The 143,317-nt window shown below is 50.6% G+C and overlaps 2 protein-coding genes across 2 annotated transcripts; one reads left to right on the forward strand and one right to left on the reverse strand.

Moving 5' to 3' along the window:
- Window positions 1-260: 260 nt before the first annotated feature.
- On the reverse strand, window positions 261-87,398 carry SUSD4 (sushi domain containing 4). Its single transcript, XM_024576128.4, has 9 exons — window positions 87,132-87,398; window positions 86,347-86,532; window positions 40,274-40,486; window positions 27,235-27,408; window positions 22,878-23,066; window positions 5,690-5,881; window positions 4,858-5,002; window positions 2,247-2,623; window positions 261-1,280 (listed from the first exon to the last, which is right to left on the reverse strand). The coding sequence occupies exons 2-9, from the start codon at window positions 86,495-86,497 to the stop codon at window positions 1,252-1,254; spliced, it is 1,470 nt and encodes a 489-aa protein (XP_024431896.2). The 5' UTR covers window positions 86,498-86,532; window positions 87,132-87,398; the 3' UTR covers window positions 261-1,251.
- Window positions 87,399-96,368: 8,970 nt separating this feature from the next.
- On the forward strand, window positions 96,369-98,252 carry CCDC185 (coiled-coil domain containing 185). The gene has a single exon (XM_024575981.2). It carries the CDS (start codon window positions 96,369-96,371, stop codon window positions 98,250-98,252), a length of 1,884 nt encoding a protein of 627 aa, XP_024431749.2.
- The last annotated feature ends 45,065 nt before the right edge of the window (window positions 98,253-143,317 follow it).

A 143,317-nucleotide genomic window follows, 5' to 3' on the forward strand; every position in this document is an offset into this window, starting at 1 on the left:
CGCCAGCTCTCACGGCTCTCTCGGCACAGCGATGCTGTGGGCCGGAGTTTTGTTCACACTTATCCGAAACCCAGAGGAGGGAAGGACGCGGCTCCACGGAGCAACATGTATTTGAAAAGACCCTCCAGGACTTGGAGAACTTTTTTTATCCATCATTTTCTTAGAAATAACCCCTAGATGTGGGAGGACAGAGCTGTCCCTGGGCTGGGAGGCCGGCCTGCGGACTTGGCAGGACAACAATAAAAGAAAAAATAAACAAATCTAGCCTCACACTTTATTGGGAGGAGGAAGGTGTTTACAGAAACAATTTCTGTTTGGGGAAATAAAATATGGCTGAGTCTGGAAGTGAGGACAACATCCATAATAGTTCACTGAGGAGGGCTTGTGACTCGGAGAGAAATCGTCACGTGGTACCTCTTTAAAATGCCGCAACAGAACATTACCGTGGCTACTTTCTCCGCCGTGAGACGCAGTGGAACACATTCTGACCGTGTGTGAAGTCACAGGATTTATCCAACACGGTAAATCCAGGTGCTAGACCAAGAACACAGAGACCCAAAGACCGACGCTATTTCACCAGAGGACAGCATGGAGTACACAAGCTCTACTTTTTGAAGAAGTTTCCAGAAAGCAGAGTCTGCCTGAGTCTTTCCTTTCTTGCCGGGACTGCCACATCCTGCTTTTAGTCTTGTGTGAGTACAAGCGTCCAGGTGGGGAAAGATCGCCCACAAGTTGCAGGAGAACCTTCCCTCTGGGAGCCTCCAGGGGGCGCTCTGCTGCGCTTCCTGCAGCTGAGCCCAGACTCCCGCACAGGCTGATCCAGCCTAACTTGGAATCCGGAGACAGTTGGAAGCAGATTTGGGAAGCAGATTTACATAATGTGACATGCTTTCGGAGGAGGCAGGTGGTACTCATGACTTAAGTCAGTGGGACGCAGGATTCGGCGGCATGTGCGTAGAACTGCCTCGGTTTGCCAGCACGAAACACGCCCGACGCGGTCCCCCAGGCCCACACGGGGGTTTCCCCTGGGTCTTGGCAAATGCTCAGGTCTCATTGAGAAGATCTGCCACCACAGTCTGTCCGTGTTTGTCACCCACTGTTGAGTCCGTGATGGACCATGTGAGTCACTGTCCCTGTGGAGACAAATGCAACACGCCCCCCAGGTCCCGCACTCTGTCCTCCTGTGGCCTCACTCCAAGGTACAAGGTCCCCGTTCCCAGAGGGGCGGTCGAGTCCCGGGGACTGGCCTAGCTATGGGTCTTCTTCCATTAGAGGGATCTCTGTGCAAGGAGAGATGGTTATTGTTTAGCACACCGAACGAAAACGCTGCGACCGTCTGTGACTACAAGCTCTATCAGAACATCTGCAAGCCCTGGAATCAGCGAGGAGTAGACAACGTTCAGCTCCCCCTATCAGTTAATAATCAAACACACCGACTCCTCCGTCTAACATCTATTTGCTGGGAAATCTCAGACCCAGCTCATAAACAGGAAGATGGTAGATTTTACCTGTGGCCCCTCATGGTCATACAAGCCAAGAGGTGACCAATTCAGGGGCCAAGAGGCAGCAGGAGCTGCACAAAAGGAGCTCGGCAGGGACCAGGAGACCCCTGTTTCTGCATCATTGCTGCCACTTACTGCCGCGACAAACTGGAATTAGTGTCTCATTTGAAAAGTGGAGCTGGTAGTCCCCGCCCAGGGAAATAGCCTTATTTAGTCTGATGCAATTTTTCCTCCTTTACCATGAGCTACAGTCTGCCTTTCCTGTGACAGGCAGACAAGCATATTCTACTTCTCGCCCGGTGAAAATAACCTCCGTGGACCCGGAACTTCTCTGGAACCGGGCCCTGTTGCACGCGTGTGTGTGGGTCTTCCCTCCTGGCCTGTGTGTGTGTTACTCCCGGGCACCCCTTGCAGAAGTCCTGCCTAATGAAGGCACAAACGAGACGAGCAGCCTGGATCATAAAGATGCTATGAAAACCAAGTGCCGGCCGCTGGAGCCCCTCTGCTCTGGATGGCTCAGTGCCCTTTTGTGCCTCCTGAAATCTCAGTTAATGGGCTCATCACTTGTGAGATGATGATCCCTCCTCCTCCTAATTGGCTTTGCCCATGGCCTCTACACGCAGAGAGCAAGAAGCAATTTCAGCTGAGTGAGAGGGAAACAGATTGATTTGACTCCGTGCTGGCTTGAAGATGCTGGGTGCGGAGGGGTGCGCAGGGTGCTCAGGTCTCAGGGCAAACACTTACCATCTGCGATGTCGATGCCTGGGCTGCTGGACGCCACCTCCCCCGATGTGCAGGCAACTGAGTCAGGGTTGTCAGAAGCAGGGCCCCCTTGGCACATGGGAGATGCATACAGACTCTGGAGCAGCTCAGAGGAGCCCGAGACGCTATCGCAGGTTTCTGACTCTCCCGGGCCTGTGTCCGTGTCCCCTGAGCCGGGGTATGCTGGGGGGCTCTGGTCATCCACGGGTAAGGGGCAGCCCTGGCCCACAGAGGCCAGGTACCCGGGGCCTAAGGCACTCATGCCGCCACTCACAGCCTCGTCGTAGGTCGGGAGCATGACAGGCACGCCATCCACCACCACGAAGTCGGGGTCGCTGCTGGAACTCCGGGGAGGCCCCCTGGGCAAGGAAAGGCAGTGCCAACGTGTCAGAGTGACACGCCAGGCCAGGGCTGAAGCCACCGGTGGCCCCCACTGCAGCCAGGGTCCTCAGGGCCCACGGCGGGCGCCAGAGCCCTGCAGGGATGCAGTGCAAAAGAACCAGCCTCCCCGTCTGGGCCGCCTCTGCCAGGGGGCGCTGCCGCCACAGCCGCTCAGGGGAGCAGGGGTTTCTTCCCCTGTCTTGTGCCCTCTGGCCTGCCCTGTCTGCTCTCTCCTCATGCTTCCTGCCTCCCTCTCTGACCTCTGGGCTTGGCCTTATGAGTGTAGCCTCGTGAGCAGGGGACCATGTGGCCCATTTCGACCGAGCGTCAGCATCCCTCCATGGTGTCCCTGGGGAAGGCTGCTGGTAACAAAATAACACCATTAAGAGTATAGGAAACTTGGGACCCTATATGCCACAGGCAAAGGCTGGCCCCTGTGATTCTTATGCTTTTCTGCTTCCTGTCATGGTATAAAAATCACTAATTTTTAGTCAAGACAGAAAAACAACAGCAGGAAAAAAGAAGAGAGCTCTGAACATCATCTCACCACCTGCTTCAAGATATGTCCTCACTTCCACCTGCAACCCAGAGGCCACCTGAACATAAGCTACTCATGTGCAGCCAACCATGAGGGATCCAGGAGTGGGCCCGTTGTCTGCCGTCTCTGCAGGCAGGCCCTTACTTGGCTCCCGTGCAGCTCCTGGCCCTGTCCCTTTGCATCATATTGTCACAATCTGAGCCCAGTGGAGCTGAGCCCCGGCGGAGCTCAATTGTCAGGGTTTTAAAAAAAGTATCCATGACTAGGCCTGACCGGGTAGCTCACCTGGTTGGAGCCTCGCCCTGTAAACTGAAAGGTTGTGGGTTCCATCCCCTGTCAGGGTGCGCGTGGGAGGCAACCAATTGGTGTTTCTCTCGTACACCAATGCCTCTCTCTCTCTTTCTCTCTCTCTCTCTCTCTCTCTGAACGTATCCTCAGTGAGGATTTAAAAAACCTTAATATTTAGTCAATATAACTTTTCTTCCAAGCAGATGTAGAAAAATAGCTCTCCGGGCCACTTTAATAAACTCCAGTGTGCCATGAGCCACAGAGTGGAGTTTAGCTTTCTCTTTGTGATCCTCAGGCCTTTTTTTAGACGGTATAATTACTCAATGAGAGAGCATGGTCCCTTGGTTCATAAATAGTAATGCTGAGGACCGAGAGGGTGGATGGCATGTTTAAGAGGAAAGAAGGTTCCGGCATGTCAGCAAAGCTTTGCTCCGGCACCAGAACGGCAGCGACATGGGCTGGGCCTGGTGAGGGAGGCAGGTGGCTCCACACCTAGCTCACGGCAGCCTCCTCCTCCACTGGGCAGCGTTCTCTTTCCGGGGGGTGGCAGGCACCACCCTGGGGGTTAGTCTGTCCTTGTGGGCAAAAACGAGTGCCCTTTTCTGATACGTAAGGTCCCCAAAAGGAGAAGATTGACAGGGTTGCAGAATCCAAGGAAGTGATGACTCCTCAGTGACAGGCCTGGCTTGTGTCCTGTGACATTTTGGTGCTCTGAACAGTGATCTGCCGGTAGAGGGCTGGGGGCACTTTTTGTCCCAAAGCATGCTGGTGGCGCCGGGAAGCACTGAGGCCAGACCTGCCCATGAGGGAGTGTGACAGTCTCCTCTTTGTGGACGATGGCTGGGAGGATGAAGACACCAAGCCAAGCCCATCTGTGTGGCCGAGGAGGAGGGGCAGCCCATCCAGCGTCCTTGCCTGAGACTTCTCATAGCCCACTGTTCCTGCACCCCTGCTGGGCCACACACCTTTGGCCGTGTCTCCTGTATAGTCCCTGTCCTCCCCGTGGACTGGATGCTCCAAGGGACATAGCTCCCGGGCCACACGCACACAGGTGGCAATGGATATAGCATCCCTGGGGGACAGGTGCAGCATGCAGCCCTGTCTCTGTGCTTCCCTCCCACACCCAAGATGCCCCTGGAGAACCGTCTGTCCAGGGAACAAGGGAGACACAGGCGCACAGTGGGTGGGGGACGAAAGAGGGAAAGGAGGTCTGTCTCCGGCTTGGTGCTCTGACCCCCAGACACCCCCCAAAACATCCCAGAAAAGTGTTTAGCTCTCCCTGTGTTCTCTATTCGCTGGACTTGTCGAGGGTCCAGCTCGCCCTCTTCTCTCTGCTGCTCTCGGTGGCTGCACTGAGCCCGATCAGCAGCTGTGGGTGGTACTGACCTGGGGGGGAAATGGGCCTTGAACTTGGTCTGGAACATCCTGGCCAGGATGACGAGCAGCAGCACCAGCAGTACACTGGTGGCCGTGAATGCCACGATCTTCCACGTGGTCAGGAGGGTCTCGTGGGTGCTGGGCCACGTTTGCTCTGCCGAGAGGAGGAGGGAGAGAGGGAGAGAGGGGGAGCAAAGGGGCACATGAGGCTCCCAGACTGTGGCAGCTCGAAGGTTCCCACGTGCTGGGAGCCGCCCATCACATGGCTCCCAGGCCGGCATCAGGATCCCACCGCGCTAACACCTGCCCCCAGTGGATCTCTGCCAGGTTGAAGGCAGACCTGCAGGTTCACATTCCAGACTGGGGTGAGAGCCAGGCCTGGGGCTAACTAAAGTGCCTGCTTCTTGGGCTGAGAAGGAAAGAGGGGTCCCTCTTCCCTGGAGAAGTCATGTCCTGTGATGGACCAGGTGATGGGGGCAGGGGAGCTGAGCTAACAGCCTTTGTGAGTGTTCCAGAACAGACTATGGGGTGGGGTGAAGAAAGGCACAGAAGGCCAGAAGGGCCGTACCTCAGTGGGGGTCACATCTGCCAGGTAAGGGGGGCCAAGGTGACCCTTCCAAAATAGAGTCCTATCCTTTTGACACAAGCCACCCTGTGTCTTACACATCACCTCTGTGGCTGCCGAAGGCTCCTCCCCACACTCCCCTCCCCTTGTTCGGGAGCATTCCCGTAGACCTTCTCCGCACCCCTCCTCCGGCTGGTTCACGTGACCGCCTGCAGGCCTCCAGGCACCCCTGTGGGTGCACCCCTGCACCCCCGGCAGGCCGAGGCCCGAGCTCACCTGACTTGATGCAGTAGACCTGGTAGGAGGGAAACCACTCCCCGTACTGGCAGGTGATGTACTTGTAATCGCTGGTGAGGCCGTAGCCCGGGTCGCAGTAGAACTCCACGACGGTGCCGTGGTTGTAGCGATCGCAAGGCCGCGGGTGGCAGATGAAATCGCCATGACTCACCATGGGAGGCAGCGGGCAGACTTGGCCAGTGGGGAAGAATAAGTGTTTCAGAACCACGTGCTCACCCTGCACGAAGCCCTCCCGCACACACTGGGCCAGGAGACCATATCAGTCAGAGTCGTGCCTCCACGTCCATCACCAGGCTAGCCAGTTGTCCCAGACTCAGTCCCTGCTCCCGCCTTCTCACGGGAGCCCGCTACACTCTGAGCTCACGCTGCTATCCCGTGGCCTGAGGGAGTACATGTCAAAGAGAGGTTCGTTTTACACCGCCAAGGGGGTGCCTATGGAATCGGCAGCACTAAGCTCTTCTAGGAAAAGGGCATGGCATTATGTGTCAGACAAGGTAGTAAGTAAAACTAAGGTATTTATGGACAAAACAGTTACTGAAAGGAACAGCCACCCCACACCTGTGCCTGTGGCTGTGGACTGTCCAAATCCCCCGGCAGTGTCCCTGACCGAGACCCTAGAACTTCCAGCTGGTCCTAGTGTAGTTGCTTGACCTCGGAACCCCCTTGGGTTCAGCCGGTGACTCAGACCCAAGCTGTTGCTAGTTCTAAGCGGAATACTGTCATGAAAACCCAGGCAGGGTGGTGTGAACCGAGATTCTTCTGCAATGCTGTTTTTAAACAATGTTCCTTACCACTTAGAAATGATTAGCAACAGTTGTGGGTGTTGAGAGGCTTGGGGCCTGGATGCTGGAGTCCCACGGAGGAGGCTTGGCTGACTCAGCCAGAAAGGGGTCATTGTCACTGTCCCCTCTGCTCCCTGCTTTATGGCAGAGCAGAGAGGTGTGTGGTGCTCATTGAGACAAAGGTGAGTGTTGGGGCAGGGGGTGCATTAACACGATGTGAAAAGAAAAGGCAGCCCTGGCCCAGTAGGCCAGTTGGTTAGAGCATCGTCCCAATATGCCAAGGTTGCAGGTTCGATCCCCGGTCAGGGCACATAAAAGAACCAACCAATGAATGCACAAATAAGTGGAACAACAAATCTCTCTCTCTCCCCCTCCCTCCCTCCCTCCCAAATCAATAAATTTAAAAAGAAAAGAAAATGCGGCAGCTGCCAATCTGAGGTGTGGAAAATAAAGGGCAGGTCTTCCTCCTGCAACAAAAAAGTATAACAATAAAAACAAACCAAGATTCTAGTTCTCTCCCTGGGAAAAACCCCTAAAGGTTTTTCAAGGGGACACTGAAGTTTCACGGCTGGGATCAGCAAGGGCTGTGGACAGTGACCTCCCTGGACAGGCCCCGGCTGACCTCTGACCTAGTGGTCCAGGGCTGGCTGGCCGCTCTGTGCCTGACCCTGCACACGACCCACACTCAGCGTGGCTGCCGCCCTGTGGGAGAGAGGCAGGCATGCCCTTCAGAACTCTGGAAACTGGTCCTGTGTCATCCTTCGAGAAGACACCCCACCGTCTCCCTTTTATGGGGCACCCTGGGGAGTTGGGAGAAATCTGAGTCCTTTCTCAATACTTTCTTGTAGCATCTTGAAGAGCCCAGAGAAGGCCAGGGTTAAGCCTGCGGAGCCCCTCACTGGGGTGCATGGCATTCGGGGCAGGCAGTGGCTCCTTGTGTGGGGCTGCCACTGGACACTGTGTATACTACAGGGGGTATCAACATCCCTAGGTGGCCTAGGAAACACCAGCACCTCCCAAAATGCTCCCAGATGTGTTCAAGGCCCCTAGAACCCCCCACCCCTGGAACCTCTCCTGCCCCTCACCTTCAGCTCTGTCCCGAGGCCCAGCCCTGTCCTCCCAGCAGGCAGGATGCCACGTGGTAGCTGGAGAGGCAGATGCCAGGGACGGGCCACTCTGCCCTCACTGGCTGAATAACCTCAGGCAAGTTACCTCCCCTCGTCACTGGTTCCCTCATCTGCCACACGGAGAGAACAATTCCCGCTGGCTAGAGGGGGCGTGAGGATTTCTGAGCAAAGGGCACCAAGGCAGTGGCTTGTCTATGTCAGGTGCTATTATGGCCAGGTGTTGGGACCTGTGTCCCCCAGCCTTCCAACCACAAGGTGGAGCTGCTGGACAGTGTGGGGAGAAAGCGTCACTCAGGGCCTGTGATTCCTGGCATTCCTATGATCCACCTCTGACCTGGGCCAGGTATCCCCCGCTGATCCCTGCCTCCTGAGTGATGTGCCTCGGGGTAGATTTTCTCCCTGTCCCTTAGCAAGGATGCAGTCCAGTCAGAAGTGTCCCCCTGGCCAGACGCCCCCTCTGGAGCACACTGGCTCTGTGGTCATTCCTGCACGGGGACCTTCCCTGGAGATGGAGGCCACCGGCTCTCAGGAGGACGGGCTACAGGCAGAGGCTCTGGGCCACCCTCTGCCATCTGGCTGGCTGCTTCTGGGGCAGAATGGCACCACCCTCTCCATCGATGGGGCTTCCTTGTGACACAGTTCACCTGTCCCCTCCGCCCTGATGGGAACACATAGCTGTCTCTCCCACCCAACCACCATGCCCACCTCTCAGCCTCTGATCGTTTCCTCTGGGGACTCCCAGCCTCTTTGGTGAGAGTTGTTCACGACACAGGGTCGGGGTAGGGAGTGGGCGTTCCGGGGGGGCCCAGGGTCGGGAAGCAAATGCCACCTTGTGTCTGGAGGGGCACTGGAAGCAGAAACCCACAGTCCCCACACCAGTGTGTGGCTGGAGCACAGCGCCCCTCTGTCCCTCCTCCCACGTAGACTCCCACGCCCACTGTCTGAACCCAGGGAAGGCCAACCAATCCTGGTGCCCAAAGTGGAGCAAAGCTGGAGGAAAGCCAGATGCAGTGCTAAGTGGAAAAACACGGTCCCTCCACGTCTCTTCCCGTTTTGCGTTACCAGCACCGGCGCAGCCACTCGGGCACAGAAAAGGGGGTGGGTTAGACTCGGACAGGCTGCATTTTGGACCCTCTGAGAGGAGAGCCCCTTCCCGCCCCTGCCCGAGTGCCCTGATTATATAGTCTTCCTCTCATAGGGGAAGGGTGAATCCGCCCATGCTGCTGGAGCTGCAGCCCCCCTCTTCTCCTGCCTCGGGCATCGGCCCCCTGGTTCTCCGGCCTTCAGACTCCAAATGAATCACACCCCTGGCTTCCCTGGGTCTCCAGCATACAGACCGCACCTAGTGGGACACCTTGGCCTCCACCATCCTGGAAGCCAGTTCCTATAATGAATATCCTCTTTTACCTCTACCATCACTCTGGTCTCTGCTTATACACTGAGCTCCCAGAACGCCCCCTCTGAGGCTCAGGGACCACCAAGGAAGGCGGGTGTGTGAGGTTGTAAGTTTGGTACAGGGAGTACGATGTGCAGACTCCTCCCTCTTCATTGAACCTGGACCTGGTTGCCCTGGTTGGTTCAAGGTTGAGAAAAGAACAACAAAGGGAGGATTTGTAACCACAGAACCAACTGGAAATGGTCCTGTGCTATTTAACAAGATACTGAGATGCTTTTCCAGGGACAACAGACAAAACTGGAAGTCATACAGCCGAAGCATGTGCAGAGAGAACTTTGACCTCCAGCTGCACCTGGAACCAAAGTCTCGCCCCTCCCTCCACAGAACCAGAGGGCCAGGACACAGCTGGAACTTAACCTTGGAATCCTTTCAGTAGCCAAATGTAGCCAGGAAGATGCGGCATTGATGCACCTTTACCATAAATGGCCAAGCTCCGAAGTCCTTCACTTAAAACTTGCCCCACCAGGGCTTCCGCATCCCTCTTCCCCCAACCCCTCAAAATCCTCAACCTAGTCCAGCGAGCGAGGCGGATGTGAGGCACCCTTAGATCTCTGTCTTCTCTGTGCCTTCTTGATGAATAAACCTTTCTTTACCCCAAAACAAAATCCTCTCTTATGCTCTATCCATCCATCCATCCATCTAATCTTCTGTTGGCTCTGTTTCTCTGGAGAACCCTGACTAATGCAGTTCCCCCACCCGGGTCTCCAACCCCACCTTGAATCTGCAGGTTGCATCCCACAGCTGGAAATTGCAAACTGCTGCAGCCCTGCTGGAGGATCGGGCGCTGCTCCCTGAGAGCACGTGGAAAGAGCAGCTCCCGCCCTCTCCCCTCCCCAAAGTCCCAGCATGGGCAGACGCCAGGGGCACCTTCAACAGGCAGCATGGCAGTCAGAGAGAGTCGGGAGAAGTCACCATGCGCTGTGCGATAGACCAATTTTAAGGCCAAGAGCTGCTCCAGTCGCACATGGTCACAAAGTCTCTGGGCCGTGATGGAGACCGTCGGGGAGCAGAGCAGATGCGCTAACAGTGTCGGGGGTGCGTGTGGAAGGGTCGATCTCCGGTGAGCTGCTGGCAGTGGTGGGGGCGGAGGGGAGCATGGCGCATAAACTGAAATCTGGAGCCGTCCCAGCCCAGCAGCCCCCCACACCAGGCCTGGCACAGCGACAGTGCACCACGAGCCCACGACAACGTAAACAGAGGGGCCGAGAGTAGCTGTTCCCAACATCTTGTAGCAATTTTGACCTTGTCACAACATCCGGGGGTGTTTCTGATTTCTGTTTATTAAAACACAATTTTACTACTGTTGAGTCAAATAATAAAAAAAAATGAGACTTGTATTATGTCTGTCTTGTTTTATTTTTTCTATAAGCCATTTTTATGGAAGATTATACAGTTAATGGACTGTAATGTGTTGGAAGAGAAAACCCAAACCACTGGTTCCTTCTCTGCAGACGGACAAGAAGCACCGACACTTCCATAGCTGCATACACCAATGCCTGATAAAGACCAGGAAGGACCTGGTCCAGGGCCGTGTTGGGAGGAACATCCAGGCCGAGGGAACGACACGCGAGGCGTGCAGAGGCATGCCAGTTGGAGGCACGCAGAGGAGCTGGGGTGGAGGTCATGTGTCGGCAATGCCGTGGGTCTTGGGGCAAGAAGTGGGGATGTCATCATATCAAGAGTGGGCCCGGCCATATTTTTCAAAGACAGTGCTAGCTGCAGTACAGAGAACAGACTGCAGGGATGGAAGTGGCTGCTACCGCAACCAGGTGAGACAGCACGGTGGCTTGGACCAGGACCCTGGCAGCCGCCAACACAATGAGAGGATGATGGGACACGTTTTAGAGTCTTTTGTTTCTACAGTAAGGGCTGTTGGAAGGTGGAATTTGAGATCCGAGCGAAGAATCAAGGGTGGTGCCCAATTCCTGACATTACCACCTGGGTAGATGGCGGTGCCGTTCACCATGTAAGGGGTTTGTTTCGTTGGTCTGTGGGAAGGGCGCGGTCCCTAGTCTGGCTCTGCACAGGTCACATTTGCGCTGCCAGCGAGAGTGACCTGCATGCCAGCCAGGCAGCTGGAGGAAACATCAGGGGTGGGAACAGAACTCCGGAGTCGTGAGCACAGAGGAAGTCACGAGAAGGTGCCCTAACAGTCTCGTGGACATGAGTGAGCAGACTGGCCTTTGACAGGTGCAGGAGGCAGGTGCAGGGACCTGGACACAGGTGTGGGTGGATCTGAAGCCTGAATGGTGGAGAGGTGGCTGAGTCGCTATGTGAAGGCTTCCACTCTCTGAATGAAGGGTGAGGTGAGGTGGGGGAGAAGCTTCGTGTTGAGAATTACCTATCACTTATCACAGCCCTTAACCCATTTATACACTTCGCTATGCGCCGAAGAAGAAAATGAGGTTTAAATATAGTCTATGTGCCTTGTGAACATTCACACAAATTATCCTGGGGAGACAGAAAAATGTAGAACATTGTAACTTATAGCCTCTATTTTTTTTCTTGTTAATCCTTCTGAGCCATGGGCCCGGGCGCTTTGATGGGATCTTTCCATCCTTAGTCTTCCAAAGGTTTGTGCAGCCCCCTGGGTATTCTTCATGCAGGAAATGGCTGCCCCTTAGTCTCCACACCCCAATCTACCCCACGGGGTAGTGCCGGAGGCTGCTGGAGGTTTGCCACAGGCTGGTTCCCCTCTTCTTCCTGGACACAGAGCTGCCCGCATTGCTAGCACCCCTTGTTCCTCTAAGTGCTGGTTAACGCAATGTGAGCAGAAGTGACCAATCCTACTCCCAGGCTTGATCCATGAAACTCCCCCAGCCTGTGGCTCGCTAGAATGGAGACACGTGCCAAGGGGTCCTTAGAAGCCACACCTGGAAGACAGTAGCGCTCTGTTGCCCCTGGACGACCGCATGGAAGCGAGCTGACCCACAGTCACAAACCCCGCTGCACGAAAATAAACTGCTGTTTTATCTGAGCCACGACTCGTCCTTGGGGACCCCCTTCCAGTGGTGGTCTGCACCGTACAGTGTGCAGCAGCTCAGCGCCCACTGGCCGGCTGTGGCTGCAATTATGAGCAGCACCTGCCTCCTGTCCCACTAACGCTGCTGTGAAGAGTGTCTTCATGGCTTTAGCCCAGAGTCCTCAGCCCCAGCTGCACATCAGCATCCCCTGGGGAGCTTTGCCTAACTGGCCTGGAGTGGGTCCTGGGCTTGGGCAGTCTTCTAAGCTCCCCAGGGGATGCTAATGAGTCCTCTGAGTGGAGAGAGCCTCCTCAGGCCACTGCAATAGAGAGCTGGGAAAAGCGAGACTCCACCTGCTGGAATGGATGACCCGCAGCCGTCTGTGAAACCATTGTCAAAACCACCTGGCCATGGTATCCAGTCTGGGCCTTCACCGTCCACCAGACCCTTGCTTTCCAGCCCCTGAACCATCAGCTTTCAATCTGCTGGGAGCCTGTTAGAAATGCAGACTCTCAAGCCACAGCCCAGACCTGCAGAAGCGGAAACTTCCTGTTGGCAAGGGTTCCAGTAGTTCATGCTCACAGGACAGTTTGGGAAGTGCTGGCCCAGCCTGAGACCACTTTGTAGCTGAGCTCAGTGGTGATGTGGAGAAAAGCTCGCTCTTGATGCTGGAACCTGCACCTCAGCTGGCCTGGAAGAGCACGGGGAAGTGGTGGGCAAGCCAGAGAGTCCGCATCGAGTGCGCAAGCATCGTTTCAATGTCAACCCGTGTGTGCTTGGAGCAGTGATCCTAGGAACCAGGAGTATAGAGCCACCCAAACCTCTGCCCTCCAGAGTTCCACTGGCTTCTAATAGTCACAGTGGCTATTGTGCCAGCTGTCCCCAGTGCCATCTAAGTTTGGGTATGATTCCAGGAAGCTGGGTTGAACCCTCTATGCAGAGCCATAGCTGTTTCTGAGGCTACATATGAAACTTTGCTTTTAGCTCAGGGAAAATCAATGACCATTATACAGCACCCTACATTGTCCACTTTGGTTTTGTTGTAACAACACAGAAGGCCAATAAATGTGTCCACCATGGAAGCAAATGATGACAAGCCTGGGGCTTTGCTTGTTCCCAGGCTGGAGGGAGCATGGTGTTTACTTGCTGGGAGGTGGGCTGACAGCTCAAATCCAAGATCAGCTTTACCCAGCGGCCCTGAGGGAGGAGCTGGGATCTGTTTTCCATCTCGGAATCACCACATTAGAGTGTCCCTGAAGGCATACTGCATGCATCCGATGACAACTGTGATATTGCAGTGCGAAGAAAAAAGTACAGCTTCACCTAAGAAATCTGAAGAGCACCTGGTTTTGGAGACAGGATGGCGCCAGGGGGAGGGAGCAGGTGTAAAACCGGGACTGGCTGGGATGGTGTTTTTGCTGCGAGGCAAGGCTGATGCTGGAATCCAAAGCCTACAAGTATCTCTGGGTCCTCATGAGGCCGCTCCTCTTTCTCTGCTGGGAACTGAGAACCAACAGCTTAGTCCAGCTTAGTCTTCCCAATTCAAAGCCTTCATCACTGCAAGGTGATGATAAATCACAAGACACCTGTGTGTCAAAGTGTCCTGACGTCTGTACCTTTTACAAAAGAGAATTCCCCCGCTGCTGGATTTCCTGATGGTAATTGGAGCATCTTAATTTTTTAAAAGGGGAAAAAATCGGGGTCACAGGGTGTCTCCTTGAGATAACGAGACTCGGAGGTTTCTCCAAAGTGAGGTAAAAAGCAGCTGTGTACATTAAAGTGGTTCATTTGTGAGACACGGTGCAGAGGGCAAGGGGAGTGGGTAAAGAAACACAGGGAGCCTGAACCCCAGGTCTTGAACCTAAGAGTTCCTTGGGGACATACCAGCCATTCTTCTCTCTGGGCAATGCTGGCAGAAACCAGATCGGGGAGCCTTATGCTTCGGGGAAGCAGAGCGTCCCTCACTTAACTCAAAGGGCCACAGGGTCCTTGAACATGTCAAGCAGCATGGTAGCGGAAGTTTCCTCTCACGGGCTACTTTAGCCACTGTGGTCCCCACAATTCTTGGCCTCTCAGCCTCCTACAAATTTGCTTTTCTTCCCAATTCAAAAAATAAATACTTTTGAATATGATATTTATGGTATGAAAATACAGGTGGACGTAGGCACAGCTGTTCACCTGTGATCACTGAGGTAAGGGCTGGTTTTAAAACCTGAATTCCAACACAATTGGCTTCTTTTTTTTATAACTCCAGCTGTTTTTCCACCTCCTTCATGCCTGGACCGATTACACCATTTTACATGAGCGGAAGAGATGGCGTCAGAAAACACGTTGGCTTCTCATTGATCAAAGAACAAACTGGCCGGAATGGGAGCCCCGTCCCAGGCTCTTCCACAGGAGCCGCGGTGCCTGAGAAAACAGTGAGCTGTGGGACGTGCCGGCCCTGCTGAGCTCGTTCAGGCAACAGGAATCCAGGGTGACTTAGTGTCGAGCATGTCATTTTGGAAAAATGAACCCCAGAGCAACTAAAAGCCCTCCTCTGGTACAAAATGAGAACATGACTGTGAACACAGGCATATGGGACAAGTCCTGGGGGAAAAAATGAATGACGTGAGACACCAAATGGACACAGAAAGGTGTGAGTGGTTTACCTGCCCACCACTCCACACACCTAAATACTTTGGGGGAAAAAGACAGAGAATGTGGGTGATTGTTTATGAAGAAAAGTGGGGATGGGCTGGAAGCTGGAGAGCAATGACCCCCCAAATTGCCCTGCCAAACACTTCCAAGTAATTCCCCCTGAAAAGGGGCCTGGGGAGTGACTACAGGATTTTATCACCTTTTGTGGTGCACCTGATTGCAAGAGGTTTCATTGCCACGAAATACAAGTGCCCTAACTTCCCAGAGAGGAGAGAAGGAAATGTGTTCTGCCCGGAGCAGGGATGGAGAAGCGGCCCTAGAGTTTCAGGGTGAAAACAGAGACTTTCCCATCTCTGTGCAGGCCATCTCCTTTCGGGCCGTCATGAAGTCCCCTCTTGGCCCAAGCTAGGGGCTCAAACCAAGCACTGGTCACAGCTTTGCAATGCTTAGCTCTGTCCCTTTCAGTGAGCTGCCATTTGTTTATTTACTTTTTCTTTTATTGATTCTAGACAGAGGGGAAGGGAGGGAGAAAGAGAGGGAGAGAAACATCCAGGTGAGAGGGAAACATCCATCAGTTGCCTCTTGCATGTGCCCTGACTGGGCACTGGACCTGCTCCCCAGGTGTGTGCCCTGACCAGGAATTGAACCCATGAGCTTTCAGCTTGCAGAACAAGGCCCAACCCACTGAGCCACGCTGGCCAGGGCAAGTGACCTAGCATTTAAATATCACAAAATAAAGACTCCCACTTGCGTGTCTGTGAGTTTTTCACTATGAGGTGAGACAAGGCAAAGCGAGGACCTATTGGTGAGAACCATGAACCCAATGGAAGAAAGTTCTCCGCGGCTGGGGAGGGTGTGCGCCCCGGCAGAAGCTTGTGGACCAGTGGCTCTCTCTGCAAAACAGCTGCAATATTCCTACTGATGCAAGCTGCCAAAGGGCTCCCACGGCAAGGGGGTTTTCAGTCGTTAGATTTACTAATGAGTCAACCCCTCCCTGTGCCTCGCCTCCAAGAGACATTTCCGTGAAGACATGGCTGGTGGCACTTGGGACCAAATTCACTGTGTCCCCAACCAGGGACAGCCCAGGGACGGAGGGCTGGGGAGCAGCGGAGCTGGAGCCTAGGGGATCCCATCTCTGAATGTGAGTGTGTGGTGGGGGAGGGGCTACTTGAGTCCTCTGTTGGTGTTGTCTTCATTTCTTGATTTGGTGGGAGGAACCATTCCAGAGTTCTGCCACCTTTGCTCCCTTTGGTGGGAAGAAGAATCATCTCTCTTCTTCCTTCAATGTCAATATAAACCTCAGCACTTGAATGAGGTAAAAAAGAAATTACTTCTAGGAGTCCAGGAGAGCTGGAGGGTTCATGGTCACGTGTTTCCGATGATGCTGAAAGGAAGGGGAGCTACTCAGAGGTCCTGCCGAGGGGCTAAGGCTAGTGACCAGGGGACACAGAGAGAGGAAGGTAGGGGAGTGCAGGACTATCTGTCAGGCCAGGACTCATACAACCCAAGACAAAAAGAGGCTGAAAAGAAATAGCAGGGAAGCCCGAAAACTTGGTTCTACTTGAAAAATAGGAAGAAGGTCTCTTGGTTTTCTTAGCACGGGAAGATCAATGTTTCTAGACTCAATATAGAGAAAAAAAATAATGAAGCTCCTTGATGCCATGGCACAGTCTACTCTCAAGTACAAGAGCAATGTGTGACCGAGAAGAGGAAGAAGCTACAGTGGCAATTACTTATTGTAAAAAAGACAGAGAGAGAGAGAATTAAGCACAGTGACCCTGGAGACAGGCTGGTATGACACGCAGGCAGTTACTTCTCCGTAATCACTCTGCTGTGATGTATGAACAGTACACGGAAAGGGGATTACAGTAATTTACTATTGCGTGTGAACAATACATTAACAAGACTGCTTGCTATTTTGCATTGCCCTCTAATAAAAAAAAACGGAAACAGCTAGGGTCATAGGCAAGGTGGTTCTAATACACACCGTGTCAGGCAGAGGACCTTCCCAGAAATGAATGTTTACAGGAAGCACACTGGCAGAGGACGCTACGCGCCACCGTCCGAGCCAAGATGGTAGGACGCATTTTCTGCTCACAGAATGACCTCCACGTTGTTCAAGAGAGAGCTTCCCCTAACATATGATGGGGGGAGTACCTAGGATTTCTTCGTTTCCAGGCCCAAGGAACACACATTTGTCTGCAAAGGGAATGGGAGAGTCTTCGTTTTTGAGAGTTAGATACAAAAAAAAAGAAAAATCCCATAAGACTTTGGTGTAAACTGGCTCCTTATTAGGGTTCCAAATTGGCTGTCTACTCGCTTACTTGAAGGCTGGGAGTCTGAGGCGATGAGGGAATTTTTTCTGTGATGCTGCAAATCATTTCATTTCTCTGGTCTCTAGTTTCTAGGGAGGCGGAACTAGATGAATGATTTTCGTCCTTTACAATGGCGAGCTCTTTCTTCAGAAGCTCCTGAAGTGGGAACAGAGTGGCAAAGCAGAGCCCCTGGGGGGTGGGGCAGCCTGAACGGAACTACCTTGGGCCTCTTTGCTTCCTAGGGAACTCCTTGGGCCTCCGGGCCCAGAGGGCAGGAGTCCCCACCCACCTGGCCAAGTGTGACCTCGTGTAGACCTCTCACGTTAGGTAGAGAAGAAAGAAGAGGGAAGGGTACAGGCTCAGGCAGGCAGATAAAGCAGAAATGCTCCCTGCTTCTTCCCAGCAATAGAGGCCCCACTGCCACACTGGGTAACGAAGAGAGAAAGACACATTCATTTCTCTTTTCTACGTTTTCTGCCGATTTAATTTCCTATTGAATCCAGCTGCCGACAGGATCACAGGCGGGTCTACAGGGAACCTGCCAGCCCAGGAGAGGCTAATGAGACCGTGACCCTGGCCAGTTGTTCCGTTCTGCAGGGTGGGAGGCCTGGGCGGTGTGGGGGACTAGCTGGCCACTGCTATTGTCACTTCAGGGGAGGGGAGCAGGACTTGAATTCCTAAGAGCAACAGCCCCTCTGGCTGACACCTCTGGCTGACACCAGGGCCCTACCTGGACAGGTGGGAGGGAGGGAGGGAAGGAAGGAAGACAGGAAAATTCCCGCAGTGTCTGCCAGTACAAACAGTGCGGCTTGTGTCCTTTTCCCTCCTCCCAAACCTCTGACGTGATAAACACCCAGGGATGTGGACCATTAAGAAGTCGCCCATGGGTAGCTGGGCAGATGAGTCAGAAGGAAGAGACATGTCCCCGAGGGGCTGTCATTGCTCTTAAAGTCTTAAATCTGAGGAGGCCCCGATTTCTGTGCCGCCCTCTTTCCTGTTCCCCACAAAGGATTTGCTCGGAAGCCCCCAGGTTCCTCTGCGGGAAGGCAGGGCTCCCGAAGGGAGAAATCCCGGCATTGCATCTTGTACCTAACTTGGGAACAAAGCCCACTGCTACGGCGGTCTGGGAGCTGAGAAGCCTCCACGTCCAAACTGGCTTTGAGTTTTGATCCCAAATTAGAACCTTTCAAGTCATTTCACATTTGGCCAAACAGGGCTTTGCAGCTTCCTATTTTTCTCCTTTTCTTATATAAAGGCACAGGCCTAAAGGGACTGCTGGGCACTGGTAGGTTCTTAGGAAATCACACTGCTGCATTTCCTGGAATTGAATCTGAAACTGATTAGACTTCCATCTCCTGCGCTGTGAGCTCTGAAATGAATGGGAAGGGGAGACATCACCCTGGGCATTCTGGGTTTGGGGACGGGCCTGGTCGGGTTGAGATACAGGGCTGCAGACGTTCAGCTCCTGAGCCAGCCAGGTGTGCTTGTTGCTGGGAGAAAGGCCAGCCCCGAGGCTGAGCGAGCCCGCTGAAAAGGCCAGCATCCCGGGAGGCACGGCCTAAGTCACTACCAATGAAGTGTTCGGTGCCTGTGCTTTCTGGAGTGATGTACCGCCCCACTTGGGAAGGGGAGACACACAAGCACAGCGAACTCCTGCGCCAAGCGCCCACAGCCGCCGCCTCCCAGACGCCTGTGTCCCTGCTGCCTTCCAAGGAGACATGGAACATTGTCACGTCACGGGGACAACCCAACACAGAGCAGTGACCCCCCCAACCCCATTCCCCAGCTCTTTCAAAACCACAGAGATCCCTGGCTGGTGTGGTTCAGTGGATTGAGCGCCAGCCTTTGAACCAAAAGGTCACTGGTTCCATTCCCAGTCAGGGCACATGCCTGGGTTGTGGGCCAGGTCCCCAGTGGGGGGCACATGAGGAGCAACTGATTGATGTATCTATCTCTCCCCCTCTTTCTCCCTCCCTGCCCCTCTCTCTGAAAGTAAATAAATACAATCTTTAAAAAATATTTTTTAAAACCCCACAGAGACCCCCTTTAGAGCTCCCCGGGTAGCCTCGGAGAATGGAACACTCGTCTCACCACCAGAAGCCCTGGCTAACTTCCACGTGGAATATTCGGACCCGAGCCCCCCTGCCCCGGGCAGGAGTGAGACTACAGGAAACACTACGTCTGTGAGCCCAGGGGCAGAGGATGGGGGTCAGGGGTTTGCCTCTCTATTCTCTGCACCTTGCAAGACACTCAGCCTACGTACATTTAAAAAATGTTTACTGAAGGACTGAATGGACCTCCCAGGACTTTATCTGCAAGGACACCACACTGACCCTGGTGTCTTTTCAAACTCCGCTGTCACGAAACGTTTGGCCCTTTCTAGCTGGAAGCCTGTCCTTCCCCCGAGAGATCTGTGGACAGGACTGCTGGCGAAAGGGTCTCATCTTCTAATGTAACAGCTGAGCAAACAGAAGCATCTCTGAGGGGGTGGGGGGAGCCTCCAATTTCAAGTTGTGACTTGAGCTATCTGTCTCCCTGACCTTTCCTATCTGCCTCAAAGCTGCAGTCATGTGACCTCTGGTGGCAGTGGGAGCTCACGCCACCCACTGGGAAGCAGGGCCTCCCCCCAGAAGCTGGGATTTCTACAGGGAGAATAACTACATTAGAAAGACAAATTCCCTGCTTCCCTCTCCAGTGAGAATCCTTTACCATTTTTTTGACTCTTTAAAAAATGGCGGTAAACATATCAGGTTGTTTCCCTGTTGAACTGTGAAGCAATCAGAACAAGTGAATTAGATAACGGACCCTGGTAATTAAGTGCATGAGCTTTGAAGTGACTCATGTTTGAGTCTCATCTTCCCCACCTACTCACTGTGTGACGTTGGGCAAATGGCCGAACCTTTGGAAGTCACGGTTTGCTCATCAGCAAAATGGGGTTAAAAAGAGTGCCTTCCGCCCAAGGGAACAGATTCTGTGTCAAGCATTTTGACGCATACTAAGCTCTCAAAATTAAGGGCGATTATTATTGTTCAGTATTGCCTCTTGTTATCTGGACTTCACCTTGACAAACAGAGCCAAAAGTACCCAAGAAACCAAAACAGCATCTGAACAGCCAAAACAGCATCCCAATGGGTATGCACAAAGGCCTGGGTACTGGGTCCACCCGGTCATGCCCAGGCGCTCGCTTATTTATTGTGACTTTGGGCACAGTTTTAGACCAAGGATAACGATGGACACGTGACTGACCACGTACTACGTGCCACACACTTCACTAGCTGTTAAATTTGTCATCACACGCATCCTCACAGTCCCGTGAGGTAAGAACAATCGCCTCCCCCACTTTACAACTGAGGCGACGGAGGCTGATGGAAGAAGCTCAGTGACTTGCCCCGGGTCAAAATGATTAAGTAGGAGACCCAGGATGTGAGCCCAGCCAGTCAGATGTCCATCTACACTCCTAATCAATATAGCACACCAGCTCCACGACCACCCCGCTGAGCCCATCTCCCTGCTCAGAGCAGGTGAGGAGCTGGGGTTGGGAGGAGGGAACGCTGCAGAGCCAGGGACTGCGACCGCTGACGGATGGATGGCTGAGCAGTGAGACGGGAAAGGGATAAACAGCTGAAGGAGAAGGACTTCCCCAGCACAGCTGACCACGCCCGGCCCCTGGAGGGGTCTGGACGGCCCCGTGGACCTAAAAGCCCCTGAGAGCGTCATGATTCCACAGCACAGTGCAACAAGGTCCACGAATGCCGTCAAGAAAAACCACCCTGTGGGCCAAGAAAGACAGAAAAGTTGGGGAACCCAGTGTGGGTGATGCATCAAAGGGTCAGTCAGATTCCCTCCGAACGGCCCGTCTGTGTTGAATGCCTTATGACGATTTGCATAAATGAGGCCCCACTTTGTAAAAAGATGACAAGCCATTCAGAGAAGAGTTAAAGAAATAAGAACACCCAGGGGCCTCTGGATAAGTGTTTTGTGACTCTTATCTCTTCTTTTAACCCATTGCTTAATTTCATGCAGTTTCTGTCAATTCTTGAGTCAAAAAACCTCTAGTCTGCTCTGTGCCTCTCAGTTTAGAGTCCACTTTTGGTGTCTTTAGCCAGTGGAGCATGTGAAGTTCCTCGAATGAAGTCCATCAGATAATGTAAATGGACATCGATTGAAAATAAAGATGCAAAGATTATTTTTTTTAAAAACCTGAGATAAAAAAGCGTTCAGTGACTGTCTTGCAAGGAAGGTACAAGCAGCCATCACCCCACGTTTCCAGCACTCTCCCTCGGGCGCAGCCCAGGCTGGCAGAAGAAAAGGGACCCAGGAGACAGGATTCCAGTCCGAGGCCAGTTACAGCTCCCTGTGCAGAACCTTAGCTCGGTGTCCCTTGAAGTTCGACTTTGTGTTACATCTATTCACATCACCTTCTCTAGGCGCCATAAAAACTGCTTTTAAAGTCTCAAAAGGAAGCTTATCAGAACAGGACTGCTTGAAAGGCATTTAAACCATATCTGAAAAGATTTTCAAGTAGGCAGTTCCAACAGCAAGGGTAACAATGATCCCTTTAACCGACCCTGGATTCCCGGTCATCTGAGCCTGCGGAAACCGCCCGGAGCCGGGAGCCCTGCTCCTCAGCAGGCCCTGCTCACCTAGGTCGCCAGCCTCGTCCAGACAACAGAAAAGCCGTTTCCGTGGAAACAGAGGGGCTGCCCTTATCCCTCTGGATTTAGAGTTGTCAGATTTCACAAATCAAAACATAGGACACTTGGCTATATTTGCATTTCAGATAAACAAAAAATAACGGTTGACCAGAAGTTAAGTCCCATGCAATATTTAGAACATGTTCATATAAAAAAAATTATTTGTTGTTTATCTGAAATTCAGATTTCACTGGCGTCCTGTATTTTATCTGACATTTCAACTGTGGATTCTGATCCCCTAGGGGTTTTGGGATGGGTGAGAAGTAGGGGCGAGTGGGGGTATTCTGGCTCTTGGGAGCACCAGGCCCCCCACCCTCCCCCACCCTTGTCTCCAAGATCGAGACATGGCTCCAGCCAACCCATCCGAGTCTCGTGTAAGAGATGCCTTCTCTGATCCCTCTGGCCGTCCCCTCCACAACACACCTCCCCATCCGACCTCCTCCCGCACTGAGGCGCACACGGTAGAAATGCTGCTTGTGAGAATCCATCTGTTCCCACATCCTATTGTGTCTCTTTTTGTTTCCCGAGAAAGGTTGGGAAAGGCTTGGGAGGGCCTCCTGACCAGGGGCTTCCTTTCCTTTTTGCTCAGACCCGAGTTCAAGGGAGATCTGAGCCAGCACATGCAGCTTGCCTGGCAGAAGTCGTTAAGGACGCTGCACCCACAGACACAGGCCTGCTTGCTCCCCTCACTGCTGATTAGTGATCACTGCCGAACCCCACTGTAAAATAATCACATCTATTTAACAAACACAGGGAGGACAGAGCTTCTGTGTGTGTCTTGTAGCAAATGTGCTTACCGCAAAGCCCTAAAAATGCCCAGAAATAGGAAGACACGTTGAACAATAATAAAATGAGGGGTGAGGTGAATGATGCTGTAATAGAATCTGTTTACATTTGGTGCAGAGAAAATGAATTTTTAAAGACATTTCATTTAACTTTGTAATATTTTGCAGTGGAACCTCTAATGCTCGAAACTTTTCTCTTTTATCCCTTAAGCTGAAGGAGGGGAGCGGCGGGTTTTATGTCTGGTTGTTAGCTAGGGTTCCCTGGGCCCCTGCTCAGGATGGAGGCAAGCGATGGGTCTGCAGTGAACACAAGTGATTGCTGACCTCACTTCTCAGCTCTTCACCTCTTACGGAAACAGACAGAATCATCCAAAATTCAACTTCCAAAAGAATAATATGTGTTACCTTCCAGAGAAAGGCACTGGGGTGGGCTGGACGACCAGATGAGGTTGTGTAAGCACTCCACATACGCCGAGCCGTCGAGTTTGAACCCAGGGAAGCAGTGATAGGAGATGACAGTCCCCACGGGGAAGGAGGTCTGGTACTCGGTGATGTTCAGGTAGCCATTGGAGTAGGCCGGAGGCCTCAGGCAGCCTGTGATGAGGGAAAGGAAAAGGAGGAAGTCTCCCTCGGTCATCTTTGCACACTGAAAAGATAAACACAGCACTGGACTTCTCGTGGGTTCCCATCCTCTGACCATGCCCTCTGAGGAGTGAACACTTTAAATGTGCAGACTCCTTACTTACGGACTTCCCCATTCTATCTGCAATGCATTAGTTTGATGTCATAGTTGCAAATGGCACTAGAGGGTCGGAAGTAGGGAGCTGTGAGGAAGGGTGCAGCTGGTGGAACTTTTACAAAACAGTAAGGTTTGGCCCTGTACCCAGGGTCGGTGGGCAGCCCAGGCACCCCTATCTTTTCTACAGCTCCCCAAGTGAAGCAATCATAGTTGACATCCACTGAGGTGCCACGGAGGAAAAGGCACCTTACTGTTTGGAAAACAGCAGTGAGGTCTTGAGAAGGTTACTACACAAACTGTTCCTCTGTAGCAAAATATGGGGCAGGTGGCCTGCATGACGTGATGATGTTAAACTTTTGAAAATCCAGCTGTGTTTCATGGGAAATAGGTAAGGAAACCTAGGGTGCAGTGGCTCTCAAACTTGAGAATGCCCCAGAGGGACGGTCTGTTAGGACACAGAGCTGCCAGTCCAAGGGGTCCACGTGGGCCCCAGGATTTGCATGAGTAAGGTCTCCTCCGGTCAGGGCAGTGGAGCCTCAGCTGCCTGAGGACCGGGCTCTGAAATCCCCTCCTTGTATGAGGCCAAGCCCCGTGGGAATGTGAGTGCTCTCCAAGGGGAAGTGAACCAGGATGCTGCGCTCCTACTCCAAAAACAGTCGCTGCCTTTTTGGTCGTGAAGCCCGTATAGCCCAGGGGGACGTCCCCACTGGCACAGAACACCATTTAGTGTGGCTTCCACTGTGATCATGGAATGTCTTATTGGTCTCAGCAGTTTCATTGGGTGGTGTGATGACCCCCCCGAGCTGGTGCTCTTCCCGGGGAGAACTAATTGTGTGCAAAGTAAATAATGTATAATGGAAATACCTAGTTTCCCTTCCAATCCGCAGGGACAAGTTATACCAGATGACTGAACCCTTCTCCTAAGCCGACTTTACTAGACATCACCCTACGCATCGAAGAGCTGGGTGTTGGCCAATCGCATCAGCCAGCGCCCCAGTGTGTGGGGTCAGTGGCTCAGGGCAGAATGCAGGGAGGCGCTCGGCCTGGGGTGCCAGGGCTGGCCCTGCTGTGCTGGGTGACTGAGCTCGGACAACCCAGCCGGCCACCACTCAGAACAGCCAACGCTCAGGATGAGGACGGGCCATGTCTGAAAGGCACGGTGCTCAGCCACACTTCTAGGCCTTAATGTGATTTTTTTTTCTGAGCTGACAGTGTTTATGGCAAAAGTGAAATGTGTGGGTGGAGGTTGGGAATTAGGGAAAAAAATAGAATCAATAGTGGAGAAAAAGGTATGCAAATTAGTATTGGGACAAGTGAATGTACTAGAACCTCTGGGCATGGTTCAAGTAAGTTGGCACAATGACTATGCCCGTGCCTCCTGTTGAGAAGTGTACACTTGAACTTGAACAACTTCAGGGTTGGGGCAGTGAACCGCACACAGCTGAAAATCGGCATGTAACTTTTGCTTCCTGAAGGACTTCAGTCTTGCCCTGGTGGGTGTGGCTCAGTGGATTGAGCGTAGGCAGCAAACCAAAGGGTCGCTGGTTCGATTCCCAGTCAGGGCACATGCCTGTGTTGTGGCCGGGTTCCCAATGGGGGCCATGTGAGAGGCAACCACACATTGCTGCTTCTTTCCCTCCCTCCCTTTCTTTCTCCTTCCCTTCCCCTCTCTCAATAAATAAATAAAATCTTTAAAAAAAACCAAAACTTCAGTCTTTTCTCGGTACTCATGGGGGATTGGTGCCAGAACCCCCTACAGATACTAAAATCCACAGATACCCAAATCTGTGGATGTTAAAGGCCCCTTATAAAATGGCCAAGGCCAATGCATACCATAGTTCTGAGCTACCCATCTGGATAAACTGGCTTCCCCTAAATAAAGACGGACTCTGATCCCCAGTGAGCAGAAGGCCTCAGGACGCTGCTCTCCAAAACACAAAGTTCCCACAGGGGAAAAAAATGACCTCGGAACCGCCCTTCTGCCCTAGCCCTAAAAGGAGGTGGAAGGAGTTATAACTCGTGCAGCCAATCAGAGAAGGAAAGATATGCTCACTCTTGGTTGGAGGCAGCTTGTTCTAAATATAACAGGAGAAAACTGGCTTCCACTCAATAGTTCAATGTGATTTCCATTTGCACTTCTGCAGAATAGAGAGAAGACTCCTCGGGATTTAGCTCCTGGTCTACAGGTGCCAATAAAAGTTACAGAATGAAATGTCATTCTGAGAGCCAATTATATTACCCCTGGGGGCTCGGGAGGCCGTCTAAGGCAACCTGACTCGTTGTTGCTCATGCTGTGCCCAGGCGGGTGGGCAGCCTTAGGGAGCTGGGGCCTCAGCAAGGCACAGGGGGTGGAGGGGAGGACAGGGCATGGACCAGGGGCACCTCCTCTGTGGGGACAGAGGGGGACTCTGAGGAGGAAGGAAGCTGGGCTGTGGGCCATACTGTTGTTTAAAAAAGCAGGCCAGCTCTTTCGTTGTTCAAGAACCCTACAAATGCTATGTTTTGGCTGAAATTTGAGTAAGGGCTGGTGGAGGGGAGGGAATAGAGAGGCCAGGCCAAGGAGGGGAAAATGACACCCAAAGATGTATACCACCATAGGGTAAACTTTTTTTTTTTTAGAGAGAGAGGGGAAGGGAGGCAGAAAGGGAGAGAAACATCAATGTGTGGTTACTTCTCACGCGCCCCCTACTGAAGACCTGGCCTGTAACCCAGGCATGTGCCCTGACAGGGAATTGAACCAGTGACCCCTTGTTTCGCAGACCTACACTCAATCCACTGAGCCACACCAACCAGGGCCATAGGGTAAGTTCTTAAAAAGTCATTAGGGCAAAAAATATGCCTAAAAAAGCATACTGTATTTAAGTGACATAAAAGGAAATAGAAAGCAGGAGAACAAAAGGATAAGTAGAAAATATCAAAGCAAGAAGTGGCTGGATTCTAAAGTCATTTTCTTTGCCATTAGTCGGAGAGGCCTGTGGGACTGGTAGGAATTCAATGATTAATAAAGTTCATTTGAATAAATAGCCCAACCTAAGAGCAAGCTGCTGATTTTGTGGACTGTTTCTGAAAGTGTAAATGAATCACGTGTCTCCTTGAAAAATGTCATGTATAACAGGAAGTTTCAGGGGAGAAACGCAGGTGTGAGAGGGGGTTGGGCTGCTTCTGTCCTGATCTGTTCCGTTTTTTTTCCCCAGGGGCCAAGACTCTTAAGTTCTCACATAAGGAAATGATTTATTTCTAACTATGGGGCATGCGAGGTAATAGCAGAGTCTGCTGGCTATGATTTCCAAGCACAAAGTTAACATTTTTCTCAACTTGACCGTGCCAGTGCTTTCCATGGAAATAAGACCGCTCTCGCTCTCCCTCTCCCTTGAATTGTGAATTATGCAATGTCTTCCCAGTCCTTTGGTCCAAGTTGCGTGTCAAGAGATATAATCAGAGTTAATGTGAACACAAACAGGGCTCTGTATGTCAGCCCAAGCTAATTTTTTTTTTTAAAGGAAAAGGATAACGATTCACCATGTGGTCTGGATGAAATTTGATTATTTTTCTGTTCCTCGTGTGTTATAAAACGGGATGCCATTATTAAGAGAAAATAGCCACTGTAAGATGGGCTTGAAATATATTCTCAGCACTGCTGCAATGAGAACAAATGTTTTGTTATTCCCATTAAGTACACAGCAGTTCATCACTGTGTCCACAGCCTAGTTATGAGTCTCCTAATTCTTCCCCTGCTTGTGGTTTCTCAGTAAAGGAGATATCAAACATGCTAAAGAATAAGGCAGTTCCCATTTATGCTTTGAAACTGGGTGCACGGAGCTGGAGAACACCCAGGAAGTGAGGTGACGATTACAAGAACAGAGCTCGGTAATCCAGGTGAAGGTGGAGCTGGACCACCAGGGGCAGCGCGGGCGGCTCTGTTTCCCCTCTGTCATCTCTCTCAGTCTTTTAAAGAAAAGCACACACACCCTACAACACGCTCTGTGAGGAGAGCAGCCGACAATGACAGCTTCTATCTCATACCTTGACAGATGGGCAGGTTGTCCCACATTCCGTCATCACGACACAGCGAAACCAAGTTGTACAGGTTGGGGTAACGGATCTTGAATCCATCGCGACAAGCGATGATTAGCTTATCTCCGTATCTATAGGTCTTGTTATGAATCTCAGCATCTTCGATTTGAGGAATACGGCAAACTGCAATGGTGCAAACAGCATACATAATTTTTGGAACTGAAAATAGTTGTGATTCACGGCTTCACAAGAAAGCTCTGATTTTCAGACCTGGTCTCGACGCACACAGCCATCTGATACACGGCTCCTTACTGATCACTAGGCTCAGGTCCCAACGACAAGCCACCAAGCTCAGGAAGAGGGACCGAGGGGGCGGGGATCCAGCCACCAAAGGAACTCGGTTTCCCGCCTGTGACACCGCATACTGCACAGCTGAGCTTATGGGCGATTTTGAAAATACGTGAAGAAACACCAGAGTTGGGGGTCCACCCAAACTATCCTGGTTCCGCCCTTGACTGTGTTCGTGAACAGCACGCAGCACAGGGCAGCTTGTTTGGCTGCCCATCCCCATGACTCCCCCAATCACTGGCTGTGGGGTGAGGGCCTGGGCCTCATAGGAAAATGTGCTTTGCAGAACAGCAGGGGACGAGCCACGGTTGCACTAGCTATTGGCATTTCCCAGACACCTGACCTGCTTTGCAGAAGATAATAAACAGAGCAGCGCACCACCACTGCATCACCCCTGTGGGCGTGGAGGGTTGGAGGTCCAAGCAACAGAATGGTCAGAAGATAAAACAAAACGGACCCATTATAACAACCCCCTTGTAACTCTATGCCCAGCTAACTACACAGGCCATTCTGTTCTGTGCTGCCAAGGTGGGATCCTGCTCCCTCTGTCCACTCCTACCCTAAACACCATCCAACCAATCCCACCTAAGTCACACTGGTCCACCAAGAGTCTCTCCATCTCTTATCGGCACATCCCCATTTAATATCTCTGATCTTCCAGGCCTGTGGGCTTGTAAGCTGGAGCTATGTGTTTCTACTGCTACAGTCGGATGGCCATGAGTTACAGATGAGTTACAGTCCAGGTTTGCTGCTTCTAAACTTTTTGAAACAAGGCACAATCCAAGGACAGTACTTTGGCAATCAAAGAAACTTCCTCCAGAAACTTCCCAATGCTCTAAAAGATTATAGGTTTCTCAGCCACCCCGAAAGCCTACAGAATCCATGATGTGGTTGGAAGAGTATCCCGACCATGTTCCTCTAAGCTCTGAACCGTCGGCTCCGAGGCGCTGAGCCCCAGGAACCCTCATGTGGAAGGAAGAGGCGGGAAGGAGCAGTAGCTGGCTGGTGGATGACTCTGGTGGCTGAGAACTTGGGTGGCTTTAAAAAGAGCCCATCCCAGGAGCTTTGATGTGGGGCTGAGGCTGGGTTGACTGGGAGCAAAGCAGAATCCAACAACAGGCTCTAGAAAATGGAACGTCAGTGGTGGGAAAGAGTGGGATAGAAGGGGCCACCCTGGCCAGGGAGGACCCTGAGAGCTGGGGGCCAAGCAGTGGTGGCCATCCTCTGTCTCACATCAGTCGTCACAGGTCAAATGCTGCCCTGGCCAGGTGGCTCAGTTAGTTGGAGCGGTTGGAGAGTCTTCCTGTCCACAAAAGGTTGCAGGTTTGACCCCCGGTTGAGGCATGTACAGGAGGCAACCCATTCATGTTCCTCTCTTTCTCTCTCTCCTTCTCTCTAAAAATCAATAAACATATCCTCTGGTGAGGACTATAAATCAATCAATCAATCAAATGCTGTCAGGCCCAGGTCTGCCTTTAGCTCAGCCCTCAGCACCTCCATTAGCTTGAGAGCAGGGATGGCCACCCTCTCCCTGACACTCCTCCCAGGCCCCCAGATCTCTGTATACAGGAGGCACAGAAGAAATTCTGAGGGGTGCTGAGGAGCCTTCTACCTGAGAAACCTCGAGCACCGGGCCCTGCAAGAATCCGATGAACGGGCTCTCGGGGCAGCCCCGGGAGCTAAACCCTCCCCCTCCCCGAGGAAACACACCAGCAGTCGGCCCTTTGCCTCTAGATCTCAGCAGGGGCAACTGTGGCTGAAGAACTGTGTTCTCTCATCTTTGCGTTTCAGGCTTTGCATTGTGGAAAGGCAATTTCTAACTGTTCACGTTCAGACAATAGGTTTTCCACTAGACTAGCTGAATTTCCCCCAAGTCCCTCCCAGAACACTCCTGCCTGGAGCCACAAGATAACTGACATGTCTGTGCCCACCGCAGCTGCCTCCTTCGTGATGGAAAAGGTGGATTCCATTTTTTTTCAGTATCACCATACAGAAATGATCCACAGCAAATAAGAACACATTTATCAAGGCATCTGTCTGTAAAATCTTGGCTGTGAATAGGTCCTATGGCAGTAATTTATATGACTAACCACCTGTTTTCATGATTGATTTAAAATATATTCAAGAATTAACCAGTATACTCAGGAGGTGGCTGGCTATAGCGAGTAAATTCAATGGGCAGAAATGTTTATTTGGGCATGGGGGACATGTGAAGAGTAGCTGACCTGGGAGAAGCCCCCAGGCCTTCTCTGCACTGTGGTCTATAATACAGAATGCTTTGACCTTGTGATTAGAACTCTGTGTCCATAAGCAGGAGTTGGAGATGACCACAGAGCATATGACATAAGGTTCAAAGGGAATTCACAGCCTCCCGATCTCAGAAACCATGCACTTGGCTAAGAAGAGTCACCGTAGGGAATGAGTGACATAGGACCAATTTACTGTGTAAGAGGAGCTAGGTCTGGAGTGGGAACTCAGACGCTGGAGTCCATACTCCACCAAGGTAGGGAAGCCAGGAGGGGCTGTGCCCTAGTTAGCAGGACGAAACTGAAATAGGCCAGCTCTAACAAAACCTAAAACTAAACCTTGACACTCTTTTTCTCCACAGCGCTGGCACCTAATCCCCCCGGTGAAACAGGCAGAAGTTGTCCGCGCCGTGGACCACTACGGACCTCATTTTGATGGACGGAAAGAAACCAGGAGCTTTAGTCCTGGCTAAAAAGAAATGTGTCATCTTCATCACTTCTAAAGTATCAGCTAGAAAGAACCTGATTTTCTATAGCACAAATTCATCTGGTTTCCAGGAAGAATTTTTAGAAGCCATTTAAAAAATATTGTTACCAAGGACTATGAAAAACACGGTCTATTAATGCCTGATTCTCTCGTGTCGGATCAACAATCAAAACTTATGCAGAAGGGACACAGACGGGCACTTTGGGGATATAACATTCACCAGATTACCATTCTCATCATTTTTTTGTATTCTATTCTAGTAACAATGGGGATTTAATAGAATAAACAAAGGAAAGGGAAACAGCAAAAAGGTCCTAAGGCAGTACTACACATTCATAGATCACTACAAATTAATTGATCAGATTAGTTAGCAGAGAGCAGAGTCCTAAAGGATGAAGCAGAAATGGTGGAAGAAATTTTAAAGAACAGGTGCTATGTGATAGGTTTGTTTTTTTTTTAAAAATGTTGTATGTCAATACAAATCTGATTTCTTAAAAATACCAACTTTTGACATCAATCCTTCCCAAAAGTGTTCCCAGGAACTTGAATACCTGATACGCGCTCAGAGACTCACAGTTCCTGTTGGCATATTAAAGGTTCTGAAGAACGGCTTTTGTTCCAGTCAGCATTTGTAAAGCTTATTAGTTTTCACTCATTGGTTCATTCATTCATTCATTCATTCATTCAGTAAATTACTGAGCGCTTCTCTAGGCCTGGTATGTTCTCGGTGCTGGGGGTAGAGAAAAAGTCAGGAATCTTACTCTTTGTCACGTGAGGCCAAGGTAAGTTAAACTTCCAATCATAGCATGTTCAGGAATGCACAGTCCCGGCTAAGTGCCCACCATGGGAGGTGGTCACTGTGCACCCAGAGAGAGGTCACTTCTGAGAGGGCAGGAAGAGGTGGCGGGCTTCCGGGGCGACGGCAGTGTTCTAGGCCTTCACCAGGACGGTGGTGACATGGGGGTTTACTTTGTGATAATTCACTGGATCCTTGGGTTTTGTGCGCTTCTATACATGTTATAGTGCATGAATTTTTAAAAGGTTAAAACAACACTAACAACAACAACAACAGAAGTAATCCGGAAAGAAGAGTAAGGACACTCACTGAAAATGATGTGATCTGTCCCACCTAAACTTGGAGTCTCTGGCCTGTAAGTAGAGTGTGCTTCACAGAATTTCAGGAAATAAATGACTAAACTTATTGGGGTTGCAATTACATTTCCAAAAGCATAAAACCTTGATTATTTTCCAGAAAATATTCTGGAGGCAACTTGGCTTCTTATGCAGATACACAGTTCATTGGAGACACTGGGTTTAGTTCAGAGAGTTTTGTCCCAGAAGACAAATCTTCCTGATTTCCTGCTTTTTCTTGATAAACAGAGCTTTAACTATTTTACCTTTAAAGAAGCTTTCCCTTTCAACAACAAGGAAGTGACAGAGAAAACACTTGGTTGCCAGAGCTGAGCTCAAAAGAAAAATAAAAAAGGCAGTTCAAATATCATTCTCATGGGCTGACAACTTACAGAAGCTCCACCCTACACCTTGATGTTCTACTTTTCAAGTGCCTATGGCTGGCATCCCAAGGACCACCAAGGTGCCTCCTAAATTCAGACCCCCAGTGCACAAAAATCTGTAACAGCGGGCCTGGAAATAAATGTGCACATTCAGCGTGCCCCTTGGGCAATTCCCACGAAGTCACACATTGAGAACCACTCTTGATAGGTAGGTGAGGCGATTGACTAGATCAGTGATTTTCAATCAGTGTGCCACAAGAATTTTTTTTTTAAGATTTTATTTATTTACTTATTTGTGACCAGGTCCCACAACCCAGGCATGTGCCCTGACTGGGAATCGAACCAGTGACCTTTCAGTTCACAGGCTGGCACTCAATCCACTGAGCTACACCAGCCAGGGTGTCATAAGAATTTTTAAAACATGCATATCTGACTATTTAATCAGGGTCAGTGACCTCTTTTCCCCCATTGATTATCAAATTAAAAAATGGCAACAGCCAATACAATAGCCATCTGATGTGAATGAATCAAAATCATATGTATTTTTTGGTCAGATCAGCAAAAAACCATATTTTTGGCGTGCCGCAGAATTTTAGTAATTAGTTTACGTGTACCATGAGATGGAAAAGGTTGAAAACTGCTGGACGAGACTGCAGACAGCCATCCAAACGCAGAGGCCGGCTCGGATTTAACGGGTCCCCGCCCACCCTTCAGCATCTGTGTCTAATGAAGAGCAGATCCTAATGTGCACCGGCCACGGCTGGGAGGCAGCTCTGCACCTGAGGTCACACGCGCCTGCAGGTCCAGCGAGGGGCTCCAGGAGCTCTGCCTCAGTCACAGGGCTCTCAGATGCTGACTGGGGAGCCACGGCCAGGCCCGAACGGCTCAAGACTGCCATGAGGGAAGATAGATTTCGTCTGCAGTGGGTTTGGAAGGACACCCATGGGGTGGCCCTGCATTTTTCATAAGCAGCCAACCTACTTCTGGGTAGTTTCCATTGCGAGCTTGCAAAATGGACAACTGCTTTCTGGGGAAATTGCCACAAGCAGTCTGGTGTTCAAGGTTTGCTAACAATCACCACGTGGCCTGTATGCATGATCTGACAAGGCTCTCTCCACGTGCCAATGCTGTTGTTCTGCATTTGCCTAATAATTCCGTGACTTAAAGCCAACTGCCTACCTCCAGGGCCCCTGTGCAGGACGGGTGCTCACGTGACACGGGAGACGGCAGGAGGCAGCTGGTAAAGGCTGCCCTGATTCGGATTTTCCCTCGGCAGGGGCAGCGGGGTCGGCTGCGCAGGCTCACGAACCTCTGTCTGGGGCAGTCCGGCTGTCACCTTGCCACGATGACAGCCAATCATTTTTGTCACTTATCTTTGCTTCAGCTGCCTCCCCCGCCCCCCGCTGACCTGACCTTATTTCCTCTGGATATTTTTTTCCCTTTCAAGTCATGACCACATTTAAGTTAAAGAAATCTTTTTAAGAACAAAAAACAAACTCATCCCGAAGCCACAAGAGAGGGAGAGCAGGGAAGCAGCGACTTCTGGTACAAGAAGCATAAATAAGACGTGACAGCAATCCCAGAGACAGGGAGGGGCACCCCTTGCTCCTGCTTATCTGAGAAGATGGGAAACGAGAGGAACCTGTCTTAGGGGAAGACATGCAAATATTTGCCCTTGTGGGCACAGGCTGCTGTTTCTGATAACCTGTGTTTAAGGCAACAAGAAAGAAATTTTAGATGACAGAAAATGCACACGAGACGAAAGGGATTCTAAATAAAACATTTTCAAAGCATGCATGTGTTCTGGCGAAGTCTCTGGAGCTGGGAGACAACTCACTTTAATACAGGAGTAACGCTAAAAAAATGAGTATGCCTGCCCTGCTTTTCAAACATGCTTGCACCCCACAGTTTCAATGAATACAGGAGTTCGCTCCCGTCTTTACTGCAACCTTTAGCTCACGAGACAAGCTGTATCTTTTAATTAAAAATTTATAATGTAATAATAATGCGTAAACTCACACTGCACCTTTTCCCCCAGGAAGCTCAGAGAAACTTCTTAGCATCAAATTATTCATCTTTTATAGCGATCCTCATCAGGTCTGTGGGCCTCACAACGTTTTAGTAAGTACTTAAAAATAATGCTGGCTGAATGAATTCATTTGTGTCCCTGTTGCACTGTGCAAGGAACTGGGGAGCAGAGGGGGTAAGCATGGAGACGTGGCAAGTTGGGGAAGGACAGGGACAGCTGTCCTGTGCCACATGTGGACTTCAGCCACGACCAGACAGTGAGGGACAGTGACACAAAGTGGCAGGTAGCCGGGGTAATTGAAATTCCCTTGGGAGCTTTTAGAAATGCCCATGTTTGAGCTCCCACTGCCCAGAACAACTAACATTAAATCTCTTGGGAAAAGTTCCGGGCTCCCTTACTTCTCACGGCTCCCCAGGTGACTCTGACAGGCAGCCTGGGTTGAACACGTGCCACCAGCAGAACGTGGGTCCCGATCCCGTTGATTCCCCACGTGACATGTCAGTCACGTAAGCTCCAGAGGCTTGAGTCTCTTCCCCATAAAATGACACACTGACCTTCTCGGATGCTAAGAATTAATGATCCCCCCGCAGCTCTGGTCAACTCGAGAGACAATCTCGTTCCTGGGTAAAGTGACATCAGACCATCTCCCTGCATGACTGGATTTCAAACTCTTTTTTTCACGCAAGAACCAGTTGAGAGTTTAAAAAATATGTGTAGTCCTTGGCCTCACTCCTAACCGTCTAGTGCACAAGGTCTGAATGTGTGTTTGTAACACACCTGGGTGCGGGTGGGCCTTGGCACACATTTGGGGAGCCAGAGCCTTGCACGGACAGGCTCCTACCGGTCTGAGCCAGGTGCCTGCCACTCAGGGTCTGGGCCCAGCCCTCCATGGCATGTGTCAGCTGCTCCCTGCCCTTTCCCTGGGAAAAACCACCTTGGGTCAGGTGACAGGAGTGGACTGGAAAGCACAGGCCTTGACCTGAACCCCAACTCTGCCACTGGCTACCTGGGAAACCGTGGGAAACTCTGTCTCTCTGAGCTTCCACTTCCTCACCTGGAAAGGGAATAGAACCTACTTCGCAGGGCTGCTGCAGGCATTAGAGAAGATAACACACACCAAGCGTGGTACCCGATACATACGACAGACACCTCTTTCCAACACTGCCGCCTTACTGAGAAGGGACAAGGAAGGCAACCTATGTGGGTCTGTGTGGGGGATGGGCAGGGGCCGCACCCCACTGATGGGGGTGGGGGCGGGCTCTGGATTGATGTCTGGGAATCTTTGCCTTCTCCTGTTGCCTCTCGGGATCCTCAGAGAGCAGGACCTGGGACAGGCGCCTCAATCCCCAGTGCCCTCTGGAGAACTCCACAGCAAACGTCAGGAAAAGCAGTCGCAGAAAAGGCCAGGAGCCCTGGCTGGTGTGGCTCAGTGGATTGAGCACCGGCCTGTGAACCAAAGGGTCACCGGTTTGATTCCCACTCAGGGCACATGCCTGAGTCTTGGGCCAGGTCCCCAGTAGGGAACACATGAGAGGCAACCACACGGCGATGTTTCTCTCCCTCCCTCTCTCTAAAAACAATAGGCCAGGAAACAAAATCAGCAACTCCTGAAGAGCGAGCATTTGTGGGCAAAGCTCCTCTCCTCCACACTGAGGGATCTTGACCAGACCACCTGTCTAAAGGGGGTATCAGGTAAAGACACAGGCAGACCAACAGTGCAGACCAACAGTCAAGTGACCGAAGAGGGCAGGCCAGAAAGCAGCCACAGGAAACAGCTGGCATTGCCCTGGGCCACCCTCACCTGCCTCATGCATGACAAAAATGGCTCAGACATGCAGGTAGTAAGTGGTAATAGGTAGTGTGTGGACCTGGCCATCACGAGTGCCACAGCGACAGTGTCCCTGGTATCCACATCTCCCTTCTAGATCGGTGGGGGCGGGGAGGGGTGTCTTTCTGCCCAGAAGCATGGAAAGGCCAGATAGATGTGGTCAGGCCAAGTTCATGGTTTCCAGCCACGCTTCCTTCCACCCGGGATTCTCCCATGGTGCTGCCGGTCACAGCCAGAGTCAAGTAAGGGGCTCCCTTGGCCGAGGAGATTCTCCGAGCAGGGAAAACCATCTCCTTACAGGGACGTGCTGTCTGGGCGCAGCAAAGGTGAGATTTATACAATCCTGTTGCCTCCTACTCTGTCCCTCGGCTCCTCTCCAGCCCAAAAGGAGTTGACCACCAGTCAGAGGGAAGATTTTCTGGAACAGCCCTCGGCTCAGCCAGTTCATTCTCAAGCCAGCACGCTCTGTGGGGACAACCTAAGCTCTAATGACAGCCTTCTGCTGGGGTTGTTCGGCACGCATCCCAGCGGTCCTAGGCTGGTCTGGAGCCTGCTCTGGAAGATTCATACCCAGCTGGCTGTGAACCCGTGGCCCTCCAGCTTCCCCCAAGTCCTTTTTTACTGACTTAGCACGAGTCTACCCAAAGTTCCTTTGCATCGAGTAACCAATGTGGCCAGTGACTGTTCACAGAGCTGCTCAAGGGGGAAGGCGAGGAGAAAAGAGGAAGGTCCCTTTAGTCTGTGGGAAGAGTCCTACAATGTAAAACACCACGGCACGGCAATGGAGGTCTGCCACAGTCCCAGGTTCATCTCCTGTCCCTCCTCGGGGTCATACTCCAAGAGGGAGGCCAAAGAGGACATACTCCATGCTGCGAGAGGGGTATGTCCTCCCTGCCCAAAGGTGCTCAGGAGACACCTGAATCTACCCAGAAGCTGAACCTCCAGCTAGAGGCCTTGACCTTTAAAAACACCTCAACCCCCCTGCCCAGGAATGAGAATCCCAAAGCAGCAGGGACCTGGGTGCCACAGAACATCGTCTCATAACCTAAGGAAGGCTCAAGCCCAGCCCAGGAACTGTGAGCCATTATTTATTTTGTCTCTGTTTAAAAAACAAGACCAAAACCTGCTATCTAGCCAGTAAAACTAATGCCCCAAGAGCTGAGATGTATTCAGTATCCCAGCTGTACCCAGAGATGGGTAGGTAACGAAATCTTTCCATTAATATGGATAATAAATAAGTTTTGGCTGTTCCTAACACAACTTGATTTGAATTCATTTTACCTTTGTCGCTTTGGGATATTGATTTTTAAAAATCCTACTACTTTATTCGTGCAAACTGAAGTCCGTACCGCCGCCACGCTGTCCTGGCCCCTATTAAGGTGTGCAGGCTGGGACACGTCCAGATTTGTTACATATTAAGTGTTTGTAAAGTGAATTTATGTCCAGTCAACCTTACTGCATGTCCACCTTTTCTTATGAAATGTGAAAAGGGCTATATGTACCCAGGAGAAGTGGTCCCCAGGAGACCCGCCTGAGTAGTTTTGGGAAAGGAAGAGGCCCAGGTGGTGGCTGCCACCCTGGCCTTGGGTCACTGTACTTACATCAGGAGCCCTAGGACCAAGGGAACTATTTTCCAGCCTTTGCCAACTCCAGGGTCTCCTCTCCACCTTTCTGGTCGCCTCCCCTGCTCCCTGGACCACAAACATTTGCTTCCCTGCTTAGAGATGGGCAGGGAAAGCAGCTCAGAGAAGCAAGGAATACATCTCTATGTATAATCTCTAGGCTGGAGCCTTTGGGTGCTGTGAAGTTAATTCACCGCTTGTATTATCATCCCCATAATCCCGAACTTCCATACATCCAGTGCACTGGGAATAAACGGTTTAGATTGGGCCACAAGAGATGGAAGATGAGGAGACACACGGCAGAATGAAGTGGAGAATGAAAGACAGGAAAATGCGTAAACGAACAAGAAAATACTTGGCTCCTAACCCCCTGGCTTCGGTAAAGCGTTTTCCTATTATAGAGCATTTTAATGCACATAAACTCATTTTTTTTTAAATCTGCACCTCAGGCAGAACTTTGACAGTGTGAAAGGCTGTAGGGACTCCAGGTGACAGTGAGGAGACCTGGGGCTGAGTGGGTCGGCCCTTTAACGCTGGGAAGGCTCTCTACTTCTCTGAGACTCAGTTTCTCTGCTGGTCAAACAAAAACTAAGCCAGCCTGCGGGCTTGGGTTTTATGATTTCTACGAACTCCTTCAACCCTGGACTTCAATGAGGCCAGTGACTGTAACACTGCACTGTCGCAACTGACCGGGACAGGGCTTCTGTGACATCCAGAAGGTTACAAGTAACCTTGCAGGGGAAAAGGGAGCTGGCTGAGTAGTTTCAGCTCTGCTAGTTCTCATCGGCTGTGTGACCTTCACACAGTACGCGAACCTCTCTGAGCCTCGGCTTCCTAAGGAGAGGGTGAGAACAACAAGACTTCATCCGTTGGCGTGGCCGTGCAGGTGAAATGAGGTAGTGAATACGAAATTTTAACCTGTGATCACTTATACAAAGGAGATACGTCATTACTGTTATACTGTTACCAGCACACAAAAATTCAGTAGCCTCTTAAGAATTGCCAGACAAAGGATAGGAATGAATCCAGCAACCCTTACTATTTCCCGCATGAAGCCTGGGCAGGGAGTAAAGGCCATTTTTACAAGTCGGGCAGGGAGGGGGGCAGTTTCGCTTCCTCATTGCTACATGACCTTCAGGGTATAGACTTCTAGGGGTCCCCTGCCCCCTGCGAGCCACTTAGACTAAAGAATGGTTACTGGGACATGAGCAGTGGTGGTTTTGCCCACCATCGAGCACCAAAGGCCCTCTCTTTACCCAGATCTTTCAAAGGTCAACACAATGACCATTAATGTTAAAAATCAATCTACCATTGTATTTAGAATAGCGATGCCTGTTCTTCCAAACTTTCTGAAAAACGCCATTAGAGCGCACCATTACGCAGAGTCCAGAATGCAGGGTCCTGCACCCTCCTTTGGAAACAGGTGGTCTAATTTCAGCTTGCATAATAAAAGCGCTGGCCCGCCACCCCCACCTACATAGCCCCAGCCAAACCATTGGGGCCAAGTTCAAGGCTCATGCCCGCAGACCTATACAACCCAAGCCTCCCACTCCAAGGTGATTTGTCCACTCCCGTTGTTGGAAATCCTTTATATTAGTTATACGCAAGGTTGGAAAGATACTCATCCAGAAAGGGATAAACTTTTTTTTTTTTTTTACCAGGATGGCAAAATAACAGAGGGACTTCACCTCTGGGTAACATTCAGGAAGGCTGCTGGGTTTTTTTGTTCTCTGATGTTGTCGAGCTTCCCTGGGTTTTAAGCACTGCGTATCTGAGGGCATAGATTTAAGCAAGGAAGTTGATATATATACCAACTAAATAACCTTGTAATTAATAGAATCTTATGGAAACCACTGCTTGCATGAGCTGCATATAATAAGAGGAAAACTGAATTTATTTTTTGAAATCTTAATTCCTTATATTAATTTTGGTTTTAACATGTCTTAAAAATAAAAGCAAAGACAGCAAATACTTCAAGGAGAAGACACCATCCTATCCATCCTTTAAAATTTCCAGAAGGAAGATCATAATAAATGCTTCCTGAATTTAAATTATTTTTAAAGTTTCATAGAGACATATACTAAATCAGAATAGGAGTTTATACATCATTGTTATAAAAGCTCCATCCCCAAATAAAATCAATAATGGCGTTAAGAGAAATCGAAACTCGTTTCTAATGAATTCAATGAAATGTAAGTTCTATGCCTCATGGAAATTGGAGGCTAGAATTAATTCTCGATCCACACGTATGCCTACTTCCGTCTTGTCTGTCCTCAGAGACACATCATCAACAATTTGGCGTTCCAATGAGTTAAACTCCATGCACTCTTTAAATTCTGAAAGCATCTACAAAGCGTAAAAACGATATATATAAAGTTGTTTCAACCAACAGCTTAAAGGATAATTGCAGGAAGTAAAAGAATGTCTTGTCAGGACCAGTAAATGTAGGGATGACGGCTAGGATACACGTCTACCTTGGCAACCTGTCATTGCTCGTCACAGCTCTTCCCCTGAATGAATCACATCTCAGGGAGAACTGATAAGCGTAACTGATTTAATCCTCTGAATAACAGGCATCGTCTGGAACATTCCAGGTAGTTTTTGCCCAATATATTTACTGCGCTTTTTATTGAGTAACATGGAAATGAATGTGGCGTTGGCAGCTCAATAATAAATAGCCCTAATGTCACCTGAGTTTCTCTCCCGCATTGACAAAAGCAGTGATAAATGGAACGGTAATTGAGATAGAGAAGGAAGATGCTTACTTCCAATGCCGGGATGAATTTACCTCCCCCAGCGCTCAGGACGCAGGCATGGGTTTCTGTGCAGGTCTGGCCCCGAGACAGTGGCAGCAGCCCAGGGCGCTGAGCACTCTGGCCCACACAGCCTCGTACCCACGCAGCCACGCAGCACGAGCGGACCACATGCAAGGTTTCTGTGGGAAGGGGTCCAGGGAGCGGGTTGAAGCACTTACCTTCTTCCACGCAGATGGGTTTATCACTGGGGACCCAGCCTAGCGTGCCGTTAAAAAACTTCACGCACAGTCTCTTCAGGGAGCCCTTCAGCTTGAATCCGTCTTGGCAATGGAATCGGGCGACAGAGCTTTCAAAGAAAAGCCCTCCACTGGGCGTCCTGAAGCCATTCTCGGGGACGCCTGGGTCAGCACACACCTGAGGGTCATCGAGCCCTACATGGACAGAGAGAAGAAAGGGTGACTCTGAACACAGTCCAGCGCCGAGGGCTGCCAAGGTAAATGGCAGGCACTGTGCTCTTTCTGACACCGGGGCCCACCCAGCCACGCAGCCGAGGATACAAGCATTCGAGGACACGACTCACTCTGCTTCTTGCTCCTTGCTTAGAAGAGCGCTCATTAGTTTTCCGTTCCAAGGCCAAGTTAGTTTTTCAAGGAGATGCGAAAATAAACCACAAAAGGAATGGAAGAGGGTAAGAGCACAGTGGTGGGCAAAATGCTGAGGGTTGAGGGGAGACATAGCAGCCGAGCATGGCCTTGAAAGGTGGGTAAGGGTTCTGCAGCCAGAACTAACTGTAGAGGGAGGCAGGGGTGGCGTTCTGACGGGAATGGGTGACCCACGGCCGGGGGCTGGAGAGAGCGGTCCGTGTCTGGGGAGCAGCCCGTGGGCATGAGAGTTCTACCGGTGTGTGGGAGAGGCATGCTGGGAATGCCGACCTTCCCCTGTCCCTGCCCTTGGTCCTCGCCCCCAGGACCTCTGCCAGGCCTCTGCCAAGGTCGCCCTTCACTGGGGGGCCTTCCTTAACTCCACACTCCCCCACGCAGCCACCACTGTGTCCCACCACTGTAACGGGAACACAGCCCTGCAGTGAACGGGTTGCACAGTGGCCGTCTCTCATACCCGGCTGTGGGCCCTTCAAGGGCAGGTCCTGAGACCTTCCCCGCTGTGCGTCCCCAGAATCTCTCTCAACACCCTGCATAGGAAGTGCTCCATAAATGTTTGCTGAGTGAATAACCAGAGCCGGAAAAGACAGGTGAAGTCATACTGGGGGAACCTCAAGAAGCCAGGCTAAGCAGGAGGCTGGTGTAGAGCCAGGGGGCAGGCCAGCGGGCACTGGGAGGCCAACAGGTGGGCTGGGTAAGAGGTGATGGCCTGAGAGGGCAGGAAAATGCTAGAGGGGCAAGGAGGGCATGAGGATACAAGGCATTTAGTTTCAGGTCCCCACTGTCAACTGCCTGGAGGCCGGGGTGAGGGAGCCGCCCAGACGGCTGGGATGAAGGCAGATCTTTCACATGAACATGGCTGTCAGGGGCTGGCTGGGGAAGCCAAGGACAAGGAAGGGTCCTCTGTGTGCCCCAAGTAATCCGAATGCACTCTCAAAGGGCAGAGAGGTAAGCATACCTCTGAGGTTTACAAAATCAATGGACACATCCTCACTGAGTGGGTACCAAGAACAGATACGAATAATTCCAGCCGGATGGGGGTGGTGTGCCCATGCACCTGTCTCTAGCACAGCTGCTCCTGCCAGGTGGGACCAGATACCATTAAGATGTGAGAGAGAAGCAGGAACAGTCTGGACCATCTGATAAAATCCCAACGCAGGCCTGGAAGGCAGCATCCCTGAGGCTCTTGGAGGATTTACCTGGTTTTCAGGTAACACCCAGGTATTGGACTCATCAGCTGGCTGGTCCTCTCTACATACTGAGCTTGCAAGATGTCCTCACCTGGTGGGTGATGCTTCATCCCGACTTGATGTGCTCAGGTAAGACTCACTTGCTGCCCTCCCCAAGTGGCCTCATGACCCCGGACATTTTGCCAGTGATGTCGTACTGCAAGCCATGCTCTCGTACACTCTGTGCAGAGGTTACAAGGTGTGGGGAGTGAGTGGAAAGCCAAGGAGGGAGGCAGAAGGAGCAGACAGCATCCACCTGTGACTCTACTGCACCTTTAAGTAGGAGCAGGCCTGATATTTTATCAAATGGAGGATGCTTTTTATCGGTACAGTTATATTCGATGTTATCATAGTTTCAGGTGTGCGACAGACATAGTGATCCAACATTTCTGTACCTTACGACGTGATCTCCATGATAAGTCCAGTAACCATCTGTGACTGCAGTTATTTTAACATTGACTATATTCCCCGTGCTGTGTATTACATCCCTGTGACTTATCGATGTTATAACTGGAGGTTTGTACCTCTACTCCCCTTCACCTTTTTCACCCAGCCACCTACCCCCAGCCCCTCCTCTCTGGCAACCACCAGTCTGTCCTCCGTGTCTGTGAGTCTGTTTCTGTTCTGTTTTGAGTTTCAGACTCCATGTGGAAGTGAAACGGAGAACACGTCATGCGGCATCGTCCAGCCTTCCAAGCACGCTCCCACATGGGGCAGCAGCTGTGCCGGGACTGAGCTCCCTGACCTCCAGGGCTGTGGCCCAGCCAGGCAGAGGGGTCATTAATGCCTGTTGAAATGGGGGCAATAACGTATTGGCAAGCGACTGATTAAGTGATGGCTCTGGGTTTTTGTTTTGAAGGACAAGACAGTATTGTGGTTTGTCAAAGGCTTCCTAAACCATGAATGGCAATGGTTTCCTTCAGAGTCTGGCAGTCTTGGGTGGGTCCTTTCCATGTAGGACTTGAGGTGGCAAACTGAGGGGTTCCTGACTCCACCGTAGCCCAGGAAGCCTTGCAGCGTGAACGTGCAGAGCCCCGAGTGGTGTGGGCATCGCCGGCAGGCTATAGGCGAAGTGGTTCTCGCATGCACGCCATAACTCAAAGAGAACCTGTCTGTTCTAACAGCACCAGGTATGGCACATGTACTGGGCGGCCACAGAAGGGTAATCGGTGTGCTGCAACACAGGCTCGGGTGAGCCTCTGGCATCGTCATGGGTGAGCCGACACTGGCCAGGCAGAGGGAGGAAGGGCACCGCAGAGAAAGGCCGGAGGGCACAGAGCAGTGGGGCCTGATTCAGAAAAGGGATGATTCTGCCAGGATGGGGTACATGGGCCTGCTGTAGGTGGGGCTTTTGGGGAAGAGGAAGGAGAGGAGAAGGCAGGTGGTGAGAGTTTTCCCAGCCTGGATGTGGTGGTCTAGGAGGGAACCCAAACCCTGGAGGGACTTGCCTTCCATTGAGGCAAGAAGGGGACTGACGCCAGAACTTCCACCAAGGTAAGGACAGTCCCCATAATGTGCCTTCCCTTCCACTTCAAAGTCTGACTACAAAGCCTCTCTGCCGTCAAGGAACCCTGGGCTCACCTCTCTTAGAGTGTTCCTCCCCTGACTCTCATCGCTGGTCTCTCTCACCGGGCTATGAATTCCTGGACGGGAGACCAGGTCTTATCTTCACCTCCTCGTACCTAGCAGGGGGTGTTGTAGTCTGGGCATCCCACAAGTGCTGCTAGTAAAAGAGGAATGAATGGATGAATGGAGGGAGGGAGGGTGAATGGATGATAGAAGATAGGTGGGTAGATGGGTGGATAGCAGATGGGTAGATGGATGGATGAGTAGGTGATGGATAGGTGGATGGATAGATGGATAAAGGATAGATGAATGAATGGATAGATGGGGGATAGGTGGTGGGTAGATGGATGGATGGATGGAAGAGTAGGTAGTAGATAGATGGATGGATGGATGGATGAAGGACATGAACAGATGGATAGATGGTGGATGGGTAGATGAATGGATGAGTAGGTGGTAGATGCATGGATGGATGAAGGACAGATGAATGGATGGATGGATGGAGGATAGATGATGGGTGGGTAGATGGATGGATGGATAGAAAATGAGTGAATAAAAATGGGTGGACAGATGCACAGAGGAGAGATGGGTAGAAAGACGAAGCCACACACCATCTGCTCTGCTGAACTCACGGGGCAAACATCCCTACCCCAGCCCATTATCGCTGTGCTAGGCCTGTAGTGTGTATATTCAACAGACAAAAGTGGCGTGACGTGCCCTCCCCCATCATAGCCACACTCTCTCCTAACACCCCTTTACCTTCTTCTCTTCTCCTAGCCCAGTGGACTGTATTCTTTAAATTTTTACAGCCTCCTTCCAATCCACATCCCCAGACACTTCAGCCCTCCTCCCTCCCCAGTGTCGAGCCAGAGGTCGGTGTAAGCTAGGGATTTGGCTGGGACATCTGTGTTTCCCTCCACACCCCCCAACACACCCTGTTAGACCAGCCACAGCCTGCTAATACATGAGCCATGCTGACTGCTGAGTCCTAGGCACAGACCCTTCCGCTTGTCGCACCTCCCCACCCTGAGCCACAAAACCATTTTCTCACAGAGAAGGACATAATCCAAGGGAGAGATGAAGATCCAGCCCTGAATCCATCAGGAAAATGCCTCTTGCACCAATAAATAAATGATGAGAGCATCTTGTAAATCAGGATGTGAGAACAACAGAATTTCCTCATGTATCCAGTTCTGCTCTCTTCCTTTACCTCGTCCTTCTCCTTTAAAAGAACATCCCCATCCAGTTTCTCTGTGTTCACGTAACCATAGTTACCCTCTGACTCTGTGCCCAGGCCTGGGACTGTGCTGGCGATCAGGATGCTGCTGGCCACGGGATCCGGCCGCTGGCACAGAAGAGGGGAATGAGAACGAGCGGAGAAAAGAAAGCAATCAGAAGGCAGGGTGGCATAACAGAAAATATTCTTCATTTGTGGACAACTAGTCCTATTGAGGAAGGTTGTAATTTTCCAGGGCTTGCCAGAGCTTTGGATTCCACTTTTCAAAAGGCCCCCTGGCGGACTGGCTCCCAGCCTGGGCCGTTTTCCTTGCAGAGTTGTTCTCGGTGTCTTTCTGTCATGTCGATGAGCAGCCCCATCTGACAGTGTATCCGTGAAGGAGCCGGGCTGGCTTAGGTGTTAGGGAGGAGAAGTGGGAAATAACTTGCATGTTGGCTCACTGAATAACCTTATCCTAGGATCCTGTAGCCTTGAAGTCCCAGCTAACCTCCCTCCCATTCTTCGGATTCTGTGTATGCTTTGGAACTGAGGAGCCACAGCTTGGAGAGGAGAAAGGGGTTCGCAGAGTCATTTCCAACATGCTCGTTTCGGCAGGGAGAGGGAGAAGGGCACATTCTATTTTACTGAGTCTGCCGAAGTGGCACCCCCTGGCACTTCCTCCTGAATTCGATTCAGAGTGTCGCACTTATAGACAAGAGACGGTCTTCGTGGTGGTTCATTTTACAGTGTCAACGTGACTGGCCAAGGGACACCCAGATATCTGATCAGACAATATTATTCTGGGTGTGTCTGTGAGGGTTATTCTGGAGGAGATTAACCTTTGAGTGGGCTAACTGAGTTAAGCAGATTGCCCTCCTCTGTGGGGGTGGGCCTTATCTAATCCATTGAAGACTTGAGCAGAGTAAAAGGCGGAGTCAGGGAGAGTCCGCTCTCTCTGCCTGAATGTCTTCAAGTTGGGGGCATCAGTCCTCTCCTGCCTTAGGATGCAGACTCAGACGAACTTACACCATTGGCTCTCCTGGGTCTCCCGCTTGCCAACAGCAGATCTTGGGCTTCTCAGCATTCCATAATTGCACTGGGCAATTCCTTGTGAGTGTGTGTGTGTGTGTGTGTGTGTGTGTGTGTGTGAGAGAGAGAGAGAGAGAGAGAGAGAGAATATCTTCTATTGCAGATGTTAGGCTAATACAGTCTTCCTAAAGGTATTCAGGCACTTTAAAAATGAGAATGACATGGATGCCCATTGTCCCTCCCACTCCAGAGGACACTATTTCTCCCCGGACCCCCGAGTTCAGATAAGCAGCCTGCTGGGTGGGGGCAGTGCCCAGGCCCTAGAGTCTGAACATCCCTGCGGAGAGTCCAGCCGCTGGTCCCCTCTGGTGCTCCCTTGGCCCGTGTCACCCTCTCGGGTCCTGGCAGTGCCGTCACTGGCACTGAATTTCCTGCCCAGTGTTTGCGACCCCGGGAAAAACTCTGGTCGTTGGTGGAAGGCAAGGTCCCCTCTCCCCTTTCTCCAGACAAACGCTGGGTAGTGACAGGGAGCGAGAGTGGCTCTGTCCTCATACACAGGGACCCATCAAACCCTCAGTCTCATTAGGAGGTCTTGACACCTCCGGCTGCTTACTTTGGAGTCTGCCGAAACCTACCAGACCGCTCTACCCTGAGCAACAGTGGAAGTCCTTGAAAAGAATCAGAAAAACGAAAGAGGCGTGAAAAGCCATCTACTGGCTTCTTACAACTGGAAAGTCATGTTCTGGAAAAGAAGAGTGTATCAAATGTAGCCGAATCGATTTAGGACTGGGGCTGGGTTTCCGTTTCCTTGTAAACTGCTCCATGGGTCTTTGGGGAAAGAAATAGGGCATAGACAGGAAAATAGACGACTTTTTTTGCATTTACTTAGTGAGAGGTCCTGGCCTTTCATCCTCACTAAAGTTGAAACAGACTTGTTTGCAAATTTTGACTGGAATCCAGAGCACCCCAAGCCTCGCCCCTCGCCCCCTTCCCCATAGCGCTCACTGTCGGTCTCATAGAGTTGGCATGAAAGTCACCTTGGAGGTCTCTGTTGTGACCCTTTTGCCTCCCAGAGGAGGACACCGAGGCCTGCAGAGGTGATGTGGCCGCTCCAGTTACTCCGACAGCTAATAACGAAGCTGAAACGCAAGCCTGGGCCTTCCGACGTCACAGCGACCTCGCCTCTTACAGTGTTGCCTCCATTTGTAGCCTTTTCCTGTCCCATCTCAACTTCTGAACACCACAGATCTTTATGATGTCAGGAACTGTTCGAGAGAAAGAAAGTTTGGCCTGGCCAGCGTGGCCCAGTTAGCTGGAGCATCGTCCTGCGCACAAAAAGGTCGCAGGACCGATTCCCGGTTGCAGGTTTGGTCCCCGGTCAAGGTGCCTGAGAGAGGCAATCGATCAATGTTTCTCTCTCACTTCACTGTTTCTCTCCCTCTCTCTCCCCCTCCCTTCCCCACTCTCTAAAATCAATAAGCATGTCCTCAGGTGTGGATAAGAAATAGATAGATAGATAGATGAGAAAGAATGTTTGTAAATGTTTTTGAGTTCCTGTGCCTGTTAAAATGCACACAGTGAAGGTGAAATATTTAATGGTTCCCAGAGCATCTCAGTGGCTTGGGGCTGGGGAACCTGACCTGCCACCTAGCACATCCAAGAATCCAGGCAGTCGGCCTTCCACAGCCACTGATGAGGGCGTGCTTCCATGGAGCATCGCTGGTGTTGAAAGAGGCTCTTGTGGAAATCACGGCCGGACCTCAGACACTGGTTTTGTGAAACAGAAGTGGTGCTAGAGACAGCGGTGCAGATTGCCCTTGTGGGCAAAGCACACGAGAGGAGATTTGCAGGTGAGCTTGAGAAAGTCCCCTAGACCATGCACGGCTTTCCTCGGTTAGATCTGCCCGTTCTACTTCCAGCTGCCCCTGAGCTGAAATCCGCCTTTTTCTCATCACCAGCAACGCAGAGAAAATTTATTTTAAACCCTCACAACCAGTAAAATACCACTGTGCCTCAATGAGCCGTTACACCGGGAAGCAAACCCTTCTGTCGCATTAGAGAGAATTCTTCACAAACCTTTCCTACTTTTAAAGACTGAAAATGGAGTCACCTGGACGTGTTGAGCTAGAAGCACAAACTAGAATCGTGCAGGAGCTCGGCATCTGTTGATAAAGGGCCCTGTGAGCATCTCCAATGCACACCTCATCGTCTGCCGCCGTGAGCTTCCCTATCACCTGAAAAATCCTATCAGAACTACCTCAACTTATGTTTTAAATGAACATGTGCGTCGCTAACCTGTCTTAGTCCCCAACCTATCTGAGCTGGTGGTGTATCTCTAACAAGGCATCAGCAACAAAAAGACGAGGAAGAAAGAGCAATATTTTTTTAAAATCCAATGAGGCAAAACCTGTTTAGCAAATAAGGTTAAATAATTCTCTAACACCAATATTTCATTACGCAGTGAATCAAGTCCTTCTCAAATAACGGACAATCAAATAATTCTCTGACACCAATATCTTAAACACAATGCTCCCAGCTGTCGGTGTTCTGATAACACAGAGCTACCTCCCATGCCGGAAGTTTCCAGCCAGCCGTGCGTTTGGGCTGGTCCATGCTCTGCCCACCAACCCACCAGAGGCAACTGCCGTCGCTTTAAGATGGGTGTCTGCACTCGAGTTTCTAGAGAAGTACTACATATACTAGAAACTTGTCCTGAGCCAAGGTCAAGCTCAGACCTAAGGATCTCTCCCCTCCCCCCCACCAATGACAGAGACTTTATGAGCCGCCAAATATCTTCCAGAAAATTCTAGAAGAACTGAGTAAAGCAGAGCCCAAGGCCACCCAGAATGCCTCAACTCTTGCAGAGATGGGGGAGGAAGTAAGAGGAGGTCCCGGAATCAGAGTGCGGTAGAAACAGCAATTTATAACTGTTAAAATTACCATTAAAATCATTGGGAAAATGTGATTTTCTTTTAGAAATTTCATTTATAACCCACAGTTCTGTAATAAAATCATTATTGTTTCTCGACCTTCTCAGTTCCAGCTTAAATCATCTCCCTGTTTGGCAAAAATTTCAGCTGTTTTTAAAAAGAAAAGAAAAAAGGGGGAGAAGGCCATTAAAAAATTAGAAATGGGAGAAACATTTAATAAAAATTTAATAATCTACTTATACATTCACTCAGTCAACTAACAGTGCCAGGCACTGGGGGAAAGGAGCTGACAGGTGTTCACTCAACAAAGGACGTGGACTGGGGCCTCCCGACAGGTGAGCCTACACCCGTGACTTGCCGTAGTTCGTTTATCTGCCTCGTTGTGACCTGATAGTAGGTCGGGGAGTCAGTGTGAAGGGTCACAACCGGTGCTTTTTAGAAATGAAATCGAAAGGAAAAGTCAGAATGCATCTACATGCTAAGAGTATTGTTCTGTGAGGTTTTATTAGTTCTCTGTGGGCTCCCACGCTAGTCTGCAATGTTAAATACATTCCTGTCAGCGGCTCACAGTCAAAAAGGTTTGAGAACCTGCTTTCAAAGACCGCATCTTGTCGTTCTGTGTGAAAACATAAATTTACTTCCAATGATGTGGTGGATGCCTAAGGGCACAGGTTCTGGAGTGAGACCAGCGCTTTGAATGCTGACTGCGTTTTCCATGACCTTGGCTACGGTACCTAACCTCTGCGCATCTTGGCTTTCTTTATATATGAAATGAGTATTATCAGAATAGTGCCTACTTCTAGGGCGACTGTGAATTTAAGCGAGATGTAAATACTTGCAAAGCATGACCTGTGGCAAGCACACAATAAATGCATGTCCTAAGTGCTTATGTTAATCATTTGCAACCAGTTCCCTAAAGAACAGAGAATATAAACTTCATAAAGAAGCAATCCCCAAATTCCTAGAGCTACCTTAATTCCCCCAAATATTCAAGCTTATTTTTTTCCTAATTTGCCCTAGAAGTAAGTATCTTTGAAAATGACTGTTGAATTTAAGAATGGCAACAGAGTCTTTCGGTTGGCCAATGGTTACTCCATAAGACAGTCAGGGGTAACACAAACCTCCAGAGAATTGAACCCCGACACCTTTAACGTAAGACCCAAGCTCAGAGGGGAACTTGGAGGGCCAGCAAGCAGATTTTAGTGCAGAGACAGCTCTGGGCTTTGTTATGAAGTCCACAGCCAGCTCCTGGTAGAAACCTCTTCAGTGTCCTCTCTTAGGGTAACCGTTCAAGCTCCACAGACCCCCAATTCAGGCACAAGGACGTGTGTATTTCCGGGCACCAGTGAGTCAGACCCAAACCGACCAAACCGAAGACACCAAGAGTTCAAGGATTCATGGAGAAAGAGCTCAGAGCAAAAGAACCGGATTAAGACATATTTTTCCATAGGAGAGAACACAAAGAATTTGACAAAGGAAACCAAAGGTTTCTAAATTAATTTTGTTTGTGAACTCAGCGAGCTATGTCATTCCATAATTAAGTGTATTACCAGGCACATATTTAAGAGGTATCAGTGGCGGGGTGGGGGGGGGGGCAAGGGAAGCTGATTACTGTTACCATTTATTAGGCTAAACAGATTTTTCACTATAACAGCAGTGTCCCTTGGGAAATACAGCAAAGACCAGGCTTGTTACTAGAGTAATATTTCTGCCACACCAATGGCCCACGCTACTATTTACTACAGCAAATTTATACTAACGAGAGACGGCTTGAACCTAGTTTTTTGTGAAGACACTACAGTGAGTTGGGGAATTCGGAAGTATCTATGTGGGTTGAAGGCTCAGCCTCCTGGATTCCATTACCCACAGGGCACACTGAATACGGCACCATAATATTATTATACTCATTAGTTATACACATAATAGCAACTCTGAATATTTGGATGGCAATCAAGTGAGGTAACTGTTCCCTAGAAATAGTGAGAATGTTTTCATGTTTCAGGGAAGATCCAGAGATGAATAGAAAGCCTGCTATGTCTGAGCAAGGAAATACAGCAAAAATAAGTCTTAATAGCACAATTTAGACTTGATTAAAATGGATAAGGACCACAGATGTGGAAGTCATAGCGTTCCCCATTCGATGCCAGGGCTGATATTTCCTCCCTGTTGATTTAATTCGCTTTGATTACCCAATTATTCCTAAATCCTTTCACTCAGTTTCAGCTCCAGTAAAACTGGTAACAATGCTAACTCATAATGGGGTTTTTCTACTCCCGTCTCACAATGCTGCTTCATAAAAGCACGCCCCGCAACATAACAGCATCATTCCAGATTGTGATATTACAACGTGGAGAAACAGAATAAACCTTTATCTATCCAAAATAAAGCAGGCACAGACGACCACTCATCAGTAGAGTCTGAGGGTTTCTTCCATCAACAGGAAAATGGTGGCCTGGAAATTTCCCAGTTGATACAAACTTCAGGATTACTGGTTCACAGAGCCCTTGAAGAAGGCAAGGGTGAATTTCAGAATGGATTCATAAGTTTAAACTGTGGCTCTTTTCCAAAGCAAATTCTTACCGACAACAATGAGGGTGCCTGTCTAGCTAAACTCTGCAACGCTGGACAGATAACTCGACCTTCTAGGGTTTTCACGTTTCATCACTGAACAAAGCAACTGGGTGATTTCTCAGACTCCTTCCATGTTTCCATCCCAGAATTTTTAGACTCTCTTTGGGAAAAATTGGGAACAACCTCCCAGAGCACAAACACTTAAACTGTTGCAGCCCCGAAGACAATTCATGGGGGGGTTTAAACAAACAAACAAAAAATTACCAGAACACATTCCCAAAATGCCTAGGGCTATTGGCTATTTTTTTAAAAACCCAAATCTCCTTTCTTATCTGTGAGCAACAGCTCTAGAGGAACACTAACGCCATTTTCCACACGTGAGAGGTTGACGAAGTCTTTCACATACATGGTCTCAGTTCAGCCACATAACGACCCCATGAGATCAGTGTAACAGTTTGAGAGCATTCACTCTCACAGTCACTTTATGAACATCCAACTGTTAATAGTACTGACTTTAAAACAATCGTGTGGGAAAGTCTGCGCACTCCCTCCCCGCAGCAGTTCATTCACAAACCGGGGTCAAGACGGCAGGAGTTACAATCTGAAGGACCACCCGGACTTTTCTAGGGCCTGGCAGTAGGGAAGGACAGCAAGGTGCCATGGGAACAGGAAGCGGAAGAGAAACCACTGGCCTACCTAGGACAGTGTCGTGCGAGAAGGCTGTCTTCTCTCACCACCAATCTGTCCTAGTAACAGCTAGAACTCAGTACACTCATCGCTGAGTCAAGGAACAGGGAGTCCAGGGCTCCGTTTGGGTTTTTTGTTTCTTCCTTTCTTTTAAAGAGGATTAGCCTGAGGTGTGTTAAGTTGGGGGTGCGTGACAGAGGGCCCAGTTTCCAATATGAAGGATAGAACAGCGAGGTTCTTCCAGGGGAGCGTGGGGCTGAGGACCAGCTCTGCTCTGATGGGTGTTAAATTCCACAGAGGTGCCAGCAAATAACATAACGTCACTGTAGTGGCTTCCTTAAATCATCGCCCTGCAGGAGGAGCAGAGTTACCTCTGAGCGCCCGAGACTCTGAACCGTCTAGGGCTGTTGAAGTCTCGAATGTGGCCTGTGTGGTTTACAGCTCTCCTCCCCAAGAGGGTCACCGGCCCACGGGAAATAAATGGGCTCCGCGAGAGGAGGAGAGAAGCAAAGCAGATGGATGCTAAGGATAAAACAGCCGTCTGGTGGGGATTGATAATGAACCATTACATCCTATCTGAAGTTACTTAACTTCTGAAACACTGTATTATAAGTATGCTGTCCAAGGAGTAGGTCAGTTTGTGAAGAAAGGAGGTAAATCAAAAATATCTGGGTGAAATGCCACTGGTTCCCCAAACAAATACCTTTTTCTCTGATTTTTTAAAAAATTTTCACCCAAGGACATTTTTTTTTATTGCTTTTAGAGAGAGAGGGAGAGAGGGAGGGAGAGAGAGAAACATCGATGAAAGAGAGAAACATTGATTGGTTGCTTCCCACATACAACCGGAACAGACCGGGGATCATACGGGCCCAGACCAGGGATCGAACCTGCAACCTAGTTATGTGTCCTGACCAGGAATTGAACACACAATCTTTTGGCTACGGGACAACACTCCATCCAACTGAGCCACACCAGCCAGCGCCCTTTCTCTGATCTGAATCTACATACCACCTGGAGGATAAAGAGAAAAGCTACAGATGATGGAAGATGTTCTCCAAGCAGCCTTAGGCTGCCAGGGAGCAGCTTACTTCAAAGAAAAAAAAAATCTAAGTCACTAAAGTTCATCGAAAAATTGGCTCTTTTTATCTGCAGGTTTCTACCCTAATTTGCAGTTTAAAATGCCACCTTACAGTAGCGATGGGGGTGGAGGGAGTTTCTGAGCAGTCAAACACAGGAGTGAGGACATTTAAGGTGCGTGCAAAGAAAAAATGCAAGCAGATAGCTGTGTACTCAGAAATAGGCTCAGGTTTTTCTGTTACTGTTTGTTTTTCTTGCAAAATTTTATAAAATCCCCAAACTTCTATTACATAGAAGCAAATAAATCCTTCTTTCTCTCCTGCCCCAATGTAGCCTGTGCTATCCTTATTGTCCAAAAAGTATAATAGGAAAATCCGCGTTTGGGATTTAGGTACACCGGGCCCTGGACTGTGTCTCTGTTCTTATTGCTGAAAGAACAACATAGAACTCTCTGCTCTCGAAGTCAGCTGTTTGCTAATTTTCTCTAAGCTCAACTCATTTTCTAATTTCATCTCTCCGTGATTATGCCAGCGAGAAGGGTAGGTAGTGTCTCCACCTGTCGGGTTGTATTAATTAGCAGCCAACAGGATGAGCAGCAATCACGTGCTCCATTTGCACCACTAATGGTTCAGTTCACGAACCGTGGTACTCAAAATATGTTATATCAGCTGATCGGGAGAAAACCATACGATTCTGGTTACGCTTAAGGACCCTTGGCTCCTGCAGGCCAGGACAGTCACACCTTGAGCTGCCATGCAAATGAGGTCGTCGTTCTCTCAAAGTGGGAGCCTACTTTGATGGAGCCTACAATTTGTCTCATTAGCTGGTTAGGTGACTTACCCAAGGTCCTCAAGTTCGGAGGTCACGGGGCCAAGATCTGAAACCAGGACTGGCCGGCCCACTCCCCTCTACATGAGAGCCTGTGACCTGCGGAACCTGGTGAGCTTAAGCAGGTGGGCGGGGTGGGGGGGAGGTGCCTGTGGGGGCGGGAAGGCCTGGGAGCCCATGAGGAGGGCCACCATGGGGATCTTCTAGGGGGGCGCTGGTAAACAAGGGCATGGCAGGTGGGGGAGCTCTCCACGTGTGTGAGGCATCAGAGTCTTGGAATTTCTCAGATTGCATCCTGTGTCTGGAAAGATTTTGCTTTGAAATTCCATTTAGTCTTCCAGAAAGTCTTCAAGAAATTTGGGGAAGCTGTCTTTGCCAAAAGTTCACATTCCTTCCTTTATTTCCAAAAGACCTTTCTTCCTTCCTTCCGTCCTTCCTTCCTTCCTTCCTTCCTTCCTGTCTCTCTCTCTCTCTTTCTTTTTCTCTCTTTTCCTTCCTTTCTTCCCTCCCTCCCCCCTTCCTCCCTTCCTTCCTTTCTTTCTTTTCTTCCCTCCCTTCCTTCCTTCTTTCTCAAACCACTGTTTCTCATGAGGCCCAGAAAGCCATTTGCTCCAGACTTGCTCAGCTGTGGCGGCCTGGAGTCACCCTGACGTCCCAGCAGCTCTGTACGGCTCTCCCATCCACCTGTGAGGTCAGTGAGCACACAGGCCATGCCCCTCCCACCCAGACTGAGTCAACCCCCTCTCCCCAAGAGGCACGCTCTGACCCCTCTGCTTGTTCCTGTGCATGTGCCCCAAACACACTGCCAATTCACCAACAAACCAAAGCATGCAACACGGAGAGCTCCAGTCTCCCCACATTCATAAGTACAGGAAATGCCACACTTCAGTTAGATTTTAGTGAAAATAAAAAAGTAGTCTTTTTCTAATCTAGATTCACAGATCCCGTGAATTCTCTTGAGAACCTCAATTTAGACTGAGTTTCATAAGAGTTCATTGTTCTACTTATCTTTGAACCTTGGCCTTGAGTATAGAGCTTGGTACACAGGAAGGACTTCACATACTGTGTATTTTGTTAATGAAGGAATTTAAGAGTCGTTGCCAAGTGCCACAAAACAGATGAGGCTCCTGCCCTCTAGAAGCTAAAATCTGTGCACGGTAACTGTGACGCAAGATAAAAGCTGGGAAATGCATAATGCCCGCTCTCATACAGGTGACAGGAAGGGCAGGCGGCCTGGGTGTGCGCATGCGCATGTGTGTGCACACGTGCATGTGTGTGTATATGCATGTGTGTGCATGTGTGTGAGCATGTGCATGTGTGTGCATATGCATGTGTGTGCATGTGCATGTGCGCGCACAAATGCATGTGTGTGTGTGCGCATGTGCGTGGTGGGGAGTGGAGGACTACAGTGGGAGTTGTGCATTTACCAAATTATTTTGAAATTATAGGTAATAACTCTATCTCCTTAACTAGAATAAGCTTTACATGGACACAGCCCATGTTTTATTTATATCTGTGCAACAGGAATGGTATTTTGAAAATATTAAACTGATACATTTTTCATTTCCTTATGATCGTGTTCCCTGCAGCCCATTCCCCAGGGAAGAGGGGCAGAGCACAAGGAAGGCCACAGAGAGGGAAGGAGGGGGACATGGACGGAAAGGCTGCCACCTGCCACCCAGCAGGCAGAGGAAGTGGACGGCCCTTCCACCTTTGTTCGGGGGCTGGAGGAAGAGGGAAGAGAGGAATAAAGATCAGAACCAGGGACCTGTGTCTCCTCTTCTCCTCTCCTCGGGTCTCCTCAGCATGGGGCAAAGGAAAGAAGGGAGGGAGGGGGAGCGAGGGAGGGAGGGAGGTTGAGGGAAGAAGATAAAAGCTCATTCCCTGCATCCCTTCCAGGCTTCAGGTAAAGCAGACGACTTTGAGGATGCACCAGCATCAGCAGGAGATGTCCACAACAGAACGGAGATGCAATAGTGACGTACAGGGTTCTTACAGACAGGGCCCCACACCAGCACCCAGAGGGGTCCCTTGGTTTCCAAATGGAGTGAAGGGACCCAACAGGGGACGTGTAAGGTAGCTGCAAATTGAGATGCAGCAGGCATGTCCCGAAGATGCTGTGGGGAGAAGAAAGGGGCTTCAGAGCTAAACTGTATGGCACACCACCCAGGCTGGGGACAGGACGGAGAATGCGGAGAGGACTCAGAGTGCACGGTCAGCAGGTAGCCGGGCTGAGGGACGTCAGGCCCAAGGATTACACCAGTGGCGGACCCCGGCCCTGGATGCCAGCAGGTGCCCAGTGACCAGAGGACAAGAAGGAGGACTCAAAGCCAGTTGCCATGACGACACCCAGGCTTCCCTACACCCAGCAGCCTCATCAGCCCCTAAGAGAGCAAGGGCTGAGCCTGGTCTCTGTGAACACATAATGAGGTGGCACTGGGCACTCACGGCCAGACCACCAAGCGTGAGCCTGTGTTTATAAACACACATACATGCTCCCCCCACCCCACCGTACCCCACCCCACTCCCAGCTCAATGCCCGGTGCTCCAGTGTGGGATTCTTTTCATGTGTGTCCCTGGGACACCCACTCCCACAGTGCCGAGGTCTTTACTCAAAAGACAAAATAAACAAGCCAAGTAAAAAATAAAAGAATTCCCAAATAATACCATCATTGGATTGAATTTGTCCATAAGAAACACTCAGAAAACACCTGACTCTGGCAGAAACATACTGGGTGTGACAACAGAGACAACAGAAACTACACTTGGAACTGGTGGTAGTGCCCCAGAAATCTAAGGAAAGACCATTCACAAGTCATCCCCAGCTTCATCCACGTACACAGTTTCTTGTAAACCACGTTTAGCTTAGCCCATGGCTTCAAACAATTGGCCGCAGAGAAGAAAAGAAAATGACTTTCTTGTATAGGGTTCAAACCAGACTGGGTGACCCCACCACGCTTGCAGACATGAATTGGAGGAGCTCTGGACAGCGGCTCCATATCCTGCCTGCTCTGGGGCTCCTCTAACTCAGTGAGGGGCACGGGGCCACTGCCAACCCAGAGGCAGCCTCTGTGCATTTGGAGAAAGGGGTTCCAGGCCAGAGCCCAGCCGTGAACAGAGTCTTTTCCTTGCCTGGAACCCCTGGGTCAGGGGCCGCCTGCATAACCCTATCTCAGGGAGCTGTTGCCAGCTTCAAAGACTCAATAAGGTACTGCACAGCCACAGACAGTCTCCCTGGCCAAGCCGTCTAATCATTTCGAAAGCACCAGCTCACTGAAAATCTATCTCCTTGAGGGGTAATTTCTCATTGGCTCTCGTCCACGGGGAAGCATGAAGCAGAGAACATGGTTCTCAACAGCTGACTCTAATCTCTTTATCCACAAAGACAATCTTTCCCTCCTTACTCAAGATTAGACGGAGCCGGAACACTACAGGGGTAATGTCATCTGGCAGCAGCAAAATAATTAGTGCTCTCTAAAAAAATTTTTTTACAGGAAATTAGCATTTTTTCCTGTGCTACTCGACATGATAATCACAGTGTCAAAATGTCCAAGTATGACTATTCTTAAAATACCTTTGACTCCCCATGTCCTACAGAGGGCTCTCGGGTGCAGCCTCGGTCCTTTCTATGGGGCCCTCACATCATAAGGACACCGGGGCTCTCTGAGAGGTTCAGTGGCTTGCTCACCATCTCAGGGTAGGTGGCAGCCCCAGAAGCAAGACCAACACCAGGCCCCTTCCTGCTCTGGGCGCCCAGTGACAGATACACAGCGCTGGGCGGTCTGAATTGCTCAGAGTACAGAATCTACCTACTCTGTTTTTTAAAAGTTCCTGATTCCTCTTGTGAGACATACTGGGGAATCCTCTCTGGTCGAAATGCGCCTCTGATTGTTTTTTTCTCACCTGACTGCCCACACCATTTAAAGACTCGATGCACCTGCCCAGGGAAAGAAAGACCAATAATATATCTGCCTTTGCCATTCATCAGCCTTGTCCCAGTCCCTCATTATTGCCCCATGTCCTGACTTCAGGAGCATCTGCAAGGCTTGCTGGGTATAAGCCTGACTCTGTCAATGCCATCAGGGCCATATGTCAACAGCTGGGCCACAGGGGCAGTCCCTGCTTCCTTGGCTGGGAGACTAGCTGACTCCTCAGAATCCATCAGGGACTTTGCCATTCAGGGTCAAGTTTGGCTCCCCGATGGATGCTCTTGGCTGTCGAAGTATCTGCCCCTACCATCATTCCTCAGTATTTTATTTTGGACTGGAGTTTGATGACCATTAGTACCATGCTCCTTCCATCAGGCTTCCAGGTCCATCTGTCACTGGGTTGTGCCAAGAATGCAAAACTCAGACCCCGTGTGCAGTCCTGACAATTGACCTTCATTTGGGTCAAGTTGATATTCCTGTCCTGGGACTCGGTGTGCCCCCTCTGCTAACATCTATTCCTCTCCGGCTCTCTGTGCTCTCTGGGGGTGACTTCCACTTCAGTTCAGCAGCCTTATCAATGGAAAGGAAGAGTGAGAAAAGAAGGATTTCAAGTCCAGTTTTCTGTTTATAATCAGGGGGAAGGCTAGAACACATGCAGATAAAATGTGGGAATTACGAATGGCCTCCATTTCCCCAAAGTAGCCTATTCTTGATCAATAAATGAACAAGAATGACTGTGGGTTGTCTGTTCTGACTTAATAATTTACAATCTCATTCCAAAAAGCTCGAAAACACCTTTGCCTGAAATTGCCTTGCCTTTCCCATGTGGTCACACCCTCAAGCCCTTTTTCCCAAGCTTGTAACTTTCCCCCCTCCAACCTCCCACACGACTCCACCTACATACTCCTCTTTTTTCACTTTCTCTGTTTTATAGTCTTTTGTGCCCTGTGCTCATCTCTGACTCTAAGCATTTAGAAGGCACATACTCCTGATTTTTTTTTGCACCCCTAAACTGTTTACTGTCGGCCTTTCACATGGGTAGAGCTCAGCAAAAGTTGATTTAGTAAGTGGACTAATAGATGATGGATGGATGGATGGATGGATGGATGGATGTTTAAATGGCAGGATGGACAGATGGCTGAGTGACAGATGCACAGAAAAATGGAGGAGAGACAGGAGACTCTTGTGCATGCTACTACAACTTACCTCTCTTTTTGCATTCTGTTGGAAAAGCAACTCACATTCACCCTCATTTCATTATCGCACTCATGGGATTCCTAAGCACATTCTCGGTTGAGGAAGTGTTGTAACGTCTCTACTGCCATCACTAAATTAAAAGCGTCCTGGCAGGCTGCGGCCAGGGAACTCCATCAAAGGTCTGAAACTTGAAGGGCTAAACCACAACCCACATGTCACTGTTCTCACTTCATATATAAAAATAATACAAGTTTTCTGTTTGGGAAATTCCCCAGGTCTTCCTCCTTTCACCTGCTTCATATGCTTTCCAAGTTCTCCTGAAATATCTTTATTCTTTCTTCCTAAGACTCTCATTGGCTATTTTCATCAAATGTTTAGTCTTAAACAGGGAGACTCGAGAACAACGAAGGAGAAAATAAAGTCCACAGTAAGAAAAATAAAACAGGTTAAGTGACAGCAGAAAGGAGGGTCTGCCAATAACAGCACCATTCGTCTTGGTTCCTGCTTTTAACTTTCTCTCTCTCCGGGCGTTCACAGAAATAAAACTGCACGTCCCCAGCCTCCTGCAGCTCCTGTACAGTTAGCACCCCGGGCAATGGGAGCCACCGAGTTCAAGTACAGCGGAGACAAATCCAAGTGAACAGATTGTAGACACAATTGATTGCGGCACTTAGTCTCGTGGTACTAGCCACCACAGCTGGTGAGTTTCATGTAAAAACAGGAGAGTCCTGGGGGGCCCATGTAGACAGCCAGGGTCTCCCCATCACACACATATTGACCTGCCAGAAATGAAAGATGGACGGACAGCACAGAGAGAGAGAAACGGAACGAGGAGTTCTGCCAAATGGTGATTTGGGAATCTTTGTTCCAGTAAAAATGGCTGCCCCCATTGTCATAATAGCTAGAGCTATGACTGACCACCTCGCTGCAGGGGAGGGTATTTCTCTATGACAGGCCCACCCAGGCCCTGTAATGGATCCCCCCTATTAAATTCCTATGCTTCTGCTTTCCCATCAGATTCATACTATTTTCTCTGATGGCTCAGAGTGGTGACTACTGCCCGTTACCAAAAGGGTAAGAATAACAACGACCTGAATTTGCTTTGGTGGCGCTTCAGGGTTCGCAACCTGCTTTCAAATCCCAGCGTCACAGACAGACCTGTTCCATAGCCCGTGGCCAACGCGCTGGGCCACTGAGATCCCAAAGGCAAGCTTTCCTCTTCTCTTTATTCCCTTCCAAGCCAGCTGAGAAACTTGTGTGCCCACAAAGCCCGTCGTTTCCAGCAAGACACAGCTGAACCTGTCTCTCCACATGGTTGGGTTGAGCACAGCTAAAAGGGCCCCCCAAAAGCAATGCCAGCACGGCCTGAAAATTAGTCACCCCCCACTGCTGACTTCGAAGTCCTTGGTTTCTCTCCAAGGCCTTTGATACTATCCACACAAGGTTAGTATCCAAACAAGGTTCTTGGGATCTGAGACTTTTCAACAGCCACTGGCCTGACTCACGCGCTGTGCAAGGCCTCCCTTCACTAGACTTTGTGTGACTTGTTAGCCAGCCAGAGAGACTCCCCCACAGCCATCTGCTTCCACAAGCAGGAGCCCCAGAAGCCCCGGGGGCCCCAGCAGTCCCTGCCCCAGCCTGGCAGTGTCATCACAAAGACACCCCGGAGGACGTGTGCTCACCTGTCTTCACCAAGAAATCACCCCACTGAGGGACAGTGACATGTCCGCATTGTATTGACAACAACAATGGAGGTGACAACAAGACAACTGCTGATGGATAAGGCAGGGACAGACCTTCATCAATGCTAGAGCGGCATTTTGCAAAAGAGGCTCCCATCCCCCTCACCTGGCCGACCTTCCGCCTACATCCTGCTTCACGAAATTCCGATATGGCCGTTAATCCCGTTGTGACCATTCTAGAGGGTGTCCGTGGACCCTCAGGGGGAGGCCTGAGCCGGGCCACCTCGGAGCAACCTGTTTTCGACGTGACCATTGCCCACCTATCTATAGGAAACGTCATCGTGTATGTATAAATGACACATCTATATTCAGACACGGCACCCGAATTCCAACCAGCATCAGAAGGATTAAATGACTTGCTCTCTTGCAAAAACCGGGTATTTGCCGCTGCTGGCATCTCTAACAATTTTCAGGAGTGAGCATTACCTAACACCTGCCTTCCTAGTTCATTGCCCAGAGATACATAAAGTTTCCTAGGGCCTGTCCATGTCCACTAGAGGCCGTTACTTATTTTTAAGGGTGTAATTTGGATTCGAGACTTAAAAATAAACATCCCGGGCACTGAAACATGGCCTAGCTGCACTGGATGAGTTATTCTGCAGTGCTCAGTGACTGGACGAAGTGGTGGGAAGATGGGAGCCTCCACGGACAAGCCTCCCCTTCTTCAGGCCACAAGGAAACAGGGCCAGGTGTGAAAACTTCCTCCTATGACGTGGCCTCCCCCTCACACTCCTGCCTCTGTTCTTTACTGCTTCCCCTGGCTGAAGGGACACTGAGGAGGGGAGGGACCATTCTAGGAGTGGCTCACAATGGCATCTTCTGCATGACCCCACTCCAGTGATGTCCCTGGCCACGCGCTCCTGGTGCTCTGGGTGGACACTGCCCCAATGGTCACCCACCATGCCACGCTGCTTCACCTTCCTCGAGCCTGTCCTTGTAGATCTTGGCACAGCCTTTGTCCCATGTCCCCCTAACAGAAGCCTGTATATATCTGTTAGTCCTTATAGTATGTAAGGACTCAACAAGTCACACAGCTAATGCTCCAGGTGGGCTTGAATGCCAGCTCTTCGGGCTCTGTCTCCCCAACTCCTGGCCCCCTGGAGGTGTTCTGAGAGTTTCTGTGCGGGTGTCATTCGCTACGTCCCACAGCCTGGAACTCCAGCTCAACTTGTATGGCTCAGAAACAGCCCCGGAAGAGCCTAGAGCCTGGTGAGAATGTCATTGAGACGGCAGGAAAGGCTACTGCCACAGCCCTCCAACTGGCCGCCCGCTGCCAGCCCTGCTGCCTGCCGACGCATCCTCCCAACAGCACACTTTCTTAAAAGACGTCTGCGCAATTCATTGTGCCTGTTGTATTGTCACCTTCCCTCTAGTCTAGGCTGTATGCTCCATGAGGGCAGACTGTGTCTCCCAGTCACCACCAGTCCTTCTGTGCTCAAATATTAGTAGAATGTGCGAATGACGCCTTCTAGAGCCTTCCCACACTGCCCTGAGCGGATGAAGCCTTGCACGTCTACATGTAGCTTGAGGTGTGAGGGACAGATGTCAGGATCCACATAATACAAAATTCCTGAAAACAGGGTGGGAGAAAACACGCTCTTGCCCTAAGTGCGTGCCAGCGGCAGGCGCTCTACTGGAACCTTAATTGCACCGGAGCGAACCATCTGCTCAGAAGACAGCAAATAGGACGCTGGGGCCTGGGAGCCTGGGGCCACGGCCCACGCCGGGAGCAGTGTGCAAAACCGTCAGGTCGCGCTTTTCCCTTCGGGCTCCCACGTCAGCTGCGTGGTCAGCTGCGTGGTCACCTGCTGCATGGTCAGTTTACAAAGTCATCGCTCAGGCTAGCCTTTGTGCTCGGCCTGAGACGGAGCCCTTGTGTTCAGCAAGAACAGAGCAAAAACAAAGGAGGCTCAGGGTGAGAAAATGAGGCCAACGCACACCAGATCCCTTAGGCAAGATCCCAGGAGCCGAGAGAGCCCCGACTGAGGCCGCCCAGCCCTCCGGGCGGGGCCTCTTTCTCAAACAGGACGACTTCTGTTCCCCTCAAAGTCCCTGGACTCCGAGGGCCTGCTTGAACTACTTTTCATTTCTCTAAACAGGTGAGTAGAAATAGTACAGTTATCCAGGACAGGTCTGCACAGGCCCATGTAAAAAATGCAGGTTCTGTTGTTTGGTTGGAAATACAATGAGGTGAAAAGGCTTAGGTCGCAGTGAACACACGGATATTTGCTTGTACGTACATCTTTCATCAAAAATGGGGTGAAACTGCAGCTTCATAAAAGTGGTCCTTCTCCTTTAGATCACAAAGCCTGTGGGTGGAAGAGAAGTAAAGGGACCCAGAGGGGAGAAGGCTGGGAGCCAGCATCCTCCGAGGGATTTGTGGGTCCTTTGCTTTGTGACCACAGCCTTCGGGGCTACAGAGAGTAGCCAGGGAGCTTCCAGTCATTGAGTACAGCTGGAAGGGAGGGACAGGTGGCAGAAATGAAGCAGGACAGAGGGGTGGGTGCAGCTTGCAGAGGGCTCTGTTGTTACGCCTCTGCCTTGACCCACCACCTGCAGCAAGGGAACCAGTAGAGGCCTTGAGCGGCAAGAAGACGCCAGCAAAGAGCTGCTTGGAAGAACAGGCTCTTGTCAGGAGGGGAGAGGCAGTACAAGGGGCCACACTGGAGCAGGGAAGCTTCTCCTATGGTCCAGGCCAGGAGCAACAGGAAGAGAGCAGGAATGAGGGCTGCGGAGAGGGGAGGCGGGTGATACTCCAGGAGTCTACGGTGGAACACTGCCAGGGCAGACTGAATTGGGGACACAGGGTGACCCAGGCCTCTGATGTGGAGGGCCGAGCGGTTAGTAATGCCATTCACCGAGAGGGGGAACTTGGAGAGAGGAGAACTTGAGGGAAGAATATAGTTCAGTTTCAGACAAGTTGAGTTTGAGGTGTGTGGGCAACAACTCGGTAGAAATGTCCAGTAGGCATCTGCGTGTCCTCGTGGGGTCCAGGAAGAAAATCAGAGTAGGACAAATGCACCCAGGTCTAGGTGGAGGAGCTCCCCAGGACAGATGCTGGGGACATAGACGTGAAGAGGGCCACGACAGTGACCTTGTGGCAGGCAGGGGAGGAGCGTTTGGAGAAAACGTAGTCAAGTGCTGCAAAGGGCTCGGGGACGATGAGGGCAGACAAGGCCCCACTGTGCTCGGACGTGGCGTTGACGTGTCCTCTGGTGGTGACATTTACTGGGATAATTTCAGTGGAGCCATGGGGGTGGACACCATATTGCAGTGGGTTGAAGAATGAGTTGGAAGTGAGGAGAGAGACTAAAAATGGACCATTATCTCCAGGAGCTCAACTTTGGAGGGAGGAGAACATCAGGGGAAGGCCAGGATCAAAGAATGGTTTTGATTGGAGATGTCGGGTCTGCTGAGAAGGAGCCAGGGGGGGCAGTGGTGGGGTGAGACAGAGGGCCGCCATGCTCCCCACCGTGCCAGCTCCCACCCAGTCTGCTGTGCCTCCTAAGGTCTATGGCATCTCCCACTGGCCAGTTGGCCTCGGGGTTTTGGCCACCTTCCCTTGGGAACATCAAGTCCTCTCTGATCCCATGTGGGACTGAGGGAGTCACCACACATAGCTAGCTACCCATCAGACCCTCATGGTGGTTGTTAAATAAATAAATTTCGACTCTGCACTCAGACCTACCTTCCCAGAGCCTCTGGGCACGAGGCCAAGCAATCTTTGTGAAAATCCCCCAGTGATTTCTGATGCTCTGGGTCACCATGCACACAACAAGCCCTGAGAGTCGTACACCTAAGGGCCCACAGGAAGCAGAAGCCGGTCCCACCCTACACCCAGAGCTGGTGGGTCCCGACACCTGCACACCGCTTTCGCCCTCACAGGGTTCAGGGGGGGTTGCGGCAGCCCCAAGAGAAGCGGACACTAATTTGCTACATTGAAGGGAATGGGGGTCTCACCCACCAGCCTCCTCTTACTGGGCAATGACACTGAAACCCTTTCTCCCCTTAAAGGCATCTTCCTGTGCCCATCTGGTCTAGGAAGAACCACAGGTGACACAGCCCCACAGTCACCTTGCTGGGGTCACGTTCTCTGAAGATGACCACGTAGAGTCAGGCCTGGAAGAACACTCTGGCTTGTGCCACGGGCTTTGGTGCCAGGCCTGGCACCCCGAGAAAACAATGAACAATGCCCATAAGTTCAATACCCTCCTGTCTGGGAGCAGGGGAGCCATGTGTGCGCTCATCACTCCTTCTCCCCAGACAGCTGGGCTCCCATGTAACTGACCCTGCCTGCCGGGACTGGCCGCACGCAGGCTCTGGGCACTCAGAAGAGCCGCGGGCTTGTCAGTCCTTCCCAAGGGGTGGCGGGAAGAAATGGGCATCTCAGCGGACACAAAGGGACAGCCTGACCCCCAGAGACCTCCACTTGCGATGCAGAGCCGGGAGAGCACACAGGGCTGTGACTGAAAACCACAGTCCCTTTGTGTGAAACCATAGTCCCCTTTGTGTTACCACAGAGACTGGAAGAGCATCCTGTGCAGAGAGGCCTTGCAGAGCAGACATGCCACCTTCAAAGGTAAGAAGGGGCTGTCAGCCCTTAGTCCTTTACATTCTCACTCATGCAAAGGGACCTCTGTCCAAAGGCCTTACCACTCAATCTGTTTTGAATTCTGGGCAGCTGGGTCTAAGAGGTGCTAGCCAAAAGAACAGGGGTCAAGAGCATGACCTCTGCCCTGCAAGAGGTGAAAGGTGGGCCCTTGCAGTCCTAAAGTGCTTAGGGAGAGAGAAGGAACCCGAGCAGACAGGCCTGCAGTGGGCGAGAGTGTCCCCAGTGCAAACTCCCTGTGGGAGCATTCCTTAAATTGCCATTGTTTCAGAAGTAAAACAGATGCTCGGGCAAGGCTGACTTCTAGAAAAGGCATACTTGACCTCAAACATCGAAGCTCCTGTGTGCTCTGTGTAGTCTTTTACTCCCATCAGTATGAAGCTGCTACCTGCTCAGAGGGAGGGAAGGAAGGCAACTTGATTGCCAAAATATGCATGTTTGACTGCAAAGGCCTCCTCTGGAAGCAGATATGGTAATGATCTGAGCTCTTTAGGGAAGTGTTCTCATTGTACATTTATAAAACCGAAGGTGTGTACAAGAACCGTGGCAATGCTGGGCCTGCCTGGGACTCGTTCTCCTGGGTGTTCATCACCCTACCTGCCCCCCCCACCCCCGCTCTATCACGGGAACCCGAAACACAGAGCCAGATGCCTGTCTGGGTGCTTGGCAGGCCACAGGCGCTGCTGCAATTAGCAAGCTGGATCATGATTCAGCATCAGACGCAGGCGGCCTCCGCTGGAGCATAGCGGACAGCTTAAAAATAGCCGAGCTGCGGCTGCATGTCGCCAGCCCAGGCTCCCCGCGAGGCAGGGCAGCTGCCACCAGCAGAGCCTACAGAGGGTCCCACCGCCCACCCTCCAGGGCCGCCTTCCAGCTGTGACAGCCGCATGGGAAGCTAAAAGGGCAAATCCATCAAGCTCCCCAGGCAGAACACCCAGCTTGGAAGCGCCGGTGGTCCCTGGATCCACTGATGAGGCACCCAAGTGCCTGTGGGTCCAGATCTTGTTTCAAATATACAAATAGACAATGCACATTCCTCCCCTGCGGCCCAAATACCGACAACTGTGTGCGCACCCACACCCATAGGGGGTGCTCCCAACACCTCCCTGCCTGCTTAATGGCCAGCAAGGGGGCCACTCAGAGCAAGTATCTTGGTCCAGTGGAAAGAGGTGGGACTTTGTGTTTGGAGAAGCCTGGGCTCAAACCCATGTCAACCACCTGCCTCCTGCTGGCCCATCACGACCCTTCTCTGTCTCGGCCAAATTCTGTCATTTCTCAGGGCCTCACGCTGGTGTAAATCAGAGCTAACGAGTACTAATTCGCTGGTCATGTGAAAGGTAAATGAGGTAACATGCAATGCCTCCAGATGGATGCCCAGCATAAGTGACCTTGACGTAGCAACACCTGCATCTTATTGCTTCTCCAGAGTCACGGCTGAGGTGGACCATAGTCTTAGCAAAACCAGGGTCCAGAGGACAGAGCAGGGGGGGGGGGGGTACGAGGGGCACACAGAGAGTCCTCGGTATCCTGCTATTGGTCTAGTTTTCATTCCAGTCGTGTTCTCTGGGCCTGTGATATTTTCTAGATGAAACAGCAGTATCCTCGGGGCTGATGTTTTCTTTAGAAATCTTCTACCCAATAACCCAAAGGAGATTTAAAATAACAAAGAGGTTTGCCATTATTCAGAGAACACTAGTATTGAATAGATGTCACTTGTCCCCAAATTAATCTACAAAATTAGCAAAATGATTCTAAAATGGATCTGGAAGAATAATTTCATGGGACTAGCTGAGAACATGTTGAAAAAGAAGAGTAATAAGTGGGGATTGGCTCTATCAGATTTTTAAAGGAGCAAGGAGTGATATTGTGAGGCAAACGCATAGGGAGAGACATCAAATCAATGGAATATAACAGAAGGTCCAGAAACAGACCCAAATATCTCAATGATGTTAGTATATTATGAAGGTGATACTTCAAAACAGCAGAAATGAACGGCTCAGTAAATAGTATTGGTACAACCTGCTAGGCATTGAGATGAAAATAAACTATATCCCTACTTCTTCCAAGACACAGGAATGAATTTCCAGATTGAGTAAAAGTTTAAATATAATAAACTATCAAAAGATAGGTGGATGTTGAAATAACCTTGGGCTGGCAAAGAACATTCTAAGCATGACACCACATGGGAAAAACCATAGAGGGAAACAAAGGTCGATAGAATTATCATAAAAGCGTTTAAAGGCAAATGGAAATGGCAGGAACAATGATTGTGATGTATGTAAGAGGGTGAATATTGGAGAGAGGGGAGAGATGTTAAGAATTAATAGAAAGATTGACAAAGAACATGAACCAATGATTCAAAACAAAAACTGCCAATGGCGACTAAAGACAAGAGGCTTTCTTCATTCCAGCCACACTGGTCTTCTTTTGGTTCTTGACCGTCCCGTGCTACCTCCTGCCACAGGATCTTTGCACAGGCGGTTCCCTCTGCTGGGAACACCTTCTCCCTTGACCTTCACCTATGAAAGCCGTTCGACTCTCTGCTCAAAGCCGACCTCCCCAGCACAGGCTAAGCCAGGTTCCCCTCCTGCTGTGTCGTACCCTGCATGGCACTCTTTCTAGCTTGCACTTACACATCTACTTTTGTCATTCTCAGGCCGTCCCCTCCCCGGGAACGAACTGCCTCTGTTTTTTCCGGACCATCGTAGGTGCGCTGCAAGGGTTAAATAAATTATGGGATGCACATAAAATGGAGCACTATCCAGTCAGTGAAAGCGATGTCACAAAAGATGAACTGTTAAAAGAGTATAAAAGATATCACCATGTATCGTTAAGTAACAAAAACAGGTCGCAAAATAATGTCTATAGTACCATTTTGGGGGAAAATGTATGTACATACATCACATTTTTAACAGAGGGCTAGTGTGACATTTATTTTCAATTTTGCTTATCCAAATTTTCTTTAAAAATTCAATATATATATTATATAATTTTTTAAGGAAGGGGAAATGATTAAAACTAGTGATGGTTTTCTACTCTAACCAATGGAGTCCTTGTGTGATTTCACCATGAAAATTACCGTGGGTGCCCCTTTCCACAGATTCCCCCTTCCCCACGTCTTCGTCTTTATTTCCACCCAGAAAGAACGAGAACACAGCCCGGCTCCAAGGCACCCGGTAGGACTCTGTTTAGCTGCCTCTAAGCCCCAGATTCTAAGCCCCTTCAGAAAATAAAAACTAAATGGATGAGCACCCCACATTTTAAGAAAACCTTCGATTTCCACAAAGTAGGCAGACTCCCAAGAACAGTGCAAATGGAATGTAAGTCACAACTTTTTGGAAATCTGTCTACGCTCTGCCTGGAGGACCATGTCTACTCCACGCCTACCTATGCGGACAGCTGACCACCTAGTAAAAGGGAAGAAGGGCATGCGCAGTTTTCGATACTGCAAGGCAAAGATCACACACACGGCACTTCAGAGAGGTGGGCGCAGTGCATGTGTTCAGCATGCACTGGGTACGAGATACGAGATCCAGGCAGGCAAAAGTGTTGCCGTCAGAGGTCAGGGCGGAGTGGACAGGGGACCCAGCTTCTCCCGTGAGGGGCTCACACCACTGAAAGTAGGTGAGAGTTCAGGCACCCCACTTGCCTGGCGTTCTTAACACAGTAAGGCAGTGCTGACATCGCGCTTCCTGGAGAATAAAACTGGCCGGCTTATTTGTAAGAAAGGAAAGAGCCAGGCTACACTTCATACACCGGAGAAATTGCTTTTAAGAACTGTTACGGCTGAGAAAAGCTTCCCCTTGAAGAGCCACCAAGGACAGGGCCCCTGTTCCTTATCTGTGTGAGCTCCGTACCTGAGGTTTCAACACAGAAAAATGCATGGCCCACCTCCAGACCCCGAGGCCCTGGTTTAATCAGGATGGACAGCTCCCATCCAAGGCAGGGCCATGCTCCCCTTCCACGGGCTCCGAGACAAAGCAGGCCTATGTGGGGTCCAGGAGGGGTCCCCCAAGGGCTCAAGGAAGGCAGGCAGATTGCTTCCTTGAGTCCGTCTGGACAAGTTTCCTGAGTTTCGAACACTTAGCACTATTTATTCTGTTCAAGGCTAGGAGTTTGGGGGGCTAGAAAGAAGATGGATTCTGCAGAAATACTCATGTCTTCCTGCCTGCCCTCTCTCTCCTCTCATTTGTAACTTCTCATCTATCCATCTCTTTCTCTTTCCCCCATAGTTTGTTTCTTTTTTAATGGAGGAAAAAAAAAAGATGATACCAGTCATTTGCTACTAGGTACCCATAGACACAGCTTCTAGTACTCACTGTAAAAAAAAAAATCGGATGTTGTGGGGAGGCCCGCTGACATTGATGGGGCACTCACAAACCATCGTGAGAAAGCTGTCCCCAAAGTCACCAATGCATTCTTCACACAGGGACTGCTTTCAGTGCCCATGCCCCCTCTGCAGAGTCTCGTACCATTGACCATCCCCGTCCCTAAACCCTCTTGTCCCTGAGGTCCGCAGCCATGCACTACCCTGACTCCCCATCAATCTCTCTGAACCGTCGCTTGGTCTCCTGTGAGGAGACTGAGGCACAGAGGGGTTCAAGGACATGTTCAAGATCACAGCTTATCAGAGCTGGGATTCAAAGCCAGGCCTCAGGACCCTCCCTCTTCCCCCAGCACCCCGCCCCTGTCCCTCAGGCTTCTCTCTAGACTGCTGAACACATTGTTAAGTACTGCTTCCCGCATCCGCATTTATAACCCCAACTTCTCTCACTCCATCCTGTTCTCAAATGCCTGCTGGGCAATTCCACCTGCATGTCAACATTTAAATTATCTTAAGACCAAGCTCATCATCTTCCTAAAATAAGCTTTCTTCACGACGTCTCCATTATAGCTAACAGTCCCGCCCTTCCCTTTGACACACACGCTGGAGACCTCTGGCTGCCATTTCTTCTAGGTCTTCCCCTCTGTTCTCTTGAATTCACCACCTTCCCTCCCCTCCCATTGCTGCTGCCTGTCTCTCATCTGGACCCTGAGCACCCCTCACCTGGAACACCTCCTCCTGGTTTCCTGCCTCCACCTCCCCTCAGGGCACCCTGTCCCCGACCACAGCCAGACTAACCCCCAGAGCAGATTTCTCGCCCTCGGTCCATGGACATCTGGGGTGGGATACTTCCCTGTTGGGGGGCGCCCTGGGCATTATCAGATGGTCAGCAGCAATCCTGGCCTCTAGAAGCTGGTAGCACACACCCTTCCCCCTCCCCCCACCCTGCCCCCAGTCAAGACAACCCAAACTGTCTCCAGGTATTGCCGAAGGTCCTGGGAGGGGCAGAGTTGCCCAGCTGGGGCCGTGGCCCTAACGCCTGGCTCAACCACATTGCTCCCACGGGCACTCCCAGGGGCTCGCCAGTGACTCCCTTCTAAGGAAGAAAACAGTTTTCAAGACATTAGAAAATGCTATTTCCTATTTATGATTTTCCTTCACTTGAGGTTTTGGGCTTCGCCACCTTCGGGCTAGGGTTCAAGGGGTTCTGGGGAAAGAGTCCAACAAGGAGAAACAGGCAGGGCTGCAGACAAATTCATCCGGGGTCTGGCATTGGGGTCTCTGGTGGCAGTGAGTCAGGGACTCAGTGGCAGAGAGCCAGGCTCCCACGCCAGGTGGCTTAGATGGAGACCCCAGCCCCAGCACTTCCGAATTCCAGGACCTTGGGTCTATCCTTTAATCTCTGCTTGCCTGAAAATGAGGATTAAAACAGTACCTAACGCATAGGGTTAAATGAGTTAATATGTGCAAAGCACTTGAAAAGTGCCTGGCATAAAGCAATAATTGATAAATCTTAGCCATGAGTATTACCATTATTATTAATATTATTACTGCACATGTCGCCTCACTGCCTGTGTGTCTACAAAACATGCGTTCAGGTCAGGCCCCCGTGAGGCTCTCCCTGGCAGGGAGCAGACGCCGTGCTCACCCACGGCAACGCCCTTGGCCACACTCTTTCTGCTGAAACCCCCTCTGCCCCCTTTCTTCCTGTTCAATTGGACATCCTTTGCAAGGCCTAACTGGAATGACTTCTCTGTTACCAAGCACGCTGGACTCAGCTTCTTCAAGCTGGACTCCACAATGCTCTGATTATGCCCTCAACACAGACTTCCCTCTGTCACCATTACAGGTGACAGAATTATTTCCCAACTAAACACATCTCGACCCCTAAGGGCAAGGGTCCTATCGTAGACATCACTCTCCGGAACCTGCAACAGTGCCCTTCACATAGTAAGTACTTTGTAATTCCAACTGGAATGCAAAAATGAAGTAATTCGTCTAAGCCACTGTTTTATCATACTGTGCTTTCTTATCTGAGACAAGCATATATTTTGGTAAGATTTCATCTACCCACTTTAAGAGAGCGGGGAAGGGAGGGAGAAAGAGAAGGAGAGAAACATCAATGTGAGAGGAACATCGACTGGTTGCCTCTCATACACACCCCAATCTTACCCCAACCGGGGACCAACCCTACAACCTAGGTGTGTGCCCTGACCAGAGATTAACACTCCAACCAAGCCACACTGGTCAGGGCCTGAGACCAGCATTCTCAGGCATATAAACATTTGACCTCCACTGTGCTGAGCTGGACTGATCATCTGGCTGACACAGACTTGTAAAGGTTTTCTAATTTTCAGTTCTTAGTGACAAGGTCTTAAGCATGACAAATACCATTTCTCCGCCTTTTCTTTTTTTTTTTTTTGTATGTTAACTGGTGAATTCATATTCTCACACAGATCATTAATTGCTTCATGGTACTTTTGCTGCCAGGTCAGCTTTGGCGGGTGTCACTGCCATAAGGCAGAGGAAGACCTCACAGTGGATGCTCGCCAGCGAGCGTGGCGTCCCCAGCGTGACGTCCTTCGAGCCTGGGCTCCAGAGGTTTGCTGTGAGGGAGCCTGACTCGGGAATGGCAGTTCACGCCATACAGCCTCCCCGCAACAACAGGCTCCCAGCCCCCCACAGACCACACTGCCAGATCTGTGAGTTGGAGCCTCTGTTCCCTGGGGACAATGTCGCCCAGTGGGAGGCTGTCAGCAGTCTTGTGGCTGTCATCAGAAAGGAACCTGTCCCACTGGCCACGGACCAGCCCGGGGAGGGAGAGTCAGGCTCACCAGAAGATAAGGAGACAGAGGCAGGGACAAACAGTGACCTTCCCGGGGCTGGGGGAGTGAAGTCTGAAAACAACAGCATATTCAAATTCTCCAAAAAAGTGCAAGGCTTATCTGAGCGTCCCCTCGAACTACAAATGTACTTGAAGGAAATGAAAAGACGTACTTAGCAGCTCGTAAGCACATGAAATACATTGTCCAAGACACAGATGGGGAAAGGACCTATTCAAGAAGGGCTAAATGACTTTATGGAAGCAAGATTCAGAGAAAGGAAGAATAATAGAAGCGATAAACTGGCATGCATTGAGCTTGTGTTCTGGGCCAGGCCTTGTTCTAAGTGCTTTTTCCATGTATCATCTCATTTAACCCAATTTACCCCCGAAAGGTGGAGCCTGTTGTTACAACCCCCAGTTGTCCGAAGGATGGCGAATGATGTTCCAGAAACGTCCCACCAGAGAGGAGGGGTCCCCGTCTCAGCTCTGCCACTCCCGGGCCTGCCTGCCCACACCACTGACAAAACCAGCCTAATTCTACTAGCCCAAAGCCCAGACTGGGCAGACCAGAGATCTAAACAACAGGAACATGTATTATGTTTCTACTACCCAGTGTGGCAAAAATGAAACCCCAAAACAACAACAACAACAACAAAAAACCCAGCTTTTTTCACGTGCGCTGAAACCATCAGCTTACACCCCTGGAAACACGGGCCCCATCCCAGCTGTGCGGTCTCTCCCGCCTCAACGTGTCGTCACAGCCCGGGGAAGTGCAGGCACAACCGACACAAAAGCGCCGCTCCCACCTGCACACGAGACTATTCCTCATTCTGCCCACCCTTTCAGGGGGGAAAATAAAGATGGATATCTTCCACACACCATTTTCGGTAATAGCGCAGGCTCTGGGGTCCTGCCTATCCCTCAGCTCAGACTCGCCTAGCCTGCCTGAGCCAGGGCCTCGCACGTAATAAAGGCTCAGTGATGTTGAATAAATCCTGCCTCTTCTGTATCTACTTATTTTTTAAATATTTATAGAGAGCTCACTTAATAGAGAGGTGGTGGTGGTGGTGTTTTTTTTTATGCGCAGCGTTGGCAACTGCCAGGGAGGGTGAAGAGTTAAATTAAAGGGGCAGCTCTCTGATGGCCTTGGGGTCAGATGAATTTGTCAACCACCCTGTCCACCTTTCTGCTTTATCCTCTCTTTCCCCAGTCCCCCTTGAACCTCAGCGCACAGGTGTTTAGGCCCAAAACTTCAAGAGAAAGGCCATCAGAAACAGGACAAATGATTTCCCACGCCTCCGTCTCTGCAGGACCTCAGTCAGTGGCTAAGCCGCAGACACACTCCAAGCAGTTGGTTCTGAGCCTGTGAATTTTTTTTTTGAACCCTTTCTGTGTAATGAACCTATCTGAGAGCCGGTTGAAAGCTGTAGACCCCCTTCAGAGAAATGCATACATAAGTCTGCATGCGTGTTCAAGGGTGGGGGGGGGGGGCCCATAGACCTCCCCCCACCAAAGGAGGCTGGTCCATGGCACAAGGCTAAGCACTCCCAGGACATGGAGGGGCAGAGATGGTCGGCAAAGAGAGGGAGACCCCAGCACCTTCTGTGCCGAGGCCGCCGCTTTAATGAAAAGGGCTGCCGATCTCAGAACACAAGCGCCTTAGAATGGCCCCACAACCACACCTGGACTCACCAATCATTTGGGCTCTCCACTTATTTCAGCTTCAAATATCATCAAAGGAAGTAAAAAAAAAAAGGAACAAAGGAAACGTTTTGATTAGAAGAGAAGAAATTGTGCCCTAAGAGAGAAATCTGGAATGACTTCAAAATGCAATCGGAGATAACCTCCTATTACGGTAGATATTAGCCAGTCACTTTTCCACAGACTAACTCCACGTAATAATTCAATATTTACCTGACCTGAACCAGGGGCAGGCCCACTGGGTGGCCTGGGGAGCCACTTGCAATTGATTTTTTTAGTGGCCCGCAGCTGTAATCGAATAATGGGAGAGTCTAGCAGTAGGTTGATTAGGTTAGAACAAACAGTATGGCCCTGTATTTGGGCAACTCTGCAAACAGGAGCTTCCAGATCACCTCTGCACCCAGCCAGCAGTGTCTACAGAACAGTCTGTGTCCAGCCTACCTTAGGAAAAGTTCGGTCACTGTCTCAACAAAAGGCAGAAAGAGGTAAGGGAATGGCTTGCAAACTCCCGCCCTCCTCCCTGCCCCCTCACCACACACAGGCAAGTTCCTGTGGCTACACCTTTGCTCATATTGCTTCTTCCTCCCTTTCTTCACCTCACTGCCACTCATCCTTCAGAATGCAGCTCTGCTTTCACCTCTTCCTGGAAGCCTTCCCTGATCTCCCCTGGCTCAGGTAAGAGCTCCGGGTCCCTTTTCATCAGAATTAACATTCATCTTACTTTAGCATCTACTAAGGACTGAATCTGCCCCCAACATTCATATGTTAAAGCCCCAACCCCTGATGTGAGTATATGGGCACAGGGCCTGTAAGGAGGTAACTAAGGTTAAAGGGAGTCATAAACGGGCAGTCCTAAGTCAACCTGACTGGTATCCTTATAAAAAGAAACCCCAGCGCGCTCCCTCTCCTTCCCCCTCTCCCTCCACTCACGCACACCCAGCAAGGAAAGGCCACGTGAGGACACAGCTAGAGGGCAGCCGTCTGCAGTAGCCAATGCTGCTGGCACCTTGATCTTGGACTTCCAGCCTCCAGAACTGTGAGCAAATACATTTCTGTTGTTTAAGTCCCCCAGGCTACGGTACTTTGTCACGGCCACCCAAGTGCACGGATAACACACATCGACACAGAGACCCAGGATCCTCGAAGCCTGGGGTATATCGTACCCCTATTTCTAGTCTCAGTACCTACTTAACACAATCCTTGCACACCGGAAGGGCTTTGTACATTCCTGCTGAGTAAGCACAAGAGCGGATGATGGAAGATAAGGGGCTGAGAGTCCTGCCCACTTCCTCACCCTAACTTAGGAGCTCAAAGCCACATCTGAACCCTTGCAGGTCACAGTAGTGCAAATGGAGCCCCTCCAGGTGCTTCACTCAGCAGGGGAGGGGCAAGGTTCAAGGCAGAGGCAGATGTCAATGCTGCCCTTGTCCTTCCCGCCATTTATGTGGCTGTTGCTGCCACCTGACCCAGACGTCAGATGCACGAGGGAAGGGAGACTTTAGTAATAATCAGACACTCAACTCAACGGTATCTTATTCATAGTCGCGAGTCTCGGCCACTGAACTGGCTGCAGAGCCCACTAACCCACTGGCCGCACTCTGGGGGTGGGCTTGGTGCCCTCCCTCTAGAAACAACATCCACTGTGGAGGTCTGACCTTAGGGTTACCGCCGTCCCAGCATGTGCGTTAGTTAGTAGACATGTTTCCTGAGTATCTAGAACAGGCACAGCACGGTCAGCTTAAAAAAGAGATGGCTCAGCTGTGGGTCCTACCTTCCAGGAGCTTCTGTAAGTAAAAACAAGACAAATGGTAATGATGAAGAGAATGAGGAGACTGACAGTCAACTCTTATTCAAGTTCACTGCGTGCCGGGCACTGTTCTGTGCGCTCTCCGCAGGCGAACCTGCTGGATCTGCACAACAGTTCTATGGAGTGGGTGTTGTCCCCATTTTCCAGATGACAAAACTGAGGCAGAGACAGATTAAGTGGTTTGCCCCACGCTGTGGAGCTCGGATTCAATTCTGGGGGACGTGTCTCCAGACCCTTGTTCTCAGTGGCCACCCTGACGTGCCCTGTGGGTGACAGAGGCCTTTTTCCTCCTTTTTGGAACAAGGCTGCACTGGGTGCAGGGGTTCCATGGGCTGGTGAAAGGTTCTGAGGAGGCACCGCGTGGAAAGCAGGCGCAGGCTCCGGGGTGGCTTGCTCAGCCAGCTCCCCTCAGTCCCCACCCTGTCCAGGCAGATCCTGTGAAGGAGCTAAGAGGCTTCGCATCAACGTCCTGGCCCAGACTGTCCCCGTGGCCCTCCCCAGATTGCAGTGTTCTGAGAATTCTCTGAGCTGGGGGAGCCAGGGGCCACCCACGAGGTCACAGAAAGAGTGGACGTGAGATGGAAGCTGTTTCTTAAGGGACAGGAAGGCTCTGTGATGGTAGAAAGGGGACGAGGAGACTGCAGGCCCAGCTGTGTGAAGGCCAGCTGGAGGGACCCACCCAGCACCTTAGGGCCAAGCGAAGGAGTAGGTGCAGCAGGTGTGATTTGAATTTTGCCCCCTGCCCCTGTCTTTCTAGGTCAACAGACCATCCTTAGTGCGGCAGGTTCTGGAACTCGTAGTGAACGTGTGGCCACCTGGCCCTTCCGCTGTAGGAGAACAACTGTGTGTGCCCATCTTAACCCAGGAACAGCGCTGGAAACGTAGAGCTTGAATGTAAATCGAAGGCCCCACGAGAAACGCGCTCGGTACAACCTCTTGCATTTCCGTGGAAGTCAGCTTCTGCTACATCACCAAGAACATGACCCAGTTTAGCAGCAACATCAACACAGCAGGTACCAGAGAAAATGCCAACTATTAGAAGGCCAAGGCACGTAGGAGGTGAGATGAACACAAGCCATGTCGCAAAGTGGAGGTAGAGACCAGTCACCAGCTCTGCTGTGGATGAAAGCCGCTGGTAACCATGCTGCAAGCAGGAAACTGAGAGAGAACAATCTTAACAGCAGATTCACGGGAATCTGCCCTTGAACGGGGCCGTGATTCACCCAAGGCACAAAGGCCACTGCTACAGAGACAGGGCAGGTTCATGCCCAGTTTTAGATCCTCTGTGTGTTTAGGGAGCCCCCCAGAGAATTGGGTCCTCCTTCATCTGGCAATGACAAAGGGCAGAATCTCTGCACCCTCATTACTATGTAAATGAAGTCTGCAGAGGCAGACTGGGGTGGCGGGGGTGGAATGTCCAGCTACCTCACAAAACCATGCAAGAACCTCTTCTGTTCACTCAAAGCCTGATGATCAGGTCTTATTTTAAGGACCCCTTCCCCAAATCAGACCCCGATATTCCAGGAGCCCACATGTGGCAAAGAACTGGAAGACAGGGGCCCAAAAGAGGCTGCAGTGGGGTGCCCTGAGCTGGCTGGCAGGCTGCTTCCCTAAAGGGCTCGGAGGCCAGAACACAGACAGAGGAATGCCAGGCATCCCAGCCAAAGATGAGGAATCCCAAGATCTCCAGCCCACAGAGTCCCAAAAGCGGCATCCCACCTGCAGAGCTATAAAGAGATTCCAAGAATTAGAGACAGCCGGCAGCTGGAGGTGAAGGGAGGTACCCAACCTGGATAAAGCACTTAGTGATGCTCCAGATCTAAATGCGGCTCCTCCATTCATCCCACCATCCTATCTGGGGCTGAAGATGCTGGCCCACTGTGCCCAGATGCTCCCAGCAGCAAAAAAGCCACGCAGGGTAAGGGGGAGGCATAGAGGGACACAGAGCACCCGACTCCCTCATTGGCCCTCTGAAGCACCTGTAATGAATCGCTCGCCTGCCTCACATGTTCAGTTTCTCCACCCCGCACCCGACCCCAAGGCTTCTGTGAGCCCACAAAAGGTACTGACTGGGCTTGGGCCAGCAGATATTGAGAGGTCCCTCTTCACTGCACAAGCATCTTCTCCATCCCCAGACAAGACTATTCACCGAACACACCGGGGAGCAGGGACGGAGCACAGATTGGCACATCCCATTTTGCAGCAGAAGGGCCCCTCCGGCTGCCTGACATCCTGTCCACACAAAATGAGCTTTCACGGGTGGGGACCTGTACGTGGGGAGGCGTTCGCCCGCTGCGCAGGGCATTCCTGAGCCTCCCTGCTGACTTAGGGAAGCAAAGGGCAAAAATGGCCCCAGGTGCCGCGTGGAGACAGGTGTCCTTCCAGACCTGCAATCACAGTTGTTTTGTATTTATCAAACGCCTGGTCTCCTGACCCTGCCTCCTCCACCCGCGCACATCCCGCCCCCTGGGAAGTGCAGAGGAACAGCCCTGTTACTCCTGATTTTCAGATGGAGAAACCAAAGCTTGGAGAGGTTAAGTGACTTGCTGCAGAGGTGACAGAGCTAGTCACGGGGTGGGGGGAGGGGGACAGAGGGATCACTCTCTGACAATTGCGCCTTTGAAGAATCACCGACAGCTCGAGAAGATGAATCTTTGAAGGGCTGGACGGCAGGGCTGCCAAAGGCCTGTGCAGGAAGGACAGGCACGGGAAGCAGTGAGCCCCTACGACGTCCCAGCGCCCCAGGCGTGTGGAAGGGGCCACAGCAGGGAGGAAGCCCTCCAGCCACCGTCATTACGGCTCTTGCCCAGGGTCCCCTCTGCTCAACATCCCCAGAAGGGAAATACCCGAAGCCTCCCATGAACTCCAGTTCTCCCAATGAAGGCTGGACAAGATTCTGACTCTTCTCAGTCAAGTCTCAAACACCTCTATGCAGATCCACCACCCTCCCAGCCGCAGCCTTGCCCCTTCCTGGCCTTGCTCTCCTCTGGGTCCAGTTGATGTGGGTATCCTGAGCTCAAAGTACTCACACCACCCTAATAATAATGGAAGAATGAATCTCCCGCCCCCAAATCAGAATGGGCAAAGGACAGCCAGGATCAACTTCTCTTGTCGTCGTATTTTTGCCAGTACTGATTGATTATCAGCACAATGGCCCGTCCTCCTGACTGGCTTCTCTTCCCCATGTTTAAACGTGTGCGTTTCCTGAGCTTCACCCCCAAACCCTCTCCTTGACTCATTGTACCTCTCTTCCTGGGAAAGCCCCACCCACCTGTAGCCCCAGCAACCCCTCTATGTAGAGGGCACACCAATCTGTCTCCAGGACAACGGTGCCCGAATGAATGTCCTACAGGCCATGCAAGTCTCCTCCTTCAAAAGGAACTCATTGGCCTCCCTCCAAGTGACCACTGCCGGGGCTCCTCGAACCACTCTTCCTCCACCCGCGCTTCCTCCAGCCCCTCATCCCGCCAGCTGTCCAGCTCTGGCCTCCTTTTAATGTGCATTTACTCCTCTCTGTTAACCCCCACCCCGGTCATGTCCCTCCCGGGCCAACGCAAGAGTTTCCTACCTGGCCCCCAGTAGAATCTAAGTTCCCCAAGGGCGGGGCTTTGGTTTTTGTTCCTGGACCCCCCACTTAGTCCAGGTGGACGCCCAATGAAATCACTAATGAGTAAGGGCCTCTCAATCTCGCCTCCATCTTCCACGGTGCTAAAAAATTCTTTTCCAAAAGGAAGGTCCCATGATGCCAGACCCCTGCAGACCGTTTTGTAGGCTCCCGGCCGAGTGCAGTGTAACCTTCACACACCTGGGCCCGGTGCGTAGCCACCATGTGAGTCCCACCGGCCCGTCCTGTCTCTTCTCGTCCCAAAGTCTTTGCCCTTTTCTAAGGCTGCACTGAGCTAGTCCTGGTCTCCAGTACTCATCCTTGCTCATTCTGAACCTCCGCTTATGCTCTCCTCTCTCCTGACAAAAGCACCTCTCCCCACCTGCTCTGCCTGGAAAATGATTTTCTCACTCAGGACTAAGGGAGGGAGGTTAGGGGGGTGGGTGAAAAAGGTGAAGGGATTGAGAAGTACAGACTGGCTGTTACGGAACAGTCCTGGGGATGCAAAGTGCAGCATGGGGAGTGTGGTCGATAATACGCTAATACCTGTGTATGGTGCCAGATGGGGGCAGGATTTATCGGGATGATCACTCCGTAAGTTATGGAACATCTAGTCACTGGGGTGAACACCTGACGCTAATAGAACAATGTATCAATATGTCAACTACAACTGAAAAGGAAGAATGATTTAAACACGGGGATGAAAAAGACTCAGCTCAGATGTCACCCTCGTAGGCCGCTGCAGGACCTATGATACCATGTCAAGACAGAGAGTCCTACGGGGCTACGGGGACCAAGGATCGGTGACCACCTAATGATCTCAATCCCGCACATCCATCTCAGCCTGTTCCATGGGGCCTCACGATGCCTTTGTCGTGTTATATCCTTCCAGGGCAAAGGAAGCTGTTGGTAAGCTTCCCCAGCACGGTGAAAAGAGCAAGCGTTCCCTACCAGTTCGTGGGTGACGATGTTGGTACCTCAACTTACTACACTTTCCCCTCTTCACGTGTTTGATTCTCGCAACCACCATGCGAGGCAGGCAGTGCAACGTTCTTCCCATTTCACAGATGGTGAGGATAAAACCGAGGCAGAAGTTAGGGTACGACCACGCAGCCAGTTGGGGCCACGTGTACTTCCTACTGGACATGACTACACCTCTCTGGCTCTTTGCCTCAAGCAACTAAAATACATCTTACTCTAAGTCATTATAACAAACAAAGGAGCAGCTCCCACCTACAAAACAATGGTGTAAACAGAAAGGCAACAGCAAAAAAAAAAAAAAAGGTACCCCCACTGCCAAAGGGAAAAATCAGGGCACACCCTTGAAAGGCCACGTAGCAATTCAGAACTGGATTGTTCTATACCGAAGGAACTACAGGCCTCTAAAAAGCCTATTTCCCCATTCTGTCTGTGTATAATTTAAACACAGAGGTGGCTCCAGTCAGCCATTGGGTATCTGCTGTCATCCTATGGCTTAAATTTGCAGATGCATCCCCCAAAAGAAGCTGTTAGAATGCATCCTTGGATGGGATTCTAACACTGAGACTCAGAGTTAACAGAAGCAGTCTAATAGAATAATCGAGAGCCTGACACAGGATTAATCCTCCAAACCTATCAGATGTCCACTGACCAAGCAGGGCCTGTTGTTTCTTGCCTGGAGAGAATTAGAATCTTCTGCGGTTAAGCGTTCAGGGAGGTCCTACATACTGAGAATCTGAATTTGGGAACCAGCTAGATTGCACCAAAGTTGTACACGCACAGATTTTATAGAATCCACTGCAAGAATGGATTTCGTCTCTTTCTTAAAAGAACCTCCCTGTTACTGGTTCTCCCAATTCAATCACTTATACCTTTGATAAATCCAATCAGACCAAAGAAATAAGGTATTTTTGGATTTTGTTACTTGGAGAAAAGGGAATATAGCCCATGAGTGGCCCTCATTGTGTAGCCTGGCGCCCACACGGGTAATTCCAGGAGATTAAAGTCACCAATGTCAAACAGAAACATGAGACAGCCAGGTCAAACCTTTATTCCCCAAAACAAACCTTACTCATCCTCTCTTGAAGAGCTCAGCTTAATGGGATAAGGATGAAATGATCCTTGATCAAGTTTACGGAGCTCTGCAACCCCTCCCACTTCTAAGAATCAAGGTCTGGGGACTAGGCTTCATTCCACAGGTTCACACGTGTGTGGGCCGCAGCCCCTGCCCCCCTGGGGCCTGACCGTGCCTTCACTCTGGAGTCGGGCAATAGGAGCAACAGAGGCTTCTCCACCACAGTGCGCCCAAGTTCACTGTCAGTCCCAAAAAACGTCAAGAATCGTCTTGTACTTCTCTAATGTCCCCAGTTTACCTTGTTTAAAATTAATAAAGCAATTACAATCCTCTCAATTAAAAAGCTATTTTACATGCACTTTCAACTCTAGTGTATGAGCAACTCACTTAATTATTTCTATCTGTTTTTCTTTTTGAGTGGGTAATTTCTTCTGTCTTAGAGTAGCACAGGATTCTTTTTCTTAAAGGAGAGGAAATTGGGCCAAAATTTCCCCTAGAACTTAGCATCTTAGGCTCATACCATCAAACCCTGGACAGCAGAGTAAGCAACTCTTATGGACCATCTTCTCCAATTGTTACTTCAAAGGCAACCTTTTTGATGGACCTTGAGGGTATTATGCTAAACAAATGAAGTAAGGCAGACAGAGAAAGACAAATACCACATTTCACTTATATGTGGAATCTAAAAAACAACATAAACAAGCAAAACAGAAACAAACTCATAGATACAGAGAACAAATTGGTGGTCACCAGATGGGAGCGGAGTTGGAGGGGCTGGGTGGAAAAGGGAAAGGGGCTGAGAAGTACAAATTGCTAGTTATAAAAATAACCATGGGCAATGTCAAGTACAGCACAGGGTATACAGTCAATGATACTGCCATAACTATGCATGGTGTCAGATGGGTACCAGGCTTATCAGGGTGACCGCTTTGTAAGGTACACAAATGTCTCAGCACTAGGTTGTACCCCTGAAACTGACATAATATTGTGTGGCAACTGTAATTGAAAAGTGAGTAAAATTCTTTTTTTTTAAGTGAAACCTTTGAGGTGCTCCAACCACCGCCCTCTACCTCAGAGCTCATCCTAAGCACGGCCTCTTCTCGGGAGCCTTTCCTAACTTTTCCTCCAGCCACATGAAGTGGCCTCAAGTGCCACGACACTCTTGCACTTTGTCACCACCCATGTTCATTCCTTTCTAAATGGCGTGGCAGTAATTTGGGGACTTTTTTCTTGCTGTCAACCAGCACTGAGCACCTTCTACGTGTCCAACACTGTCCTGGGTGCCTGGGACACAAAAATGAAGGAAAGCAGGTTCCTGGCCTTTGGGGGGCTCATGGTCTGGTGGATGAGACAACGCTAGGAAGGAGGGTTATACCCAGCGCAGTGGGAGCCCAGGTGAGGGGAGAATTCAGTGACCAGGGATCTGTTATTAAACAGATTAGGGCATTTGTGGTGGGTCTTGAAGAGACGTTTGTTCATTGGGCAAAAAATAAAGAAAGGTTCTTCCAGGTAAAAGGAATATCAGAAACCTCTGTGCTTGGAAGAGTGGGGACAGGCACTCGATACGCCTTGAGGGAGCGAAGCAAAAGCCCAGGTCACTACAGCGTTGTCTCGGCCCCTCCTTACCACCACTCTCGGCATTTACAGAGAGAGCACCTACGGGATTTTTATCCCTCCCACCCACCCCGCAAGTTAGGCAGCATTATCCGCATTTCATGGGGCTTTCAAAGGCCCCAAAGCTCTCAGGGAGCAGCGCTGGGCCTGGGTCCCTGAGAACATAGGGATGCGCTAAAAAGCCCATCTTCAAGGACCCGTCTATAGAGCAAACTCTTACTTTTTTTCCCCTATGCCCAAACTCCCCCAAATATCACCTCTGCAAACAGGGACTGAGATGGAGGAAGAGAGAATCAGCCAAGCCAGGCTCCACGCGGATTCTGGAAACAGCAGGGACCTGTGTCTCCCAATCAACCTGATTGTTAGTTCTCTCAGGGTATTTGGTCTTAGTGGCCCCAAGTGAAGGCTGTTTTTCCTAATTTACAAAAGACAACCTGGGAAGAGCCACCCCATTGTCACCTGAGGCCAATCCAGGCTCCTGAAAGCTCCCCCAGGGCTCAAAGAACTGAACTGAATCTCTGGCATTGGAGGACAAAGCATTTCATCTTTGATAAGAGTCCTTTTCCCCCTCTTTTCTTCATCTGATCATTTTCTCAATTTCTCCCTTTCTAGTTCAGGTTTTTTCTGTCATACTTGTATCGGGCACATGCTTTTCTCCTCCCAGCTGAGGCTATTAGAGCTTGCTATTGTGGCGTTCCTTTTCCATTGAAAGCAATCAAAAATGAAAATCCACATTTCAGAGCAGCGTCTATTAAATATGCACCTTTTATTGTCAATAAAGTAGAAGCAAGCACTCTCGGAAGGCTGACTTTCAGCTCTGTGTATCACCTGAAGATTAGATTCTGGGGAACACCTGCCCCCTCCCAACCCATCTGCATCTGGGTGCCGAAGAGGGATGGCCAAACTCTCATGTCGGACTGACTTATTTTAAGGAACACCTTGGCTTTGGTCTACCGAGCTCCTAACAAAGTGTGGTCCTTGGACCAGGCACAAGGACAGCACTTGTGAGCTGGTTGGAAATGCAGACTCTCAGGCCCCAGCCCCCACCAGCTAAACCAGAATCTGCCTTTTAGCAACATCCCAAGCTGATTCCTATGTACAGTCAAATTTTAGAAGCACAGATCGAGAACTAAGGTGAATTTCCTTCTATTCCCATCCTGGACCCCCACCATCTGGGTTTCTTCCCTAAGAAAGACATCTTTGAACAGTGAACTCCACAGAACATTCCTACCACCCTTCCCCACCCAAACTGTTTATTCGCAAAGGAATTCTGAAATAATAAGTGTTCTTCCAGAAATCAGACCCTAGGTCTGAGGGAGTTCAAGATGAAACCGTTTGAGTACCTGAAAAGGGAGACCTCTAACACTGAGAGGGGACAGGCAACCCTTCTTCCCAGCTTCGTCCTCAAGGCTCTGGATCTTTTTGCCTGACATCGCCTCCCCTCGGAAGAATCATCCAAGACGTGTTGGTGGGTGACTAATGTGAGACTGAGGGGGCTGCGCTGCGCCCTGAGATCCCGGAGCAAGTGGCAGAACCAAGAACAGAGCCTCCAAGTTTGGGCTGTGCCCAGACCTCACACCTCCAATAATGACCCTCAGAATGTATGTGGATGGCCACTGATTAATCTGTTACCTCCACGGAGAAAACACCAACAGGAGGGGAGACCATGTGGACCTGGTTTGGGGGAATGGAAGCTAGACGGAAGGCAAGAGGAGAGAAGGGGGAAGGAAATGAGTCATCCCTGCTCAGTGCCGCCCTGCCCACCTGTGCAGCTAACGTCCAGGGCCCGGCAGAGGCTCTGACCAGAGCCCCACACAGGTGCTGTCTTGGCATTGTATTTGACTTTGCCCTCTCTGAAGAGGGAACCTGTCTTACAGTTCCATAAAAATAAGAGCACCAAAGAAGATACGTCTTGGGGGGGGGGGGGAATGAAACCAAAACCCAAAACAGGACCCCCCTCCAAAGCAAGTGTCTTCTCACAATTCTGCCAGGTGCCTTTTCCATCCCTAAGGGGGAGGCCTGAGTTACTGACGGCTCTGTGCTGAAGTCCCAACTTGGTATTACCCTCCCCCACTTTTGCTAATTTTTCATTCATTTTTTTTTCCATCTTCACCTTGGAATTCTCCGAAACAGCAATATCTTAATGCACTAAAATGGTTTATGCATATCAATCAATACCTGTTTTTCCACCAATCATAACTTATTTCTATATGAACGGTATCTCAGCTCTGGAACGTGGTTCTGTCTTGTCAACATGGACACATCAGCAAGCTCTCACAGAAAACATGGAAAGGACAGTAGTGATGGGCAGCGGTGGACAGGGGAGGCAGAGACATTCTTAGGCTCTGAAATGCAGGCGGGACCTTGATCTCCCCCTCTCCCCCCAAGCTGAGTATGTTACAGGGTAGTCGCCCATGGGGTCTGAGGTTAACCTGCACCCCAGCCAACTTCCACTTCATACAAAAGCACTGGACTTGGCTCCCCCTGTAACTCAGGCCTGGAAAAGCCAAGCAATCCTCCAGAAACGCATCTGAAAAAAAACCTCTGGATCCCCTCCCCACCCCCAACACGCACCGACATGCCTGCACATGCCACCTCCCAAGGAAAGAGAAAGTTAACTTTCAAGTAAACCTGTCCTGCAGCTGGCCGGCCTTGTTCTCAGACCCTGCGCATTCACAAAGGGGGCTCTTGCAACTGAAACCTACCCTGTGTCTGCGGAGGGCATAGACCAGGGGTCCACATGATCCGCAAATCAATCTCTCTCTATCTCTCTCTCTCTCTCTCTCTCTCTCTCTCTCTCTGCCAAAGTGAGATAATAGGCTAGCCTTATTGTCTTTCCTTCAGAGAAGCCAGGCTAGGCAGCTGATGGGAAGCTCCAGACAGAAGACGGGGGTGAGAAGCTGTGCAGGCTCCAGAGGAATTTTGAGGGAACTCCAGCAGCTTAGAAAAAGGATGGTCTTAGGCTAGGACACAGGGGCTCCTCCGGTTCTCGGGTACCCCAGAAGACTGGGTGCACGGGGGAGTGGCAGGGCTGTCCTGCCAGCCAGCCTCCCCCTCCCTGCCGTCGTGGTCCCCCTGGTCACAGCAGAGTCACTCACCGCCTGTGAGCTGTGCAGGGCCGAAGCACAGGGCCAGCTGAAACCACAGGATCACGGCCAAGAGTCTCTGGGGGGACTGAGGCTGCTGCTGCTGCTGCTGCTGCTGTTCTAGAAATCCATCTCCATGGCTCGGGTTCATTCCATAATACATCTTTCATCCACAGAGGGCATCCGGCTTGCAAGAGTCTGCAACCAGGAACGAACACGACAATACCCCTGGCTGCCTAGGCTCCGGGGGCCACGCTTCCGCTCCTCAGCCATGGGACTCCGGGATGGGGGGCGGGGGTTGGAGCTCGGCTTCCCCAGCTCTAGGCTCTATCCCCGGGCCTCACCCACCCCCTTTCCCACGGCGAGATCCCCCCAGCGCGGGTACACTGAGTAACAGCCGCGGCGGGATGCTGCGCGTGCGGGAAGGGATGGAGGAGGGGAGGGAGGGCCGGGGGTAGCGCACGTTGGCTCTGCGCCGGTCCCCGGGATCCAGCGGCTGTGACCATGAGGGGAAAGTCTAAAGCCTTCCAGTGTCTCCGGGCCGAAAAAGCACTTTTTCCTGGGCCTAGACAGGTCACTCTTAGGAATCTCACATGTGGCACCCGATCCCCCAGGATACTTCTCTGGTTTACCCCAGGATGAGGAGGAGTCCCATTGCCCGGTCCCCAATGAAATTGCCCTGCGCCGTCAAAAAAAAATCCTTCCCCGGGGGGGCAGAACCGGGCACCAACTCCCCCTCCCGGGCCTGCGCGCGCCTCCCCGGGATGCAAAGCCCCTTCAGGGGCTCTGGGTCTTACCTGTGGGTCTCATGCAAGCAGCTTCCTTCCCTCCTCCGCCGCCTCCCCCCGCCAGTCTCACCCGCATCTGTGCGCGACCTCTGCTGCCGCCGCTGCGCGAGCCAGAGAGACTGGAAGCCTCGGCGGCGGGGCTCCGGCTCCCCCCGCCCGCGCTCTCCCTCCCCTGGCTCCGGGAGCCGCTGGGTGCGGGGTGTTGGGGGAGGACCGCAGCCCGGCCGCGCGCCCCCGAGGAGGCGCCCGCGCTCCCGCTACCTGAGCTCGGGAGCGCGCGGCGGCGGCGGCGCGGAAGGAGGGAGGTGGCAGGGGCGGAGCGGAGGCGCGCGGCGGCCGCCAGGGAAGGGAACCGGAGCCGGCGGGGAGTGGGAAGGGGCCGCCGCCTCCGCGACCAATCGGAAGCCTGCGCGCTTGCACCTGTCGGGGCGCGAAGTGCTGGCGACCTCCCTCCCACACGCGCGGGCCGGGGCGACCCCTCCCTGGCGCAGGACCGCGATCCCAGCCTGGGCTGAGCGACAGCCGGGTGCCCGCTGCGGCCTCCATGCGGAGTCTAGTGCCCCCAGCGCCCGCGGCGCAGCGTGGGAGAGCGCTCTGCTTTAGGCTGCTGCCGCGGCCGTGGCGCCAAACCACGGGACGCGAGTGTGCGGCCGGGCTGGTCCCTGTGCCCTGACCCTCACCAGCCAGTGCGTGGGGAGGAGGGTGGCGGGTGCGGCCGATGCTACAGTCTATTTTCCAGCGTTGTTGACTGTAGCCCTCCCCCCCACCCCAGAGCCGAGGTTCTGCTGTCCCCTCGGACGCCGAAGGACACTCGTCCGCCTCCCCAACTCCTTAGCTATTGGACTTTCTGCAAACCGCTGGCGTCCTGCGTGAGGACTCTTTAGCCGGTCGTGGGGATGCACCCGTCCCTCCGTCCCTCCGCCCCTCCGCCCCGCTGCGCTCTCGGGTGGTCCGGCGTAGAGCGATCTGTGCTGCTGCTGCAGAGATTTCGCTGCGGGAACGGGGCCTCTCTGGGGACAGCAATGGGAACCCAAGGGGATCTAGGGTGTTCGTTCTCCCAGCCCCCAGCGGAGCGAGCTCGCCCCTTGGGTGATGTCTCTGTGCCGTTTCCGGTGCCCCGCGCTCGCCCCGTAGCGGGTGAGGTTCTGAATTTCCCACTGGCTCTGGCCGCCCGCGGTCCAGCCAGAGCAGTTAAGGGAAGTGTGCAAACGAGGTGATAGGGGCAGGCAGCACTTCAGAACCAGAGGCACCCCATCATTCTGGAGCAGTTTGCTGCTATTAATATACCGTGTTTCTGATACCGCCACCAAAGCATCCCTTGTCTCTCCCGGCTTCCCCCAAATCTCACAAACCGATGGTAGTCTGGAAATTACGGGGTCCGCTTTACTGGGTCCACTTATACTGGGATTAATTTCAACAAATTCTTTCAGGACAGATTAACTTCTGGTAGCTAAATCAAACTCAGCATTTTTATTTAGATTTATTTTTGCTTTGTAAGATTAGAGGTGGCAGTTCTGCACAGAATCACTTTACAATTTTGACTAACACGAGTCCGTTCCTGCGTAAAGCCTGTACGTCAGGGCTCTGGAGTGTTAGTTGGGGACTCTCCCACGTTTCCAAGGTCCTATGACTGACCTTCACAATTTGAATATTTATTTCATTTACTTTCTCAGCAAATTTTGTAAAGCTTTTCTGATAGCCATCAAATCAACGGAGCTCAGAGTATCTGTGGATCACGCACATGGTTTTCAATCCTAAGTAATACAGGGGCCAGGGGAGGCTCTGAAGAGGGGGGGTTGTCAGATCTCAGAGACCAGGATGACTTGAGGGGGAGGGGAAAAAAAACAGGATGCAGAGATGATATCAAGATTCCGAGTCTAGGAGACCAAGCTGTAAATTGTTAATAAAAATAGGGAACACAATTGAAAAAGACATTTTATGATGATAGTTATGAATGGGATGTTGAATTTGAGTAGCTGGAGGGAAATCCATCTGGGAATATCCAGCAGGCATTTGGAAATTGAAACTTAGGTATTTTGCAGAGGGGTCAGAGCGGGAAAAGTGGGCCCATGCATCACCCGAGGCTGTCCCTTAAAGTCACAGAATAGATGCGCTTGCCTGGGGAGTGCACAGGGAAAAGGGAAGAGGCCCTGGACAGAAATTTGGGGCACTGCACTGTAAGAAAAGGAAGGGGGTGGGGAGAGGAAGGCCAGTCAGTAAAAAGAAGGAAGAACAAAGATATTCACACAGCTTCCCAGCCCCTCTGCGCAGAACCCAATCAGTAGGCCTGGGGTGGGGTCTGGGAACATACCATCTAAAGAGCATACCCCTTCCCTCATCTGCTGAAGCCTGACAGGTCACCCCAAAGCTCAGCATCTTAAGTCAGCAACATCGCCGGTCTCCTGGCTTCTGTAAATCGAGACCCTGGGGTGGCTTAGCTGGGTGGCTTTGGCTGGGCAGCTCCTGAGGTTGAGGCAAGTCGTCTGCCAGGCTTCAGACATCTGAAGACTTCCTTGGGCTGGAGGATCTCCGTCTAAGGTGACCGTCTTCATCCCATGGCAGCCAGCTCCCCCTAGGGTGGGGGGTCCAAGAGAGAAAGGCGGAGGCCGCCATGCCTCCTCTGACCCAGCCTCAGGAGTCACATCGGCTATTTCTTCAGAACCCTACTGGTTACACAGCTGAGTCCTGTTCACTGTGAGAGGAGGGGGCAAGGGAAACAAATCGTGGGTGCACAAGGCAACTTCGAAGCCGACTACCTATATCCCTACAGTCCTGGAGTTCTTTTTTTTTAGATAGGTATAATTTTTAAAAGTTTGTTGATTTTAGAGAGAGAGGAAGGGGAAGAGAGAGAGAGAGAGGGAGAGAGGAACATCAGTGTGAGAGAAAGACATCAACTGGTTGCCTCCCATATGCTCCCAGACTGGGGACCGAACCTGCAACCCAGCCATGTGCCCTGATTGGGAATCGAACCCCCAACCTTTTGGTGTACAGGACGACACCCCAACCAACTGAGCCATGCTGGTCAGGGAACACCTGGACCTCTATTTGTGCAAGTAGCTCTGAGAAGAGTGAAGGGAAGAGGAGAGGAGAGGGGAGGGGAGGGGAGGAGAAATAAATTCCAATAGAAAGTGGACCTCAATGCCAAACAGGACAGAGAAATGAAGACGAGGCTGAGAAGAGGCCAATAGATCTGGCTTCTGGGATATCAGTTTTGGCCTTCTCCACTATAAAGGAACACTACTAGAGAAACAACTTTTTTATGCAACTTGGGGTAAGAGATATACAGGGTCCAGCAGAAGGAACCCCTGCTCGAGTGTGGTTAGTAGGGCAATAATAGGGGTGTAATAATTCATAGTTTTAATTTGAACATTTCACCTAAAATGTCCTAGGGTATGCTTGAGAGTGATATTGTTATGTTACAGAATTACATGCTTATGATTTTGTAATAAAAAAGGAGCGTTATTTGTGCCAGACCCTGCATTTTACTTCACCGCCTGGTATGTAATTTTCTCATACTCCATATATAGAATGTTCATTTCAAATCTTCACATAGCCCCCCCCCACACCCACTGGAGCCCTGCACCGCCCCCATACCACCAAGGAGAGAGCCTGGTGCGCCACGGGCGCTGTGAGCGGACAGTGGAGGATTTCACCCGGTGCGGGGTCAGAGAAGTCTTCTTCCCTTAGGTCGAGCCTTGAAGACAGAGCACCATCCCATGTGGTCACAGACACAGACGCCCACGGTTGCCAAGCTCCTCCTCCAGCCCCCTGTGGGGGTGGCTTTGAGTGAAAAGAACGCTCTGAGATGCCCACTGAAAATCTTTCCACAGTATGTTAAGCCTGTGGAGGCTGGAATTTGAGTGGGCTGAGGGCGCTCACCCTGCTGACACACCAGCGGAAGAGCCACGGCCACCCTGCGTCACTGCGCACGCGGAGCCAGCGGTCACTGCACACCCTCCGTCACCAGACCGTTGTGGACCTGTCTCCCCTCTCTGGCACCTTCCCGAAAAACAAATCTCCTTGGATGTTAAAGACTCCAGACTCAATTGTAGCAGAACAGAAAAAAAAAAAAAAAAAAAAAAAAACACAGAACTTCTAAAAACTCACACTTTTTTTTAAGTTTCAGCAAAACACCTTCTTCTAAAAAAAAATCTAATATCTATGTTATGTTGTGAATGATGAAGAAATAACTCCAAAGGAGATCAACTATTCAGTGCAATCGTTTTCTCAAGTTTCCATTGGGAACCTTCTTCTTATGTTTAACATTACAAACTACTTGTGATAAAATTTCAAAAAACCACCAACTTCATTGCGCAGTTTGGTGTTTCTCTGTCACTGTCGAGTGATCCCGTAATCGCATCTGGCTATCTCCTGGTAGAAGTGAGCTCACCTTCAGCTCTGAAAGCACTTGTTTTGAGTCCTTCCTTTCTTCCAAAGAAGCGGTTAATTACCACCTCCAGACCTGAATGGCATTAAGGTTACAAAGGTGGAAAAACACCGGAGTCTTAAGATGCAACCACACTAGAAATACTCTGGATCCTCTCCTGCTCCGCAGTCCACACACGATTTTTGTCTGGCTGGAATTATTTGCAACGCTAGCTCCCAAGACCATGCATGGAGAGGCTGGGGTGAGTGAGGCGGGATTCCATCCTGGCTCCACTGCCCATTTGATCTGGGGATTCCCTCCCTGACCCTCCGGAAAGGACAATCCCCACTTTGCCTTCTTGTGATGGGGGTCACATACAAAGCACTTGGAGCAACGCTCCTCCACGTGCTCCGAGTGTGTCAGCCACCGTTTTGACACACAGGGGCTGTCATGCACATGGAATATTTGCATTGTGGGTAAATGATGGTTTCCATGGGAACTTAACTTTCATATTTCCCAGGCTCTTATCCCCCCCTATTTTCTGCTTTTCTAAAAAAGAAGCTTATAATCTACCATTTTCATCCTTAGCTCTGTATTAACATACGTTTTTCATTTACTGCCCAGAGTGTTTACATAGGATTTTTTTTTTTTTTTACTGTTCTGTGGGTCTGTTACTTTTGAGGAGTCCCTGTCGCTCACAGGCATCAGGAGAAGGGGCCCTGTTCTGTTCTGTCTTCTCAGACACTGTTACTTGGCAGCGTCCATCTTCCTGGGTAGTACGGAAGAAGTAAAAGTGGGGCATGAAAGCACTGAATCCCCACGAAACTCGACTGTAAAGCTGAATTTCAAAAATCGATCATTTACCCTACCACCCAGGCCCTGAGAAATAAAAAGCCTTCTGACCCAAATATAATCGTCTTAGAAAAGGACGATTTCAAAGCAATACATTTACGTGAAATAAAAAACACCTAGATGCTGAAAGCTGTCACAACCCCTCAGTTACCTGCCGCAGTGCAAGCCAATGGAAACACACCATGACATAAGTCACATACACATGTGACTTGAAGTTTACCAGTAGCACCATTAAAACAAGCAACATGTGAAGCTAATGTTGATAATTTATTTTATTGAGCCCCTTGCATTCAAAGTACCATCTCCACACATAACCAATGTAAAAAATGTGCTGAAACATTTTCTTTTTTTTCCTTAGTAAGTTTGGAAATCCAGCGTGCCCTTTATACTTACAGCACATGCCGATTGGACCTGCGTTCAAGGGTTCATCCCCGTGTATGGCCGCTGGACACGGCAGCTCTCTGACCCACCCTGCAGCTGCGAGCTTTGCAGAGAGACAGAAGTGGAAGTCGCCGCAGTCACGGGCAGTCGTTCTGAGCAAGGACCCAGAGCTCATTTCTGTTCCAGAGGTTAATCCGAACGGTGGAAGCAGGGTGCATTTCGCCATGTTTTCCAAGAGAGGAGAAGAGTCCCAGGTCTCCGTCTGGCAGAAGGCCCCGATTCCCAGGCCTCCAGTGAAGTGCACAGAGGATTTCTCTGCCAAATTAAAAGGAGGCTGATTGTTCTTAGTATCAAGGGACTGCTTGGCAGCATAACATTTGAAAAAACATCTCTTTCATCTCCCTCCCAGAAGAGGTGATGGTGGCTTCCCAGCTCATCACCCTCCCAGGGGTCTTCATCAGACACTAATGATGCAGGTGAGGAGACCATTCCTGCTCACCTGGTCCCTCAGAGGAAAAGGGTCTCTTCCCAGTTTGTCAGTCTCTTCCAGACGTTCTGTTGGCTGTTCTGTGAGGGGTCAGCTTGTCATTACAGCTTCGTTCAGCTGACTTCCGAGATCACTGTCTTCAATGTCTCCTAGGCTGAAACCTCTTGTCACAGCCACCCACCATCTGCCCAGGCACCCAAGTTAGAAGCCCTCTTTCCCCAGATCCAATTCACCTGCAGGTCACAGTCCTTTGACCTTTGAACTGTCCCTTGAATCTACACCTTCCTGTCCCCCTGCCATTGTCTCGGTTTATACTTCCTGCTTGCTGGCTCAGTTTACTGAACCAAACCCCTAACTGGCCCACTCTCTCAATTTCCCTCCCCTTACGCCCCAATTCATCCTCCACACCTCTGCCAGGGTGAGCTTTCTAAAGCATAGACCAAATCAGGTCACTCTTTTGGTTCCGAGACTTTTTTTGACCTCTCATTGTTCACATAGTGGATTTCCACTTTTTAATAAGCAGAACCCCAAATGCTTTCGATGAGATGTCTCTAGAAGCCCCAGGATATAAAACAGATAACATCTGACTACTCTGGTGACAGAGTGACAGAGACAGAAGCCTCAAAACCTGCCCTAACATCCTCCAGCCCCACCCTCTTTGGGCCCCTGGCGGCTGCAAGGAATCCCGGAACTCTCTGGAACAGCCAGAACCCCGCTACTCAGTGGGAAGCCTGTGTTCCTTAGGCCCTACGGAAACTAGGTCCAGCCCCCCTTCCTGGTGTCCACTTTTTCCCGAAACAGCTGTCCTCCCACTCTACTCTCTCTCCAGGGTTTGGGCTCAGTCCTCTGCCCCTCTGATGCCATAGTTTGGACGTCATGCTTACCTACTTCTACTCTCAGATGTGCTCCCCCCCACCACCGCCCCCAGGGCTGCTTCTCCGTGACAGTGGCCAGAGCCACATTTGGGTGTGCAAAATGTTTCACCAAGTTTTAACCTAGACATATGACCCTCAGGTAACAGCGCAACTCAGTTCACGGCCAGGTAGTTCCTAACTTAAAGTTCAATGATTTCATTTCAAATTTGATTTAATTTTTTTAAAGTTGCCTCCTCGTAAAAGTTACAGTCACAAAATAACTTCTCTAACAATGGTGTGTGAGTGGTACTCAATGGCAGAAACAACTCATCCTCAGCTATAGAGGTTCTGCAGACAGCACAGGAGGTCCCACCAGGCAGAGGGGGCCCCTGGGGAGGGATCAGTGACTCTGTGCTACCCCCTGGTTCAAGGACATGGCCACCATGGCTTTTTGGTGCACATCTGATAATAATTTCCTTAAAAGCACGTCATCTTAGGCAGCCCGGGCTGCTGTAACAAAACACCATGGGACGGGCAGCTTAAACAACAGATATTTGTTTCTTACAGCCTAGAGACTAGGAAGTCCAAGATCAAGGTGCAGGCACATGGAGTTCTGGTGAGGGCCCGCTTACTGGCTTAGAGACAGCCGCCTTCTGGCTGTGTCCTCGTGTGGCAGACAGAGGAAGCTCCGGTGCCTCCTTCTTCCTATAAGGACACGAATCCCATCATGAACTCATTTATATCTAACTACCTATCAAAGGCCCCACCTCCAAATGTCAACATATTGAGGGGAAGGTTTCAACATATGAACTTGGCAGGGAACAAACATCTGATCCATAACACACAAGTCAATTCAAAGTGCATTCCTGAGAGACAGCACGATGTCCTTCCTGGAAAGAGAAGTGCATTTGAAGTCAACACTCCCACCATTGACCCAGTGACCTTAGAGGAGATCAGTTAGCATGGACAGGCTCAGATTTGTCCTAAGGAAACATCGTCAGTTCTACTGGTCCCGTCTAGCTGGGGTTACAGTGACACCCCAAGAGGGATGAGTAAAGAGGACTGGGGTGAGCAAATACTCACTTTTCTTCTTTAAGGAGTGACCCTTTTTGGAGAATGTCATCAGAACTGTTTCCTCATTGCACCCCAGAGAGGGGAAGGGACTTAGCCAAGATCCACAGGAGGAACACGGCAGAGTGGGGATCAGCCCTCCTGGGCATGCTAGCTACCCTTTACCCAAACTGTTTCAGGACTACCTTGATTCCATCCTTCTTTTCATAAGCTAGGAATCTGTACAAACTGTTGGAAACCTAGATGTTAAACCTTACAATTTTTAATCAAATATAATCAAAATTATATTTGTTAAACGCATTAAGCTGCTAAGCTCTTGATACATAATTTCATCTGTCTCTCCAAACAGCCCTGAGTTCCACCTTTCCTGAACTTGAGGGCCAGAAACGGTAGATAATGTGCCCAAGACCACACAGGTGGAAAGGGAACAGAGGAGATTCAAATCTAAGGCTTTTCCCATTAGCCCAGGGTGCCTCAGCAAGGAAGTAATCCCACAAAATTGGAGGAAAAGGAAAAAAAACGGTAAATATGGTTTCAGCCCGGTGTTCGCTGATGCAGTTTCAGAAATGTGCACACGATATTCCTGTTTTTACAAAATCAGCAATTGCCATTAGAGGGGGGGAAAGGAACTAATCTGTTTCCTGTTCTAAAGTTTAAAAAGGTAAACAGAACATAATAGGTAGTTAGAAACGTCAAAAGTGTGGAACATTGTGTTAATGTGCGTCCACCGCCACCTAATTTGCATGCTGTGTGGAAGTGCGCAGAGGTGGGGTGGGTGACCCTAACGTCACCTGAGGATTACTCAGAGAACTCCTCACCCACCCCTCCCTGCCAATGCCCCTGGCCCTTTTCCCCACCTTCCTTCTGAACGTGATGCCTTCGCCCAGATTCTTTCAGAAGCCCGCTGTTTTAAGGTGTGCAGACGCAAGATCAAGTTCCTGCCTAAAATACTGGTGGCGGTTCATTAAGCACCCACGGCCTTAAAGTCCCCCGCCCCGCCCCGATTTCCTACACAGTCCCCCTACCCCCTGAACCCTCCCTCAGCCTCCTGACCCCTGCTCCCCAGGGGTTCTAGGGCGGCGGGAGCGGGTGACGCGCCGGGAGCATTGTGAAGTGGCTCAGTGTCACAAGCACCCCAACGCTCACCCCCGCATCCGAGGGCAGAGCGGGTCTCGGCAGCGCCCCCTGGAGGCCCCGGGATCCTGGTTCAGACGCTGGGCGCGCGGGGAGGGAGCATGGAGGGCGTCCGCCAATTCTCCGCGCGGCCCTATCGGGACCTCTGGGAGCCCCCGCGGCCCAGCAAAGAGCGCGTGTCCTCCGCACCGCTGCGCGGGCCCAGGCACCAGACCCAGCCGGCGCGCGGCTCCTGGGCCGGGTCTCCGGACGAGGAGAGCGAGACTGCGGCTCCCTGGCCTCCCCCATGCTGCTCGCCCACCCCACGGCCTCGCCGGCATCGGTCCCGGGACTCATCGAGGGAAAGTCGCAGCCTGAGCGACGTGACCAGGAGGCCCCTGGAACGCGCCGGGAAGCACAGGCCCCGCAGCTGGCGCGTTAAAGATGCCTGGCGGGAGCCAAGGACCCAGCCCCAATCCGTGCGGGGAAGCCAGCACAGTACGGCCTGGCCGCATCAGGCCCAGCTCTGCCAGCACTACCGTCCAGCCCAGGGAGATTCTCCCCCTCCAATCCCCGAGGGCGCTTACGCCCCCCTAGGAGGAACTTTCGGGGCAGAAAAGCGGCCGAGGGGAGATCCGTGGGCAGCGCCAGTCCGCGGAGGTCTAGATCACTGGTCCCTTTCATCAGTTCCCTCGGAGAAGTCTTCTGCGCCCTCCCAAGAGTTCAGGATGCTGTCCGCTTGCGTGTACACCCCGAAGAGGGACAGCAGTGACCGCATGGGGTCATTAACCAGCCAGCACTCCCAGCCGTCCCTCTCCAGCAAGGAGCTGAAGAGCCAGCACACTCAGATACTCCAGAACACGCTGGAAGAGGCCGTCGTGTCTTCCCGGGACCAGAAGATTGTGGCCCTGGTGCTGATCCGGCTCAAGAAGGCTCAGAGGATGCGGGAGCTGCAGCAGCAGGCGGCGGTGGCCTGGGAGGAGCTCAAGCGCTCAGACCAGAAGGTCCAGATGACCCTGGAGAGGGAGCGCAAGCTGCTCCTGCGGCAGAGCCGGGCCCAGTGGCAGCTGGAGAAGGAGCAGCGCAAGACACGCCCAAGCAGGGAGCAGCGCATCTCACGGCTGCGGGACAGCCAAGCCAAGAACGTGGTCCAGCAGGAGAACCAGCGGAAGGCGCTATCAGAGGACCGAGAGATCCAGCGCCAGGACAAGCTAGAGAGGGCCCGCCCTGAGGCCAAGCTCTGCAAGCAGGGCCAGGTGCAGAGCCGGCAGGAGCAAGGGGAGACGCTGCAGGACCAGCCGGGACAGGACAGCCTGGAGGTGCAGAAGAGGCTGGAGCAGGCCCGTGGCAAGAAGCAGCTGCCCACCACCGAGGACCAGAAGAAGGCCCGGGAAGCCAATCTCAGCTCCCTAGTCAATTACCAGGCCCGGAAGGTGCTCATGGACTGCCAGGCCAAGGCTGAGGAGCTCCTGCGGAAGCTGTCCCTGGAACAGAGTTCCCACCGGTCCCAAGAGATCCACCGGAGCCTGATGAAGGAGCGTCACCGGGAGCTGAGGGACAAAGCCCGGAAGGATGAGGAGCAGTACCAGCAGGTCAAGTTGCGTGCGGAAGAGCTGGAGGAGCAGAGGAAGGTGCGCAAGCAGCTGCTGGTGGAGCTGGGGAACCAGAGGATCCAGCAGGCCAGGGGCCACGTGCACAAGAGCGTCAGCGACAAAGCGCAGCACCTCCGAGAGCTCAACCTCCTGCGGGAGAAGAACCACCACATCCTGAAGCTGAAAGCAGAGAAGGAGGAAAAGTGCCACATTGAGGGCATCAAGGAAGCCATTCGGAAAAAAGAGGAGAGGATGGCGCAGGTCTCCCGAGAGAAAGAGGCCACCTTCGAGGAATTCCAAAAGACCTCCAGGACCTCCAGGAGGGACAACGGCGCCTTTGATTGGGCAGCGGGGAAGGCCCAGCTCCTCGCTGGCCAGCAGCGAGGGGGCTACTGGGAACCTGGCGGCAAATAGCTTACAGTCCAGGAGACTAGATGTGGCGCTGTGATTCATTTTATAATCTGATAAGTGAGCGTTGATTTTTAAAAATATATAAAATAGCTGCAATTTCCTCTCATGAACGCGCTTATGGATTCATTTGGATAGCTGAGAATCGTGGGAATAGAAGTTTGGGGATTTTAAGAAAATCACTTGCCTTTGTGAATTTTGATTTAAATAGAATATATTCATTTAGCTCTCAAGTAATCTTAGAAGCACACATCCGACACAGCTTGGGGGCACCAGCGAAAGAGCTACAGGAAGAGAACTACTTCTGTGCCTGGCATTTCCCCTCCCAGAACGCAGGAAAGGGTGAAGTGTGAAGTGCCAGTCAGTCCTAAGAAATCCCCAAGGGAGGTGGGGGGAGAATTTTTTTTAAAAAAGTGTGTTGCCAGGGGTGGGGGGTCAGGGGGGGCTTCTGTAAACAAGCAGATGGGGGAACCCTGCACTCTGCATCCCATGCTTGGGAGTTTATAGTGCACACGAAACTTCCAAGGCTCCGAAAAGGCCTGCAGTGAGGAAATGAATTTGTTTAAGCTAGTGTTTTCCACAAGTGAGACCCTTCTTTTTTCTCAGATCGCCCCATGGAGTGGGTGTTCTGTGACATGTTTCTGGAAACGGCTCTCTGTCGTCCCTTCCAGACTGGGAGCTGCTTTGGTCTTCCCTCCACACGGGGACAGAAAATGTTTACAGTCCTTGGGTGCTACCGCTTCACGGCTCCCCACCAACCACACTACCCAGGAACTCGCTGCAATCTTTTCTTCTGACTTTGTTCCCCCTTTTGGTCAGTACCATCCAGTCTTTTTGGACAAAAATCTATTGGGATCCTTCTAGTCCCCCCTCGTTCTCCTCTGTTTCTATTGCTCAAGGTATAGGATGTCATTCTATCTGCCCACATTGTGTCTAATTAACCTAACCAGCTCCGAATGAATGATGAGCATACATGATTCAGAACACTGATGTTCTAGAATAAGGAGCCAGCAGCCAAGTAGAATTGAACCCGCCACATCTTGAAGTCTCTATCCAAAAATTTTAGAAGTTTTCTTCTGGAGTCCCTAATGTAACATTTCTCTTTAAAAGAGAGAGAAATAGAATAAGTCCCACTGGAAGATTTTTGTCATATTAATATTTTTGAAATGACATGAAAGGTAACCTTGCTCAGAGGTCAGTGTGAGAGTCACATTCTCACATTTACTTATTTTTTATTAAATTTAGTGGGGTCACATTGGTTAATAAGATTGTATAGGTTTCAAGTGCACATTTCTATGATTCACGATCTGTATATTCCATCGTGTGCCTGCCACCCAGAGTCTAATCATCCTCCTTCACCATCTCTTTGGCCCCATTTACCCCGCCCCCCACCAACCTCCACCCCCTCTCCTCTGGGAACCACCATACAGTCGTCTGTGACTGTGAGCTTCAGTTTCGTGTCCCACCTATGAGTGACATCATATGGTTCTTAGCTTTTTCTGAATGACTTACTTCACTTAGCATAATATTCTCAAGGTCCATCCATATTGTCACAAATGGCAGTATGTTATCTTTTCTTATGGCTGAGTAGTATTCCACAGTATATATGCACCATATTTTCTTTATCCAGTCCTCTATCAAAGGACACTTTGGTTGTGTCCATGTCTGGGCCACCGTGAATAGGGCTGTAATGAACATAGGGGTACATGTATCTTTGCAAATAAATGTTTTCAAGTTTTTCAGGTAGATGCCCAGAAGAGGGACAGCTGGGTCATGTGGTAGCTAACTCTATTAATTTTTTGAGGAACTGCCACACTGCTTTCCAGAGTGGCTGTACCAGTTTGCCTTCCCACCAGCAGTGGATGAGGGTTCCTTTTTCTCCACAACCTTTCCAACACTTGATATTACTTGTCTTGTTGGTAATAGACATTCTAACAGGTATGAGGTGGTATCTCACTGGAGTTTTGGTTTGAATTTCCCTAATAGCTAGTGAAGAAGAGCATGTTGTCATACATCTGTTGGCCATTGGTATGTCTTCTTGGGAGAAGTGTCTGTTCAGGTCCTCTGCCCATTTTTTAATGGGTAGTTTATTGTTGGATGTTGAGTTGTATGAGTTCTTTATATATTTTGGATATTAATCACTTGTCAGAGCTGTTGTTTGCAAATATCATCTCCCATTCAGTTGGTGGCCTTTTGTTTCTCTGTTGGTTTCTTTTGCTGTGTAGAAACTTTTTAGCTTGATATGGTTCCATTCATTTATTTTTGCCTATACTTCCCTTGCCTTTGGGGTCAAATCATAAAATATTCTCTAAGAGCAAGGTCCATAAGTCTAGTATCTATGTTTTCTCCTCTGGAATTTATTGTTTCAGATCTATCCATTTTGATCCATTTTGAATTAATCTTTCTACAAGGGGACAAACTATGGTCTAGTTTCATTCTTGTGCGTGTGGCTTTCCATTTTCCTCAGCACCATCTATTGAAGAGATTTGCTTTTCTCCATTGCGTGTTTTTGGTTCCTTTGTCAAAAATTATTTGCACATATGCATGTGGGTTTATTTCTGGGCTCTCAGTTCTGTTCTGTTGGGGTATGTGTGTGTGTGTGTGTGTGTGTGTGTGTGTTTCTGCCAATACCATGCTGTTTTGATTATTGTTGCTCTGTAGTATAGTTTGAAGTCAGGTAATATGATACCACCAGTCTTGTTCATGTGGAGGTGTGCTTCTAAAATCTTTATGGATTCAAAAAAAAGAAAAATTTATACATATTTGGAACCAGACCATAATGAAAATACAATGTACCAAGGCTTATAGCATGCAGTGAGAAAGGTAACACCACAGAAACGCAGATCGAAATGCTTATTAATATGAGAAGATGAAAATTAATGAGCTCGTCACGCAACTTAAGAAATTAGAAAAAGAACAATGGAATAAATTTAAAGATAAGTGTCAGTGTGGAAATTAATCAACTACAAAGATGTAATGAATGTGATTAACAAAAAATTAAAGTTGCTTCTTTGAAAACATGAATAAAATTGGCAAGCTTCTAGCAGAGTTCGAGAGAGATATACCAATGATATTGAAAATAAGGGGATATAATGAGGGATGCAGCTGAGACTAAAAAGATAAAACTGTATAAAAAACTGTAAGCCAAAGAATGCATGAAGATGCAATAACTTAGAAGAAATTAACATATTTCCTTTAAAATAACCAACTCAAAAAGAAATAAAAAGTCCAAATAGCTCATAACCCTTAAAATAAGTGAATCAATTATTTAACTTTCCTACAAAAACCCCCACCAGATTATTTTACAAGTAAATTCTACCAAACATGTTCTAATCTTATGCAAATCATTTGAGAAAAAAAAAAGAATACTTCCCAATTTATCCTGAGTCCACTATACCTTTGACACTAAAACTCAAAAAATGTAATCAAGAAAAATTCTAGGGAAGCCTCATCCATGAACATAAAGGCAGTAATCACACATGAGTATTAGCAAAATGAATCCTGCACTTTATGAAAACAGACAACACACTGTGCCTAAACTGGGTTTATTCCAGGAAATAAGGCTTAACTTCAGAAAATCTGTAATTACCATTCACTATATTAGCGTATTAGAAGAACAAAACAATATGGTGATTTCAATAGATGACTAAAACACATTTGATGAAATTCAAAATACCTATTTATAATTTTAAAAAAGTTAAACTTGCTCAGAATAGAAAGGGACTTCCTTAATCTGATAAGGGGAGTCTACCAAAACCCCACAGCAAACATTATTTTTAATGATGAAACAGAGAAGGCTTCTAAAACCAAGAAGAAAAAGGAAAAAGGTACAAGGTTTGGAAAGGCGGGGGGAACCTCAAAACTCTCATTCACAAATGACACGATTGTCCCCATAGAGTATTTTATCTACCACCTTAAAAGTTTATATGTTCATGCCCTGGCTGGTGCAGCTCAGTGGATTGAGCGCAGGCCTGTGAACCAAAGGGTCACGGTTCGATTCCCAGTCAGGGCACATGCAGGGGCCATGTGAGAGGCAACCACACATTGATGTTTCTCTCCCTCTCCTTCCCTTTCCCTCTCTCTAAAAATAAATAAATGGAAAATTTTTTTAAAGTTTATATATTCACAACAGATTTTTTTTGGTAATAGCCAAGAACTAGAAACAATGGAATGCCCATCAATGGTAAAATGAATAAATGGCTCAGTTGGCTGGAGCATCATCCTGTGCACCGAAAGGTCACAAGTTCAATTCCCAGTCAGAGCACATACCTAGGTTATGGACTTGATCACCAGTCAGGGCAGTAAGGGAGGTGACCGATCAATGTTTCTCTCTGTCTGTCTGTCTGTCTCTCTCTCAAATCAATAAACATATCCTCAGATGAGGATTTAAATAATGGATAAATAAGTCAAAGCGCAGTCACACCATGGAATTCCATGCAGCAAAGAGCATACAAATGATCAGCAACACTACCAAGAAAATGGGTGAACCTGCCCAGCTGGATGATGAGTGAAAGAAGCCAGCACCAGAAAGCACACACTGTATGATTCCACTGGCATGAAATGCACACACAGACATGCTAATCTCAGACATCAGGACAGGGGTGTCCCTTAGTGGGGGACTCTTGGCTGGAGGGGTTACTGGAATGCAGCACGCAGTTACGGGTAAAACATGGGGTGCAGAGCTCACTGGTGTCGGGTTTAAACCTTGGCTCTCCATTCATCAGCCATCTGACTATCCACAAGGGGCATAAACACAGCGAGACTCGGTTTCCTCCACTGGAAAATGGGCACAATGATGCTCCTCGCTTCACTCTACTGCTGTGAAGTGAATGAGATAGTGTATGTGAAATCTGTGGCTGAGAAAGTTCTGGAAAATCGTTGTTATCAGTGTTCCTCTTCTTCACAGCCCCTCCACCAGAAGCCTCGTGATTCCTGGGGGTAAAACACAAGAAATACAGAGTTTTCACTCAGTGGATAGCTTTCGATTTCAAGACATTTCCTCCAAAGCTGCTCTGGGGAACTTCCACACCCCAGATATGTCCTGTTCAGCCTGGACTGTTTTGTCATTGAAACTTCTGCTAAGGGCACATGCACCAATTGTCAGATGGTAAATTCTGCAAGAGTAGGGCCTGAGATACTAACTCAGCTGCTTGCTTTACTGTGCTTCCTACAGATCTCAGAACCAGCAAAACAGACCTTTCATCCTTGCCTTCAGGATCAGAGCTGCTTGCGTCTACAGGCATTCTGAAAGTGGCTGTGTTTGGAAAGCCTTCTCATACCCCTTAGGGAGCCCCCGCACCCCCACCCTGTGGGTACACAGGCATTTATCCTGAAAAGAATACAGCGCCCCCCCCTAAATTTCCTGCTTTCCATAAAAGCAATAGATTTTGAATTGTAGAGCCTTCGTACAATGCTGTTTTTGCAAAGTGTTCCTTCAATAGTTGTGCTCCACATTTGAAAAATAACCTTGCTCAAAGAGAAGGACTGCAACGTGCCTATCTAATATAACCTGTGTAAATGGGAGCACCCCGGAACCAAATTGAAGGGGATGGAGAGGGGACACGGGGAGGATCACCATGTGGGCTTCCGGGAGGGAGCCATGAACAGGGACGGCTAGGCCTTCACAGGGCTTTACCAGTCAGTGCTCACTGGGCTTCATTCATCCGACAGGGCAACTGGGGAAACAGCAAATATACACACCAGCACACACGCACGTCCCAAGGGACATAGAAAGGAGCGGTTGGTCCAAACATCCTACCAAAGTGACTTGTGCTGCACCCCAGGATGGGACTCAGGCTCTTAAAATAGTGAGGAAAACAGGAAACATGCCCCTCATTCATAACATAAAGCAGGAAGGAGCTGGAAGTGGGCTACTCAGGGCGAGGGGTGCTGTCCGAAGCCCGAAATAAAACCAGAAGAAAGCCATCCTCCCCCCGGCCCTGGCTGAAGAAGACACTGGACTCATCCTGCCGTGGTTAATCTTTCCGGCAGAAAAAGTCCTGGCGGAAGTGATTTTTGCAGGTTGAACAAAAAAGACCCTCTCGGGAGCCCAGGGGATGGATGGTAAGAGATGAGGAAGCCCTTTGGAAGGCGAAAGGGATTATGCAAAGGGGCGGGGTCACTGTTATCAGCCGTGTGTTTGCTGAGAAGGTGCCAGAATATATCTTCTCCATCCATGGTCAGGACACTGCCAGGACCAGGCGTGTTGGCATAAATACAGAGTCAGACCTGCAACTGGTCAAGCGCAGCCCCACTGCTGAGTCACCACTGACTACCAGCAAGCCCCTCGCCTCTCTGCCCTTGAGTTTCCATTCCTGTAAGTGGGTTGTAAGGACGCCCCGCTCATAGGGCTGGTGGGAAGTGCCCAGGGTGCTGGAGGCCCTCAAAAACAGCTACTGTCTCCCTGGCCGCGTGGCGCAGTTGGTTGGCACGTCGTCTCGTACACCAAAAGGTGGCGGGTTTGATCCCTGGTCAGGGGATGTATCTAGGTAGCAGGTTCGATCCCCAGTTGGGGTGCATATGGGGAGGGAACCAATTGATTTTCTCTCTCACATCAACGTTTCTCTCTCTCTCTCTCTCTCATCAATAAACATATCCTCAGGTGAGGATTAAAAAGAAAAAAAAAAGCTCTTGTTCCCTGAGTCTTATTTAGAGCCAGACACCACGCTGAATGTTTGTGTCCAGTCTCCGATTAATCTGCATAAGACACCGATGTGATAAGAATTCCCCATGTCCATTTATGATGAAGACATGGGACCTCTGAGAGGCTTGGGGGGTCAAGCGGCATGCCCGAGGCCCTGGGACCCACCCGTAAGTGCCAGAATCAAGGCCCAAATGCCAATAGGGTGATCCCAGCCCCAGACTCTGTCCCCTCGCTACCCCTTTTCCTCTCCAAGAGTTGGTTGGAGCCCAAGTAGGCTGTCCGTCTCTGGAAGGCAGGTACTGTTTAGTGTTTTCTGTACTCTCATGCTAGAGCATCTGTTCGTGTGTTGGCTGCCAATAAATATTTACTGAAATTGAATTGTACCAGCTCCATGGGAAGGTCCCTGCTGGCCACCACAGGGCTCTGACAGCTGTTCCACGGGCTCCGTGTGAGCCCCCACCCTAGGTGGGGTGACCTCTGCGCAGTGGGGCTCGGAGGCCACCACACACGTAGTGGCTTCCAAGGGTAGCGGATCAACCAGCGGTGCCCATCCTCACCCTGCAAAGAGGGACCCACATCGGGTATGATCTCTGGCTGGCTGGGCAGGGGTCTGAGCCCTGCCACAGGAGTGTAGTTCAGCTTGTCTCAAAGTGTCCCACGAAATCACTTAAGAAGTAACGTGTCAGAGAACACGGCTGTCCTGCACTGTAAATCTTGGTGTGTTTTCAAAAGCCTGACATGAAGACTGTATTGTAGAAAACAATACAGCCCCACACCACCCCAGCTTCCAACAAAAACTACCAAAGCGTCCACAGTGGGGAATGCACCTGGCATTTCCAATTAAGACTTCCTCACGTGGTACCTATTTCTGCATCTTAAAGACAGATGCACGGGGCTGGATTAGACATGACGCTTCAGTACCACTGACGTGTAATTTAGGGAGCTCAAGTCCTTTCTGAGTCGATGATAAATTAATACCATTGTAAGTTTTCTTTAGGATAACTTCTTCACATGCCAGGCAGAATAATGTTCGGGTCTCCAGCGAAGTGAAAGGTGGATGGACTATTTCCCAGGGAGCTAACTGGTCGATTTGGGGAGGATGCTGCTTACTGGGAACCACGCCTCTTTTCTCTCTTCCCTGGGTCTTTTCTTCTCCTTTAAGCAAACCTTCTGGCACATTCGTCCCTCTTTGCACGTGCCTCATTCAGAGTCAGGCCCTCCAGGGGGCTGCCTAGGGAGGAGAAAGATTGTCGCTGTGCCATTCAGACCCTCAGGAAGCACCGAGGAGTGAGCAGGAGATGACAAAATTGTGTTGACAAGCATGGGAGGCTGGCAGATGGAGCAACTCACCAATTTGGCACTGCGCTCGCTCTGAATCAGAACAAAGCCCCGCCTCTGTTACAATGAGTGACACTTCCTAGGAGCTGTTGGCCAGGCCAAAAATGCTGCCTGGATGGGAACTCAAGTGCCCCACGACCTCTCCAGCCTCTAGCATGAGATACCCCTCCCTCTGAATTGGTTTTTATCTTGACCTGCTCACACACACTGTTAGGTCCCCGCAAAGTCACCTCTGGAAGACCTGGAGGTATGGTCCGCCTCTGTCCTGATCCCCTCATCTTCCCGAAAGCCACCTGAGAGGGGCTAGCAGGGTCCCTGTCCCCTTACACAGCCACTGCAGCCCAGAATATGTAGAGGGAGTGGCCCTGTCCTCTGCTGTGAGTCCCACTTTGTCACTGGGACACACACGCCTGCTGTTCGTATTTTTAGACCCACAGTTCTAATTCAAGGCAGTCCTTCCAGCCCCTGCCTGTCGCCCTCTACACTCCGCCCATTGCCCGGCACAAATGCCCCACCCCACTCGGCCCGAGTTCCTCAAGCGGACTCCACCTGCCAGACACCAGCGCATCGGACAGGACTCGATAGGCTTACTCTCTGAGGACCCAAGGAAGGGCACCCGCAAGCAGGAAGACTCCTTTTTTTTAAAGTTAACATGACTAATTTTATGGCTGACAGTTTTGCTTTAGAAAAACGGAGATAATGAAATACATACAGAGACACACATTATGTATGCATCCGCACATGCGTGTACACAGAGATGGGAGGGGGACACGAGAAACTACTTCCCTCCTGTAGAAAATCAACGAATAACTGTAAAAGCAGTGACGAGTTCACACCGCCAGCATTTGGCAACCACCATCACCATCATCTTGGGTGAAGGCCAGGGTCAGCAGCGGATGCTCAAACTAGCACACAAAACGTGGAGTCCACTTATCATCTCAAAGCATTTCCCCGCACGGTACTTATTCATCACAAAGAAACTTTACAAAAGGAGACAGGGAGCTGCCGCTGGAGCAATCTGGTCCATTCCACTTTAACCAAATGATCAAAGCCAGTATCACCTGCCCTGACACAAAGTGACAGCCTGGGCCACCTGACCCGCCAAACGGAGAACACAGTGCCACCTCCCTGGGGTTACGGCCCACAGCAGGAGGCCTGAACGCTGCCACAAGGGAACATCAGACAGACCCAAGTTAAGGGACATTCTACAGAATAACCGGCCTGAACGATGGAAAAATATCAATATTGTGGATACAGAGACAAACTCAATCGCTATTTGAAATTAAAGGAGACTAAATTAGAACTCGGACAACTGAATAGATTTTGCTGGAAAGGACCTTACCAGGAAAATGGGGGAGCTCTGAGTAAGGCCTGTAGATGAGGTTGTAGTAAGGTATCGATCTCACTGTGTATCAATATATGTGTGAGAGAGGAAGGGGTAAAACAAATGTAGTCAAATGTTACCATTTACAGGTATTTGACCGAAATTCTTTGTACTTGTCTTGTAACTTATCTGTAAATTGGATATTATGTCAAAATTATTATTTTTTAAAAGATTTTCCTTATTTTTAGAGAGAGGGGAAGGGAGCTGGAAAGAGGAGAGAAGCATTGACATGAGAGAGACACATCAATTGCCCCCCTTCACATGCGCCCCAACCAGGGACCAAACCTGCAGCCTAGGCATGAGCCCTGATTGGGAATCAAACCAGTGACCCTTTGCTTTGCAGGACAATGTCCAACCAACTGAGCCACACTGGTCAGGGCCAGATTATTATTTTTAAATCTGAGCTATTCTTTGAGGTGTTTGAAGAGACGCTCATACGTTGCCTAACCAGGGTCCTGAGGGAAATGGTTGCTCTTTTCTGGTCTGCTCCTTGGATTCGTAAGAACACTGCTGGCTTCCCAGACTTCTGTGAGCAGAGAATCCTCACTGCTCCCTGAACTTGCACTAGTTCTAACCCTTTTCACGGCCGTTTCAAAATAGCTTAGGAAACATTAGGGTATGGGGGAGAGGAGATGGATGGAGTGGAGAGTGGCTGCTTTTCTACAAGAACACAGGCCCACATCCCTCAGTCCACACACCCCCCCAGGGTCTTCTGAGAGGGGAAGCTGAAGACCAAGGGAAGACCCTCCTCCCCCTCCATGCCAGGGACCAAGAGTTCCATGTCCCTGGATCCCCGTGAGTCTGCTCAGGGACTCAGGCCTTGGGAGCTCATTTCTTTTGGTACAAAAATAATCAGAAGGAGCCCCATGCTACTCACACACCAGACACCCCGAGGACATTCTTGCTGGCACCAGGGAACTCAGAGATACCTAACTAAACTCTGGATCACGTTCCCTCTCTGGGAGCAGACAAGCAACAGTGGTCAGGTCAACGTGGCTATCTCCTGAGAGGCAAGGTGGCCTCAAACCCCCACGAGGGAGCAAGGAGGGAGGGAAGTCCATGGCATCCTGGGTTCCCAGGAAAGATGAGTCCCTGCTGCTTCCACCTTCTGTTCAGGGCACCCGCCAGCCCTCTGGCAACCGCCCACATGGCCGGCTGGGGCAGTCCCTCCAGGGGCAGAGAGAACAAGATATTTTTGCTACAGAGAGTCTTCAGAGCGGTACGTAGGCTGTGACGACTAGGAAATACTATTTTCAGTGGAACCTGCGACAATCTACTCTTCCCCTCCTATGTAGGAGTGACAGACATAAACTGGGGCAGGGGGGCTTTTCCCAGGATTAGACAGGAAGCGGCCACAGGGTGAGACAGGAGGGGGCATAAGAAGGGAACCCCACCACCCTGACCTCTCAGTACTCCCCACCCCCAGTCTCACAAAGCTCGAGTGAACAGGAGGGGCTTATGCACCCGTCAGATATGCGACAACGTGTCTTGGTTTGGAAGCAAATAAATCACATTGAGGCAATATTCAATACTCATCAAACGCCTGCTGAGTCCTAGGCACTGTGCTTATCACTCCAGTCCATGACCTCATTTAGTCCTCCAAACAACCTGTATGGTAGGTGGTATTAGTCCCATTTTGGAGCAGCGGAAACTGAAGCTAAGAGAGGCAATTTACCAAGTCACCCTTGAGAAAGTGGAAAAGCAATTAAGAAGTTTACAACCAAAGAGGGAAGCCAAACAACCCCACGAAATGTTCAGACAGCAATAAAAGAGCTCTTTGGAGAAGGCTGTCGCCATAGATTTCTCGATGACCTCCATGTCTCAGAGCCTCAATCATCTCCTTGCAGGGCTCCCTGCATCTGTGCTCTTGGTCCAGCCCCTCTCCCGAGCTGCAGAAACTCCCTAAATTTTAGCTCGTCTGCCTGGCATCTCCTCCAGGAATCCCCATCACACTCAGCCCAGCGAAAACAGATCTCATCATCACTTCCGTCGCCATCCCAAGCAAATTCCACATCAGCGTCTCCATTTCTGGCCAACACCACTATTCTCCGAAGGACTGAGGTTTGAAATCTCAAGCTTTCCCTCCTTTTTTCCAGGATACGCTGCCTGAAATACTTTTCTCTCATTTTTCTTCCTCTCCCATCCCTGCACAATTCTTCTCTTCTGACCCCTCCTGCCCAGGGGGATCTGGGCTCTGTTGACAGAGAAGGATGGTATATCTTCTTCTTAATCCATCCCCCAGTACCCAAGAATCACTTTCTGGAAGTTGATCAATCAGAAAAGGGAACGTCAAGTCCTGGACACTCACTTTGCCTAGATCCAATTTTAATGGTTCACATAAACACTCTTATTACTAACAGAACGGAGCGAGGATATGCACAGTAAAGAAAAGCACATTTCTTTAGAACCCACCAAGCCTTGTACCAGACGCCTTCACAGACATTAAGCTAATTTAGTTCTTGTAACAACTCTGCAAGGAAGATGTTACCAAACTTACTTCCTAGTCAAGTTCAAAATCAAGTTCAGAAAAGCTAATAACATGCTCACATCACACACCTAGTGAGTCTAGGGCCCCTTCTCTTCTCCTTTACAGTCTCTGCCTAAGTGACCTCACCCAGATTTAAACACCACCCACAAGCTGAGCAGGCCCAGCCTCGCGTCCCAGCTCTGGGCTCTGGACCCCACTGAGCTACCTCCTTACGTCTCCCCATCGATGGCGGACCCACTTAGATGACTTCGCTCGTCCAAAACACAAGTCTTGATTTTTCCCTCCCCTACTGGATTTCCTTCCCTCCTCCCATCTTCCCCACCCAGTTAGTGATACCATAGTTGCTTGGGCCAAAGATCTAATTTGCCTTTTTCCCTCCTCTACACATGGGTTTGGCAAGTCTTTAACAAGTTTTTTGAGCTCTATCTCCCAAGCAGGCCATGGATGAGAGCACTGCTCACCGTCAGCACAGCCAAAACTCTGGGCCGGGCCCCTACCATCTCTGGCCCCGATGACTCCAGCGGTCTTCCATCTCTCCCTGCCTCCACTCTTGCCACAGCACACTCTCCTCACAATAGTGCGGAGCCACCTTCTGAAAGCATAAATGTGACCATGTTGTCCCCCGCTTAGAACCTCACGATGACGTCCCTCACCATGACCAACTGGGCCTCCAGAACTTCGTGCTTTACCTCTGCCGCTCTCCCCTTTGCCCTCTGAACTCCAGTAACGTGGGCCGACTTGACATCACTGGCACACGTAACCTCATTTCTGCCTCAGAGAGTTCGCACTCACCTGGACTGTTCTTCCCTCCCTGAGATCTTCCCTCTAGCTTTTTCCTTCACAGGATTCCGATCTCTCACCATCTCGGGGAGTTTCCCTCTGAGTGCCTCCCTCAAGTAGCCAACTGGCCCTGATGCTCTCTCTCCGATTATTCTGTTTTTCTCCTTATGCATATGAGTATATGAAATTGGCTTTTAAAATATGTGCTTGTAGGCCGTCTCCCCAGATTTGATAATAAGCTTCATGATGGCAGATACTTTGTCTGATGGCTTAAGTCCCAGCTCTCTGTACAGTGGCTCACACAAAATGGGTGCTCAGGAAGTACATAGTGAATCAAAGAATGAATGAGTTTCAGAATAAGAACTGAAATCGGGCCATGTAAATGCAAACCTCAGGCTCCTTCTCTTACACCATGCTGGAGGAAGAACTAGGAACGGTCCCTTGTTTGGAAAATGCCAAGATGAGGCGAGTTCCTAGCTGTGTGTCATTTCATCAAATCCCGAATAAGCTAAGGTCGGTGATGGAAAAGGAGCAGGGGCCTGGGGTCTGCCGTAGCGCTCCACAGTCAGTCCCACCTTGAGTGACCCATGCTAGCAGCCTGTGCCAGGACACACGTCGTGATGTGGATTCACACCCCTAATTTCCCCCGAAGGCAGACGCTACTGGCTGCATTCCCAACAGGCATTGCCCCTCTTCCTGAGGTCCCAGGTTTTATCCATGTGTCTGCCACCAGCTTGCCCAAAGGCCTAGGTGAGTCTAAGCCAATCACGTGGGCCCAGTCCCACTGCCTGTGACTGGTTTAGGCGTGAGCGTGGCATTCAGTTCTGATCGACGACAGACGATGGGGAGTCTTAGCTGGGGTTTCTGGGAAAGATCCCTTCACTTGCCCAGCAGAGACAGCAGGAAGCACCATTTCTCCTCTTCTGCCACAGGAGTAGCTGGGTCACTGTGTCTGGGTGACACAATGGAACTAAGGCCATCTTCTGGATCCGAGAACAAAGCTCGCCTGTGAGAAAGGGCAGAGAAGTATGGGGGGAAACTGGGGCCATGATGACAGGCAGAGCCGCCAAGTTAACCAAGCCCTGGGGTCCCCTCCCTCAAGGCCTCTTTGTCTGGGAGATGATGCGCTGTCCAAACCACTCTGCGTTGAGGTTTCTGCTTCCTGCAGCCAGAAGCAGCCTGAAGGAGCCACGTCCTGCTGAAGCTTCATCAATCTACTTCTTGGCTTAGCTTCAGGTCTGCATTAGTCACTCTCCAAAGGATGCTGCAAGTCAACTGTTGCTACCTCCAGCAACCAAGTGATCTGCTTTTGGTCCTTGGTCCTGAACAAGCCTCACTACCTGGACTTCTTTCAGATGGAGAAAAGCCACATAAAATGATTAACAAGTTTGACATAGGTTATGCTTTGCATTTTATATAGCTTTCAACGTTTCCTTCCACAGATAATGCTTAAGCACCTACTACGTGCCAGGCACCGTAGCTGCACAGTGTCAATGGGAACAGACCAGACAAGGTCTCTGTCCTCACGAAGCTTACAAGGGAAGGAGCCCAGTAATTTCAGGCTGTGGAGAGCGCTGTGCAGGAAACCAGTGAGGTAATGAAACCAAGAGTAACCAAGTAACCGGGGTGGGGAGGGGGCTTCTTTACACTGGATGACCCAGAAGGCCTCTCTGAGGAGTGACCCTTTTTTCAGTTGTAACTTTCCCTTATTTTTTTTATTGTAGAAAAATGTCCATAACATAGACTTTACCATTTTAAACTGATTTTTAAAAATTTGATTTTTAGAGAGAGGGGAAGGAAGGGAGAAAGCGAGGGGGAGAAACATCAGTGTGTAAGAGATCGATCGGTTGCCTCTTGTACACCCCCAACTGGGGACCTGGCCCACCACCCAGGCACATGCCCTGACCGGGAATCAAACTGGCAACCTTTTGCTCCTCAGGCCGGTACCCAGTCCACTGAGCCACACCAGCCAGGGCTTAACCATTTTTAAGTGTACAGTTCAGGGGCACTAATTACACTCACATTGTTGTGCAACCATCACCACCATCCCTCTCCAGAATGTGTTCATCTCCCCAGACTTAAATTCCACATCCATTAAGCATTAACTCCCCACTCTGCCTCCACTCCCACCCCCCACAACCACCATTGTACTTCCTGCCTATGAATTGGACAACCCGTGATACTTCTTCGCATAAGTGAAGTCATACGGTATCTGTCTTTTCTGAGACATCCCCAAGGTTCCTCCATGCTGTATCATGTATCAGAGTTTCCTTCTTTGTAAGGAGAATAACACCCCACTGTATGGAGAGGGCACACCTCGTGCATCCACTCCTCCGTGATGAACACCAGCTCAGGAAGGTGGCGTGTAAAACGAGAGATAAAGGATGAAAAGAACAAGCCCCCCCCAGCCCACAGAAGATACGATACTGAGCCTGAACCCTACGGGGAACTGTGGCCTTTGGGGGATGGTGCTGTGTCGGTGCAGGTTCATCAGTGGTAAGAAATGCCCCCCTTTGGTGAGAGATGTGGGTAACGTGGGACATCATGCATGTAGCAGTTTAGAAATACGACAAAGCAACCTGGCCAGAGACCCCTATTATCTCTTCCCTGTCTGGTGGCTTAGGGGTGATGAATACGAATCTCTCCTATGATTTATGATAAAGTGCCACATATACACTCCCTTTGCCATTCAAATCTTGACTTAAATACCATAAAACACGTGTGCTCTGTTTAAAGGATGGCTTCCCCAGAAGCACATAATTCGCCACTATCTCTGCAGGACCAGGTGTCACTTGCGGGACCAGAGATCCCTTTTCCTCTTTGCAACGAGGATCGAGGATCGGGACTGAGATGCCGATGTGGATTGGCAGAGGCTTTAGGCTGCCAACTCTAGACGTTTTCATCTTTGATCTGAGCTGGGGTTTGTTTCAGAGCAAATCCAGCCAGGGACAGCCAGTGGGATAAACACAAGCCAAGCGAGAACTTTTGCTGAGAGGGAAAAATGTCATCTAACGCGTGTGGGACAAAGGTGTGCTGGTCCGAAGCCGTGGGGACAGACTTGAGGTCCGGGCGAAGGCTGATGGCCTGCCGGTCACGCGGGCCTCGCGTCTGCCTCCACAGAGGGCCACACAGTTAGAGGTATGCAGAACTGCTTCGCCGGGCCCTCTGCAAAGCCTGTGACAAGAGAAGTTTACTGGGGAAAGTGTCTGGAGGATAAAGCGGTGGGAGCGGGAACAGGCTGGAGAGACTTTAGACTGGCCCCTGTTGGGGGAGGGGCGTGGGACAAGGAAGGACATGAGGTTGGCAGGTCCCGGACTTCAGCACGTTCTCGGAAAGGCTGCACCAAGCTGATGGAGACGCTCTGATCCAGCATGGTTCATCTCAGGGCCCCCATCCTGCAGGAATGGGCCTGCCCTACTCCCACCTTGCTCAGTCTGTGCCCGGCCCGGGCCCAGGGGAAGCAGGGCCTCCACACCAGTGTCTGCCCCTCTGGTGGAAGCCCCAAGCAGCACCTTATTCTGGCTGCCCTGTGGACCATTTGCAAAGGGCCAGGTCTGAGGAGTCTGATCATGAGCCCTGTGAATATGTGACTCAGACACCGACAGCAGTGAGTTCCACCCCAGCACACCACTGCGCCTCTGGACGGTCCCAAAAGTCCAGGGGGGGAGTGGACTCTACTTCCAGGGGTGGAGCAGGAACTGGATCTGGTTCTAGGTCTTGAGTTGCATCCCCCATCCTGTCTCATTATGGTAGTAATAATAATAATAAGAGCTGCAATGTCTACAAAGAACAGTACAGGGTTCTCATGCTTGCTAAGTGTGATGTTTTTTATAAAAACCCAGCACCGAGATCACGGCAGAAGTGGTTCTTTCCCCTCTCATCTACAGCTGTCAAATCGTGGTGACTGCTGCATCCTTGTGGGCGCAGAGGCACCAAGTAAGGATGGAGAGGGAGGCTGACCAGTCTGAGAAACAGCAAATAACCACTATGAGCCCCCAGAACTGAGACTCCCAGTGCTGCCTCGCTGTCCCAGGCAGCCCTCTTGCCCCAGAAGATTCAACATCAGGGACTCAAAAGCACATGTTTTCTGCCTTGGTAGGGTCTGGATGCCCCAGTGGGGAGAGACGACCTCACCAGCAGTGTCCACAGGAATGAAGATGTGGAAATGGCCCGCATCTCAGACAAGGGCTCTAAGGAAGGAATGAGCTGGGTGGGAATGGAGGTCACAGGGGGGGCCTGGGCTATCTAGAGGCAGCTCTGAGCCTTCAGAGCTGTTCCTTCCCCTGGGAAAAGGGACAGGGTGGACCATGCTGCTGTTTGGAGTCCACTCTATCTGGCGCATCTTGAGAACACAGCTGAGAGCAGGTGTGATGCTGTCTTACTTCTTCCTATTAAAGAGGTCAAGGTCAACTCTAAGGGAAAGTTGCATGGGGTGTATGGTTGGTTTGATTTCGTTTGGTTTTGGAACAGCTTCCCTGAGGTACAACTGACACGCAATGAATTGCACGTATTTAAAGTGTGTAACCGGATACATCTTGACATATGTGTACAACTGTGAAACCGTCACCATAATCAAGATAATGAGCATATCTATCACCCCCAGAAAGTTTCCCCCTTCCTGTCCTCCCCCCATGCCCCACCCACACCCTCGGGCAACCACTGCTCTGCTTTCTGTCGCTGTACATTAGTTTGCTTTCTCGACACTCTCATACAAATGCTATCATATGGTATGTGCTCTTTTTGTCTGGATTTCTTTCACTCGGCGTAACCGGCATCTGTCTGTGATGCCGTGCGCATTGATACGTCATGCACCGTTACGGTTTCACCCACGGTCAGTCTGTCCGCCCACCACGGTTTGTCTATCCATTCACCCGCTGAGGGATGTGTGGATTGCTTTCAGTTTCCGGCTGCCACAAGTAAAACTGCTACAGACATTCCTGTGAAAGTCCTTTGGGCACCAAGTCTGCGGTTTGACTGCGGTGCATTGGTCTGGTGGGAACAGCTTTATTTTCTGTGTGGGGGTGTGCGGGCCGGAAGGAAAAGAGGAAGAGGCCGACCAAAGGCCATCACCTGGGCGCCAGGGGCCAGCTCTTCCCATGCTCCCAGCACAGACTTCTAAGGAGTTTGCAAGTTTTCAATCCAAATCCGGCCCACAGGCTATTATGAAGATACATTTGTGTAGGTAGGAGGCTAGAACATACTTCACTGAATGTGCTGGCTGGATTCAGAACTTTTGTATATTTAGACATTTGGTGCACCGGCCTCCATCTGCATCCTTGCCGTGAGCCCTGAAAATGTTAGGGATGGGCCTGGACCACCCTCCCCTCACCTGCATCACACACCCCTCATGCTACCTCCAGCTTTGATCCTTTTTTTTTCTTTCGCCTTTTAAGGCTATCCTTGATGCTCATTTTAATTTTTCTTCAGCAGCATTAACATCGGGAGAAAAAAGTGATTACGGAGGGAAATTGGGGGACACACACCACCATCTACCCCAACCCTGCAGGTCTGGGGACCAGGCTCTGCTGTGTCTCCAGGGTAGTGCGTCCCCATGTCTTGTCCAGATTATAGAAATCAGGGTAGACTCGCTGCTCTGAAGTTGGGCTGTCGGCGTCTCTCTAGAAAGCTCTCTCTCCTGAGCGCCACTGCGGGGGAAGGATTGTAAAAAGTGCTCCATTTTCCACTCCTCCCTGTATCCACCCCCTCGCGGCCCTGCCCAGCAAGAGATGAAGTCTGTTTCCCCGCCCCTCGAGCCTGGGTCGCCCTGGTGACTTACTATGGCTAACAGAATGTGGCAGAGGGGAGTGAGCCGAGTCCAAGCCCGGGCCTCAAGAGGCTTTGTGTGTTTCCACTCTCTCTCGGGTCCCTGCTTTTGCTCTGACAGTAAGGCGGGGCTGGACTGCCGGAGGCGTAGGACAGGCCACACAGCGCAGAGCCGAGACCGTCCCAGCTGAGGCCACCGCCAGCCCGCCTGCCAGGTGACCACAGATACACGTATGAGCTCCGCTGAGGTGAGCTCAGCACGGCCTAGGTCAGCAGCATCACCCATCCGACAAGTGAATTTGCAAGAATAATAAATCTAGTCTTTCAAAGCTAAGTGTTTGGTTGGGGCGCTGTGTGATGGTAGAGAAACTATTTTTATGTTCTGCATAGTTAGTGCTTTCTAAACACATTTCACTGAGATTCGCTTCCTGTGCTAAACGCAAGCCCTGGAAGGCAATTTACAACAGATTAGACGGGGAGGGAGAATTGTAGACAGACTTACCAAACTCTGGAGATGTGTGCACATTTCCAGGGAGGATGATGCCTGGGGATTTGGAGACACAGGCTTATCTTTTCCCTGGAGAGATTTCTTTACACACCAAAGGATTACAGTTGGGACACTTCCAGTAAGACTCCAAAGAGGTTCTCAGAAAGGGAAGGAGACAGAGCTGCCTCATCTTCCTGTACAGAAGCCCCAGAGATTGTTCCTCTGCATCCTGTGCCTGAAGACTGAGACCACCGCCCACGTGAAGCATTTCACGGGCTGCCCCTCGCAGAGCCACCCCGTGGGGTTGTCGGGAAGGGAGGCCCAACCAGCAGTTTTGTTCTGGCTGCTGATCACTTTGCTGTGAATGTAAGAAACTGGTCTCTGCCCTGCCGTCTAGCTCAGTTGTTAGAGCGCCGTCCGAATACATCAGGGTTGTGGGTTCGATTCCCGGACAGGGCACACACAAGAATCAACCAATGAGTGCATGGATAAGGGGAACATCTGATCAGTCTCTCTCTCTCTCTCTCCCCCCCACCTTCCTGGCTCTCTAAAACCAATTAAAAAAAGATAAAAGAAATTTGTCTCTGATTCCAAAAACTCTTGTGCACATTCAGGACAAAACTAATAAAGATAAATAATGTTTGTTATGTAGCATTAATTGTGGCAACAGCTGGCTGATACAACCACTAAACTCAGCCTCCTTATTGGTCACTGCGTGCAACCCACACCCAGAACCAGGGCCCAGGTGCAAATCAGAATTTGCTCCTAACGTTGTTGTAGCAAAGGGTTATTTCTGCAGTCAGGAAAAATCAACCACTCCAGACTTTATCAAAGCACCTTTCATGAAACTTCAGTAACTTGTACGAAATTCTGTAAAATGATTAACAGGTTTGGAACATTCTGGGTTAAACCTGGTTAACCTGGTTAAATGAAGTTCAATCTGTGTGTTCCCTTCAGGCTTCCTCGGACCCTTAACGCAGAGCTGATCAGTGTGCCCTATGCAGGCACCCCAAAGCCCATCAGATCTACGAGCAAGGCTGTGGGTTAAAACAAAAAGGTAAACTCAACTATTAGGCACTAAAACGTGAATCACCCCAAACGCGGATTAAACTACAAGATATTTCATTTCTTCCTCAACCGTGTCCTATTCAAGATATCGAAATAAAGCAATGACACCAAAACACAGACAATAAAAGTAAAAATAGGTAAATTGGACAACATCAGAATCAAAAACTTCTGAGCAGCAAAGGAGAGAACAGAGTGAACAGGCGGCTGACAAAACAGGAGAAAATGCTCATCAGACAAATGTCTGGTCAGAGGCTAATACCCGGAATATATAAAAAACTCCTATGATTCAACAACAATAAAATTACCCGATTAAAAAATGGGCCATGAGGGAAGTCTGTTAGCAAGAGGGTGGAGCAGGGGATATTACACTTCATCGCCCCACAGAAGCCATTAGACAGCTATCCACCACGAAAAACCACCTTGTAGGGCTCAGGAGCCTGAGGAATTTACAGTGACACCGTGGAGCGAACAATGGAGAATACCACCCAGAAAGAACGGCTGGAGAGACTGGCTTGGCAGAGACACCTGGAGATGGCCAGGAACAAAGAAGAGAGGACGCACTATGAAGTGTCGGCCATGTGGCAGCCACCCCTGTGGCCCCCAGTGGTCTGCTCAGCAGAGGACCTCAACAGCCCCGATGACAGACACCGGCTGCCCACGGTCTTCACAGCAGAGAACCCCGTAGCGTCCTCTGCTGTGGACTCCAGTGGAGTTCTCGGGGTCCTAGTGAAGATTTAGTTGACCATATACGCGTGGGTTTGTTTCTGGTTTATTCTGTTCCGTTGGCCTATGTGTCTGTGTTTATGCTAGTTCCACACTATTTTGATGACTCCAGCTTGTAATATGGTTTGAAATCAGGAAATGTGATGCATCGAGCTTGGTTCTTCTTTCTCAAGATTGCTGTGACTGTTTGGGGCCTTTAGTGATGCCTGTTTTTCTGTTTCTGTGAAAAGTCTCATTGGAATTTTGAGACGGATGGCACTGAATCTGTAGATCACTTTGGGTAGTACGGACATTTTGACCAGATTAATTCTTCTAATCAAGGACACAGGATATCTTTCCATTTATTTGTATCTTCTTCAATTTTTTCATCCATGTCTTTTAGTTTTCAGTGTACAGATCTTTTCCCTTCTGGCTTAAATTTATCCCTAAGCATTTTATTGTCTTTGGTGCTATTATACGTGGGATTTTCATAATTTCTGTTTCTGTTAGTTCATTACTAAGGTTTAGAAATGCAACCTCTGTGTGTTGACCACGAAGAGGCACCAAACCAAACCACGGTGATGAAACACGCAGAGTGACCAGCGGAAGCACTGGGACAAGTATCACAGAAACACTATGTTTGCACGCCGTTGGCACAACTGCGAAGACAGGAGAAAGTCAAGGCCGCCCGCTGCTCACCAAGATTTCATTCTGAAAATCATGAGACACAAATACCACCGTAGCCCATTCGCGGAGAAGCCCTCGGATGGGCAAGCGAGTTTACCTTCAGATGAGAATTTTATATCGGACGACACCATAAAAACGGTGACTCTAATGAGATGCAAGCCACAGGCCCACCTGTTTTAAGCTTTCTCAAAATAAATGGTATCATGATACCCGTTTCAGATGTTTCAAACTGATGTCCATCGGCTGGCCAGGGAATGAATTGTGTCAGGAATTTATGAACCAAAGGAAGAATTAAAAATTCATTTATAAATCATTCACACTATGGAGAGGTACTAAAGAACAGTTAATGACTTTTTAAATGGTTTATTTAATTAACTATTTTTTGAGCACCTGATAAAATGAATTAAAAGTGATAAGAACAGCAAGAACACATATAAAGGTGTGTGGATAAAGTTTGGGAATTCAAAGCAAAAATCTAGCTTTGGCTAAGTGGGGTTAATGTGATTTATCAGTGATACTAATCAGGACTAATATAGGAATCCCAAAAATGATCAAAGACCAATAGAGGAACATCTGTATAGGCTTAAGGAAAAGCTTCATTATTATCTAGAAATACTCTACCTGATCAAGTTTGATTGCATTCTAAATCCATCCACATTATCAGAAGATATCATATTTGTCGATGAAAGAAAAGGGAAAACTGCTGGATTTAAAGACTCATCTTCCCCTTACAGTACAATTTAAAGAGATCAAATTATATAAATCCTGACTAATGGCGAGGCGGCAATTTCTGCCAGCTGAGAAATGAGAGCTACTATTCTGCCATTTCCTACGACATATGAGCTCCAAGGGCAACCCTTGAAGCCTTGATTAAGATTTATGTGCTGCCATTTCAAATATAAAAGCTGATTTTAAAAAGTTCACAAAAGCAAGCTTAAGTTTCTCATTAAAAAATTGTTTCTGAAAAGACTTTGTATTTTATTTTCTAATCATGAGCATAAACTATCAAGAAAAATGTAACACATGTAAATGTAATCCCCGCCCGTCTACCGCAGTGAGTCATAGAAATACAGTATCATCATTTTCTGTGTGTGTAACAATGTCAAAAATGCTGGGAACTGTGCTTCAACATACGCACTGTGGATACGCAAAAGGGTACCACAGTGTGCGGTTTTTCCCAAACTCACTCAGTCATGGAACTCTCCTCTCCTGTGGCTGAGGTCTAATGGGACACTGGTGCTTCATCGAACAAGGCGCAGAGAAACCCTGCACTCTAAACCTCTTTCAGACAGATGAGGGCTGGGGTGGGGCAGCGAACGGCCCTAGGTCTTAGGACAACACCTATCTCTGCTTTCAGACCATTCACTCTTTTATCTGGCTTCCCCAGGGAGGCAATCAAAGTAGGATTTGCGTAAACCCCTAAAGAATTCTTTACGGGTTTTTATCTGAATGGTGAACAGTCATTATTTCAACTTCAGCCCTGTAGGAACGAGAGCCGCATAATGCTGCGGTTTTCCAGTTGTTGGTCTTGGCCTGTGCCCTCAATTTCTGTCATTAATTCCTAGGGCTGGCTTCTATTGTACTCTCTCCCTCTTTGGGGTGTGTCCTGTAGACGAGTAAGCAACGCTGGTCCCTGCCCCAGAGCCTATGGAATGTCTAAGGAAACAACCTTCAGTCTCCAACTGCAGCGCCCTACTCACCTGCCTCCAGGACCGGGCCCAGACTGCAGTCCCTGGAGACGGGGCTGGGAGACATTCCGAGGTGGCAGCCAACGGAGCGATGCCCGGGAGCAGGGCGGTCTAGCTAACATCTCAGGCTCTGCCATGCACCGTGTGCTCTCGCCCAAGTTACTGACACCGCCTCAGTGGTCTTACCTGGTAAGTGGGGCTTTGTTACTTCCGATTTTGGAGAGTCGATGGGAGAATTTTCAAAGTTAATGTATGTAACGTGCTCAGAACAGGGTGCAGCAGAGTGAACACTCAGTAACATCACTTCTTTTCAGAGTTGCACCTGCCCCCGCCCCCCAAGCACTAGCCCACGCCTGGCTAACTGTCTGTCTTCCCTTAGGATTTCTGTCCAGCAGCACCTTGTTCCTTAAGCAGGTTTCCGATTGTCCTGCCTCTCTACCTCGCCACGTGGACCCCAGGGATGGCCACATGGCCAGGCCCCAGCGGGACCCTGCTCCTCATGGCACTTACCACTGGATGGGCAGGACCCTCCAGGTCACTGGGTCTCTAACCGCCATTGGCACCTCTGACCTGGGTGGTGCCAAGGGAGCCCCACCCACCCCCAGACAGACAGGAAGGCAGCTGAGTCCCCAGTGAGCTGTGTCTATTGATCCGTCCCCAGGCTGCAACACAGAAATTTCACATCTGTCTTCGCTACCCCCCTTGCTCATTTTCTAATCATTGCCTAGACAGTGTGCTGCAATCCCCCTGGGAGCAAAGCAAGGGGCAGCCTCTCAGTGCCCATGCACCTGCCTCCCCCCTCTGGCTGGGATCATCAAGAACCTGCCACCCTGTGGGCCCCCTCCCACACACAGTCAGAACTGTCTCAACTCCCGTCCTTTTGCCAAAGTTCAGCCCTGGTTCTGTCCCTGGCTGACTTTGGCCAAGTCACTTCACTTCTCTGGACCCAGCCAGCTTAGTTACCCCTGAAACAGGAGAGCTCAGAAAGATGACTTCCTGGGCTCTCTCCAGTTCGAACAGCCTCTCCCTAGGGAGGAGGAAGAGCAGAGGTGCAGGCAGCAGACAGGGGAGCCGAGCCCCAGCTTCGCCCCGCTCTTGCCACGTGGTCTTTAGCAATCTCTCTAGGCCTCAGCTTTTGCATCTCAAAGAACAGAGGATGGCCCCAGCTTAATAATAATGATGCTCTCACCCCATCCACCTCTTGCTGGTCCTTTAATGCAGCCTTTTCCAAGAATTCTTCCCTTAGCTCACCTAAATGTGGTTTTCCCCCAAAATTAAGTCACTGTAACAATGAGTTTCTACTTTCTGAGTATACAAATGTTGTGTACCTCATATTAAAAGCATTATCGTGGGGACCTGGGCAGGTGGCTCAGTTGGTTGGAGCATCGTCCCCTATACCAAAGGCTTGTGGGTTTGATCCCTGGCCGGGACACATATGGGAGGCAACCGATGGATGTTTCTTTCATGTTGATGATTCTCTCTCCCTCTCCTCCCTGCTAAAATCAATAAACATATCCTCAGATGAGGATTTTTTAAAGCAGCATTCTTATGGGGCAACATCACCCCTTTTCCTATGCTAAGACCCCAATACAGGGTCTTACACATAGTAGTAAGTATCCAATGAATATCAGTGGACTTGATCAGTGGGAAAGAAACAAGCGCTTATGTGTACCCTTGTCTCTGAAGTCCTGGCATCGTGGGTACCTCAAAGGAGGGGCTCTGGGGTCCACAGAGTGGGGACAATTAGGAGGGTGTAGTAGGGGACTTTGCAGAATTGAACTGGGGACACCAGAATTTGCCTCTGAGGGTTGGTATAAATCTAAGTAGAATAAAGCATTCTCAACGCTGACCAGTCCCACTGACCGCCGCCACTAGACTTTCAATAATTCACACAGCCCCCTAGTGGGAACCCAACTGTGCTCGCCAGTGTCGTTCACGTGCTGCCGCGTTTGCCCCTCTTTTGTGGGGGGAGCCCAGGAGGCCCTGGGGCGGCAGACCTACAGCCACCTGCCCACCCTTAGATTCTGGCTTTGTACGCGGATAGGTGCACACTTCCTTGCACATGATTTCACATGCCCACCTGTTGTCCTGCCACAGGTAATAAAATAACCTTTTTCATACCTAGGCCATCACTTCCGGACTTGAGCCTAATTATGTTAACCACCACAAAAGAGCACACCAATTAATTTTCCCTTATCCGAGGGGAGGTCATAATGGATTTTTCCAGGAAAGACGAGCTCTGGGAATGGGGAAGGAAGAGGGATTTTAGGTCTCCATGGTCATCTCTAACCCTCTGTCTCACATGGGGCTGGTTTTCTCGTCCCTCGAACAGGTATTTACTGGGAACTTGAAGTCACTGGAGCCCAGGATCCTCCGGCAGAATGACAATGCAGTAATTATTTGTCTGCACTTCCGAGTAATTTAGCGTTTCTTGTGGTGACTGCAGGCAGGCAGGCAGGCCCGGAATGCAAATGATATGATTGCTTTCATTAAATCATCTTTTTATGACTGTATAATTTCAGTAATTAAAACCTTTACTAATATATTCTATGAAGCAGGCAGAATGTTACACTAATGTATGGCCCTTATTAATTTTTGAAAAACAAGGGTGAAATTGGAATAACCTGCTTCTGAACACTTATGAACTGTGGGAAGAAAAAAAAAGAAGAAGCAGGGTATAATTTTGATTAATGTAAACTAATTAGCATTCATTGTTTTTTATTCTGTCTTCCCCACCTGAAAAGTCACCATGGGGGGTATTTGCTTTACCTATTGCATATTTCAAATGTGTTTCTTTTCCTGGCACATATTAGAAGTTTTGTTTGGTACCCAGAAGAGAAAGTCTGTGGGTCTTCAATCATCACAATTAGAGACAAAGAAATCTAAACATCTTCGTTTCCCCTGAGGTCAGCTCCCCAGGGTCGTGTGTGTCTGTCTGTCTCAGAGAGTTCTGGGAGCTCCTGCTTTTTCCCAGCAAGACCTGGCTCTCCCCTGAGGGCTGCTGACCGTGACTGATTCCTCAACGTGCCTCCAGGCATCCGCGTTCACGCACAGACCCACGAGGGCACAGCCAAACTCGGAGCTGCTATTGGGTTGCTGCTGCGGAAAGATCAATAGGAGCTGAAATGTGAGATACAAAATTTCAATTAAATCTGGAAGCAAGCCCCATGCACTGCGTGGAGCACTCCAGACGGCTGGAGAGGTCAGAGGTTCACACCTTCCAGTAACCTCCTCAAAAAGCGCATTGGGATGCACAGTGGCTGAATCCAACTTAAGTCTCAGCTCCAAAAAACGGCTCATCTTTCTGTACTATACACACCAACGTCCCTCCTGAAAAGGACAATTTACACTGTGGAACTCAGGTTCCCCCACAAGAAACTCCAAAGGGGATAGATGGTCTTTTGTTTCTACCAAACACTTAAGTAGCAAGTAATTAGCTAGGGTTTGTTCATAGGCAAGTTTGACATCCAAGCTTTGTTTAATTGGTGTGTGTTGTAATTCAGTAGCCATCATCCCTATTATCAGCTTTTTTAAACAGTTTTTTGAACTTCTAACACATGGCCAGCTCCATTCTGAGCTCAGGATCCAGCGCCATCAGTAGGCTCCCCGTGGCCTACGAAATAGTCCACTGCTCTAAGCCCTCTGCGATCTGGCCCCAAAGCTCGCTTTTCCAACATCAGCTTCCCTATCCTCCCACATTCACCTTCGGATCCACCTGCTGCTCCTGATCCACATGCTGTATTTAACCAGCTCTGCCTCTGCTGATGCTGTGTCCTCTGCCAGGAAGGCCCTGCTCTCCGGTCTCCGCATGTCCAAATCCTTTGCTCCCTAAGGCACAGCACAAATGCTGTCTCCTCTTCAATCCCTTCCCATAAGCAGGAGCTCTGTGCTATCTGCGTGTTCGTATCTGGGCCCCACAGGTACCTGTGGCAGCGGGAAATAAAGGTGTGTTCTCTTGCAGAGAGTGACTAAGGAAAAGTCACTCCTTGACCGCTGTTGACACCCACGCTGGCTTTGCCCAGCCTTTGCCCTTCAGGATGTCCCTGGAGGGAGCTGTCTTAAACATCCACACCATAGTGCACACGTGACTCAAAAGGATGGCAAAGTCCAATGAGGGCTCTTCACAAAGGCGTGCATTTCATGATGTCAATGAAAGTGCCATTGGAGAGCTGTCCCATCTCACGTTAAGGCATGAACACGTAACAGGTGAAGAACAGAGAGGGTGGTAACTCTGAAGGGATTTTAGAAAACGATGATCTGAATGTCAACAATTACGAGAGGCCTTTGGGAAATTCACAAAGCCTTCGAACATTCTGGGGTAAAAAACCACCTTTTTGATGAGTCCATGAGAGTCGAAAGAAGGAGGTCTTCTGCTATCACACAGCTTCCTCTGAGAGTTCAGCCAAAATGTCTCAAACCAAACCTGGATTCAGTTTTCATTCATTCTAAACATTAGTGAAAAGTTGTGATTATAACTTAAATTGTGTTAGATCAAACATAAAATCATTTTATTCATAGCTTTTAATCTAATGTTCCAAAATGAAGTCCCAATCAAGCTGTTTTTCCTCTCCTCACTGGCTAGCGCCCCTGTCCCCAAGGGCTCTTCTCTGACCCCACTGTCCTCGGACAAGGCAAGCCTCCTGACCACCATGCCCCTGGCACGCCTTCCTTCTCCGAGTGCCTGCAGCTCTTTCTCCTCCAGCTTTCGTTACAGCTGCTGCTGCACAGGTACTATTCCTCACCACCCTGACCCGAGACCTGGGCCCTGGGCATCGGAAGCTAAAAGTGGCCTTCATGGTCAGGCCCGCTGACAACAAAACCTCAGTGTCACCTCCTTCCAGCTGTGTGACCTTGTGAACTTGGATGGGTCCCTGGCCCTCTGTGAACCCCAGTTCCTGATCCGTAAAATGGGGACAATAAAAGTGTGTACCCTATGAAAGTGTGGTGAAGACCCAATTATTTAATAGACATAAATGTGCTTAAAGTAATCCCCATCATAGGTTAACAAATCTAGCCTTTTTAAAGTGTATTTTACTGATTATGTCATTACAGTTGTCCCAATTTTTCCCCCTTTGCACCCCTCTGCCCGGTACCCCCTTTCACTCCAGGAATTCCCCCACTGTTAACTGTTATCTCATGTCCATGGGTCATACATATAAGTTCTTCGCCTTCTCCATTTCTTGTACTATTTTTAACATCCCCCTGTCTATTTTGTACCTACCATTTATGTTTTTTAATCCCTACACTTCCCCCTCCCTTTTTAAATGGTATCATTTTCATCCCCTGGAATGTCTAGTAGGAAACAGTTGTTACCTATTCCTGAAGGTTTCCCCACATGGAGGCTTGAGACTCCTGTCCCTGTCCTTGTCCCCTTCTGCCTCTAACTTGCTTAACCTTGGGCGGGAGATGTGCCTGTGTCTGATTAGAGGTTTTGGAAAGAATAACTGGTCACATGGGGCTTTACCCAGCTTCTTCCTTTGTCGCTAGTGGGATCCAAGGGCTCACTGACACTGGCCCCGCCCCTGGCCACGCCCTCCAGCCCCGCCCCATGGGGGGGCCTGGGGGTGTCCAGCACCTTCGAGACTGGGTCAATTGGTCTAATTTGCAGATTCCGTTAACCAGCCCATTTGCTCTTTCAACCAGTCAGCACTAATTGTGATAGCTTGGCCCCCATCTGCCTTATTCCTTGTCTTACTTTTCCGTCAGTTCAGGACTGGAGTGCAGGAAAAAGTGCCATTCATTGAAGGTCAGCGTTCCTCTGCGATTCCTGGCTGGTAATTTGGTGTTTGCTGGATAAATGAATAAATAAAGGCATGGATTTTAGATTCTAGTTTTGCTTCTTGAGACATTCTTTTTCAGAAAAGAAAGACTACATAGCAAGCAAAGCCCTTACTGTGCTCAGGTCCAGTGAGTCCTTTTAAAGGGTTAGTAGGACACTACCAAATACACTCCTGTGGGCGGGGGATGTTCCTAAAAATACAGTAGCCGCTCCCCAAATCCCTTCCCCAATGGCCATTTCAACTCCAAGACCCAGAGATCCCAACTCCTCATTCATTGTTGCAAGGATGCCAGCTCTGAGCTTATACTATGCCTCACACCTGACCTTTCCTGGCCTCTGCTTTGTGGTTTGAGACCAGTGGAGTGGTCAGCCTCTGTTTGCATTTGATAGCTATGTTTGTAAAACTTCCTTCTCTCTGCTAGAACTTTCTTTCCCCTAAAATTGCTCCATTTTTCTCTCAGGCATTGCCGCTATTCTGTGCTCACGGGTCCTACTCAGCCTGGTGCACCTCATTGCCTGCTGTCCCCACTGTGGGTCTCTGGACACCTCCTGGCTTCCTGGTGCTGCTGTGGGCACCTGTCCTACTCGCTGGCAGCCTGCAGCAGCTCCACTCTGCCCGGTTTCCTTTCTCTGATTCCTTCCAACTTGCTGGCCCCATTCAGACTTACTTCTGGCACCCGCCCTTGACAAACTGGCCTGGCTGACATTTGAACTCCGTGCCCGGCCTGCCTGGTCCACCTCTGACCCCGGTGACCAGACTCCAGGCATCTGAGTGTGCCCTGGTCTGTCTGTCCTCTCTGGCCCTGCATTGCTCAAGATGCCTGGCCCTGGGGCCTACTGATCTCATGTCCTGACTGGTTCCTCTTACTGCCCAGGGCCATGGCCACACCCACCACTGGACTCCTACACAGTGAGATTTCTCCCCAGGTCGTATGGTCCTGTGAGTCCAGAGGCACCTCATGAAAGATCATCGTGTCCTTCTGATGATTACGTCCCCAGCCTCCCCCTGTTCATGCCTGGGCATTTCAGAGGGCAGTCTGTTCCAGCCTCACCTTGTCCCCCACCCCTGCTCAGCTCTACTGCCCAAATCTGGAGCCCTCCCGACCAGGGCAGGGAGCCCATTAGCCATCACTGCACCCCAGAGGGCTGCAGCATAGTACCGACTCCCCCCCTAAGCCCCAAGGGTTTCCTGAGTCTCAGCCCCCTCCCCACTCCCTGGGTAGACCTGGTCTACGGGAGATAAATAAGTAAGTGCCATCTCCTACGCCAGCGCTTCTGCCTGGAGGGGCTCCCTAGAACACTGTGCTGGGGCTGTCTCTGGACTTCCAAGAAAGAACAATGTGATCGATTAGTGATGTCTACCAGGGAGCAGAGGTGGGGAGGGGTGGTCTATATGCTGACTGCCATTCATTTGACAGAGCTTCTGCCTCAGTTTCCCTAAGAAGCTCTGATTCCCTGCCGATTCTAAAGACTGGCCTGATCTCTAGTCCACATCACTGGAGCCCCAGATCCTTTCCATCTCTGTTGAGGGAAGTGGCTCAGTTTCCTATCCCCTCCACTCCCGGCTGGGGTTCCGTCCTCAGTGGACTGATCATTCTGGACCAGGCCACTGTCACTGCCTGCCACCTCCCACCCCCAAAACGGGGCACTGTTCCAAAGTCACCATGACCAAGGACATAGGAGAACTGGAATCAAAAAGTCAGATAACAGCAAGTGTAAGTGAGGATGTGGAGAAATCAGAACGCTCAGACACAGCTGGAGGGGGTGCAACACGGTGCAGCCACTTTGGAAACAGTCTGGAAATCTCCCAAACAGTCACACATAGGTCACCATTCGATTGAGCAATTCCGCTCCTAAGCATGAACTCGGGAGAAGCGAAACGTGTCCACATACAAAGACGAATGTTTATAGCAGCACTACTCATCACAGCCGAGAGGCAGAACCAACCCATGTGCCACCAGCGGGTGGCTGCATAAACGAAATGCACTGTGTACACACAAAGGAATATGATTCAGCCATAAAACAGGAAGCGCTGCACTCCATATTTTGGAATATAAATGGGATATTGTTCACCTGGACCTACTGCAGCCGACCTGAAGTCGGTATCAGAATGAGGGGCTGACACCAACTTCAACTTGGATGAACCTTGGGAACATTAGGCTAAAAGAAAGAAGCCAGGCACAGAAAGGTCATATGATTCCGTTTGTATGAAGGTCCAGAACAGAAAAATCTACAGGGGCCAGAAAGCAGATCCGTGGTAGCCTGGGGCTGGGGAGGGCGGGGACGGGGAGGGGACTGAGAGCTAAATCCCACAGGTTTTCTTTCTGAGCTGCTGAGAATGTTCTAAAATTGACCATGGAAGTGGCTGCACAACCCTGTGAATAAACTAAAAATCACCGACTTGTATACTCTAAACTGTATACTTTGCACTTTATGTGAATTCGATTTCAATACAGCTGTTAAAAACCAGAACGTGGTACCAACACCTACCTGGTGTTGGGCCAAGACTGGGGTCCCCGTGGGCCCCGTCTGGCCTGGGCTAGGCTATACCTCCCACTTTGTGCCTGGGGGACCTCGGACCCCGCGCCGCCCGACTCCAGCCTTGGAGCGCAAGAGTGACAGTGTGGCTTGATCAGGAAACAGGACACAAGGTGCTGAGACAGGGCTCCATGACCGTGAGGACTTGAGGGCCATCGGAATCCCTGTCCCTCTTCTGTTGAGACTGATCTTACAACCACTGCCAACCAACACCTCAGCCACGTCCCACAGCTTAACTCCCTCCCGTCCCAGCTGCCCCTGAGGGCCCCCAGACCTCCTCCCTGGTCCCAGCCCTGACCTGATGCTGTCTCCCCACTGAGGGGTCTCCGCTGTCTCCGGCCCCCGCAGATCTTCTTTCTCTCCAGCCCTTCAGCGTGACCACCAACCAAGGACATTGGTCTCAGTTAGGGCTCCTAGGACAGACGTCACAGCAGCTGGCTTGCGCTGGTGAAAGAAAAAAATAGAAGTGGGGAGGGAAATTCATTCCAAAGATTCAAAGCTGTGTTTCTCTATTATTAATTATTGCCCACCTTCAGGGACCATTTCAGACATTTTTGTGCAGCACTCCCGGTGCCGAGACCCCGTGACATGTTAGCACCCCAGATGTACTGCGTACCTTTACGTAGTAGGTTGGCCCTTGGAGGACCATAAGTCATTGTGATGTCAAAGGCTTTTTGCCCCCAAGAACTCGTGTTGCCTCTTCAGGGGTCATATCCCCGTTAAGAATGCAGGATGCCCTAGAGGGGTCTCATGGGATCTCACGGGTGTCCTGGGCCTCAGAAATGGTCCAGGACAAGAAAGGAAACGTCTGAGCTTCTCCTCCTGCTCTGTTCTTGTCTTATCTGGGTCTGTGCCCTTGCCCTCCCCTACTGCTGTCTCTGTCTGTCTGTCTCTGTCTGTCCCTCCCTCTCTGCAAAGCAGCTTTCTTCACTCTGCAGCCACAGGTAGGAAACACTGGTCTTGCTTTGTTCAAGCAGCCAACCCAGACAAAGGATGCAATTCCTTCATCTCCATCCCAGATGCTCACGGACGGTGGAGACTGTGTGCTCTCGGGTGCAGTTCTTTCCCAGGTGCCGCAACAGCGGGGTGCTTGCTGAGAACCTGAGTGGCACGCCCACAGAGCCAGACACAGGCGAGAGGGTGAGGCACACCCAGAAGTACACGGAATAGCTTGGTTCTTTCAGCCCAAGGCAGCAGCTGTGCACTTGGTATTGTGAGCTCTTGGGACCTTGCTCCCAGCAGGGGCGCCCCTCTGACTCCCTGGGGCAGAGAGAAGCCTGATGCAGCCACAGGAGTGGGGAGGAGGCACAGTCATCTCTAGACCTGAGTCGACACAATAGCCCTACCCGACCAGGCAAATGTCTGTGACCCGATGAGAGTGAGTTCCTCCTTCTGCCCGGGTGTCTGTCCCAAACTCCCTCAGACTCCCAGGCAGCTACACCGTCTCATAGGGAAAGTGATCAAATAGCAGGTGCAGAATGGTTTTATCAAGGGGGGAGTCACTGAGATGCAGCCACAGAGGATGGGACTCGAAGACCTGTATTGGAGTCCCACCCTTGAACTTCATGTGTGAAGGAGACCTTCTTCCTCAACCTGTTTCCCACCTCATCTCCTGCACCTGCTCCTCTGCATGTGTTGCGGTCTCTCCCCTCCCCGCCCCACCCCAGACTACTTTTCTGTGCTCTATCCCCTTCGTGGCTGCCTCCACACATATTCCTCAAGGGATCACCTGGCCCACAAAGCCCCCTCTTTTCTGGCAAGACACCTAAAACTCAGAGCTAAATCCCCATGAGCTCTTTCTGTCCCTGTGTTCTTGCCCCTGCCCTGAGCTCATTGTCCCAATACCTGACCCACCAAGCTGGCCAGTTTCTCCTGCAAATTTGAACTTAGGAGAAGGGAATGCAATGACTGGAGTAGGCGGAGCAGAGTCCCCGTGCGGGCAGCCCAGAGGAGCCTGCTGCCCCGTGTCTGAATCGGTCCCAGGTCCTCTCGTCCCTGTGTCAACTGCAATTTGACTACACCTTTGCCATATCTTTGCTTAAGTGAGCCAGGGGTGGAGTCTGTCGGAATACACCAAAAGAATTCTGAAGCCAACTGAAGCGTCTATGTCCTATTCCAGACTCCCTGCAGAGAGACGCTGGCGTGGCCTCACCTCTGGAATGGCTTTTCCTGGGGCACTGTCCACCCCAAGGCCACTCAGCTGTGACTGGGGAGGTCAGGGCCACTTAGAAACATGGCTACAGCGATCCACCCTTGGGAGCATCAAGGACAGCTTAGTGCTGGGGAAGGAAGACACCTTTGCGGGTGGGCTGGGAAGGCCCCCATGAGGGGTCTCCTACAATGAGACCAGGAAGGGGAAGGGGCACCCGGCACAGATAAGGGGAGTATGGAATCTGGTCCGACTGAGGCAAAGGGCCTGCACTGGAAAGCACTGGAGTTCAGTTTGACTTGAACCTGTAAAGTCTTTCTGAGGCGGGAGCATGCACTCCTGGAACTGCATCTCCCCTCGGCTCTGCCGATCTCACCCTGGAGACCTGGCGTCGGTGGGCTGCCGGTGGGCTGCCGAGACGGGAGATTCAGAGTGAAGGGTAGCGGCGCTGACTCGTACGCGTCTGTAAGAAGGAACTTACTGGTTATTCAGAGATCTGTCCAAAGCTGTGAGTCTAATTAGCTGTGATACCCTCTCTGCTGCGAACCCTAATGTGAAAACACAGACGCGTGCAAGGAAAACACATTTGGTTAATTAGCCTCCTGAAAACGATGTCCCTAGGTTCCCTCCAGCTTCCAGGTCTCCACACTGAGCAGCCAGCACCGTGGCTTCCTGGAGAGAGCCACGGCCCCATCTCTCCAGCAATGACAGCAGGCTCCAGGGGGTCCTGCCTGCCACCCCCTGGGTGTGAGAGGACTGGCTGGCTGCTTGTTCTCATCCTCTCCAAGGTCACTGTCAGAGGTGGAGACAGACATGGGGTTAGACCTGGAAGGGCCACTAGGAAGCAAGTGGCAGAGCCCCTCACTTTATCACTTTAGTTATTGGTTTGTTTGTCTAGAGGTCAAATGTACAATGAACAAAATCTACCATTGAAGCGTACAGTTCAGTGGCGTTACATAAATTCACATTGTTGTGCCCCCGTCTGTCCCCAAAAGTCTTCTGTCACCTCAAACAGAAACTCTGCACCCCACACCCAGTAAAGAATGGCTCCCCATCCCCCGCCCCTGGCAACCACCATTCCACTTTCTGTTTCTGTGAATCTGCCTGTTCCACGTACTGCCTATCAATGAGGTCGTATAATATTTGTCCTTCGTGTCTGGCTTATTTCCCTTTGTGCATTGTCTTCAAGGGTTGTCTGTGTTATAGCGTGTGTCAGAATTCCTTTTCTTCTCAGGCTGAATAACACGCCCGTGTGGGAGTATACATCTTGGTTTCCATTGATCTGTGGGTAGCTATTGCGCTGTTCCCACCTTTTGCTATTGTGAAGAGTGCTGCTATTAACGTTGGCTTTAATTTCATGTCGTATTACCTAGGTAACCTATGCTCATTGTAGGAAGACCGGGAAAATACAAATAAATTAAAAAGTGAACCAAAATAATCCGTAACCCCCTCACTGAGAGGAGACCCTGTGAACAGCCAGTGTGTGCCCCTCCAAACATCCTCATGCCCCTTCAGGTCAGTTCTCCTTCTAGACATGTTTGTAAACAAGGTGGAAATACACTAGACATATTAGTTTATTAACTTGCTTCACTTACATGTATTATTTTACCCTGTCTAATATTTCCATGTCTCTCAGTCCCTCCCTAGAGAAATAGGTAGATAGGTAGGTAGGTAGAGAGGCAGACAGACCTATGACAGTACAGATCCTGCTAGCTTATCGCAGAGGCTGCACTTGAACCCCTCCTGTGGATGTACCACTAAGTGAAGCAGCGCCATGCAGCCTGCCGGGCTCCCGGAGGTGTTGACTGTCTGCAATATTGCGCCCACGCGGGCGATGCCGCGATGCACCCTCCCAGCTGAGTCTGTGCGTGTGCGGGGTTAGTCTCGCAGGGTAACTTCCCGAAGCAGGACAATTGAGAACGTCCTCATCTCAAGACTGGGAAAACTGGGGCTCAAAAGGTCGCAGGGATTGCTCAGACTTCCAGGGGCACCGCTGGGTCACTCTTGGTCCTACAGGAAAGGGTGTGATGTCTGCTTTTCAGAGCCCCTTTCTGGTCTCCCCGGAGGCGAAAACCTTCATTTCCTACTGATCAGAGACCCCCCACAGTGTTGGCCCTTCAGAGCCAGAGTCACCCACGATCCGCCCAGCCACCCTCCTCCACTGAACGTCCCAGTCCCTTCAGGTCCCATCAGGTCCACCAACGCTTGCTGGGCTGAAGAGTCTGAGGAGGACAGGGGTTGAGTCCCCAGCAGAGGCGGCACTGACCGATGACTCTGGATGGTGCATAGACAGGGTGCAGCACAAATAACGCCCCTTTAATTACAAAATCTTGTGTTACAAAGTCACAAACATATGCTTCTGTAACGTAACAATATCACACTCATGCACACCATATGACATTTTAGGGGAAATGTTCGAATTAAAGCCATAAATTATGACACTCGTATTATTACCCCACCAACCACATCCAAGCAGCCGTTACTTCTGCCGGACCCTGTATACAAGGGCAGGGGAGCAAAACCAAGTATTTGATACCTGGAATCTCAGGGGTGCTTATAGTGCAGTGCGGTATGTGTTCAATAACCAGTTGTCGAAAGGAAGGGAGAGAGGGGATCTGGAACCTAAAGCTGCCCCTCCCTAGTATTGCTCCTCCCCACCCCAGCACCCCCACCCCCGCCCTGCCACTGCACCCACGCTTGCTTCATCCTTCTCCAAATGTGGTTAAAGTGAGCTTTCCTAAGAAGACAATGCCAAGGGAAGCAGGGAGAAAGAACCAGCTCGGTCTGTTCCCAAGCTCCATATTCATTAGACCCTGAGCAGGGAAGTGCAGGGTGATTTATGGGGCTCTGAGCCTCCATCACTTAAAGCAGCGTGATGAATTAGGGTGGTAATGCATCGAAGGCAAAGCCCTAATGCAGTGTGATGTTCCAGCTTGGAGCATTGATGGGGATAAAATTGTGAATATAGAAGGAAAGTGGGCAAAACTGATCTGAATGTGGGAGAGACGAGGGCGGGGGCAGACTCTTGGGGCAGGCCCTGCACCCAAACACCCCAGCCCTAGGCCCTCTGCTGATTTACACAGATCCACACCTGCCCGGCGTCTCTGCGTTTGGACCGCACAGATTCTGAACACCCTCTGGCCCCCAGGAGTGGCCTGGGATTAGCTAAGGGCAGGAGCTGATTTAACCCTGATAGGACACAGCCACGGCCCCTGAAGGCCGCTGTGACCCCTGGCTCTCTGGGCTCTTCCATGGACCGTAAACCCCGTGAGAGCTGAGACCACTGCCTCTCAACTTTGTACCCCCAGCCCTTGTGCACCATGACTGGGACACTATCTATGCCCCGTCACTGTATAATAAAAAGCAAGTCATTCACGTTTCATTCATTTACCCACAGGAATTCGCACATCTATAAGCCACACACGAAATATCTGTAACCCAGAACCGACGGTGACAGCCCCGCAGGAATGTACAGAGAGCTACACAAGTTCAGGGGATGTAGGAGAGATCACACGAGGGGATCCAGGGAACTTTATGGAAAAAGTGGCATTTGAGGGGGGGGGTCTTAAAGGATGGGTAGGAGTCATTTGGAGGGTGTGAGGCTGGGGGACACTCCCGGGTGAGGGGGTGGCATCCCCTTCAGTCTAGAATTTTTAAGTGGAATTGCTGGAGAGAGAGATGGAAGAAAGGCAACCTGGAGCCGAAGCGTGTTCTGGGACATCTGTGTATGACAAGGGGACAGAACGTTTGAAGTTGAGAGCGTCTCTCCAGGTTGACGTACATATACATGAGTTCACACTGATCTAACTGTGCTTAGAGAGACGCATAGGTACACATGCACACATATATACACACACGTGTGAGTTATAGTTCACAAAGAGCTCCCGAACAGCTCTAGGACACCTAATTGCCTCCCTTTCACAGATGGGGAAATTGAGGCCTGGCAAGTGAAGAACAGGGAGAATGAGCAGACCCTAATCTTCTGACTCGGAGATGCCCCACCTCCCAAACCCCCCCCCCCCCAAAACATGCACATCTCAGTGAGTGGTACCATCTAGTAACCAGACCCCAAACTTAGATATCATCCTTCCTTTCTCTCCTCTCCCGCCCAGAGTCAGTTTGCCATTAGTCCTGTAGCCTGTGCCTCCAAAATCCCTCCCGAATCTGACCGCTTCTCACTCTCGCCACTGTACAACCCAAGACAAGCCACGGTCCTCTCTTCCGCTCCCTTAGCCTTGACCCTTGCCGACCTATAAGCCACGCCTCACGAATCCCTGCTCTTCTCCCCCAGCTTTCACTGGGCCTGAGATACACCTGAGCACAGAACCCTTCCCTCAGCCCCCTTGCTCCCGGACCTGTCCGCTTCTCCACCCAATGCCCCTTCACTCCCTCCAGCTCCTTTCTGTGTCTCTGGCCTGATCCTGTCTCAGGGACTTTGTGCTGGCAGTTCCGCCCCCTACAGTCCGTGTGGTGGCCTCCTTACCACCCAGGTCTGAATGCAGTGGACTTCCCGGACCACCCCGGGCACGGCAGCACCCCTCCCCAACACACTCTCTGCCTGTTTCATCACCTCCACCGCGCTTCTCAGCGCCCACATTGCCTATTGGCCTGCTTGTCCATTGCCTGTCCCCCTTCCCACAGTGGCTGTGCCCTAAGCATTGTGCCAAAACCAGGGCCTGGCACGTAGGATTTGATTGATAAGGAGAAGAGGGCTGGAAGGGAAGGAGGAGGAGAAGGAAGGGGAAGAGACGAAGGGAACGGAGACAGAGAAGCAGGAGAGAGAGGGGAGGAGTAAGGTATGGGAGAGAAGGGGGAGAGGAGGCAGTGTCTCTTTCTTGGCGCCAGGCTGCCCCCCCATTAGAAGGACTCCCTGGGCCCCCAGGGTCACCCTGCTCCCCACTGTGCCCCAAACCTGCATCTCACCCTAGGGGAGCTCTGTGCTCCCCTACTGCCCCCTCCTGTGACTCAGAGGTCCCACCCTCCCCCCACAAAACTCTCCAGGAGAGGTGGTTAGGAAGCTAGGGCGAGAGCAAGCCTCTCCTACAGGGTCCTTATGCAAGCAGGATGGAATAAGACAATGTCACCATTTTTTAATAGTCAGACTTTGCCCCCATCCATGAGGCAGACCTTCCAGAACCAGGCAGGACACAGGGGGGATTCCTATTCCAAGGGAGGACTAGAGGAACTCAAGTCAAACAAGACAAAGAGAATGCCTTGTCTGCCTCCTCCCACTCCCCTCCAGGAGAAACCCAAGTTCAGGCTTTGCTGTTCCTGCATGAGGGAAGGTCACAGCACAGCCACAGGAAGAAGGAAGCAGAGATACGCGTCCCTGTGCCTGGTCTGGAGGTGAGAGGATGGCAACAGACAAAGGACAGGCAGGGGCTGCAGCCCTAACCATGCAGGCCTCAAAGGGGCCGGAGGGCAGTGCCACTGCCCGCCCACTCCAGTCCACCTTTAACCCCTGCCAGAGCCCCCACTCTGGGGGTCTGGCCCAGTCAGAGCAGGCCAGCCCCTCTGTTTGGGGTGCAGTGAAGTGAGAGAAGAGGTGGTGAGCCCACCTGGGGAGGTTCCCCATGGCAAGAGGCAGCCCCACTAGTTGCCCTCAGCTATTCTGCTTCTCACAGTTTCTCCTTTTCCTCCTTTTCCGAGTCCATGGGGCATCCCCCGGGTGCCCTGGACAGCAGCCACCCCCTGCAGCATCTCGCGGAATGTGTACGTGTGGCAGGTGTGTTGGCTTAGAGTGTCCACGTGTGTGCACGCACAGGTGTGTGGTGTGTCTGTGAGGCTGTGTGCGTTGGGCGGACAAGGACAGGTATGAGGTGGTCATTACAGGAAGGTCAGCACCAGCTCAGTGCTAGCCAGTCACCCGTAATTAGAGTCAGGCTTGAGTCAGAAGCTACTAGGAGAGAAGGGAGAGGAGAGAGAACAGGAACACAGAGCATTTGTCTCCTGTGGATATTTGTGTTGCTTGTGTGCGCGTCATTTAGCCCCTAAGAGCTCTGAAAAGCAAAATAAAAACAAGCACAAGATCAGGCTCAATTAGGCGCCTGATCAATACCCTTTGATGCTGACAAATGGCGATGATAATGAGTCTGCTCCCCTCACTTCCCCCTGCTCGGACACCCTGGGCTCTTCCTGCTTCAGCCTCTCTGTGTAAGAGCCACGGGTGAACCAGCCTCAGCTGCCCACCTTCTCAGGAGGCAGCTCACAGTAGGTACTTACTGAATGTTCCGACTTGGACTTGAACAGGTGAGGATGCTAATCAGGAAGGCTGGATAAACCATACCTTCCCTTTACATTTGGTTCTTTTCCTCAAATATCCCATCTTGCAGAATTTCCCAACTGCATTCTTTTGCATGGGCTTGTCAACAAAAGTTTGCTGCCACCAACTAGCATCAAGGAGCCCCCAGGCTGGGGTGCGGTAAAAGGAGAAACTTTACCCAGGTCAACACTTTGCAAACCAGCTGATTGAAACCCAAGTGCTGTTGACACAAGGGGAAGGCCCGCTTTTATTTAGTTCCTACCCTGGCCCCTGATTGGTCCAAATAGCACTGTCCTGATTGGTCGGAATTGCACATTCTGATTGGTCGTTAGAGAGTTGCTCTGATTGGTTAGTAAAGAGGCAAATGAGGCTATAGCTATGTAGTTCCTATTGGACGGGGCCTGTCTCAGCCCATTATTTAAAAGCCAATTCCCGGAACTCCTTTACACGGATCCACTCTGAGCAGGTACGGAGTGCAGGAGTCTGGCAGCTCATTCGGTGGCTTCTTTTTCTGAATTGCAGTGTGCAGGAGAGGCCTCAGCTGGCTGCTGGACTCTGGTTATGAATTTGAGCCCAATTAACCATAAAGAGACCTTGACAGATTATTCCTTCTTGGGGTCAACAGGTTGAATGTAACAAAGCACCACAGACATACAACCCTTGTTGCACGGTTCTGGAGGCCAGAAGTCCGAGATCAAGGTGTCAGCAGGACTTCTCAGGGCAGCGACGGAGAATCTGTTCCTTGCATCTCCCCAGTTCGGTGGTTTTCAGGCCATCTCCACCTTCCTCAGCTTGTAGAGGCATAACCCTGATCTCTACCTTTGTCTGTACCTGGCGTTTTCTCTGTATGTGTCTCTGTCTCCAAATTCTCCCTTTTTGTAAGGCTGCTAGTCATATGAGACTCGGGTCCACGGTACTGCGGTACAACCTCATTCCGACTTAACTAATGACATCTGCACCAACCCTACTTCCAAATATGGTCTCATTCTGAGCCACTAGGAGTTAAGACTGTGACATGTGAATTTTGGGAGACCCAGCTCAAGCCAACACCAGCTGTGCACAGAATAAAGTCCAAATTCCCTATGTGACATTCAGGGCCTTCTCTAACTGGCCCAGGCCCTGATTCCAGCTGTTTCTCTATTCCTTTTTCCCTACGTGCAGATATCTGTTTCCTAGGAAGGTGGGGTTTCTGAGATTAGGGAGAGAAGGAGGAAGGGTCAGGAGGGAGAGTAACATTTACTGAGCTTTTACCGAATGCCGTACTCAGGAGTTCCAGCTTCATCATCTCCCGTTAGCCCCGCAGCAGGCGTGGCGGGGCAGGCTTTGTGCCCACTTCGCAGAAGAGGAAACTGGATAAACTTGAATAAACTCCGCCTTGCTGTCTTTCACAAGTGTCATGAATAGTTTCTACGGTGTTTATTAGCATAGGATGGAACATTATTCAGCTTTAAAAATGTTACTCAGCCATTCTGATTCCTGCTACAACACAGATGAACCCTGAGAGCGTTGTGCTAAGTGAAATAACACAGTCACAGAAACAAATGCTATAATATTTCGCTCGGATTGAGGTGCCTAGAATAATCGAATTCGTAGAGACAAAAAATAGAATGGTGGCTGCCAGGGGCTGGGGGGTGGAAAGTGGGGAGCCATTGTTTAGTGCAGGCAAAGTTTCTGTTTGGCAAGATGAGAAAGTTCTGGAAATGGATGGTGGCGATGGTAGCACAGCACTGTGAATGTGCTTAATGACCGGGAATGGCGTGCTTAAGAATGGTTAAAATGGTAGACGTCATGTACATTTTACACGACAAATAAATAAAGAGGACCGTGACAGCAGGGAGTTCCTTCTCCAAGAAGTCAGGGGGAATAATGGGAGCGCCAGCCTATGAGGCTGTGTGGCAAGGGCGACAGGGAGCCACCTGTTCAAACTGCTTGCCACGTAGCAAGAGCTTCAAGACCGGTGGCTTAATACTATAAGCTTTCAAATCCCCCAGGAGTGAGTAATTCCCACTGTATCCTCTTGGCCATGGCAGGGACTACAAAGATGGTCAGACCCGCCTGGCTCCTGCCTCCAGGTTACAGCCAGATGACTTTACAGCTATGTGTGGCCTGAGAGAGGCACACACCTAATGCTGTGGGAGTGCAAAGCCGGGAGATTTAATCATCACGGTGTTGGAGAGCAGGAAAAGCCTGAAGGGACTTGCCATTGGAGCTGGCCCTGTGGGACGATGGGAAATAGCAAGCTGACCTTTCTCCAACTTTGCTTGACATCCTTCTCCTTCCCCAATGAGATACCCAAGCCTGACAGGGTCAATGTGATTCATAAAAAGCCCCCGCCACCTCCACCCCCATGGCCACCCCCAAAAGGCTAGGAGTCCTAACCCCATGAGCCTTGGCACTGAAGAGCAACTGGAAGGCTGACCGGCCTCACTGCCTGGACGTGGCCCCACTCCGGGGTCAAGTGCCAGGCTACGCGCTGGTCAGCGCAGTCTGGCCACGTGCAGCTCTCAGAGCCCAGCCGGCTGCCATCCTCCCAGCCCAGGAGTCTCCCGCAGACGATGCTCTACATTTGTGGATGCATGGCTCCCCTCTCACCTGATGGCACCCCGCCTGCTTATAATGGGATGTGGGTGCAGTTTCCCAGACGGAAAGGAACGGAGATTTTGCAAAATGGAGGGGTGTGATGGTTATTTTTATGTCCACTTGGCTGGACCATGGTACCCAGATATTTGGTCAAACGCATCTGGATGTTGCTGTGACGGTGTATTTTAGGTGACAGTAACATTGAAATCAACAGACTTTGAGAAAAGCAGATTTTCCTCCATAATCTGGGTGCCTCTCTCCAATCAGTTGAAGCCATAAGAGGGAAAAGGCTGACTTCCCCTAAGGGAGAGGGAAGTCTGCCAGCAGACAGCCTTGGGACTTGAGCAGAAACATCCACTGTCCCCTGGGGCTCCAGCCTGCAGGCACGCCCTGCTGATTTTAGACCCGCCAACCTCTGCAAACATGGGAATCAATGCCTTACACCAAGTGTCTTTAGCTCTCCCCTCCCCTCTCCTCTCCACGGCACTGGGGGTCAGAAGGGCTGGATTCTTGGTCTGGCTTATCCTCTTTGGACTGTTTCTACCTGTCCTACCTGGGCCTCAGCTTTCTCATCTGTGAAATGGAGATACGCCAGCCTTGACTGGCAGAGCATGACATTGGACACCAAGTGAGGCCATGTGTGCAAAAAGCGTTTGTAAACTAGAAATGTCACATCTGAAGCCCACGTCTCTTCACTGTGGTCTAACAGCAGCAGCTGTGCTCTGTGGTCAACACCACCTGCTGTCCACTGTCTGTTCCTCAGCCAGGCCTGTGGTTCACAGCCAGGGCAGGAGGTATGTGAATCACCTGGGGAGCTTCATCAGCCCATACCCCCCAGTCCAGATTCTCAGATACCGTGGTGGGGGCCGAGGGAGGATGTGTTGTTAAAAATCTCCCAGACAGTTGCACTGTGAACCTCCACCTCCCAGGTTAAGCACCCCCTCCCAAGCTCGGCTCCTCCAGCTGAGCCCACTGAGAACCAAAGGCCCAGAAATTCCCAACACCTTCAGCTAGTTCAAGGTCTATGCCCAGCGAAAGTTCATCAAACCTTCCTGAACGGCCAGTGTCAGGGGGCACAACACCCTCCCCTTTCTTTCACTTAGCCCGCCTGAGAATGGCTGCTGCTGGAGCGTCCCTCCCAGCTCGGAAATGTAATGAAAGGCATCTCTTCTAAAGCCATCCTACAGAGTGACAGTGGCATCCAGTGGGAGATAAAGAGACCCCCTGGGAGCCATTAACCTTTCTGGATCTTTTGGGGTAAACCAGGCCAGCAGTTTGAAAGAAAGCCAAACCAAATTGAGGACCTAAGGAAGATCACATTGGAGTGCCCCTGGCAATCTGACAGACAGTTCAAGAGTGTGTGCATCCACTGACCACGAGGCCGCTACGGGCTCCCAGCCTGGGACCGGGAAGGAAGGGTGGCTGACTTTTACTGAGCACATACTGCACCCCAGGCCAAGCCCTTTGCAAGCTCCACCTCACCTCCCAGTAGCCTGAGGAGATAGGTTCTCTGTTACCCCATCTTACAGATAAGAAAGCCAAGGCTCAGAGAAGTAACACAGGCCAACAGCCCACCAGTGTTGGGACTAGGATTTGGCCCTAGCTGTCAAAGAGAGGTGGAGGCACCAATTCTCAGAGAAAAACCGAAACCTCACCAGACAGGGAACTGAGATGACATCCTTCCTTTAGGCTTAGGATGCATGGGGTCGGTGGTGTGTGTGGGATCCCAAGCCTGGGATCTCCATGCCCGGTGGGCAGCCCTTGACCTCGGCTCAGTTTCCATGTCATGGAAAAGTCTCTGAAGCTGCCGCTGGGGTGACCCCATCTCCTCTTCCTCGGCCTCTCCCCTCATCTTTTCCTCAAAGGAGCAGCCTGGCCCGCCGCCCAGTTGAGAGCCCAGCAGATTCGGCCCTCTCTGGTCTCAGCATCCCATCTGTTCTGCATTTGTGAGAATCCAGGAGGAGGAAGTCCTCATATGACCTGAAAACACCTGGGCATCGAGGCTCCAGGGAGGCCTCTGCAGGCCTGGGTCTGGGAGCTGGAGCCTGGAATCTGAAGTGTAGGCAAGTCTGGACCTTCACACGCCAGCAAGTCACCAGGAGGCCTGCTTACGACATGCAGCTCAGGACAGGCTGTGGTTTCCATTGGTTTTACCTGTCCTCTTTTTTAAAGCACTTATGTTCCATGTGGCTGGTATTCCTCTGTGTTGACTCTCATCACTATAAAACCCTTAATCCTTCAATGTTTGCTTAACGCTTTTTGCAGAGCAAAGGAGAAAGCTCTATGGGCCTCCAAGAACAACCCCTTCCTGTAGGTGAGGGAAGAGTTTTCCCAAGGAAAGGGTATGTCCACAGGGTCTGTGCTCCCATGGCCCTGGCTGAGCCCTGGAAGGTTCTCCAAGCAGCCAGAGGGCTGCAGCCCTTTGCCAAGGCCATATGTGACTGCCCTTAAAGCCCACTAATCGACCAGTTGCTGGGGCCCGTGAAGGTTGTGGAGGTGTTGAGAGAAAAGGATCATCCCACCCAGAAGTACCTGGTGGGACGTGATCGCAGCGGAATGGTCCAGATGATCCGCATGCCAGCGGGGCCTCCGAGCTCGGGCCTCAGCCGGCAGAAGGCTCTGGGAGGGGTTTCTGAGAAGAGGACTCACTCAAGAGTTGCCGGATGGCACCCAAGCCTGGGATCTCCAGCAACTTCTTGGCAGGTCAGCTGTGTGGTCTCTCCCGAAGCCCCTTC

The sequence above is a fragment of the Desmodus rotundus genome, chromosome 10 (assembly GCF_022682495.2).
Source record: "Desmodus rotundus isolate HL8 chromosome 10, HLdesRot8A.1, whole genome shotgun sequence".
In the NCBI taxonomy this organism is placed as follows: Eukaryota; Metazoa; Chordata; class Mammalia; order Chiroptera; family Phyllostomidae; genus Desmodus; species Desmodus rotundus.

Bases quoted from the DNA above. Each gene is read 5' to 3' on its own strand.
- CCDC185 (XM_024575981.2), top strand. From the start codon at position 96,369: ATGGAGGGCGTCCGCCAATTCTCCGCGCGGCCCTATCGGGACCTCTGG.
- SUSD4 (XM_024576128.4), bottom strand. From the start codon at position 86,497: ATGTATTATGGAATGAACCCGAGCCATGGAGATGGATTTCTAGAACAG. The intron at 27,409-40,273 runs GTAAGTGCTTCA...GCACCATTGCAG, and splicing joins ACCCATCTGCGTGGAAGAAG to TTTGCCGTATTCCTCAAATC. The intron at 1,281-2,246 runs GTAAGTGTTTGC...CTCCTTGCACAG, and splicing joins AGGCATCGACATCGCAGATG to AGATCCCTCTAATGGAAGAA.